This window comes from Impatiens glandulifera, chromosome 8, assembly GCF_907164915.1.
Source record: "Impatiens glandulifera chromosome 8, dImpGla2.1, whole genome shotgun sequence".
Taxonomy (NCBI): Eukaryota; Viridiplantae; Streptophyta; class Magnoliopsida; order Ericales; family Balsaminaceae; genus Impatiens; species Impatiens glandulifera.
In genome coordinates, this window is record NC_061869.1 from 3,435,847 (window position 1) to 3,562,171 (window position 126,325).

Here is a 126,325-nt window from a genome sequence, read left to right on the forward strand (position 1 = left end):
ATTAAATGAATCATTTAAAAAAAAAATAGGTAAATTAATAACATAATACCTTTATACATTAAAAAAATATTTCTTTTATTATTGTTACTACATTTTTAAAATATATTTATATTATTTAATAATTATTTTTGAATATCAAAATAAAACCAATTAAATTGATATTCGAACCAATCAAACCAACACGGCCAATAAACTAAAACCATCTAAGTTATGCATTTTTTAAAACTAATTAAACCAAAACACTTGCACTCATTTTTTTTTATCATTAAATAGATTAATTTATTAATTAAAATACAAAATATCACTAGTTTATTTTTATTAAACTATACATATAAATATAAAAATAATTTTATTCTAAACAAATCTCAAATAACTTTTTTTTTTTTTTTTTTAATCAAGACTCCCCAAAAAAATATCAAATAAACAATATAATTGAATACTAAAAATCCTTACCAAGTGAGGCAATATATGCATATTTGGAGATTGTGACAAAAAATGGTTGAAAACATTTGTTTCTAATAAATGTCCTTTATTCCTAAACTATAAAGGTTTATATATATATATATATATATATTAAGATAATTATTATTATTATTTTTGAATAATAATAATAATAAAAAGAAAGAAAGAATAATTAATTAAAATTAAGGATTTTGAAAAGGTCTTGTTCTTCTTCTTCTTCATCATGCGTTGGGGTTTGTGAGTATAATTTTGTAGTGTTTCGAGAAGAAGAGCAATGAGTAGTTCCTAAGCAAGATACACACTTTATCATCCCCACATGGAAAGAATATCGAGGGATTTCCGTAATTTATACACACCGCCATTAATCCTATTTTATTCTTCTTTGTAACTGACACTCCATTCATCTTCATTTCCTTCTTTTCTGCTCTTTTTCGTCAACCAAAATCACTCTTTTTGAATCGGAATCGGCGATTCTGAGGTGGGTTTCGATTGGTTTGCAAGATCTATCTATTTGTTCTATCTGCTGCATTGAAGTTAGAGATCGGATTTATACTATCTAGGGTTTCTATTTGTGAATGTGGTTCTTCTTTTGTTACGGTTTCTGCGAATTTCGGTTTTCGGAGGCATTTTAGGGTTTGTTTGGGTACGGTGAATGGTGTTTGATGGAGTTCTACAGGTGGATTTATGTTCTGAATTGAATCGTTGGATAGTTTTTTCGATTTGGGTTTTACTTTGATTCAGATTTGGCATTGTGTTTGAAATGGCTTGTATGAAGTTGGGATCTAAAGCTGATGCTTTTCAAAGACAAGGGCGGGCTTGGTATGTTTTCTTTTCTTTCTCCATCTTCATAGCTTTTTGTTACAGATGATGAGTTTGATTGAAACATGTTTGATGTATAGATCCTTTGAAACCTGTTGAAGGGTTTCATCTCTTTTGTGTTGTTTTTTCTGTATCTTTTCTGCTGCATTCTGATCAGAATCATGGAAATGTGTAAAACCAGTAATTGATCATCTTCTCACAATGAAAACGATTGGAATCTGATTCTTTGGTGGCTATTTGCTACTTTCTTGTAGGTTTTGTACAACAGGCTTGCCTAGTGACATAACTGTTGAAGTTGGTGATATGTCCTTCCATCTGCACAAGGTATTTTTCTTAATGTTTCAGAACTTAATATGAACACCACTAGTGTGGTTCCACCACTAGTGTGGTTCCACCACTAGTTCAATGATCATATGTTTAACTTGTATGAATGAAACACATGAACATGAAACAGAAACATCATTTTTGAAGGATCAATAGACATGAACAGAAAACTTATGTTCTTTGTTATGCAGTTTCCTTTGCTTTCCAGAAGTGGGGTTATGGAAAGACTGATTGCAGAAGCATCAGCTGAAGAACGAGACGAAACCTGCATCATCAAGCTCTACGGCATACCTGGCGAAGCCAAAACATTTGAGCTTATAGCCAAATTCTGTTACGGAGTCAAACTCGAACTCACATCTTCAAATGTAGTTCATCTACGATGTGCTTCAGAGCATCTTGAAATGACAGAAGAGTACGGTGAGGGCAATCTCATCTCACAAACAGAAATGTTTCTCAATCAAGTTGTTCTTCGTAGCTGGCGAGATTCGTTAAAAGCACTCCAATCATGCGAGGAGATTCTCCTGCAAGCAGAGGAACTCAATGTAACAAAGAGGTGTCTTGAATCGTTAGCCTCCAAAGCGGGTACTGATCCAAATCTATTTGGGTGGCCTGTTAAGGACCATACGGGTCCTTTGCAGAGTCCGTGTGGGAGCGTTTTGTGGAACGGTATAAGCACGGGTGCTAAACCGAAAAACTCGGCTTCGGATTGGTGGTATGAGGATGCCTCTACTTTGAGTTTGCCTCTTTACAAGCGTTTGGTTTCGTCAGTTGAATCTTGCGGTGTTAATCAAGAGATCATCGCGGGTTCTCTCGCTCGTTACGCCAAAACATACATACCCGGTTTGAGTAGGCGACAGTCATCGACCCGTTTGGCTTCCTCACTACCCTCTGAGGAAGAACAGAAGGTTTTGATAGAAGAGATCGATAGATTGCTCCCTATGCGGACTGGATTGGTTTCGACTAAATTCCTAAGCAGCCTTCTGCGTACGGCGATTATTCTTCGTTCGAGCCAGACTTGCATATCGAATTTGGAGAAACGAGTTGGGATGCAGCTCGAGCAGGCGACTCTAGAGGATCTCTTAATGCCTAGTTTCTCTTATTCGTTGGAGACCCTTTACAATGTGGACTGCGTCGAACGAATTCTTGAGCATTTTCTTGATATGGATCGGGTTTCGGCTGGGACTGCTTCTCCTTGTTCTTTTGATGATGGACGGTTGATTGATTCGCCTTCGTTGACCCCTATAACAATGGTCGCCAAGCTAATTGATGGGTATTTAACAGAAATCGCTTCTGATGTTAATTTGAGTCTTTCCAGATTTCAGAATTTAGCTGCCTCTGTCCCAGACTATTCTCGGCCTTTGGATGATGGCCTTTACCGAGCAATTGACACTTACCTAAAGGTAAAATTTACGATATTTGTGTCCAAGTTATATCACTCATGGAAAAATAAGATTATTTGGCATATGAAGGGTGGTATTATAGACGATAATTTGATTGAAGAAAGATTTGATTATGGGATAAAGAGTTATTTGATTAAAACCAAGCCTTTTGTGATTTGGGTTTAATCTCAAATAACCCACAAATCAATTCTTTCTCAATCACATTATTCAAATCATCAACTAAATATTTCTATTTATTTAAAAAAAAAATATCATTTTATATTTATACACCTTGTGTCTTGTTAAATAACCATACTTATAACCCAAAATGAACTACTAGTGCCAAGGTTTCTTGTTTGGAAATAGCTTAAAACAGAACAATTTTCATCAAACAAGGCATTTATGTTGTTATTTTTGGTTTGATTTTCGTGTACAATGCAGTCACACCCGTCGTTGGTAGATTCGGAAAGAGAGCAGCTTTGCAGGTTGATGGACTGCCAGAAGCTGTCGTTAGAAGCATGTACACACGCAGCCCAAAACGAGAGGCTGCCACTTAGAGTAATAGTCCAAGTCCTCTTCTTCGAGCAGCTCCAGCTAAGGACCTCGATCGCCAGCTGTTTCCTCGTATCAGACAACCTAGACGGTTCAAGACAGCTTAGGAGCGGCGCAATGGTGGCGGGATCCAGCGAGGACGGTGGTTGGGCTGCTTCCAGCGAAAGCCATGTCTTGAAGGAGGGAATGGATAGCATGAGAAGTAGGGTTGCTGAGCTAGAAAAAGAATGTTCCGATATGAGGGAGGAGATTTCTAAGCTAGGCGGGCGAACAAAGGGTTCATCTTCGTCGTGGGGTTTATGGGGAAACTTGACGAGGAAACTCGGGTTCAAGATGAAATCTCATTTGTGCAATGCAGAAGATAGCTTGGTACATTTGGAGAATAACATGGCAGGTTTGAAGATGATAGATCAGGCTAAAGATAGACAATGTGGTGAAGGAGTAAATAACTGTCCTTTGGAAAGATGATGAGATGTTTCTTCTTGTTGTTTTCATTGTTCTTTAATTCTTCCTCCTATTCATAGACAACTTTTGTAGGTCTTTAACTTTTGATTGTTGCATATTTGTCAGGTTTGGATTCTAATTGTATTTGTTTATGCATTTTTTAAGCAAGGAATTGCCCAATGCGAAATTCAATGTTCTGTTTATTTGTTTCTATAATGAAAGTTTATGACAAAGTCACTATTATAATATATAATAATAATAAATAACTGATTTTATTTTTCTTGAAAGGTCGAGCACGAAAGAACTTAGAATTTCACCAATTAACTCTCCTTCTCTAGTTTGAAAAGACTTTTAATTATGTATTAGAGACTAGGGATGGTAATGGGTATCAGTATGTCCGATATCCGTGGGTACCCGATAGTCTGGTTCGGATATTTTAAATCGAGGTCGGGTATAGGGAGAGAGTGAAGATTACCGGTCGGGTACGGAGTCGGGGATGGAGAGTGTGCGAAACCCGATACTCGATTATATTAATAGTAAAATTACTTTTTTCTTATTAAAGTTATATATCATTTAATTTGATCTTATCAACATCGTCATAAATACTATACTCCAACTTTAAATTTATTATATTTCCAAAAAAATATTTTTTTATATTAATCTTCAACTTTAACTTTTTATTTTAATAACAAAATATTATTTCTCTCATTTTTTTTTATGTTAATCTCTATTTTTTTTTTCCAATTTTCATTCTCATTTTTCTCAATATCTTCTTCAAGATCTACAAAATAAGTATATTGGTAAGTAATGTTTTTATTTGTACTTTTAACATTTCTATATTACTAATTTTAAAATCATTTATTAAAGTTGTGTTTCTTTTTTTTCAATATTTATAATCTGTAATCGGGTAATGGGGTACTTGTCGGGGATCGTGTACCCGACGAATCGGGGATGGGGATAGAAGTAGAGATACCCGTTGGGTTCGGGGTCGAGATCGAGTAGTTAAATGAAAATCGGGTTCGGGAATAGGTACTTAACTACCCGTCGGGTAGGGTCCCCGTTGCCATCCTTAATAGAGACACACCAACTATCAGAAACAATCGAGGATTTGATTTATAAATGAAAGGGGCAAAGTAAGACGTATTTGATTCACAAGGATGTACAAGAAGAACGACAACAGTCTCGCAAGGTTATCCACCTCCACTAGTCAGCACTATGACCACTAAAATGAATTGATGGAAAATTAGGGCAAAAAGGATGTGACATTTAATAAGTAAAATATTGAAGAACACACAGAACTCAAAAGTAATGAATGATTTCTAGACTCAGACTGCTGAAATCACATGTGTGGAGAATTATATTAGTTCACACATTTGGATACCAAATTCAATCACTTTGTTAAAATGAGAAATGACTTAAAAATTGTTGTATTGGGAAAATGAAGCATCCAAATTAAAGTGGATGACATTAAACAATTGATTGAAAATGTTTTACTATGTTCCGGAGCTGAAACTTAACCTCTTAAGTATGGATCAGCTACAATAGAAGGGTATAAGGTTGCTTGTGGTAGACGATAAATGCAAAATCTATCATCCGAGAAAGGGATTAATAATTATCACAAAGATGAGATCAAATAAACTCTTTAAGATCAATGTTGAGAAGATGACACTCGAAGAGAAAATCAAAAGAATAAAAAAAAGTCTCTAAAGTTACATGTCTTCAAGCTGTTTTTGATGAGAAATGCACCTATTAACTTTTATTGATGATTACAGTAGAAAATATAAGCATATTTTATATGTGAAAAATTTAATTGTATTTGAAAATTTTAAGAACTTCAAACTAATGGTTGAAAATGAGAATAAACTACCACTGACTTGCCTTCGTACAGATAGATGTGGGGAATTTATCTCCAAAGAGTTCAACCAATTTTGTGAGGAAAAAAGAATTAAGAAACAATTGACTGTAACATTCACTCCTCAACAAAATGGAGTTGCAGAAAAAAAAAAATAACAGGACAATCATGAACTATGTAAGAAACATGTTGACTAACATAGAAATGTCTAAAGAATTCTGGACAGAAACAACTAACTGGTGTATAAGTTATTTGAAAGTTTTGGTTTCATAGCTCACACCTTAATTCATGTACAAAAAAGACATAAACTTGATGATAAGAGTCATATTTGCATATTTCTTGGCATTAACAGAGAATTTAAGGCATATAAACTCTATGATTCAATGTAAAAATATGTCATTGTTAGCAAAAATGAGATATTCAAAGAAAAAATTGATAAGACTGAAAAAAGAAACGCCTGAAATTTATAATAATAGAGTAGTTTGGAAAATTGTGTGATTGAAGAAAAAAATGAAACAGAAGAAGAATATGTTGTAGAAAATGAAGAGGAGTTTGAGTCTTCCAACTCATCTTTTGAAGAAATAACAATAAATCAACATACTATTTCCAACTTCTCTCAAGAAACAATAGTAATCCAACACACTCAACTTACTGTCCAATCAAGAAAAATTAGAAGGCCCCTAAATGACACAAAGACTATGTGTTTGATGAAGATTTATCAAAGGAAGAAGATGGATGAAATAATGTGACTTTACTTTTTATTCTTAATCCAGTCACTTATGAAGAAGCTACACTCAATATGACAAGTGAAAATAAACAATGAACCAAGAAATACCAGCCATTGAGAGAAATAATACATGGAAGTTAGTGAAACTTTCAATTGGAACAAAAAAAAGATAGGAGTGAAGTGTGTTTTTAAAACAAACTCAATGAGCATAAAGAAGTTGATAAACACTAGGATAATGCCAAAATAGATAGAAATAAGGTCATACTAGTTGTTAAAGGGTACGCTCAAGAAAATGGCATTGACTATAACAAAGTATTTACTCATGTAGCTAGCTCACTAGGATACTATACGTGTGATCATTGCAATAAATGCTCAACAAATGTGGAATCTTTGTCATATGGACGCGAAAATGCATTTCTACAAGGAAAACTACTTGAGGAAGTATTTATTAACCAACTCAAGGGATTTGAGAAAAAGAGGATGAGGACAAAGTTTATAAACTAGAATTTTTTTGTATGGATTTGTAAACACTAAAATTTTAGTTACCTAATTTGTAAATTATTTTGAATAAATAAAATCAAATGAATTAAAATTAATGCCAAAACATCATTAATTAATTAGATGAATTATTGTGATAATTAAATCCTAATTAATTAAGATAATAACCAAGAAAAATAAATAAAATAATTAGGAATAAATGTTATACTCATTTTATCTCAAATTAATTTTAAAAAAATCAAAGAGATTTAAAATAAATAATAAGATAAATATTGTATCCATTTTATCCCAAATAAATTATTTATTAAATCACAAAATATATTTAAAAATATAAAAAATAGGCAAAATAAATATCATATTTATTAAAAATATTTTGTATGTTGAAAATTGGGCAAAATTGATTGAAAAAAAAAATCAATTTCAAACAAGCTCCAAGACTGAAAAAATGACAGAATCTGTCGAGAGTAATTAGTGCAACAGACCTCACAACCATCGGATGATAGCTAGATTGTCATCCAACGCCCAACAACTAGTTGCGTCGCCCACCATAATGGATGAGACGCATGCCTGAGAAGCCGCGAATAGATTAATGCTCACCTCAACACCGTTAGCCCAGACGCCAACGGAACGCGGACGGAACACAACCGGAGCTTTCCACGTTCAATTTTTTTTACCGAAAATGACGTCGTTTCGCATGGTTTGTTTTTTACCTCGCGACGACTAAATGATAAGAACATATCCCATCCTTGATTTTTCAAAGATGGAACTCCCTCGTTAGTCCACCAAAATGGCTAATTCGAAAGCTGAAATGATCTCCCCATCACAGTGATCATTTTACTACGATCATATGCTTCATCATGGTCTGATCGGGCAAGTTGGATCAAGAATAGACATAACGCAATTGATGGTTTTTGATTGAAATTCGATCCATTTGCTCAGTGAACCAACATTGGGAGGCTATAAATAGTCTCCTCTAGGCAAATCGAAGGCAATAGATTCACTCTCGAACACAAATTCGCCATTACAACTCTCTTCAAGTTTTTTTAAAATTTCGAAAATTTTGTGTAAGACTGTAAGGTTCTAATTCAGGCATTCAGAAAACTTCTCTAAGAGTTAAGTAGTGTTCTCCAACTCCAAATAAGTTTCCACTCACACTATAATTCAAATTACTAGTTTGAATTAAAATTTTATATTTCAGTTTTGTCAGTTTCATATATTGCCCGATTATTTGATTTCTTTATTGGAAAACGATCATAGGATCATTTATAAGTTTTCTGTTGAAACAAAATGAATCAATGACTTAAATTAGAAACCCCAAATTTGATTTTAAAATGTTTAAAATCGGGTTTTTGTTCTTGAGTTATTACTCAAAAAAATAAACCCAGAAAGCAACCCAACATGTTTATAAAAATGTTGGAAACATAATTGAACAAATACTAAGCCATCCCGATCATGTTTGTTCAAAAAATAATTTTTTTATAAAAATAAAATCTCATTTCTTGAATTAGTTAAAACAAACCACCCGTGTTCATATTTTGGTTTCATTCAACTATATGAAGAATAAGAAAACTATTGATAATCTCCTTACAGTTCCTTAAACCTTAAAAAACAATAACTCATTTTTTACCTCAAAACTGTTTAAGTTGAATGAGATATCATCCCGATCGAATGACACATCAGGATGATGTTATAAATGATCCATAGGATTATATGAAGCTTCCCGTGCCCTTAGATCAAAGGATCGAGGCCTCAATCGAAATCACCAAACCTCTAGTTTGATGTTCTTGAGGACCGATAAACCTAGCCCAGATCTAACCTAAGATCGAGAGCACCTCGCACCCCAGACCGAGGGAGGTTATCCTAGGATAACAGTGTTCGTAACTTTTTCTATGAGTGTCCGAAAAATATGAGAAAATTTTTAGGACAATTCTTGAATTATTTGTGTATTTTTAATTTACTAACTTTATTTTTTTGACATTTTGAAAATTTAAGCAATTCCTGGCCAGAATTGTTTATCGATTTCAGTCCATATTTGTCACCTGCACAAACTGAAATTAAATTTTATCTATCGAAATATCATAGTCTAGATACATTTTAGGAATGAAAAGAACATTTATCCTTTAATTCTTAGATTATTACATGAATTGAATAGAATCTTTTAAAGAGAAACAATATTAAGTCTTGGATTTAAATTTAAAATAAATTGTGTAACTTTACATGAATAGAATCTTTTAAAGAGAAACAATATTAAGTCTTGGATTTAAATTTAAAATAAATTGTGTAACTTTGCATGATAAAATAAAAAAAATGTCAAATTTGTTTTGGAATAAATATTGTCTATTTAAATGGGCATGTGTACTATAATGCTATGTCATTTCCAACATGTAACCAAGCATCAAATTCTAAAGAATTTCTAAATTTTTTTTCTTCTTAATTTTCCGAGAAATAAACTAATTGACGACTTTTAAAAAGAGGTAAATATGTCTAACGGTTAAATTCCACCTCATTTTCTAGTCTCAATTTAAGACGAGACGATTCCTGAGAGAGTCAATTCCTCGCTTTATCTTAATTTTTTTTTTTAAAGTACAAAGGTGAAACCTACCATTAAAATCACTAGCATTTAGCCCGTGCATTTGCACGAGTAATATAATAAAAATTGTGAAAAAAAAATTACGGATAACATTTTTTATTTTATTTTTAACTGTTTTAAATTTAAAAACGGGTCAACCCACAATCCGACTCAAGTATCTAAATTAACCACAGCTCTTGATCCGGCAATCCAGACACTTTAAAAGTTAAGCATCATTATATATATATAGATTAGTTAGTTAAAAAGTTGAACTTATATTAATGTTAAAACGTCCCGCGTTTATCAAATTTGGTGTTGAATTTAAAATATAAAGTCTTAATACCCTAGTTGGTTAAAGAGTTGTACTTGTTTTGTTAGGTTGTAAGTTCGGAACATACCTTTAGCATTTTTAATTTTATTTTTAACCGTTTTAAATTTAAAAACGAGTCAACCACAATCTGACCCAAGTATCCAAATTAACCATAGCTCTCGACCCGGTAATCCGGACACTTTAAAAATTAAGCATCTTTTATATATATATATAGATTAGATAGTTACAAAGTTGAACTTATATTAATGTTAAAACGTCTCGCGTTTATCAAATTTGGTGTTGAATTTAAAATATAAAGTCTTAGTATCCTAGTTGGTTAAAGAGTTCTACTTGTTTTGTTAGGTTGCAAGTTCGAAACATACCTCTAGCATTTTTAATTTTATTTATAACCGTTTTAAATTTAAAACGGGTCAACCCACAATCCGATTCAAGTATCCAAATTAACCACAGCTCTTGACCCGGCAATCCGGACACTTTAAAAATTAAGCATCATTATATATATATATATATAGATTAGTTAGTTAAAAAGATGAACTTATATTAATGTTAAAATGTCCTGCGTTTATCAAATTTGGTGTTGAATTTAAAATATAAAGTCTTAGTAGCCTAGTTGGTTAAAGAGTTGTACTTGTTTTGTTAGGTTGCAAGTTCGAAACATACCTCTAGCATTTTTAATTTTATTTTTAACCGTTTTAAATTTAAAGGCATGTCAACCCACAATCCGACCCAAGTATCCAAATTAACCACAGCTCTCGACCCGGCAATCCGGACACTTTAAAAATTAAGCATCATTATATATATATATATAGATTAGTTAGTTAAAAAGTTGAACTTATATTAATATTAAACGTCCCACGTTTATCAAATTTGGTGTTGAATTTAAAAAATAAAGTCTTTATAGCCTAGTTGGTTAAAGAGTTGTACTTGTTTTTGTTAGGTTGCAAGTTCGAAACATACCTCTAGCATTTTTTAATTTTATTTTTAACCGTTTTAAATATAAAAACGGGTCAGCCCACAATCCGACCCAAGTATCCAAATTAACCACAGCTCTCGACCCGGCAATCCAGACACTTTAAAAATTAAGCATCATTATATATATATAGATTTGTGTCCTGCCTAGGGGTGAGCAAACGGGTAAACCCAACCCGTATTACCCAACCCATATTCAACCCAAATTAAATTTACCCAACCCATAATTCAACCCATATTATTTACTAATATGGGTTGGGTTGAGTATGGGTTGGGTAATCCAAATTATTTTATTTTTATTTTTTATTTAACATGTATTTGACTCATTTAACACATTTTTATTCGTTTAACACGTTTTCACGTTTTGACATTTTTAATACGTTTTTCACACGTTTAACACGTTTTTGACACGTTTAACACGTTTTTGGCACGTTTAACACATTTTTGACACGTTGAACACGTTTTTCATGTTTTTGGCATGTTTAACACGTTTTTGACGCGTTTGACACGTTTGACACGTTTTGACATGTTTTTTCACGTTTTCGACACGTTTAACACATTTTGACACATTTTTGGCACGTTTAACACGTTTTGACACGTTTAACATATTTTCACATTTTTGACACGTTTCACACGTTTTTCACGTTTTTGGCACGTTTTGACACGTTTAACACGTTTTCCATGTTTTTGACACGTTTTGACACGTTTAACACGTTTTCGACACGTTTAATACGTTTTTCACATTATTGACACGTTTCACACATTTTTCACATTTTTGGCACGTTTAACACGTTTAACACGTTTTGACACGTTTAACACGTTTTGACACGTTTAACACGTTTTTCACGTTTAACACGTTTTTGACACGTTTTTCATGTTTTCGACACGTTTAATACGTTTTCGACACGTTTAATACGTTTTTCAAACATTCAACACGTTTAACACATTTGACACGTTGGACACTATTTTCATATTTTGACATGTTAACACATTTTTAACACGTTTGACACATTTTTCACGATTACGACACATTTAACACATTTTGACACATTTTCACGTTTTTGACATGTTTAACACGTTTTGACATGTTTAACATGTTTTTCACGTTTTTCACATTATTAACACGTTTAACACGTTTGTAACATGTTTAACATGTTTTCACATGTTTTTCACGTTTTTGGCACGTTTAACACGTATTGACACATATTCCACGTTTTTGGCACGTTTAACACGTTTTCCTCGTTTTGGCACATTTTGATACGTTTAACACATTTTTGACACGTTTAACACGTTTTTTACATTTTTGACACGTTTAATACGTTTGCATATGTTTAATGTCAAACGTGTGAAAAACATATTAAACGTGTCAAAAATGCCAAAAATGTGTTCGTGACAAAAACGTGTTAAAATGTCAAAAACGAGTTAAACGTGCCAAAAACGTGAAAACGTGTTAAACTTATCAAAACGTGTTAAATATGTTTAAAACATGTTAAACGTGCCAAAAACGTGAAAATCGTGTTAAACTTATAAAAAAACGTGTTAACGCGTTAGATATGTTAAAAACGTGTTGAACGTGCCAAAAACGTGTTAAACTTGTCAAAAACGCGTTAAACGTATTAAACATGTCAAAAACGTGTTCAACGTGACAAAAACGTGAAAAACGTGTTATTAGTGTGAAAATGTGTTAAACATGTCAAAAACGTGTTAAACGTATCAAAAACGTGTTAAACGTGTCAAAAACGTGTTAAACGTGTCAAAAACGTGAAAACGTGTCAAAAATGTGAAAACGTGTGAAAAGCGTGTTAAACGTATGAAAAATGTGTTACACGTGTTAAACGTGTGAAAAACGTGTTAATGTGTGAAAAACGTGTTAATGTGTGAAAAACGTGTTAAACGTGTGAAAAACATGTTATAAGTGAAACGTGTTAAAAATATTAAAAACGTGTTAGATGTGTGCAAAACGTGTTAAACGTATGAAAAATATGTTAAACATGTCAAAAACGTGTTCGACTTAAAGTTGGAAGATGATTAGTTTATATTGGATTAATAATAGAGAATTAAACTAAATTTATATAATTTGGGTAATTTTGGTAACTCTAACCCTACCCAAATTAAACCCAACCCAAATTTAACTCAACCCATACTCAACCCAACCCATACTAACCAACCCAAATTAATATTTTGGGTTTGGGTTAGGTTTGGGTTTGGGTAAACCCATATTATGCTCACCCGTAGTCTTGAGCATTAAAACATGTACCTCATATTAATTGCCATGTAAAAAACGCCCTTGAATTCATTTGTACTTATTTGGTAAAACAACAAACATAGAGTATTCAAACTGAGAATTGTCACTAAGAAAATGATAAAATTACTAGGACAAAATGAGATTAAGAAAATCATCAACAACCGTGGACGAGATCAAAGCACTTTCCTTCATCTTCTCGATCGTCTCCCTAACTCGTCGACCAATCTCAGAGTCGGAGTCCATCAACTCCTTTACCCGTTTCTCCAATTCCAAACGACTCACAATACCATCCTCTCCTTCTTCCACAGTTATCGCAACCTTCATATTCTCCACCATAGCCACCCTATTCACATGTTGTTCTGCGTACAATGGCCACGCCACCATCGGCACTCCAGCCACAGTAGCCTCCAGCACCGAGTTCCATCCGCAGTGAGTCACGAACCCACCAACCGATTCATGATTCAGCACCTCCACTTGCGGTGCCCACGACTCGACGACTAAGCCCCTGTCTTTAGTCCTCTCAAAGAACCCTTCCGGCATAAGTTCATCCAGATCAACCGAAAGCTTCGATTCGTGAATTTGTTTGCTGGTTTTGCTCTCTGGCGGTTGCTTCACTACCCATAAGAATCTATGCCCACTTCTCTCGAGTCCAAAAGCAATCTCCTTCAATTGTGCAGACGAGAATGAACCACGACTGCCGAAACATAAGAAGACCACACTCTTGGTGGGTTGTTCACTGAGCCATGATAAGCACTTATGTTGTATTGCTTCATTGATTGCAGAACTCTCTTCCGTTTTGGAAATCAATGGTCCTGTTTTGGAAAGACAGATTATTTTGAATCTAATTCTTGAATAAAGCGTTACTTATACTAACCGACGTAATAGATAGGCGGGGTGGATGCGTCCGGCGTGCATAACCCATCTGCGATGGCTTTAACAGAAACAGTTTCCAGCTCCGGGAATGAGTTAACCAAAATCCCATCTGATTTAGTCAGGTTGATGGAAAAAGACAATATGTCTTGATAAGCCGGATCTGCCCTGTCCAAAATGGGTTCTGGCATGTGGGAAGCTGGAAACGGCGGAAGGCTAGGGATGTTGATATCGGTGGTGGTGAGATCTCGAAAGCTTCCTGAGATTTGTTTATCAATGGTGGGTAAGAAGAGGTAAGCAGAGAGTGCAGATGCGCCTGAGGTGAAGTAATAGTAAACAGGGATTTGTAATTGGACGGCGATTGGAATGGCGGAAGTGCAGAAGAAATCGATTATTAGTGCTTTGATTGAGGAGGTATTAGAGATTTCTAATAGGGATTGACGAACATTTGGAACGTTTAGACGGATGAACTCAAAGGCGACGGCGGGCATGCTGCGTTGAGGAGACGGTTTTTCAACGAAGATGGAGGGGAAGTGGCGGAAGGAGATTGATGGATTGGAGAGAGTGATGCGGTGAAGGTAAGATAGGAGAGATGGTGAATCCATGAAGCCGTTTGTGATGAGAATTGTGATTGAAAATTTGTCTGGTTGGCGGCGTTGGAGGAGCTTTGCTAGCTCCACCATTGACCAAACATGGCCGACGCCGGGAGATGGGTATAGTACGATCGTCTCCTTTTCCATTATCAAGGATGGGTTTCAAAAGAGAGAGGAAGATGAAGAAGAAGAATCAGTTATTAGCTTATCCTAAACCCTAATTATTGCATCTAACAAGCTAGTTAGGAATCATCTTTCTCACTAAATGCTAATTATTTAAACCAAAATCAATATCAACGGCTACTTTGATGAGTTTAATTATTTAATAGCTTAATCACTTCAATTTATCTTTTATTTTTTTTAAAGATTATTTTAGAAACCAATTTGCATAGATGTTGACATTTCATATTCAAATATCCCTTATATCAAACAAGTGTATTATGTGACATGTGATAAAAGATAATAGTTTATTCTTGGAATTTATTGAGTGAAAAATTGTTCTATTTCCAATTTAAATGAGTCTTCCACGTATAGATATAAAATATTTTAAATTTGATTATTAAGCAGGGTTGGTTTGGGATTGAGAAATAATTGGAGAAGTGAATTTGGAAAAGAGAATTATGAATCAATCTGATTTCGTTGAAAAATTAACAAATTTTGTCTCTCTTTTCTCTTCCTTATCCTTTATCATTTTTCTAGTGATTTAGTGACATGTGCTCTCCTATCACTCCTCTTTGAGATTATTTAAATATTTTCAAGTTAACTAAACATTATTTTATTATATTTTTATACATCACATCATTTAATTTATTAATAAAAAATATAAAAATATTTTTTATTTTAAAAAATATATACTTTATTATTCTATATCAATATATTTTTAAGTTTTTTTTATTATAAAAGTTTCACATAATCAAAATCATAACTATTTAAATAACCGAACAAGACCGAATTCCTAAATCATTTTATTTTGGGTCAAATATTTCTCTTATTAAACTATTAATGAAATTGTGTATGTTTTGAAAGATTTCTGGACTTTGTAGGATATTTTTTTGTATGTATTTGTGTTGGTTTATTTAATATTTCACAGTTTTGTTGTTTTCATGATAGAACACAAATGCACAACTTTGATTTAAAAAATGTCAATATTTTTTCTATTGGGATATTGAAAATGATTTGAATGACAAGTGCCAAATATATATATATCATATATGTAACACTATTTGGTCATTATACATCATTATCATGGGAAACACCTAAGGATATATGTCAACTTTACCCCCTGATTGTATGATATTCAATACTTATTTTGCATATATATCATTTACTCATTAAATTACATCTATTTAGTTTAAGATCTTGTTCTTTCTACAAGAAATAAAATAATCGAGAGACATTTTTTTTATTAATCATACCTTATCATATCGTCCAAAACATTTAAAACTTTTAAAAATAAAATCAATAGTTCCCGTGTGAAATGAGTTGAATTAGGTCAAGTTAGGGTGGCCAATTTATCGTATTTTATAATTTTAAATATAAAGAAAAATAGACTTATAAATTATAATTAAAGGACTACTTGGTAGTTGTTATAAATAAAATATGAAAGAAATTAAGAGTTTGTATAATAATGGTGGTAGATTTAATTTGATTATAGTAAGCCACCTTCTATAATATGTTTTGGATGTTTAAACAATAAACTAAAAGTTAATAGTAGAATACCAAGTTAATTTAATTAACTTAATTGTAGGTTTTTTTTTACTAACATGTGAAATAAGTTCCTAAGTATTTAGCAAATAAATAAATATCCCAAATGTTAATAATGATAGACATGAATAATTTTTAAAGGTAGATTATTTAATAAGAAATATGTCTAAAACTAAACATATAAACAAGTATAAGGATGATAGAAACAATGGAATTGCATATACTTATGATTGAGTTCTCAATATTCAGAGTCAATGAATTCTCCACACTCTACATAAAATTATTTAACTTGTTTTGAATTTAGGAAATAATTACTATTTTCGCTTCAACTTAAGATTTTTTTAATGAAATCGAATGAAATATATATATAGTGATGCTTAATTTTCAAAGTGTCCAGATTGTCGTGTCGAGAGCTATAGTTAATTTGGATATATATGTGAGAGTAAATAGATATTTGGGTCGAATTGTGGGTTGACCCGTCCATAAACTTAAAACGGTTAAAAATAAAATAAAAAATGTTATAGGTATATTTTAAACTTGCAACCTAACAAAACAAATACAACCTTTAACCGATAAGCTAATAAGACTTTATATTTTAAATTCAACACCAAATTTGATGAACGCGGGACGTTTTAACAATATAAGTTCAACTTTTTAACTAACTAATATATATATAAATAAATATTTGGGTCGGATTGTGGGTTGACTTAAAATGGTTAAAAATAAAATTAAAAATGCTATAGGTATATTTCGAATTTGCAACATGACAAAAACAAATACAACCTTTAACCAACTAGGCTAATAAGACTTTATATTTTAAATTCAACACCAAATTTGATGAATGCAGAACATTTTAACAATATAAGTTCAACTTTTTAACTAACCAATATATATAATTATATATATATATATATATATATATAAATATATATATATATATATATATATATATATATATATATAAAATGATGTTTAATTTTCAAAGTGTACGGATTACCGAGTCAAAATTTGTGGTTAATTTGAATTTATATGTGAGAGTAAATTAACAATGCTATCACATTTTAACTATAATTTTTTTTTCTCAATTTTTATATCATTATTTGTACAAATACACGGGCTACATGCTAATTTGATTAAGATTACTCTTTAGATGAGATTATTACCATAGTAAAATAGACAAATGCATCTATCATTAATTTAAGTTTTTTTTATCATTTTATTTTTTTTATGAGAAAAGGGAAATAAATTAGTTTATGGTTGGATATCTTGAGTTTTAAAAAACTTTTAGATTTAACTGAAACCGATAATTATGTTTAATATGTATGTATAATTCAATAATACTAAATATAAACTGTAAGACTCCAATAAGAAGAATTGTACCAAAATTACATAGAGAACTATGGAGAATATTAATCTTAAAAAATTTCAATCTCCAAAAATAAAATTGAATTTACCAAATTTCATAAAATCAATGCACAGATGAACATTTCTTTTTAAGTGTAAATTTGAACAACTTTAACTCACCATATGAAAAACCATATGGGATCCTCTACTACCGGATCCCACCTGTTCCGGTGTTTCTTCTCACATATATTTGAATATTAAAAAAAGAAAACATTTTTTTACATTTTTTTCCTAATTTATCCTCTTGTGAGAGGAATAGAGGGAACATGGTTAATTAGTAGCAGAGGATCTCTATCTTGAAAAAACACACTATGTTATTCTCCAACAAGTTCAAGAATAAGAATCTTAGAAATGAAAGATCAATATGGAGACACTCTGAACGGACACAAAGACATTCTCAAAGAGGTTGTGAAGTATTACGAAGATCTTCTTGGCATGCTAACATGTTATTCATAAAATAGGTGAACAATTTAAAAAGAAACTTATTATCACATTCTTGTCCTCCTAGTGAAAATAAAAATACTTTATATGAATTTTACATTTTTTATTTTGCTAGTTTATCGATCAACACTATCATCCAAGGATGAAGCTCCCGAGTTTATAAAATTTTAAGAAACCTCCAATTATTCAAATATTTTTCATCTTGAACACGAGTTTATAAAATTTGAAAAAACTTCAAATTATTCCAGTCATCTTTATCTTAAGTTTGAAGAGGAATATTATAATATATAATAATATTATTATATTAATTTCTTTATAACTTATAAATTATAATATTCAATACAACTTTTCTTTTTATATTCTAATTAACCCTCATAGTTTGTATGTTTATTTTTTTCAAAATAATTGATATATCATTTGCATTTGGAGTTAAGAATTATGTGAAAACTCATATAAACAAGGATAGTTGTTTTTGTACAAAATTATTACCAAAATCATTGTCAATAAAATTAAGCATGTTCTGTTCATAAATTTCATGATACAAAATTAAATAGTTTTATGAGATTAATCTTTAAAAAGTTACATAAATATTGAAATATTAAAAAAGGAAATATGTTTTTTATTTTAAGGATAAATAAATAAAATTAAGGCAACAAAAATATAATGAAAATAAGACCACGAATCTAATGTGTTCTGCCACATGTGCCACATAAATAAATAAATAAATAAATAAAATCATGCCAAAAAATAATAATAAATTTTAAAAAATAACTATTCAAATATGGCTTTTTTTTATTATTTTATTCTCTTATATTTATATATATATATATATATATATATATATATATATAAATCTTTAATGAACAAATGAGAAGTATAAATGGAACAGAAACTAAGAATTGATGAAAGTGATGATTGTGTGTTCGATAGGTGATTGAACTAATGGAGAATCGGTTGTAGACATAACTATTTTTTAAAAATTTGAAAAAAAAAAATAATTCGGAATAATGCTCTACAATTTATGTAATTTGAAAATTTTAGTTAGGGACAAATGGATCATTTTATGTCATTTAACCTAATTTACGGGGTTGGTAATTTGTGCTATATGTGTAAATATAAGGAAAACATGAGGATTCTTGAATTATTTCTGAATTTTGATTTACTTAATTTTTTTTTTTTTTTTTTTTTTTTTTTTTTTTTTTTTTTTTTACATTTTGTATATTTAAGTCATTCTGATCTGAATCGTTTATCGGTTTAGGTCCATATTTGCCAAATACGCTGTATGTAACTCGACTAAACTGAAATAAAATTCTATATATCGAAATGTCTTAGTCTAGATACATTTTAGGAATGAAAAAACATTTATCCTTTAGATCTTGGACTATGACATGAGTAGGATCTAATACAGAGAAATGATATAAGTTTTAGATTTAAATTAAAAATAAATTGTGTAACTTGCTATGATAAAATAAAAAATGCCAGTGTAAATTTTATTTTTATTTTCTTAGTTTATCGAGAACTAAACTAAGTGACGAATTTTAAAAATAGTCAAAATATGTCTAATTATTATTAAGTTTTATTTCATTTTTTAATCTCAATTTAAGACAATTTAAGACGAGACAATTTCCCTATAGAACTGACTCTTCACTTTATCTTAAATTCAAAAAAATAAAATACTAGGATCAAGCTTAAATTAAAATCTCTTATCTCCTAACTTGAAAACAACATTCAAGTGGAAGGTAAGACATGGGCTCAGACTAATTGTGATGTACGAAACCGAGTCTTAAAGATGTAAACACGTAGCTGGTCTTGCCCCCAGCCTTATTTCAATTGAACTTATTTGGTAAAACAACAAACATAAATTATTCAGAAAAACTGAAACTAAGAATTGTAAAATTATTAGGACAAGATGAGATTAAGAAAATCATCAACAACCGTGGACGAGGCCAAAGCGCTTTCCTTCATCTTCTCAATCGTCTCCCTAAGTCGTCGACCAATCTCAGAGTCGGAGTCCATCAACTCCTTTACCCGTTTCTCCAATTCAAAACGACTCACAATACCATCATCTCCTTCTTCCACAGTTATCGCAACCTTCATATTCTCCACCATAGCAACCCTATTCACATGTTGTTCTGCGTACAATGGCCACGCCACCATCGGCACTCCAGCTACAGTAGCCTCCAGCACCGAGTTCCATCCGCAGTGAGTCACGAACCCACCAACCGATTCATGATTCAACACCTCCACTTGCGGTGCCCACGACTCGACCACTAAGCCCCTGTCTTTAGTCCTCTCAAAGAACCCTTCCGGCATAAGTTCATCCAGATCAACCGAAAGCTTCGATTCGTGAATTTGTTTGTTGGTTTTGTTCTCTTGAGGTTGCTTCACCACCCATAAGAATCTATGCCCACTTCTCTCGAGTCCAAAAGCAATCTCCTTCAATTGTGCAGACGAGAATGAACCACGACTTCCGAAGCATAAGAAGACCACACTCTTGGTGGGTTGTTCATTGAGCCATGATAAGCACTTATGTTGTATCGCTTCACTCTCGTCGATTGCAGTGGAAATCAATGGTCCTGTTTTTATAAGGATTAGTTTGAATCTAATACATGAATAAAGAGTTAGTTATACTAACCGACGTAATAGATAGGCGGGGTGGTGACGTCCGGCGTGCATAACCCATCGGCGATGGCTTTGACAGAAGCAGTTTCCAGCTCCGGGAAGGAGTTAACCAAAATCCCATCTGATTTGGGCAGGCTGAGGCAAAAAGACAATATGGCTTCATAAGCCGGATCGGCCCTATCCAAAATGGGTTCTGGCATGTGGGAAGCTGGAAGCGGCGGAAGGCTAGGGATGTTGATATCGGTGGTGGTGAGATCTCGAAAGCTGCCTGAAACTTGTTTATGAATGGTGGGAAAGTATAGGTAAGCAGCGAGGGCGGATGCGCCTGAGGTGAAGTAATAGTAAACGGGGATTTGGAGATGGGCTGCGATTGGAAGGGCGGAAGTGCAGAAGAAATCGATTATTAGTGCTTTGATGGAGGAGGTATTAGAGATTTCTAATAGGGATTGACGAACATTTGGATCGTTTAGACGGATGAACTCTAAGAAGTCGGCGACGGAGATGGAGGGGAAGCGGCGGAAGGAGATTGATGAGTGGGAAAGAGTGATGCGGTGGAGGTAAGATAGGAGAGATGGTGAATCCATGAAGCCGTTTGTGATGAGAATTGTGATTGAAACTTTGTCTGGTTGGCGGCGTTGGATGAGCTTTGCTAGCTCAACCATGGACCAAACATGGCCGATGCCGGGAGATGGGTACAGTACAATCGTCTCGTTTTCCATTCCAAAACAGAGAGAGCCTAAGAAGAATTGACAAATTTATTTGTGTTTGTAGCAACAACAGCTGGAAGAGGAAGACACCTCATTCATCGACCTCATTCATCGGACCAATTCCATGTCAACTCACCTTTTCAATTTCATTCCCCAAGTAACCACTTTTCCCTCTTTAAACATTCGTTAACACTTAATCTCACTAAACACATTAATTATTTACTTTATAGATATATAATATATATAATTAAAATTAATAATACTTAATTAAATAATTTAAATATTATATATTTAAATTAAATATATTACATAAATATTTAAATAACACCTATATTTTTACTTAATTTTATAAATATAAAATTAAAATTAAACCTATTAAATTAAGTAATTATAATAAGTATTATAAACTAAATATTTTATCTTACAATTCATGTTTTATCTTTGTAATGACTTGTCAATTTAATTTTTAGTTTGATAAATAATATTAACTTAATTTATTAACACTTTGTAAAATTTGAAATATACAGACTTTAACTCAATTTTTAATTAAACATATTGGTCAATACTACTCGCAAATAATTGAGAAATGTATCGCCAAATTAAGACTGGAAGAAGAAAAAAAAAGTCTGGTGAGAAAGGTTAAAGTTTGCGTATTTGAACTAAAATGGACAATTCTTGAAAAATGATAGTGTGTGGATAATACAGACAAAAAGAACATACAAAGACGAAGTTTGCGATATACTAAAGTGATTAATATTTATTATATATTTTATTTTGTTTAATATTTTTGTAATATATTTTATTGTAATGTTTATGTAATGTATTTTATTTTAATGTATGTTATTTTGGTTTATAATATTTATTTAAATGATTTAATTTAGTGTTTAGTTTTAATAATATATATATTATATTTATAAAATTAAATAAATATAAAATATATGTGTTATTTTAATATGTGCGGTAATATATTTTATTTTAATATTTAAATTATTTAATTAAGTATTATTAATTTTAATTATATATTTATATATTTATAAAGTAAATAATTAATGAGTTTAGAGAGCTTAAATTTAAGGGGTTAATTAATGGTTGAGAAAGGGAAATGTGAGTATTTTGGGAATAAAATAAAGGTGAGTATATTGAGAAAATTGTTTTGAAACTTGGGTAGGCATGAAATTGGTCCCTACTCATTCACATGGCACTTTAATAACTTAATAAGGTTATTCTTTTTTATTAGATTCTAACGTTTTCATTTCCATATATTCCTTTACCAAATTCATTCTTAAATCTAACATTGAATTAGTGTATATAAATAGAGACTCATACCTCAAATGAAATATATAAGAAATTTCATCATTTTTGTGCTTTGTTTGTTATATGGTATTAGAGCTGCAATGGTTAATACCGAAAACTCTAATGTCTTTACTTCGACAGAGTTTTTCGTCGTCGATTCACTTTTCCACATACAATATACCGATAACCCTAGCTCCAAAATGGTATCTACCATTCCTAATTCTAGTAACTACATGACCTAGAACAAGGAGAATAACTCTTGGTGCGAAATCATAACTTGGTTTCATCAACGGCACGTGCAAAAGGCCAACTGAGAACTTGGTTAATATCGAACAATGGGATAAGACTGACTGTATGGTCAGGTATTGGATTCTGAACTCTTTTGAAAAAGAATATAAATGAAGTTTTTATTTTTACCTATGTTACTCAAGGTACAATGAGTTTTGAAAAATATTTTACTAAGCTGAAAAAGTTTTGGAATGAGCTGCAATGTCTACAACCGACTCCTACTTGTATTTGTAACTTAATCTGTATTCTTAGTGCAACTAAAGAAATTGTTGATATGTGTGATAATAAGTTGATACAGTTTTTGATGGGTAAATTGTAGTTATGGACCCCCTCCCGACATTAAACAAGGTATTCTCAATAGTTTTAAACTTTTTAAAGTGAAAAAACAATTGAAAATCCAAGCCTTATATCCTGAGAAGGCCGAACACTCTGCAATGGCTGTAAGGGGCGGAGCCAAGTACAAGCCGGCCCGGGCTAGCCCGGGTAGCCTTAAACAATCTGTGTATTTTTATCAATAACGACGGTAGATTACCGCCGTTATTGGTTCTTTTCCGTCGCTAAAAGACATTATTATAAAACTAGCCCGGATAGATTTTTCTAATAAAAAATTAGCCCGGGTAGGTTTCAAATCCTGGCACCGCCCCTGTATAAGGATCAATATGCAAAAAAAAAAATGATGGGAGGTATAACGACGTGGTAAGGGTCCCGATCGCAATACAAACAAGGAGTTTGTTAACAAATCCCCTCTGTATTGTTCTAACTATAGAATGGAAGACCACAACCTTGAATCTTGGCTTGATACAAAGGGAAGAGATGTTGGTAAAGGGAGAAGTTCATGTCATGTAGTAGACCCTCCTTCATTGTCTATTACATATTCACTACCACTACCACCAGATGCTCTAACTGATACTACTCCACATGTGATTCCTTTCGAAGTACGAGAATTAAATCTAAACATGTGAATCCAACACTTTGTTATGTCTAATATTTTTATTCCAATATTATCTTCATCAAAATCACTTACATCTCCACATACACCTAATACTTACCCTTTTTAAACTTACCATGCAATAATCAAACATATATGGCTTTTCTTGGCACATATCTAATTTACCGGGACCAAGTTCTTATAAACAAGCATCTCATGATTCTAATTGGAGACAGGCTATGACTTTTGAATTGGGAGCTCTAAATTGAATAATAAACCCGATTTTCCTCCCGGTAAGACATCTATTTGTTCTAAATGACTTAAGCTTCACCCTGATGGAACATTTCATATATATAAGACATGCTTGATTGCTCAAGGTGTTTTTTTAATACTCTTTCATCAATTAACCAAAATAATTATGATGGTATAGAACAAACATTGACCAAACATGTCCATGCCGAAACATGGGTATAGAACAATTGTGTTCTTCTTCTTCATTCCAAGGTTTCAAATGAACAAATTAAGAGATTCTGGTTTGGTTTATGTTTGTGGAAAAACTTTATATTAATTTATTATAGGAGAAAGAGGCCAAACCTCGTTTGAAGAATGTTTTTTTAATTGGGTTTATATAATATATATATATCATGTAACACTATTTGGTCATTGATTAGGTAAATATTTTTTTTTTTGTATACATCATTATCATGGGAAACACCTATGCAAACCCTAAGGATATATGTCAATCTTACCCCTGATTTTAATGATATTCAATACTTATTTTGCATATATCATTTACTCATTAAATTACATCTATTTAGTTTAAAATTATATTCTTTCTACAAGAAATTATAAAATATGAGAGACATGTTTTTTTTTATTAATCATACTTTATCATGTCGTCCAAAACCTTTAAAACTTACCAAATAATTCAATAGCTGATGTGTAACGAGTCGAATTAGGTCAAGTTAGGTTGGCCAAATTGATTGTAGCTTATAATTTTAAATATAAAAAAAAAATAGACTTATAAATTATAATTAAGGACTATTTGGTAGTTGTTATAAATAAAATATAGAAATTAAGAGTGTGCATAAGAAATTGACAAATGCATCATTAATTTAAGTTTGTTTCGATCCTTTTATTTTTTTGTATGAGAAAAATGAAATTATATCCATGTTTATGGTTTCTTAGATTTAACTGAAACCGATAACTATGTTGAATTTATATGTTTAATATGTATGTAGAACTCAATAATACTAAATAAAACTGTAAGACTCTGTTACGACTTGTTTCGTAAGGTGTGTTTTGGGTTCAAGAATCACGTTCTTGATCTCTAAGACCGGTGGAAATCTCTAAGGTTTTCACCGATAAAATATGTGTGCAAAATTGTGAAACAGAAACTTATTATCGCATCTTATTATTTTGATTCCCGACTGAGAGAGTTACTAACCCATCTTGTTGTTTCGGTTCTCGCGATGAAAATAAAAACTCTTTTTCTATGGATTGTGACAAATGCCCATGCCTCATAGTTTGCATGTTTATTTTTTCAAGAATAATTGAGATATCATTAAATTTGCATTTGGAGTTAAAATTATGTAGAAACTCATATAAATAAGGGTTGTTGTTTTGTACAAAATTATTACCCAAATCATTCTCAATAGAATTAAAGTAGGTTAACTTTATTAGTTCCTAAATCTCATTGAATGTAGCATTATTAATGTTAATGGTAGAATTAACTGATGATATTAACATAAAAAAATTGTATTATGACTAGTCGTATATGTCAGAAAGAGGTTGAAATGACAACTCATTTATTTTTGTATTGTCGAGAGGTGACTAATATTTTGAGTCTTTTGTGCAGTATTATTAAGATTAATTTGGTGATATCCGAGTCTTTGAGTAGTTGCTGAAAAGTTTGAATTACTACAACTAATATGACAAACCTACAACATATTTGAGTTATCATTTCAATTATTTTTTGGTGGATTATATGGTTGGAGAAAAATCGTCGAACTTTCAATAATCGTAGATTTCCAATGCGTATCATTTATAATATTACTATTACGACGCTTTCTAAGATTAGTTTAGAAAAGTCAGTAGAGTCTGTCGGATAGTTAATCGTTCTTCTTGAGAATTTACGAGCTCGATAATTTATCGAGTACCTTTTTTAATTTTAATTATTTTTTTTCTTTTAATGTAATGTTTTTTCGTTGTGTTTATTTTTTTTTTTCATTTTTAATATACATATACCTTCTTTTTTTTTTAAAAAAAAATAGTTCATGAATCTTCCTATCTCATGATAAAAAATTAAATAATTTTATGAGATTAATCTTTAAAAAGTTACATAAATATTAAATATTGAAATATAAAATAAATATGTTTTCCATTTTAAAGATAAATAAATAAAATTAAATAACCATGTTTGTTTGGATGAAAAACCCAATTAATATTATTTAAAAAAAATGAAAAACATATATTATTATTATTAATTGCACATTTTAATCTAGTTTAGCATATTTTAAGAAAGTTTATAACCTATTTGTCCTAATCTATGTTGTATCTGGTTTAATGAAGTCATTTCTTCCTCCAATCCAATCATCACCATTTTCTTTTATTAGAAAAAGAGAGAGAAAGAGATGAATCTCTCCCTACCACCCCCATAAACACTGAAATCTTCTTTTGTATTTCTCCATTTTAGAATAGAAAGCTCTCTCTTCAGATTCCGTAATGTGTCACTGTTTCCCTTCGCCCGGTCACCGTCCATCGATCATTGGTAATTTTTATTTTCGATGCAGCTTTTCTCTGCGTCATCATCCATCACCCATAAATCCTTTATAATCATCGAATACGACTTCGATTTTGTCGCTATATCTACTGCGTTCTTGATTTCCGTTTCTATCTCGTATTTCAATTGAAGGGTTTCCATCTTTTCTTTTCTTTTCACTTTGAGCTATAGGGGCTTAACCAATTGAATCATTGAAGTTGTTTTGCTGACAAGCCGGCCTTCTGTTGACGAGAAATTTGGGGATCTGATTTCAACCATCATTTTGGAGGAGGCTGCTTTGTCGCTTAATTCAACATGTTTTGGCGTATGACAGGATTGTCAACTTCGTCTCCAGTAAGTTTGTTGAAAATTTTCAATCTTTAGAGTATGATTTCATCATGGAATTGATGTTGTTCGGTCTAGGGACTTCATTTAGTTTGGTTCTGAATGAAATTGGAGGGTAAAGCTAAAAACTTTGGCTTTACTTGAGATGATGTAACAATTGGCAATCTAAATTGGGTTTTTCAGGATTAGTTGGGTGATTTGTAGTTTGTAACTGCCAGGTAAGACATAATTTGTGTGTAGAGGGGGAGGTGTCCACTTCTTATTTGGTCTTTGACAGGATTTAGTTACATTTAATTCAACCATGTCTATCCTTATCAACTAGCATCAACTCCAGTTAATAAATGGATGGAGGGATGAATTATTTCATAACATTTATGATTGCAAAAAATGAATGCTGCAAAGATAAAATGGAAGATATGAATATTTCGGTGTCTATTGAAGGGAGAAGGTTCCTTTTATAAAAACTGTCGATTCCATTTGTTTACTGTTCAAACTATTTTTCAGGTGGAGACGATTATGGATAAGGATAATTTTAAGTTGGAGGATCTACTTGATGAAGATGAAATAATTCAAGAGTGCAAATCCCAGAACAACCGTTTAATTAATTTGTAATATCTTCAACTTCAATCATCTGTTTCAGAACTTCCCTTGTTTGAAAAATACTTCATCCATGGGAGATTATTTAATTGCTTTGCTCAATACATATTAGTATTTGATTGCATTAACATCTAGTATTCCCTCTTTAAGGTGGTTGCTTGACTTCCTGATGCAGTTTCTTAATTGTTAATTGATGCTCTAATCCTTAACACATCAAGATTGATTAAAAACGAGTAAACTAAATTTCCCTAATAAATTAGCATAGCACTGTTGTCCATTTATATCGGTGGAGTTGTTCACTTTTGTAGGATCATGATTTTTTTTTGCATCACACACTGCCATAACCTTCAAAATTATAGTTTTGCTTAATTTATTATAGAAAGGAACAAGAAATTATATTATCAAGTCATATATGTGTATAGATAACAACTATGTTCCGTAAAGGAGGACTCTGCTTCTACTTGCTGTAAGTTTAGTGTCATCAATAGTCCCACCAATCTGGCTTATCAATAGTCACTGCCTTTAGCAAGACCATAAAGCTATCTAACATTTAAAAAATGTTTCCTATAAATCAAATGATTGAATAATTAGAAGGAAATTTTGTTTACTTATGCCTTTACTCTTTACTAAACATGTCCAACCATCCTTCTCGTTGTATTGCACATACATTCTGCATCCTTTAGTTTAAATAGGAAATAGAGGTTGTTTTAGGCAATTGATTTTGTACTAAAATGTGATATATATATCTGATAGTTTATAGGGTATACGAGGGCCAATTCAAAGTCGACGTGTTGTTGGATGATTAATACCTATTTAGACTAGATCATTGTGATTAATAGACAATTGTGTTATTTTGGTGGATATTTATAATTAGTTGAATAAATAGTATCTAATTATAATTAGTATTTAGTAGAGATGTAGTTAGAATTTTATTTAAAAATCTTACTTACTATCTCTATATATACATAGATTGAGTTTGTGTAAATCTGATGCAAAGAGATCGGAAAAAAGGAAAGGATTATTGGCTTCTCATCTCCAATTCTTTCTTGACCTCTTATCTCCAATTATTTCTTGGTTTTGTATCCCACTTCCTCTCTTTTTTCTAAACCCTAGAAATTCATTTTTACTGGTCAAAGCTACCATTCTTACTTCCTATTTCTGACAATTAATTCACGATGTTAGTGCTGCATTTATTTTCCATGTTAATTTAGTGGCAAGGCTGTTCTTGATGTTCTTTTATGGTTGTCATCTACAGTTTACGTGAAAGAGCTCAAATGGAACAGCTACTTCGATATATAGTGGAAGAAGCTCCTGAGGATGCTGAAAAAAGAAATTTTAAGTAAGTTTACATGTGTATGTTGGTGTGCTATTTCTAAACTGTCTTTATCAAAATTCTTATTCTTTTCACATGGATTTGTGTTTGATAACATGCATGTAATTCCTTTTGGGTTGATTGAAACTATTATTTTTAACTGTTTTCATAGGTTTCCTTTTGTTTCCTGTGAAATTTTCACGTGTGAAGTTGATATCATACTCAAAGCCCTGGTTGAGGAGGAGGAGGTGACACAATTGACTAGTTTTTATTTGGGAATTGGATCTCTTAAAGAGTTTTTTATGCTCATATTAAGATCATCTTTCATTGACAGTTGATGAAGCTCCTATTTTCCTTCTTGGAACCAGACCACAGCCATAGTACATTATTGGCTGGTTATTTTAGTAAGGTATCTTTCTCCCTCCCGTAGACAAAAAAAAATGTATCCTCTGTGTTCCATAATAGTTGGACATACCATTCTGAGTGATTTGAATGCACTTATGTAGTTTATTAAAGACTTGCAACTTTTACCAGTACATTTTGATAAAAAAAGGCTGTTCTTTTGTTCATGTTTACTGTTTTAACTGTCCCGTGCTAGGTTGTCATCTCTCTGTTGTTGCGGAAGACAGTTCCTTTCATGAATTATATCCAAGTAAGTTGAAGCTCTCTAGATAATATAGTGTTATAAAGACTACCTTGAATATATTCACTTTCTTAGTGGATTTTATTTATTTAGTCTTTGCTTCTTGTATATACATTTCGTAGCTATGGAAATTTCTGATGATTAGTTGCTGCTTTTAACTAGTGAGCTGAACCTTTTCTTTTCTTTCTTAGGAACACCCAGAAATCATAAAGAAACTAGTGGATCTTATCGGAATTACCTCAATCATGGAGGTTGGATCTAACTTACTTGGTCATTTTTTTAATCCCAATTCATGCTGATGTTTGCCTTGTCCATTTTTAGGTGTTAATTCGTTTGATTAGTGCTGATGAACATCTTTATACAAACTACACGGGCTCCATGAAATGGCTTGAAGATACAGATGTGCTGGAGATGATTGTGGACAAGTTCAGCTCATCGGTGTGTTGAGTTTGCTTAACAATTTTCCATTCTACCTTATGGTTTACAATATCATTAATTGCAATGTTTGAGTAAACTGAAAAAGTAATTATATAATAAGATTTCTTATTAGTACATTGGGGCTCTTTGTTGGAGGATGGGACAAGATGTTGATTGTTTGTCCACTCATTGATCATGTATCAGGAATCATGTAAATATCATCGATGGAAAGTTTACCCTTTCAAAAATGAAAAAGAAGAAAAGATCTTCTATGGATTGTTGACTTTACAGTAATCAGGAATCCTCTACAACCCGGCTTATGTATTGCTGCCACTCTTCCTGTTTTCCTTGCATGCCTGAATTATTTTACTAATTCTTATGTCTTTCTTGAGCTATAAAAAGGCTGTATGGATAAGATTGGCATTAGATTTTACTGCAACATAATCAAGTTTCATATTATTTTGACAAGTAAATTTTGTTACTGAATTTACTGTTGACTGGTGGATTTGTGCCTGTTTATCCTTTTGGTGCTTGAATTTGGATGCAATAAAGTATATTGAGGTTCGCTTGAATAGGGTATAATAAAGTATATTTAGTTTCTTATCAGCTTAAGGTGCATAACAGATATTTGGTTTCATAATTTTCAGGAATCTCCTGAAGTACATGCTAATGCAGCTGAAATACTTTGTGCTTTAACTCGTTATGCTCCTCCAGGACTTGCTGCAAAAATCTCTAGTCCCAGGTGGCATTTCATTTTATTACCTTTAAATGTCCTAGTGAACATGCTACTGTTTCATGGTTTTAACTGTTTTTGTGTTTGTTTTTTTCAGTTTTGTAGGTAGATTATTTCATCATGCTTTGGGAGAGGCTCGACCAAAGTCTGTCTTAGTTAATTCTTTATCAGTATGCATATCTTTGTTGGACCCCAAAAGGCTAACAATGGGAACGTATCATATATACAACCGATACATGACACATGGATCTACAGCAAGCCCCAACCCAGAGACAGTGGAGGGCATGCTGGGAAGCCTAGGTAAATACTTCATTTTTGTTTTGTATTTTATTGTTGCTTATATAGGCTTTTCTGTTGAGCATACAAATTTCTATGTCATTACCTCCTACACCTACTGGGAAATGTTGAAGTGGTGTTCAACTTTGTGTGTTGTGTACTATATACATCCTGGATTTACTTTTATGTAGTTTGTAAATGAGAGATGTGTTAATGTCACCTAAATTAGCACCAGATATCAGTTGAACAATACGATTTGTTCCATTTAGACTCATCCCAGATTTAATTCCAGAGAAGATGGCCTTGGGTTCTCCATTAGACTAACGCTTTTTTCCTCCCCTTATTTTATTCCTCCTACTTTATCTACATTATACTCATTCCAGATAAGGTTTTCACTTTCTTTCTTTTTTTCATTTATGCATGTAAGTTCCACATGCATTCTAATTTATGTTTCAACATTTTCAACCCATTTCACATTATACTTGCACTGCATACACTTTCTTTACCTCCTTTTCCTACCTACAAAAGAACTTTAAAGCATTAGTTTCTTGTTTTCCTTGCTGTAAATATGAAGTCCTGTTATTTTCCATCTGTGCACTAGTGTTTGTTAATGAAATCATTCTGTTGTCATATTTCTTGTAGTAGTCTATTATAAGTTGGATTTCCAAATATATTAAAAATTTGATTTTGTGCAGGTGATTTGATCAAGCTTTTAGATTCTTCTTCGGATGAAAATGTCTTAATGACTACATATGGTAAATTGCAGCCACCTCTTGGAAAACAACGCTTGAAGGTAAATACTACTTTAGTCTCTTAATTTTGTTTGTTTTTTTACAAGGTCAACTTTTCATTATAAAGAACGCAACTACAAATGGAATTAACTGTATGCAAAATACTTTTGTCTCTTAATAATATAACTAATTAACTGTATGGATGAGTGCCTTCATTACTATAGAGTTCTTGAGTTAATTAATTTGTGGCACAATTCAGATAGTTGAGTTCATCTCCGTCTTGGTAGCTGTTGGTAATGAAGCTGTGGAAGGCGAACTAATTCGCTTGGGAGCATTAAAGCAGATTCTAGAGTTGTTCTTCAAGTAAGTCAGTCCTGGATCTCAATTAGTTTTGTGAGTACCTAAATCTCTGGCTTCTATATCTTGTTCTATTTTATGTTTATTGCAGGTATCCTTACAACAATTTCTTGCATCATCATGTGGAGCATATTGTAGGGTCTTGCTTAGAGAGCAAAAACACTGTATTTACTGAACATTTGCTCAACGAGTGTAACCTTGTTGGGAAAATGCTTGATGCAGAAACTAAATTTATCTTGGTTTCTGAACCAACCGAGGTAGTTTGACTACAATTCCATGCTGATAGATGTCTTTCATTAGATACTTGTGCTGTTCTAGTTGTACACGTGCTCTTTCTCTGACTTTGGCTTTTTTGGCAATCTGAATACAAATTTTGAAATCAAGTTAACCTTTTGCAGCCGGCAGTACCTGCTGAAGGTAAACAGCCTCCTAAAATTGGAAATATTGGGCACATAACGCGCATTGCTAACAAACTTGTTCAACTCGGGAATAGCAACAACATCATACAGGAACATCTTCAGGTTCTTTCCTCTTATCTTTTTTTTTTTCATTCCAAACATTTCCTTTTTCTTTTATAAAGGTAAGATTTTAACTCTTCACATCATAATCAAATCCAATCACATATAATTATCCTCCACATCATATATTATTGGCAGGAATACCTAATTGGGACCTAAAGTTTATAATGCACAATAAATTACCTTAAAGTTTAACAAGATAATTATATTGGAACCTAAAGTTTGGCACAATATATATATATATATATATATATATATATATATATATATGTATATACTGAAATATGGGTATTTCTCCGTAATTTTGCTTTGTTGTTTTGTTTTGCTAAAACGACTTCCTTGATTGAATTGAAACTTAAAAATAAAATAAAAAATACTAAGATTATATCTTATCCCATATTCCAACATTCCCTTCAAACCCAAGTTTATAAAATATGATTGACTTGGATTTGCAGCATAACATATACAATTTGCAACGTCTGAATTAAATTCAGTCACATAGTTATCCAAATTTATCATATATTGTATTATTGGATATTATTGTAGATTTAGAATGCTGGAAATAGGCAATATCTCATATTCTCACAGTATTCAATTGGGAAGTCCTTGAAGCTTGACGAGTTACTCAAAATTGCTGTCTTTCTGGTTGGAGATGGCTACCAGGATTCAGGGTTTTGTTGAAAATATGATAATGTGTTTTCTAACAATTTTGAGTAGATCAGTTGTTTTCTTAATACCGAAGTCCTTAGTTTGTCCATGATTCATGGTTAATCCTATATTTCTTCTGTTGATTTAACTTATTGCTTGGTTTATTTTACACTTCCCTGTTATAAGCTATATATGATCTCCATAAACTTAAAGGATAGCAGCTTAACTAGAGTGTTCAAAACTTCCCAGAGTTTTCATTTTTGTCACACTCAAGAAGTGCCTTCTTGCAGAAGAATAGCATTTGGGATGAATGGCAAACAACCGTCTTATCCAAGAGAAATATATTGGAAAATATTCAGCATTGGGGATGCGGGTAGGTCTTAATTTAGATTATGGTTCATTTCTTTAGTTAATACAGTTCTTAATAGATTAGATGAAGATTCTATAAATAGTTGATTTTGAGATTTATGTTGCATGGAATCTAAGAGTTGTTAACATGTTATTCTTAGTAATAACTCACTGTATCATAAGATGAAAAATGTTATTTTTTTTGTGTTTTTTGATTTTTTAGGAAGCAGTTCTTATTCATATGTATATGGAATCATCCAATGTGGGTTTTTAGAGTATTATCTTATATATTTGTTCCCTTCAGCCATTCTGCACACTTAGGGAAGATTTCATGACACATTAATATTTCATCACTTTCAAATAGAAGAATCGCTCTTTTAAAAAAAAATAATAGAAGAATCACTGGTTATAGCATATATCTTAGGGACACTTATTTGATGGTCACTCAAAATTTTCCGTACCTTGTTACCAGAAAAATGAAGTGTCATCAAATTTATTATTTTCTAGCTTGCTTCTAGAGTGTGTACAAAGTATCCTACTTTGGTGCTTAAACCGTAGTTTTATGTGAGTTGTCATCTTCACAGTATGAATTGGTTTTTAAGTATTTACCTTCACAGTATGAATTGGTTTTTAAGATCTCAACTCATTTTCTGTATGGTAAATAAAGAGATGTAGAAGTTGATCTCAACTCATTTTCCATGGCTATGAGCTGTTTTAGGCTCATTTCTATAAAATCCCTGAATCATTTCTATATTTCATTTATTTTCTTTAATAAGAGTAAGCCTCCATCTTCTTGTACACCAATCTATGATTTTTCACGCTGGTGAAAGATGATTGCTCTTTGAATTTCTTTTGCTTTCCACTAAAAGGTACAATTAATCATTTCTTGCTAATATACAGTAACCCACAGATATGGTTTCACTTGACCTAATCTGGAAATTGTATTTTACATGACCCACCCCTTTAATATAGTTTTCTTAATGCTGCTGTTAATTTTGTTTCTACATCTTTACAGGAGACCAAATGCTCTACAAGACAGGACAAGAGACAGTGATGATGATGATTACCAAGATAGGGACTATGATGTTGCAGCTTTAGCAAATAATTTAAGCCAGGCTTTTAGAGGTGGTTCCAGAAATGATGAAAATGATGAGGTGCTCTTCAAATGTAGTTTAGACTTCTCTTTCTCCATTGATACTGTTCCTTATTTGCTCATATGTGTTTCTTCAATTGCGATAGTACAGAAGTATCACCAGGATATTACTTCTTTTTTTCCTTCCCTCTTAAAACTGCCCCTCTTTTTTCCCAAAAAAATAAAAAAAAATAAAACTGCCCCTCTTTTAATATTTTTGTTCCATGACATATGGAAAGAGTACATCAAATGTCCAGTTATTTCAGGATTTTCTCAAAGCTGCTTGCTTTTGCAGTCGCAGCAATAAAGCTGTCCTCTTGATTAGTTGGTTTCCTTTGCTACTTTCTTTCTGGTTGTCTGTCTTTATTGTCAAACATCATATTCCTTCACAAAAATCTGTTATATAACTTTAATAACCTTTCTAGTCATTCTGATTTAAGATTTTGTGTGGTTATTCTGCAGAATACTCATGAGACAGTTGATCGAGATGATGAGGTAACTCATTTAAGTGTCTTCCTTCTACTTTGTATCCCAATAAAAAAAAGACTATTTTTATGACTGGGATTAGCTATAATCTCTTCCCAGATGTAAACTACATTTTAGAGTAACCAAGAGTATATTATAGATGGGTTTGTCTTGGCTTCTTTCTTTGTCAGGTGGTGGTAGCTTATAATGTTTTTTATTGCGCTAGATTAAATTTTGTGGCAAGTATAAGCCACTGCATAAAAAAAGGTTCAAATAGACCAGGCATAATCTGCCAAGAAGCTCTGGATAAGAAACGTGAATGCTTATTATGCTAGGAACATAATGGATAATGGAAATCAAAGACTTAAACATAACCACTTTTTAAGTTGTGCACGTTTTATTGAAAGAGATAAATAAATACTCCACGTGTCCTATTTTTATATGATCCAGATGAGATTATTATTGTATTCATAGTTTAGTGGTAGCAGTTAGTTAGTTGTATGTAGAAATGACTAGACTACTACTATTATGGGATTCATGCATTTTTCATTTTTCTCGAGTGAGCACTACTGACACTTGATGTCTTTTTCTGAATTCATGGCCACATATGTCATAGCCGATGTGACTTTCAAGTTAACTATGTTAATGGAATTTTCATTTAAAAAAAAAAAGAAAGAATGACTAGACTATGACAGAATGCTTCCTGGGGAAAATTAACATATTAAATTACATATATAATGAATGCTTCTTCTTGACAGTAGTGTTGTTGAATCTGTATGGCAGGATATCTACTTCGATGATGAATCTGCTGAGGTTGTAATATCTTCTCTTCGTCTAGGAGATGAACAGGAGAGGTAAACAAAACTTCTACTATCTATATTAGCGTATTATACATTATTAGTGAAAAACAACCACTTTATACTTGAAGCCCTGGTTATATTTTTAGGAGAATTTATACATGTTCTTTATTGTTATTATTAATTGTGCGACATGACTGACCAATTGTGTGTTCCTTGTTCTTCAGTGCTTCTTTATTTACCAATTCTAACTGGTTTGCCTTGGAGGATAAAAGAATAGTCCAAGACGACAATTCTTCTGCTGCTAACTCGGTTCCTTCTCCATCATCATCATCACCTGATATCGAAGAACCTGACAAAGGAGGCGATCCCCATGAGCCTGAACCACCACTTACAACTTCACAAGATTCTCCCGACATCAATAACAATAATAATCCGGAATGGGTTGAATGGAGGGAGCCATCAGACATTATGGAACCACCTCCACCACTACCACCTTCTGTCAATGATGACGACACAACTTCTTCCTCGTCGGTAAATGATGAGCAGGTGCAGCTGGAAGTGGTGGAGTCTGATATTAAGCAGAATAAGACAGAACCAGAAGTTGGTTCTTCAGAAGAGAAAGCAGACGAAGGGCTTCTTGAGAAAAATGCATCACCGGAGATGATGACGACCAATAGTGGAGAAGAAGCCGAAGAAGAAAAGGAAGAACGCGTGGAAAAGGTTGAAGTGGGAAATTGATGATGTAAATTTCTCTTCTACAACAACATCAGTAGCTGTTGTTACCTGCTCAATATGGTGCAGGGAAGTGGGAAGGTAATTAATAATAATAATAATAATAATAATCTCTCAACTTATTATTTAAGACACATTATTGAATTATTGATTTAGGCCTGCCTTGGTAGTAATGGTTCTTCTTCATTTACCATTCCCATGATAGAAGATACAAAAAAAAAAAAAAAAAAAAAAAAAAGTGGTGGTTGAAGAAGCAAGTGATTTTTTTTAGGCTGGCTCTGTTGAATTATGAAGTAAATTCAATCTCCTGGCATAACATATGGTTTATTAATTTTTACTTACCTCCTAGTTCTAGACAGTTTGATGATTATTATTATTATGGGTGGTGGGTGATATATTATTATTATTTGTATATTTCATATTCATTTCATAATTTATATACATTCTCTTCACACTTCAAAAATGTTTCTGCAATAATCTATTTTTATTATGATGGTGTTACTGCTTCCTTTATTATTAGTAGTATTTTTATGTTTTTGGTTACCAGTTTTTTCTTCTCTTGTGTTTGTGATATTATATTTATTATAAATCTGAACTTACAGCAATAAAAGGAAACCAAAACATTAATTGAGAGCTTGAATTTATTAAATGATGATATAAATTTGGAGTTATATTAATGGAAAATTTGACTAAATGACTAATAATTACCCTTTTTTGGGTAATTACTAAGGCCGGATAAAGTTTGTAAAAATAACTTTTTCGGTAAGTCTAAAGATGAAAATATCCCTTTCGAAAGGATATATTTTTGTAAACTTTATTCGAAATCTATTAGAGTTTCGTCAAATTTCCCTATATTAATGCCCATTTGGGTCTTGGGTCAATATTTTAATTTTATTTGAGATCTAATTTTTTGTTTCTAAGGTTAGAAATAATAACTTTTGTTTTATAACATATTTTTTAATCTCCTTCAAAAATTATTCTTCTGTTTTTATTTTCTTCAGTTAGAAATGAACATTGTACATAGCACTATCAATCATCATATTTAATCAAGTTTTAACTAAGATAAAGTTAACACCAATTATCTCTACTAAAATAAAGCTACAACAACGATTAATCTATATATCTAACCACAATTCATCGACCTTATATTACACAAACGGTTCTAATATGGTTTTCATCGAAAACGTTGTTTGAAGAGATTATGCCTCTTGGATGGATCCTTAGGTTTAGCTGGTTTTCCCTGCAGTTTTCCTTTCCCATTACTGCAAAATTGGGCAAAAAAAACAAATTGCATTTTTTATTACAATATTATGCAAAAGAATGAATGAATGATTGATTCAAAAAACAAATAATGCATATACTTGTATTCCATGTAAACCATCCCCTTTGCTCCAGACATAGCAGTCATTGACCCTACAGATCGACGAGCTTTTTGGAGGGCTACGTCGTCTGTATCCTCTTCCAACATTTCTAACCCAACCGTATCTTCTCCTGCGCTCAACACCTGCTTACCCGCAAACAAAATACTCACTCACTCAAAAGCTTATATTATATAGAGAGAATGAACAAGAACTAACTAGATAAAAATAAGATTAAAACCTTTCCCAATAAAGCAAGTTGGTCTTCCAAACGAGAATAGTTTAACTCAGCTCCCGAATCATCTGGTGGCAAACCTGTAATTACCTTTTCAAACAAAATTCACAATTAACCAATCATTTACATATATGGGTGATCTTCTGACGTTTATTGAGATCTAACGTGACAAAAAAAATTGACAGGTTTTCATCATTTTATTGTACTTGTTAAGACAAATGGATCAATGAAATAAAGCTATCTACCTTAAAGCTATAACCTTGATCGATTAAAAACTGTTGCCTCTTTGTTGAGTAATACATCTCCTGCAATGCCAACATAAATTTCACTTGGTGTTAAGTAAGAAACCGAAAGGCAGGCAGCCAGATAGCCGCAGAATGACAAAGAGAATAAGAGAGAAAAGACACATGTGTATCTGTGGACACGAGGGAATAGAAGAATGCATTATACTCTTCCTTTCCACCAGCCATCCTATCTTGAAGACGACCCTGTCCTCTCAAATACAACAAAATTAAATTATCATCCATCAGTCAACAATATTATCTTCTTTAAAATTAATTTAAGAATATCCATTAACATTAGGGCTATGTTTTGCTTGAGGCGGAATTGGAGGTCCAAATCCAATTCCATTGTTTGTTTTATGACTTAAGTTTAAATTCGGAATTGCAATTCCATAATTTGTTTTTCCAAACATAAGATTTTAATTGTAAACAATTCCTTTAGAATTGGAATTATAATTCTAAGAGAATTTTCGGAGAATCAAATATTTTCTTAATTTCATAGTTCACTCTTCATACTTTATACATAAAAATAGGGTCCCATTTCGAAAAGCTTTTTGTTTTTGCATCTGGATCGAGATAAGAAACCGTCAATAATTTCTCAAGAAATAGATTAAGATATATTTAAAGTATGATTCATATTTAATATTCAGACCTTGTGACCAGAGGAAAAAAAACAAAGAATAGACTTATTTTGAAATTGTAAGGCTTTTCTTTTTCAGATTCCAGTTTATGCTTTATTTTTACCATAAAGGCAAAAATGTATTTGGATTCTCAGTGATTATAACTATTCATTGAATAACTCCTTCAGGTTGTATGTGGGGATCCAGTATTTTATGAATTACAAAATGAAAAATTTTCAACAAAAATTGACACTGACTAAAATACCATTTCAAAATGAAAATTTTTCAACAAAAATTGACACTGACTAAAATACCATTTCAAAATGTTATCTCATATGGATGGATCCACATCCACTGAGAAATCTAACAAAAAAAAAATCTAAATGGGTACTTGTTAGTAATAATTAACTAACCATTTAAGTAGTGAAGGGGGGATATTTTATCTAATGCTGACCTTTGCCCTAAGAATACGGCCCAACCGTTGAGCTTCTTGACGCCTTGAACCCGCATGTGAGGAAATTTGAATAATGACATTAGCCTCAGGGATATCTATTGAATTGTCTCCTACCTGAAAACAACAGAACAAGTGATATGTCAAAACAACAATATGATGGGGATTAATGATGTCATAAGTCACAGTTTGAATCGATCAACTAACCTTTGAGAGGAAAATAGTATTAACATCACGACTTAGCTTGAAAGCCTCCAAAATCTTTGTTCTCTCCAAATGGCTGCAAAGAATTCAAACGAACCTTTTGAAAACTAATTTAGTGACTGATTCAGAAATTTATCGGTTGTTTCAAACCTTGGATACGGATACAGAAATTTATGAGCTTCATTTGGAAACACTTGTTATTGTATCTGGGTATGTTTCCAAATAAATACATAAATTTATTTTTGTTTCTTTATTTGGAAAGAGATCTAGATACAAAAACGATAGGTGTTTCCAAATGGTAATATAAGTCAAAACAAAAGGTTGCATGAAAAAAGACCTTGTAGCACCATATATCATAGGCTTTCGGAGCTTTGTTGCATACTCCGTTAAAGCAAAAAGATTGTCAGCAAAAACAATAATCTTATCACCACGCTGCTGTTCGTGAAATCGGATAAGAAACTCACAGGCCCTGAACTTATTAGGATTCATAACATACAATGCCTGAAAAGATAAAAAGTTAAATAAAATACCATCATTAGATAGATTTGGTAATATGAAATAAAATATAAATCAACACGAACATACCTGTCTCTTCTTTGAATTTTCTTTCTTGAGATATTCGGCAAAAAATTCCTTTGTCATTGGACACCAGACTTCAGCACACTGAACATTTGCAATAAAACCTCCCTTAACCAAATCCAACCAATTTGCCTCATACAGCTTTGGACCGATAAGGAAGTTTAAATCCGTAATTCTATCATCTTCTCTGACAAGTGTTGCTGCGGTCAATTCAAGTCATGGTCAGAACATATAAAAATAATGCATTGAAGTAGAGCTTGTTTGCTGTAGGTTTATGATAATAATCTGAAAAATTCTTGTTGGATGAAAAAGTGGATTATTTGGGGTTGGTTAAAATGACTAAAATATCTTTGTATTTAATATTATATAAAATATTACAAAAAAGTTTAAAGTAACTGTATTTAGTATTTTAGTTGACGAAAGGATTATTTGGATTAAATCCAAATAACCCTTCCTCCAATAAAGCCGTAAAGTTTTTAAACATGTACCAGTAAGACCCAGTTTGCAGTGAGACTTTGTAATGCTGATGACCTTCCTAAACATGTGGGCAGGTACCACGTGCACCTTCATATGAAAAAACAAAGAATGAAATCTCGTATTCAAGGATAAAAAAACAGCATTGACAAATGAATATCATTGTATTTCCTTATTCAGAACATCTTGAAATTCCATTGGGTCATGCCATTTATGGTGGCGGACTCAAATTAAACTATTGGCACTGATTGGAGAACAATTCCCATCATCACGAGGTGGACAATTTGGAAAGAATGGAAATAGAATAACTTTTCAAGGAAAGTGCTTCGGGAAGGAAAGGATCAAGGCTTTCCTCCACATGTTTGCCTCTATCAAGAGAAGAGGGATTTGCACGGGATAAGAATGTTTTGACCTATAGGAATCTAAATGTCTTGCATTTGTTTTTGTTTCTATTTTTCCCCTAAGTAATCTGAACGGCGTGTTTTTGTTTCAGGTTTTTCCCTACGTAATCTGAACGATCTCATAAATTATTTTTTTCTCTTATACAATGTTTGACCTTTTCCGGAAAAAAGAGAGAATATCATTGTATTTCTGTGTACCTCATCCATTAGAAGCAAACCCCACTCTCTGTTTCTTATTTCCTCGATAATCTTCTCGGATTCTTCAGATCGTTTTCCACTAAAAGCAACCATGTTATATGTTGTCACAACTACCCCTGCATTTCCACGGAACCTTTCTTTACTATCAGATGTAAAACGACATATCTGTTCATCTTTTATGGTTGACCACAATTTGAACTGAAATGCCCATTGGTCCACGGAAACAGCATTTGTGGCCAAACAAAGGCAGCTCTTCTTTATTCGGCTGGCTGCAGAGACACCAACAAGTGACTTTCCAGCACCACATGGCAACACAATAATGCCTGATCTTGCTCTTCCTGATATGCCAAGAAAGAAAAATCAGATGACCTTAAAATATTTTGGCTAGAAAATTAACATTTGAGTTTTTTTAATGTTAGAAGAGCAATCCTCCAGTCAAATAAGTGTTTCCAAATGAGGCATTCTCTTCCAAACACGGAAAAGCATGGACACGAAGTTTACTCACCATTTCCAAACATCTTGCTAAGACTTTTTTCTTGATAAGGCCGTGGTTGGGCCTGAGGCTTCAGCTCCATCTCAAGGTCAGGATTGACCTACCATTAGACAAATAGATCTTTAAATAGAAATTGCAGAAAGGTGAAAAGGAATAGAAGTAGTTCTTTGACTATCAAAAAAGAAAACCCTTCATTGCCAATCAATAATATACTGTATTCACAATGAATAGAGAACTAAGAAACAACTTACATTATCATTCCGGAAATCATACTCCTCGAGCATGGGATAGTTTAAAGCATTGGGCAAGCAACGCTGCTTTACATTCTCAACCTGCACGTAATTAAGAAAATTCAATTACTGAACAACATACAATTTCTGCAGGGCTTGTCACATTGACTTAGTGAAATAATAATATCTTATAATTACCTGAGCAGGGTCAATTTCAAATGAATGTATTTCTTTTTCTTCTGTAGCAGCAGCCAATTCGGCATCGTTTAGCAACTCACTGTGACTACTTTCAGTTTCACCCATTGTTTTGCTGATAGTAAATCCATTACTTCCCTGAACTCCTCAAAACATATTCAGAGAATGTGTTAAAAGAGAATATTGTTTTCATGTTTTTTTCTGTTGCTAGAGCATATTGTGTCCATGTTTGACAACAAAGTGATAGTAAGATATTTGAAATACAAAAAATAAAAATAATAAATGATAGTAGTTAAATACGCGTAACCTATTCAACCAACCTCGGAAGAGATCCTTGCTTTTCCTATTACTTCATCCTCGAGTAATGTTTTCAATACCTGCAAAACCCCCCCAAACCTAGCATCAATCAATCATCTCCTATCTTACCATACAATACCTCAAACACCAAGAATGAAATCCAACTAACCTGCGGAAATGGCGACTCAATAAAATAACGGTTCTTCTTAAGCACCAGCTTTACTTTTCCATAATTTGCAGTAGAAGCATATATGAAATCAACCATTTCTTTTGGAAGCCTAGTCTTGGACAATTTATCCAAGACAGACACGATAGTTTCAGTTTCAAGTCCCACGGAAACAGCAGCATATAACGAATGAGGAGTCAGGTTATATTCATGCATGCTCTCCGGCCTTCATCCAAACAAAAAACAAACAAACAACTTAAGCCCTAGTATATCAAACAGAGATGGAAAACAAAACACATTCCCATTTATGTACCTACAAACAGGCTCAGCAATGGCAATAAGGAAATCATATGCTTGTTTATACAAAGGCGAGAAAGTCTCGAGGAAGATTCGACCATCAGCACAAGCCCATAGAGGACGATTAACATGATCAGGTTTAAGTTCCAGCTTAGTGAAGTCTCTCTGCTTAGTTTCTTAAAAAATTCAAACAAATTTCACATTTAACATAACAAAATAACAAAATCCATCGCAAAACAACCTAAATAAAACGAAATCACCTTCTTCCCGACTATCACCACCAAATTCTTCAGGAACAACATAAGTATCATCATCATCTTCCCGGTGATGTTCCTACACTTTCCGAAAATCAACAAATAACATGAAATTAGTAAATTACCAAATATATCGCCATGAATAGGTAGGGCGGCAGAAGAACCTTGTTAGTCGATGTTTTCAGCCTTTTAGAATGCCGCACTTTATCACCTGAAACATCGCAATTGAAAGAAATCAATCAATATATAAACATCGTAAATAAGCATCGTAATAACTGCTATCACCTTGTCCCATCGCTTCTTCTTCTTCTTCTTCTTGTTCGTCTGATTAACAGCGCTCGTAGAGAGAGAGAGTAGAGAGAGAGAGTAGAGAGAGAAAACCGCCGGCGAGAATGGCGGTCAAGGTTAAATGAACCGCCATAAAGCAGTCGTATATATTAAAAGTTTGATTTTTAAGTTTGAGGGTAAAATGTAAACTTAATTGTAAGAAGAAGGGTGACTTTGAAAGTTTCTTAATAACCGTTAGAAATCTCTTTCTCTCTCTATCATTGAACAAACCAATTTCTTCATCTCTATGCATTCGCCATTGTTTCTCTCTCTATCTCTATCTGTAAGGTGTTTAGATACGAAGTAAGGGTTTGGAATTACTTTTTGGTTCATTCGATTTGAATGGCTGAATTGAATTACAATGTTTCTGCATTGCTTATCTCAGATTTTGGTTTTCTTGATCTTGATCCTCGTTTTCTTATTTTAATCAGTGTTTTGATAGTTTTCTTTGCGATTGAGATGTAATCATGGATTTATAGGCGCGCATTGTGATTTCTTAACAATTTCATGACAATTGGATGAATTTATATTGATGATTTGATTTATAATGCTTATTCTTGAAGGATTTATCTTGAATAAGGTGTAGTGTCGAGGAAATTTGCGAACTGGTAAAGAGGAAACGTTTTGTTTTTGATGATTTTGAATCTGAAACAGAGAAATGAGTAAATCAGGTATATATTTGAATTCAATTGGGGTTTTAAGGGAGTAATTCATATCATTCCTTTTACTACTACTTGATTTTTGTAGGTAAAGGAAAATTGAAAGATCTGCAGATGCAAAAGGATAATCGTTTTTGTGCAGATTGTGGTTCTCCAGACCCGAAGTGGGCGTATGTTTCTTTACTTAGTATTCGATATTTTAAAAATATTGATAAAGTTGGGTTGAGAGGATTGGTTTCTACTTTCAGGTCAGTCAATATTGGGGTTTTCATATGCTTAAAATGTTGTGGAGTGCACAGAAGCCTTGGAACACATATCTCAAAGGTAAATTGAGTGATGGTTCTCAATGATTGATAGGTGAATTGGATAAAAAAAAAATTGTATGTCATAACTCATAAGTGATTTAAACAACAACAACAGGTTTTATCGGTGACATTAGATGAATGGACAGAGGATGAAATCGAGGCGATGATTGATGTTGGAGGAAATGCTTCTGCTAATTCTATTTACCAGGCTTATATTCCAGATGGTTTCTCGAAACCTAGGCTAGATTCTAGCCACGAGGACCGTTCTAAATTTATCAGGTCAGTTCTTATGATCAATAAATCAGTGTCAACTAAACTATTTTTGGTATATATGTTAATCAAATCATTTAAATCTCACCCACCTTTCTTTGGTTTGTTTCTACTGTAGGTCTAAGTACGAGCTGCAAGAATTTGTGAAGCCTAGCTTACGTATTTCTTCAAATTCCAACAAGAAGTCAAGCAGCAATTTGCAGTCTAGTTCATCTCATTCCGTAGTCATTTTCTATCCAAAGATCTACATCTTTTTTGTGTGGTTTAATTCTATTCATACTAAATAAATAATTATGAAATCCTGATGGCTATCTTGGCTGGCAGGAAGGAATGGTGGAATTTATAGGAATGCTCAAGATAAAAGTGGTTAAAGGCACAAATTTAGCTGTCAGAGATATGTTGTCGAGTGATCCTTATGTTGTTCTTACTCTCGGGCAACAGGTGAGTGAGTTGAGTCCAGTCCCGATTTTTGTATTTGTTGAAAATGCTAATATGATCAACTTTATATAGAAAGCGCAAACAACTGTTATGAGGAGTAATCTTAATCCGATATGGAACGAGGAGCTGATGCTTTCAGTTCCCCAGAATTATGGGCCGGTGAAATTGGTAAAAAAAGAAGATTGCTTTGTGTTTTTAACAATTTTCGAAGATAACGAAATTGTACATGCATGCAGGAAGTGTATGACTATGATACATTTTCTGCTGATGACATAATGGGTGAGGCAGATATTGATATACAATGGATGATAAGTTCTGCAATGGTATATGGGGATGCTGCAATGTTTGGAAACATGCAAATTGGGAAATGGCTAAAGGCGGATGATAATGCCCTCGTAGAAGACAGCACTGTGAATATAGTCGATGGGAGGGTGAAGGAGGAAGTGAGTCTTAAGCTACAGAATGTGGAATCGGGAGAGATTGATCTAGAACTAGAATGGATTCCTCTTGAGCAATAATCATCTTAACTAATCTTAAATATAACTAACTCTCTTCTTGTAATCAATAATAATAAGCTCTCAATTCTCATTGAAGCCATTTTGTATAGAGAATTCTAGTTTTGTAAATCATTTAAAGTTTTTTCCAGATTCTAAAATTCTTCACATGTTTCTCCATCAAGCTTTCTCTCTTGATGAAGCCAATTTTTCTTACTTTGTAACACATTATTTGACCTAAATTTATATATAGAGTTTCATGGGAATAGATGTGACTGACTTATATAAATTACTTTCTCTATTTGTTACAAATTCTATTACAGTTAGAGCTACTAAATTTTGGGTTGGGTTTGCGTTTTGTTATGTATTGTGTCCTGTTTAGTCGGACTAAGTTTGTTGTCATAAACTTTTGTTTTTTTATGAATAGTCATCGATGAATCGTTCTCAATTATGTCAGCAATCCTGCCTAAATTGTGCAATATTCTCCATTTCTGGCAAATTTTTATATAGAAATCCTATTGCATGTACCCTCAAATTATTGTTTTGGTTAAAAAACAAGGAAATATTATTAAGATTTAAGGAATCTCATACAATAGGAGTGAAGTGTGATTCAATTCTCCTAATAATTTGACAAAACAAGACCCAACTATGCTTAATGAAGTTAAATCTTTGATGAACTTAAAGGGTCGTCTAAGAATGATGAAGGTATGATTACTTCTTGAAGGGTCAGCTAAGAATGATGAAGTTATGGTTACTTTGATGAACAAAAGGGCCAACAAGAGGTTATTTAAAGTAGTTTAAAGTAGTTTTATAATGTTAAAACTAAATATGAAATGAAGGAAAAACAAATTAGATGATAAGAAAACAATATGGCTAAAGGAAAGAGAAAAAAAACTCATTCCAACATTTAATAGTTTTAGTTCCAACTAATGATTAAATATCATAAGAAGAAGAATAAGTTCTTCCTTCTTTTTTGATCAAGTTTTGGTCGATAATAAGGATGAGTTCCATTATTTATTCTTGACCTAACAAGAACCGCAACAGGCTAAAATTTTCAGTAGACAAAAATGAACAAAATAACACAGAAGTCAAAAACCCTTCTTTCTCGAAGATGGTCTGTTTTGGCTTTGTGGTTTTAGTTGTCGACCACCTCAATTAGGGTAGTTTCATAGTCACTAGGTGCCTCAAATCCATGGAGATTGATCACTGTCGCAGCCACATTTGCAAGTCCTCCAGTTGGAACATCCTTCCTGTACCTCACACCAGCCGCCAAACCTGGCCCTCCAATTGCAATAGGCACCTGTACAAATGCAACCAAACCCACAAATTATTTCTCGGTTTTTCACCTCGATATAGTAATAATAATAATGCAGATTTAGATAATGTTCTTACAGGTTCAAGAGTGTGAGAGGTCAAAATTTGAACATTTCCATTTTTATCAAGATCTGGCTCTCCCTTCTTGTTCCTCTTTACCATGTCTTCTGCGTTTCCATGATCGGCAGTAACCACATATATTCCTCCCACTTGCTCAATTGCATCAAGTATAATCTGCCAACATCCAAATACATAAAATTTGAATTCAATCAATAACAACAACAGCTAGATTCAAAAGTATCTGAATATATATATCCCAAAAATGATTGGTGGATTCCTATGCTTTGCTTGATCTGATTTATTTAAGAATAATTTCAAACAACTCATTACTTCTCTTTATTTAAATCATCTCAGCCAAAATACTCTCTAAGGGAAATTTAATAATAGAATCCAGATATAAAATTGTTTGCCAATGAAGCAGATATGATCAAGATTCAAGAATAGAAGTTAAACCTTGACAGCTTCATCTGCAGCTTTGCAAGCAACAACGGTGGCATCAATATCACCAGTGTGTCCCACCATGTCACCATTAGGAAGGTTGACACGAACCTAGAACAAAAAAGAAGGCCAGATTTTAAACCACATTTGTCAAAAACAAAAACGATAGTTTTGGGAATTTTTTATCAATTTTGTTTGTTTAAAAGAGTTACCTGGTGAAATTTGCCGCTTAGAATAGCATCCCTAGCCTTCTCAGCAATCTCAACAGCCTTCATCTTAGGCTTAACATTAAATGTGATTCCAGAATCACTTGGAATCTCAACATACTCTTCCATCTCTTCATTAAAGTATCCAGAACGATTCCCATTCCAAAAGAAGGTAACATGACCAAACTTCACAGTCTCACTGCAAGCAAAAGTGTGAACCCCATTGTGGACCAAATATTCACCAGAAGTTCTCTCAATCTCCGGTGGAGAAACAAGGTATTTGCTGGGAAGCTTTAGTTCCCCGTCATACTGAAGCATACCAGCATAATTAATTTTAGGGAAACGAACGCGATCAAATATGTTGAAATCTTCATATTCAAGAGCTTTAGCCAGCATAGTCATTCTGTCAGCTCGGAAATTGCAAGTCACAACTGCATCTCCATCAACAATCGGACCAACAGCTTTCCCTTGTTCGTCAACAATCACAAAGGGCTCAAGATATTGATCGTTTGCCTTTGGAATCTCCCTCAATTTCTTCACAGCTTCAACTGCGTTCTTGAATTTATGAGGAGCCTCACCAAGAACTTGAGCATCCCACCCACGTTTCACAACACTCCAATCATTCTCATATCGATCCATTGTAACATACATTCGACCACCACCCGATGCAATCTGGGCATCGACGCCTTTACTGCGCAGTGCAGATAGATCAGCCTCAAGTGTTTCGACAAAGCCTATACTCGAACCATCCAAGACATCACGACCGTCAGTGAGGATATGAACTCGGATCCTCTTGGCACCTTTATCAGCAGCACCCTTTAGCAAAAGCTGAAACCAGAGAAAACATTAGCAACAACAAAAAAAGAAGTAAAAAGATAAATAAGGGTGTCTGAAATCTGAATCATTTACCAGCAATTGATCAATTCGAGAATGAACACCACCATCACTCAACAAAGTAATGAGATGCAATGTACCAGTTTCAAATGACTGCTTAATATAAGCAAATCCTTCTCCATCATAGATCTTACCAGATGCAAGAGCAAGATCAACAAGCTTGGCCCTTTTCAATATACATGATTTCATTCAGTCAGATACATTTCAAATACATGCAAACAATCAAAATAAAGAAATGAAATCCAGAAGATAGAATAACAAACGCGATTACCCTTGAGCATAAATCCGTCCAGCACCAAGAGCATTGTGACCCACTTCACTGTTACCCATATCATCCTCAGTAGGAAGCCCAACAGCCTTTCCATGTGCCCTAACTAATCTCCATCTATCTGGAGCTCCCTGAAATCGCACAGATCCAAAAGCATGGAAAATGTAAAAACAAACAAAAACCCATAACAGGTATACATATAAATACAGAAAGAAAGGAAACCTGCTTCAGAGAATCCATTGTAGGGGTCTCGGCGACATGGATACAGTTGTATTTATTGGCTTTAGCTTCGCCCCAACCATCCAAAACAATCAAAGCGATGGTCTTTCCCTTAGGAAGCTTAGGATGATCGGCCAGTTTCCATGAGAATCCAGAACTACCCATTTTCGATTCTTCTTCTCTCTTAACAATCTCCGATCGCGCGGCGTTAGAATTTGCAGATCCAGAAAATCAATATTGGGTCAAATGGCATATGCTTTGATGCGCAACGACCTCACGCTATATAAAGGAGATCTCATTTGCAAAAATCCGCTTCTTTTTAAGCCTTGTTTGGATTAGATCTTTTGTTTATTTTTAAATAGTCTTGTTGCACAAGAAAATGTATTATTTGAGTTATTTTAATTCAGCTATAAGAAAATCTAATATTTTGTGATTGATAAAATATATAAAGGATATTTTACTAATAATTTGATGAAAAAATAATTATTTTGAGAAAATTTGAATTATTTGAATAATCTAATTTAAATTATTTAATACTATTACCTCAAGGTTCAAACAAGCCCTAATGTACATCTGTTTTCTCCATATATTTACCCCCTGTTTTTTCTGAAACAAGTGGAAAGTATCAAAGTACTATGTGCTGTTAAAAAGGTATTTGTTTTTTGGGGAAAGTAAATTTGAAAATATATATGAAAATGTTTTTATTGAATATTAAATAAAATAACACTTTCAAAATTTGAATTTACATTAAAAAAATGAGGTGGGTTGGAGCAAAATTTTAAAAATATATATATAATAAGTTTTTAGAAGTAATGTGATATAACTTTAAAATTCTTCTTTTTTTCAATTTAATTTAGTATCATATGAAATATTCACTTAATTTGTTTCCTTTATTTTTGTAAACACACTAATTTGATTATTTACATTTAATTTACTATTATATGAAATATTCATTTATTTATTTTTTCTTTATTTTAGTAATCTCACACTAATTTAATCATTTACATATTTTCGGAATTTGGTCATCACAATTTAACCATTAATTCAAAATATTTAATTAAGAGCAATATTTGGTAAGGTAAAATATTTTTCAATTATACAGCCCAATATGATGTTCATATTATATTTTCAATAAACAAAGTTTTACATTATAATTGCCATTAGGTATAATAAATTAAATATTATTAGTCTAATTTAGAATACTGTACAAGACTAATAATGACAAGGTAATAGGTTCAAGCTTTAATTATTATTTTTAAAATATATATAATTATTAGTCTGATTTACTTTACTTTGGAATTAATTAAATGTATGCTTAATAATTTTGTTGTATTGTATAATGAGTCCATTTATAAACAATTTATTTAGATCATATTTGATAATTTTAAGAAAATGAGGTCATTATATATGAGTGGATCTAAAGAGTGTTATAGATAGAACTTAGGCCCAACTTTGAATAAGGTGCAAGGCCCACGATGGTATGTGGTCCAAATTCATAACAGATTTTTTCAAATAGAAAATCAAAATTGAGAAATATCCAAAATGGATTTGTCTCTATTCTTTAATTTATAGAATAAATAAATAATAATAAAATAAAACAGTCCTTACTTCCTTTGTTGGTAGGTTACTTCCTTTGTTGGTGGGAACATGACTAGATTAGGCACCTAACTTTATAATATGTGGCACTAACATTCATTACAATTCTTTTACTTACTCATTAAGATTTAATTTAAATCAAACCTTATTTAATTAAAACTATTTATAGGAAAGATAAATGATTTCGACAACAAATTATAACAAAAATAATGCTACAAAATCAACGTGATATAAATAAAAAAAATTATATCTAAAAAAATGTAATAATAAATTTTAAAAAAATGATATCTTCGAAAAAATAATTATATTTAAGAAATTTTTGTCCCAAACATGGTTATGTTCAAGATTATTGGAACATTTTTGTCTTTAATATGGTCATTTTTTAAATTGTTTTTTTGGTATGTTTTTTTATTTCTCTCTTTTGCCCAAATGTTAAGCACTATTTAATTCGTAATATTATTTTCATTCTCAATTTATCACACTTAATAAATATAGAATAAAAGATTAGTAAATAGAAAAGACTTGTAACCAATTATTAATGGGTGGGAGAAGTTTGCTTCTCCTTCTTTTCATTATTGTGTCTAAATTAAGCCACTATCTCATTTGGTCTTTATGTTCTCACATCTCAATAACTTGGACCTACACAATAACAACAACAATAATAATGCTTTGTTTTTGAAAGCTTAATCCTATCCACAAATATTTTCAAGCAAAAGTAAATAACAATTTTTGAAAGAAGGTAAATAAAATTGTTAACAAATTATAATTGGAGTATTTAATCCCACGGGCTTGTAATGTGATTTAGATGAATAAAAAATGACTGAATTGTCAAATTATGGCTTTTTATTGGAGCTATTTGAAATTTCGGATATCTCATCTAACTTCAAAATTTGAGACTTCTCAGGGTTAAAGTTATACGAAAACGAGATTTTGTCTTAACAATTTTAAACGTCGTTAACTTATTATCCACATGACATTTATAAGATTGATTAAAATTCAGTAATTAAATTAATGATAATTATTTTTTATTTATTTATAAATGTAATGTACCTAATAAATTAACAATATTTAAAACAATTAAGTAAAAATCTGGTTATTTCTAACTTTATCAATGAATAGTTTAACTTTTGATGTTTAAAAAGAGAGATTCCAAATCCAAGACACAATTTTACAAATCATTCTAAGAAAATCAAAAGAGAAACACTCATTAAATTAAACCCTCATTAAATTAAACCTTAAACTTGACATCTTTACCATGGTCTAGACTAGATAGTAACAATTATTATTGCTGAATCTAACTTCATTAAACTCCTCACATAATAATAACTAAAGGTGAAGAAACTTTAACAACAACAATAAAGACTATATCATCATCATCATAACAATGTCGAAGAATATCTTGATTATTAAAAAACCCGACGAATTTCTCAAAATTAAGCAGATTCTATTCACAGAAAATCACAACAATCCAGAGAACTCTCAATTCGAGGTGGGTTTTGCATATTTCTGCCGGCGAGACTGAACAATGAACAGAAACGCCGCCACCGCAAGCAACGCAACGCCGGCGGTACCGCAGACCAGGGTCGCCACCATCAAAGCTTTTCTAACTCGATCCTTCCTTCTATCGCTAGGTCCCTTGCTTTCAGACGTTACCTTCCTCCACCACTCTTCATCGCTCGGATCTTTCGCCTCCGGGATCGGGATTTTCGGCGCCGACGTAGTGTTCTTATTTCCATCGAAGAACGCCTGCATCTTTGGTACCTCTGTAATGTTACTTTGAAAGTCAAGGCCGTGTTCTGTCGGCCTGAGATCTCTGGTCTCTGCCGATGGGATCGACGACATTACAAGGGCGGTGAAGAAAACAGCGATGAAGACGACGGATCTATAGTAGTGATTCTCCATAGTTTTGCCTATCTATCTGGAATTGGAAGGAATAGAGGAATTCAGTCTTAAATGGCGATTGGAGTCAAAAGGGATTGGTTTTTAGAGTCAAATCAGTGGAAATTAGAAAAAGAACTTGTCGGAGAAATTACTCACGGGAAAAAAGCTTACTTTTTTGTTAAATCGCCGCTCCTTCTTTCCCTCACTAGTTAATTCACTCTCTCACCCAATAAACTATTATATATATATATATATATATATATATATATATATTTAATAAGAATAGTATAAACACATAGACTAGGCATGAAATGAAAAATAATAATAATAATAAATAAATAAATAAATAAATAAATACAATGTTATATCATAAAAAAAAGAATGATTATAGACTTGTGAGAATAAACTCATGTTATAATAATAACATTATTAATGATACATATCGAACAACTACGATAATAGAATATTTACCATTTTTTTTCAAATTATAGTTCACAAGAAAATAATTGGAATGTTAATTCAAATATGTAGATAGGTCATATTAAGCCTGTAAATGAGTAGAGTCGAGCTCAAACTTGTTTAAGCTCGAGTTCGACTCAAATATTTACCTACAAGCTTGACTTAACTTGAAAGTTTGAAAAAAGTTTATTCTCGAGCTCGAATTTAAACCAAATTTTATTTTCAAAATGAAATATCAAACTTTCATATTTATTCAACATTTTAAACATTATATTTTAAAATTAAAATGTGAAATCATCGTAACTATTCAAAATTTTAAAAATGATATATATAAAAGAGTTTGTTTCCTTCTTTGTCGTCGAATTTTCTTGAAACAAAAAGAAATTAGTGTTATTTAAAAAGCAAAAACAATAGTGATATAAAAGAATACTAGTATAATATGAAGAAAATGAAGCAATCTCTTGTGAATTAATGAGAGAAAAATAGTGTAAGTGAGATATAATTAATATGAAAAAAATGAAGAAACTCTTATGGTTGAGTGAGAAAAATTGTAAAAATGAGAAATAATATGAAAAAAATGAAGAAACTATGAATGAGTAAAAGAAATGGTGAAGAGGAAGACTAATGTACGATATCATCGATATGATAATGCTTTAGGGAATTAGGGTTTTGTTTTTTAACTTTTGAGCAATAAAATATAATAATGTAGATTTTGGGCATGATATAAAAACTTTGAAAAGAGGGAGAAAAAAATATATTTGTTTTAAATTTTAATATTAAAATAAATAAATAAATTATATATTATCAGGCTCGAAAAAGTTTGACAAGTCATCGATCAAGTATTATACGAGCTTGAACTCGACTCGAACTCAGACGTCAAAATCAAGCTCAAGTCAAGCTTTGTTCGAGCGGTTCGCGAGCACTCACGAGCGACTTTATTCGAGCGGTTCGCGAGCACTCACGAGCGACTTTACTCATTTGCAGTCCTATGTCATATTAGCCGTATTAATCCAAAATTTTCAGCAATTATCGGGCATCACCTAGTGAATTCTAGTTATACTCTACAAAATATTTCATAAACTAGTCACTCATTGACAATGCAAAAATAAGTGGATTGTCGACTCAACATTCTTGTGACATACAATAACGACTTACCATAATACAATTTTTTCATACATATTATTTGTAAGAATTCCATCGTGAATAACGTTTCATCCAAAGAACGAGACATATTTATATGGAATCTTTGATTTCCAAAGTTTATTTCAACAAAAATCACATGAAATAATTTTAGCGAGCAAATTGTAAAATGAAAACTATGCTTGTTTTGTTAATGCATAACATTTTGTTTAGACAGTTTGCGTCTTACAAAAAGTAAAACTCTATTACGTGAAGAACTCTTCCTAATTTTTTATTTTCTTCTATATCTTATTCGACTAGCAAAACTACTAAATTAAGAATCAAACGTTTTTCTTAATATTTTTATTTCTACATATTGCAATAAAAATACTTAATATACATTATAGCTAGCCTTTTAATATTATATCAAATATCGTCCAAAAGCGTGATATATATCCCTCACAATTAATCTAGACTGCTTGCAATTTTTTTATTAATATATAATAAATTACGCTCCAAATAATAATTAAATATTTTAGATATATTTATAATAATTAAAGGAATAAATATAGATTTTTGTAAAACTTTAATCAAAGATTCAATATTTTTCCTCTAGTCATTTCATTTAACTCATTTTTTTATCCATTCAAATATTAAAATACTTTTTATTCATATTTTTTCTCTCATGTTTCTATCTCATCAATGTTATTAAACGTTAAAAAATCTAGTTTTAATATATATATATATATATTATCAAAAATTCAGAAGAGAAAAAACCCAAGATTAATAAGCTTTTAAGAGTTAGTTTGATGTTGGTTGAGGTGTTTTATTATTTTTTATTGATTTATGAAAACATATATATTTAAAATTTTAATTGGTTAAATGATAATGTAATTTTATATTTAAAAATTAAATTTTATAAAGATAAAATAAAAACATTTTAATTAATAAATTAAGTAATTTAAAAATTAAAAAAATATATATAATGGGATAAATGGATTTTGGATAAAAAAATTAAATGATCCAAAATAAACTAAATTTATAGTTAGTTTCATCGAAGTTATAAATATAGAATTTAATTTGTGGTCTTTTTACATACTCTTACCATTTGAACTTTAAATCAAATTTATTTTTATATATATTAAATCATAATAATAATAAATAAAATTAGGAACCTCTAATCCCCAAATAATCAACATTAAACAAGCTCTTATAAGAAAAAGAAAAGGAAAAAGAAAAAGTATAAGGTATTGATGCGTGTTATTTGAAATTATTTTTATTTAATTATTATTTCAATTACATAATTTAAATTTAAAATATTTATATTCTTATTTTATTCTGATTAACATTCTAATCCTAATTAAAACATATATAGGTTAATATATTTTTAATTAGTTTAATTATTATAATATTATTTTGAATTTAAATTTTGAAATTTATAAAAAAAAATAGTTTGATTGACAACTTGAATAATTAAATAATTAAAAAAAAAAAAATCAAAAACACAACTTCATGTAAGCCCAGCCCTAATAAAATAATTATATTCTATCAAATATAATAATAAAATTAGAGTATTTTGAAATTTTTGTTGTATATTTGTTCAACATATGTTAGTATATAAATTATATTAACCCCATATCAATTTATGAAACCAACCTTAATATGGAATGCTAAATTATCTTGAAAAAAATCATCCTATCACGGGATGGCATATTATTATTTTGTTTGTTTTTCATTTAAATATAGATGTGGTGGTATCTATTTGGCAATAATAATAATAATAATAAATATAAATAGTTGCAGTGTGTAAAGGGTTATTATATATTTCTTCATTCACGAGCATTTGTCCTTATATGTCGCCCTATCAAGACAGCTATCACCTTATATGTTTTTTAGTTTTTAGTTATTAAAATATATTTAAAAATTAATAAATTTAATAAAATAAATAACATTATAAAATTATAATAATATAATAGAGGAAGAATTTATAATAATTGTAAAAAAAAAAGAGTAAAAAACAAAACAAATCATGACCTTAGTTGATATGTATTTTTTTTTAACATGTTGCATATTTCATTCCTTTACTTACTAACACAAAACAACATTATTTGAAAGTTTGTATCTTTATTTCATTCTCATCTTAACCCAAATTTGATATTAATCAAAATATCAATTTCTATTCAAAACGTTTTTAAGTTTTAAAATAATTGATATAACTATAAACATCGGGTTAAAAAGATAAAATAAAAATTTACATATATATTTTTATTAATTGTGGTTGCAGGAGTATGACAATAAATGGTAATGTTTAAGATTAAAAAAATGAGAATAAAAATAAAAATGAAATGGGCAGCAATCGAACAACTAAGGTCCGACAATGTAACCCATACTATAATAATACCACAACAACCTGTCTTTACTCTTTTTTTTTCTCAACAATATCAAATCTATATTTGGATAGCTTGTTTCCATCTATATTTTTTCAAAGGACAAGACAATTTTTTCTCATAAAGATATGGTGCACCTTATCAAAAATAATAAAGTTCAATAAAAAATTACATAATTTATCGAAACTATCCCTTAAGAAAACAAAAACTGAGGAACTTTTAGATTATCTCAAATCTCTTTTAAATAACTTGTAATATAAGACTAATTTGACCATTTATACTTTACAAATATGTAAGTCTAACATTTTTCAAAACATTTTTTTTTTTAGTTTAGTAAGTTTGACAAAAATATTTTTAGAAAAGATCTATTATATTAAAAAAAAAATCATTTAAGCATAAGTTATAGTAAATATTAAGTTTATTATTATTATTTTACAATTTTAAATGAGATATATATTTTTTAATTAGTTAAATTTTATAATATTTTTAAGTTTATAATCTTAAATTGTATGAGTTTATAATTTTTTATAATTAAAAAAAATGCTTACGTTCATGATTATTTTTAAATTAATTTTATACTTAATATATATATATATAATTAATATTTTTTATAATTTAAATTAAATTATTAATTTTATTTACAAATAGCTAATGGTTACAATTTTAAGTGTCTTGATCTCTTTAGTAATCAAATCAATGAATAGATCTGGTTCAATTACTCTCTCTAAAACTTGAAAAATATCACCAATTTATAAATATACATGTAATTAAAATATATCTAAATTATGATATTTTTATAAATATTTTATTGTTCAAAATAAGACTGACATCTAAGTGTTTTTAAATGGGCCGAAAGGTAAAGATTGAATAATAGATAGGCCTATTGCATGTTTAATAATTAAAATGCAATGACTAAAAGACAAGTGTAAAGTGTCTTCTGTTTATTTATTACACTTGACTAGATTATCAAGAGGCTATGATATTAATGCCCCATGTGACATTTCACATGTTTAATAATTTTTAAATAATAAAGTTAATGGTAAAAATAATTGCAGCTTCACAAAGGTTTATTTGTATCTTTAACCAAAGTTAAAAATTATGATATTCTTTTTTCTTTTGTCATGGGTGATGTCCTACATGCACCTTGGAAAGCTAATTCTTATAGGGTTTGACTCAAATAAACTATAAATATATTTATGGGGTACTTTTTTAGTTTGGGCGGAGATGGCGCGATGGCGGTATAGTAATTTTGTTGGAGTGGATAATAGTATTCGGGTTTGAGGCGTTACATGTGGTAATAGAGTCGATCCCATGTTAAGAACAAAGTGTCACGGGAGAGCACATCTTGAATTTTGCATGAACAAAGTATCACAGAAGAGCACATCTTGAATTTTGCATGAACAAAGTGCCACGTGAATGAATCATTCTATAGTCTTAATCGGGGAGACTATGACTACGACTACGAATAGAATCACGACGAGGACGTCGCGTTATTAAATTTGGGTGATTTTGATGTCCTATATGGATAAATCACTCATTATATATAAGAGTAGTAATAATAGACTATAAATACATTTATATGTACCTTTTTTTTGAATTTAGGCTTGGTGATCTAAGTAATTTTGTTTAGAGGTATTTATAATATATTTTTTTCATTCATTATCCTCATTACCTTAATTAACACATAGTTAAAACTTAAACCAATGACACATTTCTTTACATGGAAGTCAATGAAAAACAAAGTAGAAAGTACTATAAACATAAATATCATCAATTATGTCACTTTGAAACCCTACTTCTTTAAATGTTTGTATTTTGATTATTTATTTCCAACCACATATTGCAATTACCACATTAAGTCTTGTTTGTAATCCATTATAGAGAATACATATTTTAATCTTGGGTTTTGATCTCTTAAACACCAATTACAAACTCATAAATGTCCTTTTTTTTCTTCTTTTTTTACCAAAATAGAAAGAAAAGTTGAATATAACCATGCATATCAAATAAACAATAAATAACCACCATGTTTTCCTAGCCACGAGGGCGGATCTACCCTTTAGGCTACTTGAGTTGTAGTTCGATTGACTTAACATATTGTATATATATAACTAAATAACTTAGGTAGATTTTGCTTATTTGATATTATTATCATTCTAGTCAGCTATCCATGTTTACATTTATTTTCAGTGTGGTCAGTCCAGTCCACTTTATTAAGTTACGGGTGGGATGAAGTAGCTATGCGATGTTCGGTGCCGAAGTGAACTTAGCCACCCTAAATGGCTGATTTTTCCTTACTTCGGATATATATTATAAAATAAAATTAGCCCGGTTAAATTTCAAACTTTAACTTCATCGTCTTGCCTAGTTAGTCTGTCAACTCTTTCAACAATCCAAGCCAATATAACTCCAAACACTTCTTCCACCCTGTCATTACTCTCACCAATGAATTGATGCCACATACCTTCGAAAATCCTAAGTGTCTTATCCTTGCTGGAAGCTGACTCATACACCACCCTAGCTGACTCCGGTTCGCAAATCTTATCATCTCCACCGTGAATCATCAACAAAGGAACCTCAATCCGCCGTCCATTCCCACTTATGTAATCACAAACCTTTAAAAGCTCCAAAGCACTCGCAGCCGTAGGTTTCTCATTCTTCGGTTTATTAGGTCTCCTCTTCACAAGAAGCTTCTTCCATCTTTCTTTATAAGACTTCGAAGCCGGTGGCTTCGTTATAATTATGTTCCATTTTGGAGCCATGAAAGCCGCCAAAGGTAAAAGCATTTCAACCGGTCGAGGCGGCCGGAGTTTCTTCGATACTCCACACATGGCACCGCATATAACCATCCCATCCCAATCCCGATAATGATGACAACCGAGTTTATCGATACACGTGAGTATAGCTATGGCTCCACCGAGCGATTCTCCGTAGAGAAAAGCCGGTAGGTTTGGAGGTTGGGCTAGTCGAGCCGAGTTGAAGACTTCACGACAATCCTCAACCAGAGGACCGATATCCGGCACGTGACCTTGATGGCCTTCTGAGAAACCGTGGCCCTGCAAGTCCAGGGCCACGGTGTGGAAGCCGGCCTGAGCTAGGGCAACCGCGGTAAGTTGCATGAACCAACTGCTCTCGTCGGTGTAGCCGTGGATCATGGCGACTAGGGCTCGGGTGGTGGATATGGTCGGGTCGGGACTCCATGTTTGGGTGAAGATCTTCTTGCCATGCTTGTTGAGAATGAATGTTTCATTGTGGATGATTTGGTGCTTCTTGTAGAATTCTTCCTTTGAGATCCCTCCAAAAAGACTCTTCTCATTGGCTAAGTGAATAGGGTGAAGGAGGATCATTTTTTAAATAAAAAAAATGTTCAAACTCCACTACTATTATATATAACACACCAAAAAATAAAAATAGACCAATAATTGATTGTTAATATTTAATTTTAATGTTTTGTAAAATAAAGATGATAAAAGAAACAAACAAAGCATTCTTTACCTCCCACCTATCTTTTAGTCTTAGTTGGTGTACAATAAATGAGAAGTGGGACAGGGCAGTAATTAAATTTTATCTCTTTAAGCAATTAATTAATTACCCACCAAAAAAAGTTACAAGTTCTATCTTTTATAAATTGATGTAATAAGTTAAACTTTGGTTAGGCCTTGTTTGATGTGGGTTTATATGAGATTATTTTTAAATAGTTTTACAAATCCACTAAAATGTTCTTATTGTATTACATATTAATGATATTTAGGTCATCTCATCTAAATAATCTACAAGGGTAAAAAATAGAATAGTTTGGGATAGTTATAAATAAAAGAGGTGGGAGGTACTGCAAATTAGATGATGCATGTGAAGTGAAGTATGGGTTGGTGAGAGTAGGACCATCCAATTAAATAGAACAAATTATAGATGGCTTTACATTTGGTGCTTTTGTAAACAATTTGTAACCAATTTGATATAGCTCATTCATATTTTGTTATGATAACTCTATGATTCTCATTTGTATCTTTTTCGAATGAGAAAATCGGGAATAAACCCTAAAAAGTGTGTCTGATTCTGAATGGGGTAGCTTAAAATCATTGAAGAATGGTGGTTGATGTTAGGCGCGATTGGAGACTTTCTCGAAGATGAACCATATGGTATTTATGATGGAACTAACCAATTACCCAAGTACGAGTTCAACATTTCAACCAATTATCGATAGATGTTTTGTCAAGATCATCATTCATGACACGCAACTAACATAATTTTAATTATGGTCTAATCTAATGTCATGTTATTGATAAAACTTCCTTCATCTACATGCATTCATTCATTGGGTATGGGCCATTTGTCTTTATGATCAGAAATCCTCAGATAGAATCACAAATCTGAGATCTAGGGTTTGTCAGTTCAGTAAAAGAAGGAAGATAACTTATAGCTTGTTATTGCAGGAAAATTTCCTGCAAAGGTGAAATCAAACTAAGCCTTAAGCCATTGAACTGTGAAATATATATAGTTGTTTGAATTAATTCATCAATCTTTTCCATTTACATATCTGAGAGCACTCACACAAAACAAGCTGCTATCTATTGAAGATAGAATAATCTTGTCATAATGAAAGGAAAAATAGAAGAAGAAAAGGCTGAAGATCATAAAATCAAGAAGAATTCACAAAAGATTAAAATTGATATTGTCATCTATGGTCATCTCTTGTTTCATTCATCAAACAGTTCCAACCTAATAAGGCTGCCCCAACTGCAGGTTCTACCTGGAAATATATATATTTACCAGATTTAATGACCGAAAACAAAGCAACAATGAGAAAGAATAAGGATGAAAAAATGAACCTTGGGTCTAATTGGTGAAACCTTAGGGTATGTCTTCTGGATGCAATGAATAACTTCTTTTCCTATATCCCATTTCTTGTTTGCTTCAAGAACACCTCCAACCATTACAACTGGGAAAGCCCCATTTCCATCTGAATATAATTTTTTTTCATCAAACTAATATTCCAGCTGATTTATTGTTTCATTTCATAATATAGGTTATTACTTACCTTCTCCAGCCAAACTAAGCTTTTGAACGACTGCTTTTACACTCGTGGCTAATTCTTCTACCGCTTCATCTAATATCTTGTTTGCTAACTCGTCTCCAGATTCTGCACACGATACCACCACTGGAACAAGTGCTGCAATTCTTGCCCAAGATGGATCTGCATAGGTCCACCTATGTTCCAATAATATATGAAAATATATCAAAACACGCAAATCTTACAAAAAATAGTTGGGGTTCAAAATGACACAAACCACAGAATGACAATAATGGGCCTAGCAATGTATGCAACTTCCTACAATAAACCAAAAAAAAAATCACTTTCAATTTTAAGGAAATTTTTCAATAGGATCGTGATTGTGATCAATTAGGCTCAATATCTCCTACCTCCCAAAAAGAACAAATTAAGGGGAAGATTTTTTATTAAAAAATCCAAAACCTTCCACTTTTAAGGACAACTTGATAAAAACAGAAGTAGCTTTGTTGTTGTTATATATCCATGAAAGAAAAAGAAAGAAGCTAATAACCTTTTTTCAAATGCTGAAATCAATATAGAAGCTGTAAAATTCAAAAGGCCAGTACCCAATGAGTTCGTCTGGAGAAGAAAGACCAAGTGATTGCAAGATATTGTTTGTCAGTTCTGTTTGTGGACCGCGACCATCATGAGCCCTAATCACTGATGTCAGTGCTTTTGCCGCAATTCCATAGCCACTGAAACAAACAGATAAATCATTCAACACTGTTCTCCAGAGAATCTCATTTACCTCACCAGAAAATGTTGGAGAAAGGAAAATTAATAACACCATTAGAAGGTTGACCAGATGTAGTAGCACTGATCCATCTGATAGTTCAACATTCCAGTGAAATGTCAAATTTATTCAAAAGCAATAGCAAAATCTACATTAGTGAATGCTTTCTTGCTCCATGTTAGTATTAGACATCATGCGGCAGCTAAAAAGATACATAAATAAAATCTAGCTACCAATGTGCTATAGTTAAACTCTAAGGTTTAAACAATCCAAGAGGGGAGATACCATGCTAGGAGAATTTGAGATGAGAAGTATAAAATAATTTTCATTATTGTATTTGCCGAATTAAAATGATGACATAAGTTCGCCTTGTATATAAAAGGTTAATCATAACTCTACTATAATTCTAATACTAATAAATAGTAAACTATAATTATCCTGGCTGGCTAACAATAGTTATCTATTAAACATATTTATATAACTAACAATTATCCTATTCTAACTAAGCTAATCTTTCTGTCACATGTCCTCGGGAGATTGACCATTCCAAACCCTAATATCTATCTCATATCAATGTCTACCCCTTGAAAAAACATCTGTCCTCGAATGGTGATAAGAACTTCGTAGAGGTACAGACATGAAATAGGAATATGAATTCTTGACAATTCAACACAAAAGAGTTAGGTAGTTCTTCATGTGACTTCTGAAGTGAATTGGCAAGATCATGAAGTCTTGTCAACAACCGGCTCTTCCATTAGCTTGTTTCATATTACCGAGATTAATATGTATCAAGACAGATCATGGTAATAAGATCGTTGGCGAACCAACCTTTTGAATTCAGTCATTGGAACGTGTTCATCCTTAAATACTTCATTGTAAGCATTTCCTTTTCACAAGATCAAAGTTGCCCCTGCATTTAGGGTTCCAAGCCCCTATTGAGATTTTTAGAGATAGGGGTGAGCTTTAGGGTGATCATGGAGAACAGCAGGCCAATTGATAAGACACATTTGCTTAAATTTTTGTTTTCATGAAAATAAACAGTGTCAGGACTCAGGAGTTTCTTCAATATACTGATAACATCTTTCAAGACCCAAAGCAATTTAGCCAACCACTCTGTTGCTGATGTGAGCGTTTTAGTACTACCTTATGGAGATGATTTATCTTTTGTTTTACATGGAGGACGTCTCTTTTTAAGGTTTATGGTTTCACTCAGTATTACATAGTCTTTGTTCTTTCTATTTGTAGGGCATATTAGATCGGGGTCGGAACTTTAGTTATGATCTTTTTGTTGGTTTATTGATCATGTCTGCTATTGCCAAATATTTATCTATTTATAATTTCAAAGTTTTTTATTTGTATTTTCTAATACAACTACTAAAGCAACTATATGTTAGTTATTTAAGTTTGATAATAGAAACTTACATGTCTGTGGTGAATATACTCAGATAAATAATATATGCTATATTTTTACTTTTTGCAATATGGTATTCTCTGAAACTACGACGAGCTCAAGATGTTTGCTACATTCAGACTACTTATTAAGATCACCAATTTTGCTAGCATCAGTCGGGATATTTCAAGTCTGTCAGCCTAAATTTCATGAGCTTCGGACACATATGTGTCTTATTTACCTCTACCTCTATTTATGTTTAATCTCAGATGCTAAACTGTCACCAAGTCATTTCTAGGCAATACATGAAAATCTTAGCTTTTGGACACAAAAAGCATTTTACTGCTATCTTCAATTTCTGCCCAATCCTTGACGTAAGTTTTGTTCCAGAGATTCAAATAAAGAATACTTGAGTAACTATAAATGGCGAGATAAAAGAAAACTAGTTAATACCTTCCCCAATCACCTAAGATAGGTCCAGCACCAGCAGAACGAGCTTCTTGACCATCTTCAGTGAATCCATAAGAAATGCTGCCAGTTCCAGCAATCAAAACACATCCGTGAAGCTTCCCTAACGTCCCACTAGCCAAAGCTGCTACGGCATCATTGAAAACATAGAGCTTAACATGGCCGAGAAATTTATCCCTGAAAAATTCGTTAAAGAAAAATCAGACCATCAACCCATACAAAAACAATTCATCATTCTCACAACAGAAATACTTAAAGAGAACTAAACCTCAGCCAAGTCAATATTCTTTCTGCATCCCTTGGATGGTTAACACCAGACACACCCAAACAAACAGCTCGAACAGCTGATCTGCTCGAACCTGATTTTAAAAGAGCTAAATCCATAACCTGTTCTAAAGTCTCCAGGGCTATGTCTTCTGCAAATATCAAGCAAGAATTTGTAAAGACTCAATATTTCTGTTTAGGGTGTGATCACTTATGCAAACTAACTTATGGGTTTGTACCATCCTAGGGCAAATAGACAAAGACATAATCCGATACATAAAAATTGAACATTTCAAAGCACCAAAATGAATATCAAACAATTCAAAGTACCTCCCACGCTATTGTGATTGGAGCAACCAGCGACAGCGCGAGACAGAACCGGAAGGGGATCAGGCAGACGGTCGAGATCGGAAAAGGGGAATAAAGGCATACAAACGCAAACAGTAGAAGTCGCTCCACCATCCAAACCCAATATTACCCCACAATCTCCACCGCCATTCTCGATTATCCTGTTATCTTCTCCATTACCACCCAATTTACCCATCTCCAAAACAAAGATCAACAGTCCTATGAGCTCTCTATCAACAATCGGGAAATCAAGAACAGAATTATAGTTTAAAGGCGTGAAATTTACAGAAACAGTGAGAAAACTAGATATTAGTGGAATCTAGTTTGAGAGATTAAAGTAGGAAGGAATCGAAGATCCAAGAAACAGAGTAGTAGGTTTATTCGCGCTTTTTCTTATCGAAATTGTTCTTACACCATTGTCACTAAGCAACTTCTAACCCAATCACATGTCGCCACGTCAGCTACTGTAGATTTCAACAAACCCTAATTCTCAATTTTAATGTAGAAAAAATGTGAGAATCTACTAAATATATCATAATAAATTAAAGGGTTTTTATTTATATTATCTTTAAATAATAAAATATGTAATTATTAATTAGAAGAAAGTGGTTAATGACTAAAAATAAGTTTCTTAATTATAATGCATTTAGTTGTTGCATCACATCAAGATGTGTTATTGTATTATCAATATAATTAAATTATACCTAATTTAGTTGAATTTCTTCCCTTTCTTATGTTTAATTTGACTTTTAATTCCCAAAATAAGTCTTTTTATACCTGATACTAAGAACTTGTTAGGTTTGGTTTGATTCTTATTCGATTGAGTTGATACTAAGAACTTGTTAGGTTTGGTTTGATTCTTATTCGATTGAGTTGAAGTTAGCAACACGTCGATTACACATGGGAGGAATGAAAATGATTTTAAGAAATTTTATATTTTTTTTTGGAAAAAAAATAAAAAATTATAATATACAATGGTAAAATAAATTGTATTGTTTAAATAGAAGGTATTTTATTATTTTAATTAATAAATTAAGTAATGTGATTAATGATAGATGAATATAATGATGAATTATGATTGAATTTTAAAAATAGACAAACTCAAAGTAAAAGAAAGTTATAGTTTAATTAATGATATATTAGTCACATTAAAAACAGTATAAGTTAAAGGTTACTAAACTTAAGAATTTTCTTAAATTAATTTAAAGTTTCACTTGTATTCAATAACTTTGTTATACAAAATTCATATTATATGGTAAATATAAAAAAAATTGTAAGGAAATAGTGATTAGCATTTTGATAAAAAAATGTTTTATTTAAGATACTAAAACCATCATTTTATATTATAATATTAGTTATGGTTGAAATTAATAATATATATATATAATTTAAGAAAAAAAACTCACTTAGACGTATGTATTGTACAACTAGTTCACTTAACGTATGTATTAATAAAAAGTTATTTAAACGACGTATTATCAAAAATTGGCTCATTTAGCCTATTTTAGTAAACCATGATTAATTTTTATTTTTTAATTTATATATTTAATAATTAAATATTAATATATTTTCTCTCGCATTTCTTTTCATTTATTACTAATATATGAATCTTCTATTTTTTTTATCTTTTTTATTATTTCTATATAAGCATTTATTATTCATTATTCTAATTTTATTATATATATATTAGCATTCATCATTAATTATTTTAACTTTATATTTTTTATTTTTTCTTATATTCACATAAATTATTAATTATTTTAAAATTGTTTGGTCTCAAATGATTGAATATAACAATGAAAATCCTTTCAATAATGAAAATCCTTTCAACAATAAAAATTCTTCAACACAAAAATAAATTAATTAAAAATTAAAAATTGAATAATAATAAAAACTAATTCATCAAACCCAAAAGAGTAATAATCTAGACAAAACAATGCACCTACTACTATAAGTCGTGAATAAAAATTAAATTAAAAATTATTAATTTTATTTTTATTTATATTAAATTAAATAAATAAAAAAATCATTCAAAAAAATAATACAGTAAAACATAAAATTTATAAATAAGTTGTTAAATATTTTTCAAAAATGAGAATTTAAGTAATATGAAAAATAAAAACTAATAAAAAAAATGAAGATAACATATAAAAGAGAAATTAATATTAAAATAATAAAAAAATTAAGAATAAAATAAATTACCTTGTTTAATTAATGAAAAAGAAGAAGAGAGAAAATATATTAATATTTAATTAATAAATATATAAATTTAAAAATAAAAGTTAACCATGATTACTAAAAGAGGCTAAATGAGCCAATTTTTGATAATACATATGTTTAAATGATCTTTTATTAGTACATACGTCTAAGTGAGCTAGTTGTACAAGTACATACGTCTAAGTGAGAATTAGTTAGTTAATTATATAGATAGAAAGAGGGTTATATGTATAATGAATGAAATAATAATAATTTATTATTTATATTTTAATAATTTAAATGATAAAAATTGATTCATTGACGATAAATGTATGAAAAAAAGAGAAGATTATTGTAAGACGTTATTGTATGTGTTATAAAAAATTGTGACGACTTCTCATCTATTTATATTGCATCTTTTTATTTTTTTGTGAAATTTAACTGAAATATAATGGGTTATGTTGAAAACCGTTAGTGACTATTGGGATGCATGAATTTAAGGATGACAATGAGGTAGTTCGGGGCGGGGAATGCATTTATCATATCCGCCCCATTTTTATTTCGAGTTTTTTTAATATTATCCCCGCCTCGTTCGGTTTTTTTCGGTTTTGGGGAATCCCGCGAGTCACCATTAATAAAATATTTTTAAAAATATACATATATAAAATTTTTTATATAAACGAGTTTTTTAATATAATATATATTGTAATATATTAAAATTTTATATTATTATAAAAAATAAACTTCTTACTCTTATAAAATATAGTGAATAAATAAATATATTGGTAATTTAATATATTTAATTATGTTTATAGTGTTCGGGACAGAATCGGGGTGAAACGGGACGGGGCGAGGGACACAAATACCATCTTCGTCCCATTCCCGTTCGGTTTCGGAGAAAAACCGTTCCAAACAGGATAATTCGGTTCGTTTTTGCGGGACGGTTTCAAATTGTCATCCTTACATTTATTAAAACGACTAAAATTACGAGACTTAGAAGATAAGTATCTATACATATAATTTTATGGTGGACTATCTGGTTGGAAAAAATTGAACAACTTTTAACAACGAAAGTATGTCGTTAATGATTATTCACAATGTCATTATCACGATGATGTCAAAAATTAGATTCAAAAAACTTATGAATTTGTGTGGAGATCTTATTGTTTTTCTTAAAAAATTTCGAATTATTTTAATGATTTAATTTCTATATAACTTTTTTCATTTTATGTTTTTTTTATCGTGCTTAACTGATTTTTTTATTAAATAGATCATTTAAAATAATATTCTTAAAGATTGAAAGTCACAAATTATAACTGATTTCTAACATTTAAAAAAAATAATTAAAAGCAAACTTGAGGAACATTAAAATTAATTATTCCCATACCATACCCCTTAATAATTTTAAAGTTATATATATTCACCGACCCATGTTGGGTTCCTTGAGGTGGTAACAACCTATATAAAAAAAAGATTATTACAATACAAATTCCAATAATAATAAAGACCAAATTATGTCCTCTCTCCACCCAACAATATCAATCAAATAATCAATCTCACATTATTTTAATATTTATAATTATTTCACACTACTATAATATCCAACCACTCTTAATTCTAAATATGTGTTTGATTAAAAACAAAATAAACAAAGACAGTTAGATGTCATTTGAATAATTTGGAGTTATTTGAAAGAAATCTATATTATTAATTTAAAATATTATTTGATAAAAAATAATAATTTGAAATAACCCCAAAATCAATCATGCTCTTAAGAATACATCTGGATGAATAATTATCATATTTGAAAATTGAGTTTGATTTTGATTTTTTATTGAATATAAGTATAATTAAAGTAGGTCAACATTATCTTCTTTAAATAATTTTTTTAATAATTTATTTTCAATAAATTTATAAATATTTTTTCGTCTCCCAATATATATTTGATTTGAATATATTTTAATTCCAAATGAAATCTAATAAATTGATAGATTAGTGTAAAATATTTTATTCAATTCTTTTACACTGATTTTGATATTAAAAAATCAAAAAATTATCTTATTGGGATTTGGGATAATCTAGTAAAATAGAACAATTCAATTTAATTATATGAAGGATATACATATTTATTAGGGTTACAATTTGCGTCGGGTTAACGAGTGAACTATGCTAACTGAATTTAGCATATTTAATAATTCAGATTAAAATCTCTAACTTGAAACCTGACATATTTATTTGTGATTGATTCGAACTTGACCCGTTTGACTCGATTTACCTAATTTTACTCAATCAAATTCGGTGTAATCAGTGTCGGACCTGAGATTTCGAGGCCTGAGGCGAGCACAAAACTTGGTGCCCTCAAAACTTAATATTCATACATGTTTTTTTTATCGATTTAAATATAATAATATTTGTAACATGAATTCTAGAAATAAAATATCATCAAAACAATATGTCATAAGTAAATACTAAAAAAACAAAGAAGACCCAAGCAAAATATAAAATTCATGTTCCGAACTAGTACATAGTCACTTGAATATTACTCGTCTCGCATTTTTTGAAGCGAAAATATTGATCAAGTTTGCATAATCAATTTTCTCAATAATTTTTTTCTCGATAGATAGCATAGTTAACTCATGGTTCTTTGAGTTTTGAATAACTTGCAACAAAAACAAAAAATATTGTCCATAGAAATAGAGTACACTAACCACTTCTGTCAATTTTCTCACCATTTATCAATTGTCTCTTATAATGTGATGGATTGAAATGTCTTCCAGTGTTATCAAGTGGAAACAAAATATCATCATATCTTTTAGGACCTCTTTCAACAAAAAAAGTTCATAATATTTTGCATTTTGTCCCAGTTTCCTGGATCATTAACATTTAAAGGAAACAAAATCTTTTGATTTATATCTCCATCAATGTCACTTTTAGGCATACTTACATCATTCTCATTTTCAGACTGTTTTGGGTCTTCATTGCGAAGTTCATTCAATTCACTATGTTCCCGATCATACAACTTATCATCGATGTCATTCCGGTTCACTTCCTCTACTATTTGATCGCTTGTGAAATACTTATTAAGGCTTCCTACTTGGTTTTGAATTAAAGCATATTTCTTTTGTTTTTTCTTTCTTTTTTCTGCCCCAGACAATTGTTTTCTTATAGGAGGCATGCTTGATAAAACTCAAAATGCTAATCTGCATTAAAAATTTATAGATTAACCATCATTCTATGAATCTATGATTAACCACAATGTTGCACTTCCGCTATGCAATAATGCAAGATACAAATTGTGAATCCACAATTCCACTAGACAAGTCCTCAATAACAAAAAATAATCAAGTAAATCGAACCAAAATATCACCGAAATCGGAGGAAGAACTCTAGTGGGCAGTGGCGTAGTGCCGAGAAATAAGGCTGGAACGAGCAAAAAAGGCCCAAGAGCTCGGGGAAGGAGACGACCGAGTTTTTTGCTCCGATTTCGGCAAACTGGAGGATCGACGACGGGCTTGAGATTTGGGGGAAGTGTTTCCTTTTCTTTTTCCAGAATGCTTGTTCTTATTTTTTTTCCTTAATTTTGTTGATAAATGAGAATCGTGGTATTTTTTTCTCCAAATAAGATAGTGTTTTTTTATTTTTTTGATACAAATTAAGTTAGAGCTTATCATTGATAGGTTATCAATTATTATTTATGGGCTTTTTAAAAATAAGCCTATGAACATATCATTATAATTTTATTTTTTTTGAAGATTTTGGTGCCCCAAAAATATTTGGGCCTGAGGCAATTGCCTCACTTATTACACAGCAGGTCCGGGCCTGGTGTAATTAATTCAGATCTCTCTATTTCAAATTAAAATAACATTAGCACATAACAAAAATAAAGTTAAATTAGAAATTCTCTTATGAAAAAGAAAATGAGTGAGTAAATATAAAAGAATAACACAAAACTCAACCAAAGAACTTGTAAACGTGCTATCGGATCTACTTTGTGTTATTTCAAGTTGACCTGATTTGGACATGTTTATTAATTAAGTTAAACAAATCAACCTAATTTTAACTAAACAAAAAAAATACACGATCCTAGCCTAATTTTTTCGTGTTCGTTCTGAATCGTGTTTTCGTGTCGGGCCAAAATTGACCGCTCTAATATTTATGAAGGAGAAAAGTATTTATTATCACATTTTTTTATTTGAATAATTTCAAAAATTTTCTTTTTATTAAAAGTTATACTAAATTAAATAAAATGAAAAATGATTCAATAAGTATTATTTATATTAAATAAAACATTATTAGGAGATCATAATCATAAATAATTTGATTACAACATGTAAACAATTTTACACCATACAAATAATAAATATTTTCATTTTAACATAATAAATATTAATGAATTAAAGTGGTGGTATATTGAAGTCAAAGTCAAACCAAGAGTTAAATGAAAAGAAGGTACACCGATCTTGCCATGGACGTGGGACTATCCTAATATTGCCATGTCCCCAAAGGGTACACATCTGATGATACGGAAAAGGAAGACGACAAATCTATTAAAATAAAATATTATTAATAATAAAATAAAGAAAGAATAAGCATAACCATAATAATAATAAATAAATAAAATAAGATGATCAACATCTTCTTCGGCGGAGACAGCTGCATGTGACCCACATCCCTAAATTATGGTGAGCCACTTTCACGTCCATTTTTAATTCACAAACCGTGTTTTTAAATTTTAAATAATATTATAATAATTTCATTTAAATAATCTTTATTCTTTTCAATTTACAAATTCATTTACTTTGCATAATTGCATAATTGACTTAGTATACAAAGTATTTTATGGAGTATGACTAATAAGTAGACCTGAGCTTGTGGAATATGAGAAGGGACTTGTTTGAGGAGAGTGTGTTTTGTTTTTATTTGGGGTTTATTTTAAAAATCTTTATTTGGTAAAAAATTAAAAAAAATTGGTTTTAAAATTTAAAGACTAATTTATCCTTTGACTTTAGAGAATATGGTGTAGGTAAGAGAATTATAGTTTAGAGAGAGCGGATAAAATTATAAGGTAGTTTTGGTATTTAAATGGTAAAATTATTTAATTTGATATTTTGGGATAAAAATTGAGTTTTTTAAAAAAAAATTCATTAAACGAGCTCTAAGAGGATACGGTTGGTTCTAGCCTATAGGGTAGGGTAAGTCAAATATATAGGCTTAACAAGGAGAGATCTATGTATGAGTTAAAGTCATCTGAATTTTTATTTTATTTTTATTTTTTTACGATATAAATGTGACACTACCTTTTAATTTTTTTTTAAAGAAATTCAATATAATTAATGTTTCTTTATATAATTATTAAAAAAATGGTAAAACTTACATTTATCCCATCGTATTATTTAAAATTTTCACGCTATTTTTTTAAGCTCACTTTAAATTTTTTCAAGCCCACCCAACTCTATATTTTGGATCCGTCCCGAGACTAAAATAGACCGACCCAAAATGACGTCTTTCAAATCCACTAAAAATCAAATTATTCATAAATTTTTTTTGTCCAAACAATTATTTTATTTATATATTTATAAACTCAAATAAATAATATATATATATAATATTTGTTTATTTTTTTTACTAGCACAACATAAAGAGTGAGGTACTAACCTAGATTCACTCGCGATGTCCATAGTGAAACAACTGGTTGTTACGAGGTTTGAATTGAGTCAATTGATATAACAATATTACATATTTGTGTTATCATATCAATTATTTTTATAAAAGAAATCGTTAAACTTTAAATGACCGTATGATGAATGTCATTTAAAATGTTATTATTATGATATTTGTTTACTTTTGTTTTGAAAAAACCAATAGGATCGACAGAGAGTTATTCCTTATTCTCGAAGATTTCCTTATTCTCGAAGATTTACGAGTTCATAAATTATTTTTTTTATTTTATAAATTTTCATATAAGATTATTTGAAAATAAAGAATTTGGGTGAGTTAGTGAGCAAGCTGTAAGAGCAGTTACACCAGCTATATAGGGGTAATAAAGGTCAGAGAGAATACAGACGTCTGTTTGAGATTCTTAGCTCTTTTCAGAAGAAAACAAAACCCCATACAAATCGACGACGCCGACCCATTCCAGACTGTTTACGCTCCCATCTCTCTCCATTTTCCGCCATAACTCTTCTTCTTCCACCTCTGTTCATCGAAAGACTAAACTCCATTGCTGCTCTGTTGCTTTCTTTCCGATTTCATCGCTTAGATCTGTCAAAAACAGGATCGCCGGAGTACAGAATCAGATTCAGACGATTTCAAACCATATCTTATTGCTGCTGCTGCTGCTGAGCTAGAATTGTGTTTTTTTGGAACTGTAACCGGCAAGCCACAAGGTAAATATTCTCAGTTCAAAGCATTTATTGTCCTTCCTGAATCCTGATAATAAGATTCTTATTTCCTTTCATATTGATTCTTCTCTAGGTTAACTTATTAGACAAACTTACTGGCGATGTGACGCACCGTGCACGGCTAGGGTTTACGTTTCATCATATACAGTTTCAGTTTCATCCGAGGTTTGAATTTTGAAATGGTGAAAGATACTGTTTATAATCTAGGTTTAATCTATGTGGTGATTCTCTGTATCAATTTTGGATATGGAGAAGCTATCGTCAATACTTTCCTGATCAATTGCGGCACAAATGGTAGTGTCACTATAGATGGTAGAATATGGATAGGTGATATGGAACCTAATAATAATGTCACTTTCAGTTCTGGTATTGTGGTAACTAATTCATCTTACAATGGAGATTCATCTTTTTCAATGTTATACACAACAGCTAGGATCTTCACCGATAGTTTGAACTATACATTCATAGGAGCTCGAGGAAATTACATCCTTAGATTGCATTTCTATCCAATCTCGTTTCAGAATTACGATATAAACAAGTCGTTCTTCTCTGTTGAGGCTAATGGGGTAAAGCTACTTTCTAAATTCAACGTGCCTGGAGAAATTTCGCTTAGGAAATCTCATTTACAGGGCTCTGATAACTCGAGCTCTTTGATCTTGATAGATGAGTATTTCCTTAACAATGATATAGAGACTTTGGTGATTCATTTTGTCCCGGATGAAGGTTTGTTTGGATATGTAAACGCGATAGAGATCGTGCCTGTTGTTGATTCTCTGTTTGTGGAGACTGTTAATAAGGTGGGTAGTGGGAGTTCTTCTAGTACTGGTAGCTCTTTGAATCTGGGCAAACGCGGGATTCAAACTATGTACAGGTTGAATGTTGGCGGTTCTGAGATTAAACCAGATGATGATGATCTATGGAGAAATTGGAAGGTTGATACTGGCTATATGTTAACATCCAATGCCGGATTTGAAATCAAGAACAAATCTCGTGTCGATTATGCTTCTGATAACAATACGATAGCAGCACCACTTATGGTTTATGAAACGGGAAGGAGTACTTCGAATGCAGATGTATTGGAGAAGAGATTCAACATGTCATGGAAATTTGTTGTGGATCCTGGTTTCGATTATTTAGTCAGATTACATTTCTGTGAATTGGAGTTCGATCAACCAAGCCAGAGGAGTTTCAGAATCTATATAAACAATCGAACCGCAGCTGATAACTTCGACATCCTATCACATGCTGGTGGCAAGAACAGAGGGTATCATCAAGATTATCTTGATTCAGTCCCAGCTAAAATCGACACGATCTGGATTCAGCTCGGTCCAGACATTGCTCTCGGCTCTTCCGAAAGCGATGCCTTATTGAACGGACTTGAGATCTTTAAACTGAGTCAAAACGGGAATCTTGCTCATATAGAGGATTACGGCCCTCTTGAACTTAAGAAATCATCGAAAAATCTCATCCTTTGGGTTGGAGCCGGATCAGGATTGGCGATTATCGCGATTTTGATTTCAATTACAGTGTTCTTGTGTTTCCGAAAAAGGCGTGGAAGAAATAAACCTAGCGACGTCAAAACCTGGCGTCCGTTGTTCCTCAACGGGTCGCTGGTAAACAGCACGGCGAATGCGAAAGGTACTGTTAGAAATGTGAATCCCAGTTCGTTAGCTACGGGTGGGTCTAGTCGGCATTTTACTCTAACCGAGATCAAATCAGCGACGAATAATTTCGACGAAAGCTTGCTTCTTGGAGTGGGTGGTTTCGGAAAGGTGTATAAAGGTGAGCTAGAAGAGGGTATTACCGTGGCGATCAAACGTGCAAACCCGCAATCGGAGCAAGGACTGAAAGAGTTTCAAACGGAAGTCGAGATGCTATCTCGTTTAAGACACAGACATCTAGTTTCCATGATCGGTTTCTGCGAAGAACACAACGAGATGATATTGGTGTATGAATACATGGCAAATGGAACGTTAAGAGGCCATCTAATTGGAAACGACATAACACCATTGAAATGGAAACAACGTCTTGAAATCTGCATCGGTGCTGCCCGTGGTCTTCATTACCTTCATACAGGTTCAGAGCGAGGAATCATACATCGAGATGTGAAAACCACAAACATATTACTAGACGAGAATTTGGTAGCAAAAATGGCGGATTTCGGGTTGTCGAAAACAGGTCCTTCCTTAGAACATACTCACGTAAGCACAGCTGTGAAAGGTAGCTTCGGTTATCTAGACCCTGAATACTTCAGGAGACAACAGTTGACTGAGAAATCAGACGTTTACTCATTCGGGGTGGTGCTGTTCGAAGCTCTATGTGCTCGACCGGTTATAAACCCGTCTTTGCCTAAAGACCAGATAAATTTGGCTGAGTGGGCGATGAGATGGCAAAGACAGAGATCGCTGAAAACGATAATTGACCCTCATTTGAAAGGTGAAATGAGTGAAGAATGTTTGGAAAAGTTCGGTGAGATTGCGGAGAAATGTCTTGGCGATGAAGGGAAGAGCCGCCCTACAATGGGTGAAGTTTTATGGCATTTGGAGAGCTTATTACAGATTCACGAATCATGGATTCGCGACATGGCTGGTGAAGACGAAGAAGGTGGAGGAGGAGGAGACTCATTTTCTAGTAACAGGGGTGGTCCGGCCAGGATCGAGGATGTTGTAGAATCTGTTTAGAATTATTTGTTTATTTTTTGGTTCCTAAGCAATGGTTGTTGGTTGGGTTTGTATTAAGTATGCAACATAGGCTTGGTTTTAGTTTTTGCCCATTTCAGTTATGGTCTTAAATGTAAGCTAGTTTATGATGGGGATAACTAATTGACGTTATTTGCTATTTCTTTTATTTTGTCAAAAATCAAAATTAAAAAAAAGTTTATCAATTTTTTATTTATTTATGATCTAAAATTATTTTCTCTTTCATAATCTATTTTGATCTTTTTTTCAAAGTTAATATGATGGTTACAAAATAATTATGAGTTTATTAAAGGCATGTTACTTTCTTTAGTATTTGTTAAGAAAATTAGTGTACTTCTACTTTGTTAAGAAAATTATTGTATTGTATTTTTTTTTAGCATTTGAAATGTATAAATATAAAGTAAGAATATTTTAAGTATTTTAGTTGATAAAATGAGTGATTTGATAATTAAAATTAGAGTTGAGATGGTCCGGTATCTCGTAATTTTTTATTTATATTATATATCATATTGAAAGTTTCGGCATAAATTTTTTTTAGTTATTTCGGTTATTCGGTATACCAAAATCACGGTACAATATAAATATCATATTGAAGGTATACTATAATTTCGGTACGCCCAATAATATTAACATAAATATCATATTGAAGGTATACTATAATTTCGGTACGCCCAATAATATTAACATTTAATTATATACTTTGATTTAATTGTTAAAAGCTAAGTCTTTATAATTAAATTGACATTGATTAGAGAATAAAATAAGTTTATTAAATTTACAGATAAATAATAGATAATTTTAGAGTTGAAGTTCAAATATGATAAATTTATTAAAATTGATTAGGTTTGATTTTGTTTAAGAGTTTATATGCACTGTGAATTTAATTTTTTAAATGAAAAATAAAACATAATTATTTATAAGTATTTTAGATATATTTTAATTTATAAATATTATTTTTGTTATTTGGTATATATATTGAAATTTTGAAAATTTTATACTTTTATTGCATTAATAATTTCAAAAAAATCCATATCAAACTAGGTTTAATACATTTAAACTTGACCAACATTATAGAAAATGATAGGTGTAATTATCTAGATAGGAATTCAACTTCATTTTGTCTTTTCTCTTGGAGTAATTATTAATTTTTTTTTTAATAAAAATAAGATTTTATTTGAGATTTGTTTAAAATAAATTACTTAATAAAATATTTTAATTAATAAAAATAAATAATTTAATTTGATATTAAAATAATTTTAAAAAATAGATAAAATTTATTTGAAAATGATAAAAAAAACAAAAATTAGCTGAGTTCTTCATAAAGACGTTTAGTTGATTTTCTGTGCATCCGTTTTTTGTCTTGTAGTAAGAAGAAGTAGTATTTATAGTATTAGCAAAGAGGACAAATGAGAGAGACGATGAAGACGACGATGGCCATTACCAGAGCTAGATCACTACTTTCTCTCTCCCTTCATAGATTCTTCGTTTCTTCTCTCTCTAAATCACCTCCAATCCGTCGCTTCTCTTCATCCGCTGCTCAGCAACCTCAATTCGATGTAAGTTGGCTACTATATCTTCATCGCAATCTCAAATTTCCAAATTCACTTCGATTACTCCTATGTATGCTGTCACTAATCAGATATAGCTAGACTGTTATGTGTCCTGAATTAACTCCGAAATTTCTCTATATTGATATGAAAAGATGACGGTTATCTGTTATATATAGAACCTATTTTCATCGAGTAATTTGTTCGGTTTCGATCTATGTTTGATGTGGTGCAGAAAGTTGGATTTCTAGGACTTGGAAACATGGGATCTCGAATGGCAAACAATTTAATTAAGGCAGGGTTTGATGTTATTGTCCATGACATGTAAGTATTTAGTTGTCCATTCCATTACAGATTCATTTGATTATAGAAACTGAGTTATATCTTTTTGTGCTTTTTCTCTTTTAGTAATCCTGGTGCTGTGAAGGCATTCACTGATAAGGGAATTGTAGCGAAGAGTTCGCCCTTTGAAGTAGCAGAGTTGAGTGATGTTGTTATCACTATGCTTCCCTCATCGGTGCATGTGAGTTCGTTGTTCGTTGATCGTTGTTTGCTTCCTTCTTTTTTTGAAAGTTTTCGTTTGTGAACTTGTTTCTCTTATGTTAGGTTTTGGATGTGTATCTTGGTGCAAATGGTTTGATTAATAATGGTAATGTTGTAAGACCGTGGTTGTTTATAGATTCATCGACAATTGATCCACAAACATCAAGAAGGATTTCAATGGTTGTATCTCAATGTGGTTTGAATGAAAAGAAAGGTACCTAAGTGAGAAATGGGAATTACATACATATTCCTTGCTTTGTTTTGATGAACTGATTATGTTTTAGGTTGGACTGATTCCCCCCTCATTTTGGATGCGCCTGTATCTGGTGGTGTTGGGGCTGCTGAGTCTGGAACTCTTACTTTCATGGTACGATTAATACTCTTTCAAACTGTTCTTAAACATAATGAAAGGTTAATGAGGATGCTTTTTTTTTTTTTGAAAATTGATTAAATAGCTGATTACATAGGATAGGAAAGTTCTCTATATATAGAAAGTGAAAAAAAAAGACCAGGTAAAGCAAAGACAAAAAGAGAATAAATAGCAAACAAAAGTCAATCCCGAAAAGCCTCTCAAATAGCAAATTAGGGACTTTGCCAAATACATAAAATTTATTAGTTCTCATCTACTTTCTATTCTCAATCATGTTTATTATTATTTAGGTTGGTGGTTCCAAGGAAGCGTTTCTGGCTGCAGAACCATTGTTCCTTGCTATGGGTAAAAACCCGATTTATTGTGGTGGAGCTGGGAATGGATCAGTATGTTCTCCTATTACTTAAATTTTGTGTTTTCACTTTCATGTGAAGGGGACTTGTTGGTTTCCTTGTGAAACATAGCATCAGTGGGCAGCTTTGCACAGTTCCAGCTGATGGTTTTAAAACAAAACAGGCTTATTTCGTTATATGTTTGTGTAGGGTGCAAAGATATGCAACAATTTGGCAATGGCAGTGAGTATGATGGGTGTCTCAGAAGCTCTTGCACTTGGACAGTCATTGGGTATTTCTGCAAATACTTTAACTAAGATATTCAACTCTTCCAGTGCTAGATGCTGGAGCAGGTATTGAGTCAATCTCACTGTTAAATTAAAAAAATTAAAGCAGATAATATAAGATATATCGCGAAATGCGACTATCAAAGAACAACATCATTATGTTATGTTTGTTCCTAAATATATTAGTTGACGTTTGTGACAGTGATACTTACAATCCAGTGCCTGGAGTAATGGAAGGTGTACCCTCATCCAGGAATTATTATGGCGGCTTTGCTTCTAAGCTAATGGTATGAATAATGCAGATATAGAAAAATATTGATTTTACCTGATTTTATTCTTATTGATGAGGAAGTGTTTGTATGTTTACAGGCTAAAGATTTGAGTCTTGCTACCACATCAGCTAGGCAAGTTGGTGTCAAATGTACTTTGTCTTCTCAAGCAGAAGAGATGTAAGTTCTTTTCATCCTTCCCATATTCTCTCGAGAATCTGCGAATCTCTGTTTTTTATTATTTACCCAAGATTTTCGCAAATTGGATACTAGAAACAAATACAGACTAAATCTTGTCAAGATTTGACTTTTGACATTTTAAATTTTATGAAGCGAGGGTATTATTAGCTCTTAGATATTCAATTTAACGGAAACAAACTCTGGTTTTCAGAAAAGAAAAATAACGGGGATTTTGTTCTTCAGATACAAAGAGCTCTGTAACGATGGGCACGACGCAGAGGACTTCTCGTCTGTATTCCGACACTACTATTCAGGAAAGGATGAGTACTAATGTCTTTCTCTAAATGCTTGTTTATCTTCATTTCACATAAGTTATGCACTTATATGTTGATTTCATGAATAAAAGAAAATGTCATTTCTTGGTTCCTTTGATTTGGTTTTCTTTGCTTTTTCTTGTTCTAAACACAAAGTTAGTATAACTTCAACTTAGGACTTTCATAATAAAAATTGAATATGAGAACTTTTCTGTAAATAAATTAGTCAACTTGCTTAAGTCCAATAAACAATTATTAAATTCCAATTAATTCTTCAATTTTAAAGGGTATGTTTACTTAGAATGATGATGACAAACAAATTTTTAACATTCTAAGTAAACTATGCTCAATTCTTGAAGACTTTTTAAAGCTGTTTTGTTCCATTTTTTTCAAATTTGAGAAATATTTAAGCCTTATTTGATTTGTTTGATTTGGGGTTATTTGAATAACTAAGTGATTATTATTTATTTGGATTATTTGCTAAAAGAATGAAAAAGTTTTATTATTTAAATATGAGTAATTTCGTATTTTTGGTTAATATTATTATGTGATTGGTAATTGAAAATGGGTTAAATAATCCCACATCAAACAAGGCCTTATGTACATTCAAAAAAAAGAATGAAGCAACAGGGGCGGGTAAACTGTTATCATCTTCATCATCATCATCATCTATAAATTGACCACCTGAGACGTCCGATCGCCAACGGATACACTCTCTTTAACGGCTATTTCTCCCAACATCTTCTTGAACTGTTGTTATCTCAGCTTTCTCGAATTACAAACAAGAATTGATCTTCTGATTAGAAAGGGTCCGACCCTTTCTATTATGCATAAAGAACAACAATGTGGAGGTCTCAGAATAACTTTCCGGGGAAGGGTTTCTCTACGCCGCCTCCAACCGGCATGCACAGACGCTACTCGCCGGTAACTAGATACAAATTCTTCTCCGAGAAAAAGAAAATCCCTTCACCTCATGTTGAATCCGATATCTTTCATATAATCCATAAGGTTCCTTCCGGTGATTCTCCTTATGTCAGGGCCAAACATGTCCAGGTTTGATTTTCTTGTTATTTCCTTTTTTTGATCTTGATCAATGATCAAGATTTCCTTATTAACACCCAACTTTGAATTCAGTTAATAGACAAGGATCCGAATAAGGCAATTGCTCTGTTTTGGAGGTCAATTAATGCTGGAGATAGAATAGACAGTGCACTTAAAGATATGGCAGTTGTAATGAAACAGTTGAATCGAACTGAGGAAGCAGTCGAGGCGATTAAATCGTTTCGACATCTTTGTCCTCGCGATTCTCAGGATTCTCTTGATAATTTACTTCTTGAATTGTTCAAGAACTCTGACAGAGTTGAAGAACAGATTGAATTGTTGGAATTCAAGGTGAAGAAGTTTGAAGAAGGAACTGGTTTCTTGGGTAAAAGACCAAAGTTTTCTAGATTACAAGGAAAGAAAGTTCATATAACTGTTGAACAAGAATACTCAAGGTAACCCCAAAACTTACTTACAATTTGGTGGTTCTTGTTTGGAATGATATATTTACTTGTTCAATTGTGTAAATATATTATATAGGATATTGGGAAACTTGGCTTGGGCTTATATGCAGCAAGGAAATTTCAAATCAGCAGAAGAGCTTTACAGAAAAGCGTTATCGCTTGAGCCAGACAAGAACAAGCAATGTAATCTAGCGATATGTCTGATGAACATGAACCGGATAACAGAAGCTAAGTTTCTTCTGAAGAGGATTCAGGCAGAGGCTTCTTCTTCGCGCCTCCCACATGGACAAATCGACGAATCGTATGCGAAATCATTGGAGCGTGCAATGGAAACGTTGGAAGAATTGAGTGGCGAAAGAAAATGTTTACCTCCAACTCTTAATAACTCTCCAGCTCTACTATTACAAACACAGCCAAGAACAGCATTTCTTCTGCCACAGCAGCAGCCGGGTGACAATGAAGAAGATCATCAGAAATTCCGATATGGTGGCGCTAGCTGTAACCGTAAACTGTCATTCGATTTAAATCAATACAAACCGGAGCAAATTATTAATAACAATAATAACAGCAGCCAGCAGCAGCAGCAGCAGCAGCAGCAGATTCTGGAAAGGACTTCTTCAGGGCCACCTTTATCTGAAGTTTCATCTTCCTCTCACGAAACAACAAAAAAGACTTGGGCAGACATGATTGAAGAAGAAGAAGAGGAGGAATTTGAAAATGACGAGAATATGGTGGATAATATCATGAGTCCAATAACAATGAATGATTTGTCGAGAAAGGTGAAGTCTTTGGAGATTTATAATACACAACCGCGAAATGACAATCATCGACAAGGATTGTTCTTCGATAAGCAGCATCAGCTGGAAACAGATGAAATGTGGTATGAACATCCATCATCATCATTAGCAGCAGAAGCAGGTTTCTGTTCTCCATCTGGTATGAGAAGAAATAGGCTTCCTGTTTTCAGGGATATAACTCCTTCATAGAACATAACAAACATGTATATGCTATTACAACATTAATTCTTTCTTGATTCTTTCCATATTGTTGTTGCTGCTTTTTTAGCATAATGAATCATAATAGTAATAATACCGAACAAGCTTCGTTTTGTAATACTTTTTTTATGTTAAAGAGTTTTGTCTAAGAAAATAAAGGATTTCAGCGGGGTTTCAAGCATCCGAAATACGACAGGTTGTAAATGACATAGCTCAAAAAGAGTTTTCTCGAGATTGATTAGATTGCGTGTTGTGTGTGACTGCCAATTGGAAACCCCACCCAATTCGAGCCATTAGTGGGGTTGTTCTCCATTCAAATCGACTTATATTAAAAAAATATTCATTCTAGCAATACCCATACTCTTATTTATTGTTCTTCTATAATGCTTGGTATAATAATAATAATAATAATAATAATGATAGAAGAATACTTTTATTTTTTCATATAAATAATAATAATGATAGAAGAACACTTTTATTTTCAGATAAATAGAAAATATTTGCACTAAACATATTTATATGCAACTTAATATATTATTCTTGCTACTATTCATCTTTTTTTAATCAAAATTTAGATTTATTATTTTTATTAACAAAAATCAATCTTATTCCATAGATTGATAAACCAAAACCGACTATTTAATTATACATTTAAGTGTTCAATTCGAATAAATTCAACTACTTCTATTCATAATTACTTTTGATAAAAATATTAAAACAATACAAAAATATGTGAAAGATAATATTAAACTTTATTTTATAAGAAAAGAAAAAGAAACAGTAAAGTAAAAAGATTCGTCCACGTGTTTCATATGTACATAGGACACTTTGAACAACCCATCTACTAACACGTATCATGACAAGTGGCATCCTTTTTTAGTTTAAACAAAAAAAAATTATTTTTTTTAGGAGATGGCATAGCTGCGTGACACCGTTACAATTTAAAACCGTCTCGCAAAAATAAACCGAATTATCCGGTTTGAAATGTTTTTTTTCGAAATTGAACGAAATAAATCGAAATGGTATTTGAGTCTCCCGCCACGATTTTACCCCGATTCTGTACCGAACACTATAAACATAATTAAATATATATTAAATCACAATAGATTTATTTTTTCATTATATTTTGTAAGAGTATTAAGTTTATTTCTTTACAGTAATATAAAATTTTAATACATTATAATATATATTATATTAAAAAATTCGTTTATATAACTTTTTTTATTTTTAAAAAAATATTTTATTAACGGTGCCCCACAGGGATTCCCCGAAATCGAACGAGGCAGAAATGATGTTAAAAAAATCTCCGAAATAAAAACGGGGCGAGGATAGTAAATGCATTACCCGCCCCATTGTCATCCCTAAACACCACGCCTCCATGGCCCATAAACTAAAATTAAGATGAAATCAAATTCGTGACATTATTATGTCATGCTTGTTTAAAATTATAAATATTTAATTGACACGTATCAATAAATACTTTATCGACTCGAGCTAATAAATACATAATCGAGTCGAGCATCCATAATCGAGTCGAGCATCGCTTGAGCTCGTTCACAGTCCTACACTCAAATTCCGCTCGCCTAATTAATTTGTTAGATGTGTTTGCGAGTTAGATGTATAACCCGCGATGATCTGTCAAACTTGCTTAACCTAACTTTATAAAAAAACAAAAATTGTAATATTTAGTTTTTCTAAAAAGAAATGAAAAGAAAATTATAGATAGATATTAGATTTGAACAACCGTCCATGGAGGAATTTACGGAAATAGTTTCTCTGTCCAAATCTCTTATATATATATATGCAAGAAATTGAAGAAGAAGATGGTGAAATCTTTGATATCAAAATTATAATTTTCTTCTTCTCTTCTTCATTGATTTGATCTTCTCTCAATAATCATGCCTCTTCCATGGAAGAAGGCAGGAATTTCTCGCCTTGTCGCCGATCATCTCAATTCGGCCAAACAAGGTGCTTCTCTCGTCGAGACTGGTTTCCCGACATCCATCGTAGATCTCTTCGTCAAGAATCGCGATGGTCTCAAGAGATCCACCAAAACCAAGAAGAATCATAATAAACACGATACAGAATCACTCGCCGGCGATTCATCAATCTGCGATTCATTCCTTGATCCTGCCTCTCCTCCATCCAATGGCATCATTTATCGTGGTTCTTTTTTCTCAAAAACTCTTGCTCCTTCTGCTACTATTTCTCGAAACCCTTCATTTTCTCGTTCTTATTCTCATTCTCCGCATGTTAATGAGATTGAATCATTGGATGATCCTGTTATCGTTGGAGATGATGATAAGATTGGAAAATCTGTGGTTGCAAAGAAGGTATTTGTTGGGTTAATGAAAGTTTTGTTCTTGATTGTGTTGGCGTTGGGGAAGAAACAATTCGCGATTGGCATTACTGTTTCTGCATTCTTGTTGCTTGTATTGGAGATCATTGGGAAATTTGTGTGTAGATTGATGAAACAATGTCAATCCTTCAGGCATTTCCTTGAACAGGTTGTGTGCAATTCACGACCCGAGAATGAGATGTTGCAGACGTGTTTAATTGAAGAAGAACCATCTATTGTAGAGAATCAAACCGATGAAGAGGAAGAAGAAGAAGACGACCAAGAAGAAGAAGAAGTAGAAGCGAATTCGAGATTTCCAAATTATAGTATTGTGCCATTTTTGAGTCATTGTAGGAGTCTACATATGGAATGGATATCTGGAATGATTGTGGAGGAAGAAAGTGCAGAAGAGACACCGAGGTATATCAACAAGAATCCTAAGAATCGCAGCCGAAAGATAAAATCAAGGATCAAGAAATTGTGGATATCCAAGAGGAAGCAAGAAGTTGATTCTAATGAAGAAGATGAAGAAGAATCTGCAGATGAAAAGGAGAAATCTAAGAAGAATCTTAAGAAGGAGATAAAGGCGAAATTGTATTTATCTCGAGGATTTAAGAAGATAATGCCAAATAAACTTAAGAAGATCTCGAAGAAGAAACCGGCATTCCTAAGGAAGAAAAACGTGTCAGCTTACGACACAATTTACGACAGAATCGAAAAGGAAGCCAATTCTTCTCAAGTCATGGACAGCTTGTATGAACATGAATCATCCTCATCTTCGAGCATTTCAGATGATGATGATAATGAAATAGTATTGTTTAACAATGAAGATGTTTCAGATTCCTCCACTGATACCTCTGACGACGAAATCATCGAAATGGTGGAGAGTCCAAAGAAAGAAAAGGTTGTTTTTTGCGAGAAAGAGACAACAATGTGGACGACTAATAAAACCAGTTTTGTGTGTCTGATACCCATTATTCTCGTCGGATTAGAAGGTGGTCGGTTATGGGCTATTGTCTTTACGTTGCTCTGTTGCTTGGTTTGGAAATTGGTTAGAATGTCATCCAAGTTTTTTGAAATTTTGGTTGGCTATCTTTGATCAAATGTAAACTTTGAACAAACTTAGATTTCCTCTATATTTCCAATAGAATCTTTTCATGTTATATGATGTACATGTTTTTGTACGAAATACTTATGTTTTCTCGAGAAAGAAACACAAAAAGATTGTTTTGTTTTTTCTTCATTCTTGTTGTCATGCATAAATTTTAAAATGAATGTTAGAAAAATAATTTCACTTTTGAATCTAGTTATCATACTAAAACTAAATAACTACCTGCGATCCAGGTGGTTAATGAATTCAGCAACGCGTAAATAAGAGAATCTTCGGGGTGCGTTCGATCTCCCGTGCTAAAAACACGAACCCCATTACCGAGTTCGATCCAACTACACCCGAGAGTTTTCCTCACGTTTTTACCCCTCATCGAATGTCTAACATGGGAAACCTCGTCATATCGACCAATTGCTCCGTAAATATTAGACATTAATACATAGCTACCGCAATGGTACGGGTCGAGCTCACATATTCGTTTGGTGGCAATTTCGGCAAGATCCGTATTTCCGTGAAGACGACACGCCGCTAAGAAGGCTCTCCACACGATCGGATTGATTTCTACTCGAATTTTCGATATCAACTCGTAAGCCTCATTCAATTCCCCTGCTCTTCCGAGCAAATCAACCATACAAGTGTAATGCTCCACGGTTGGAGTAATCCCGAATTTCGTTTGCATATTCGCAAAAAATTCCCGACCCTGACTCAACAAACCGGCGTGACTACACGCTGAGAGAATCCCGACGAAAGTGATCTCGTCGGGATCCAACCGCGTCTCCCGCATGGCATGAAACATCCTTATCGCTTCTTCCCCTAGACCATGGATACCATATCCCATAATCATAATATTCCACGACGCCAAATCCTTGCGACTCGTTTGGTCGAAAACGAGACGCGCATCCCGCATGCTCCCGCACTTGGCATACATATCAATAATCGCATTCTTCGCGTTCATATCGCAAAAATCGTTTTCCAATCCATTAACTATCGTATACGCGTGAATTTCCTTACCCCGGTTAATCGCCGCCAAACGGGCACACGCCGGGAGGACAGTCGTGATCGTAACCAAATCAGGCTTAACTCCGGCTCGTAACATCGCATAAAAATGTCTCAAAGTTTCGTCATGATCACCACATTGTTCGTGAACACATATTATCGAATTCCATGAGAAAACATCTTTCTCGTGTATAACATTAAACACGGTTTTCGCATCCTCTAAACGTTTACATTTCCCGTAAATATCGATTAAAGCATTCGAAACTGCTACACCGGAATCATAATTCATCTTGATAACAAATCCATGGATTGCCATTCCACTTTTAAGATCTCCATTCGATGCAAAAGCCGAAAGGATTCCGGTAACCGTAAACCGGCTAGGAACAAACCCTTGTTCAACCATCAAACCAAAAACTTGAAGAGCCCTGTCATGTTGCCCAATCTGTGCATAACCATTAATCATAGCATTCCATAATACAACATCTCTTGTAGGCATTTCTACAAACACCTTGTCTGCAGAATTTATCAATCCAATTTTCAAATAACAATGGGATAAAGCACTTCCAATGTAAACATCAAACTCCAATCCAAACTTAAAAACTAACCCATGAATCTTCATAACATCTATAACCTGATTAACTTCAGAGAAAGCTTTGATTACACAAGGAAAAGTGAACTTATCTGGCATAATACAATCAAGCTGCTGCATACCATTATAGATCTCAATTGCATTTCTGGGTAATCCATTACTGACTAACCCAGATATGATTGCGTTATAAACAAACACATTTCGGCAATGAATGGAAGTATCGAAAACAAATAAGGATTCGCGAATTTGATTACACTTGGAATACATGTTGATTAAGCTGGTGGTGAATAGAGGGGAGTTGGTGAATCCGTTTCTTAGAATGTATGAATGAAGTTCTTTGCCTTTCGTGAGGTTCCTTTCTTGGGCGGATAGTTGTAAGGAAGTGATGCAGGAGGATGTGATAGTGGGGATCCATTGATTAGTGGCGGAGGAAGATGAGAAGTTGAGAATTGTATGAAATTGAGGACGAAGTTTGATGAATCCTTTAAAGATTGTTGCTTTATTCATGTAAAAGAGGATGAATCAAGCGATCTTCTTCCTTTTGCCTTCTCTTGGTTCTTTGAAGCAAAGTTGCAGAAGATAAAATCTTTAATTCAGTTTTCTGATCCAAAATATTCAGCCCAATACTATCCAAACGGTCCATTATAACTTTTGGTCCATCTAAGTCGAAATTTTATAATTTTCATTTTTAATTATATAAAGTAATTTAAAAAAAATAATATCAACTTTATTAAAATAGCCCAATTTATGTGAAGAAAAAATAATAATAAATAAATGACTGAAAGAATTTTAATTGTAAAAAAAATCAAAAATTACTGGACCATGGTTGACAAGTCCTACTTTTTCAGATTGAAGTGTATGCATGTAATATGAATTTTTTGAGACGATGGTGTTCAAAACTTAAAACCTCTTTTATTTTTATTTTTCATATTGTCCGTCACATGAGTCATATGTGATATTGTTAGGACTTTATTCAATCTATTTGAAGAAGTTGGTGACATTTGTTGGTGTATATCATTGAAAATGAATGATGGACGTAGAATCGTTTACATACTCTTCTTGATAATGTCACAATAAAGAAATATATGATCAATGTATTATTCACTTTTTAAATAAATGTTGCATCTACAAGTAGGATGAAATCTTTATTTTTTAATTGGTTAGATATTAAGACTTCTCCATTTATAGATTCTTAACCATACACTAAGGTTTTTATAAATTTTTTTTATTTCCGCACCACTCCCTAAGGAAACCGATATGGAGACATTTGAAGAGACGCACGATAAATATAACTAATTTTTAAATCAAAAGAGTAGGTCAGATAAATTTGTCGTCGATCTATCGATCAGGGAAATTTGTCGTCGATCTATCAATCGGAGAAATTTGTCATCGATCTATCGATAAAAGAAATTTGTCGTCAATCTAACGGTCAATCAAAACATAGGTAAGATCATTTATAAGAAGTTTTCGAATTCCTCCAACAATTTATTTAGATGATACGAAATAATTTAAATATATATTTAAATATTAAAAACACATATATTAGTTATTCAGCCCAATGTCATCTATTTATTATTGTTTTTTAAATAAAATTATATAATAATAATATATAATTAATATTATTTTAGAATAAAGTTTTACAATTTCAAATAAATTCTTAATTTTACAAATTTATAAATATATAATTATTTTCAACAAAGTCTCTATTTTAACTAAATATTTATAGATTTTAAGCAAACTTTTATAATTTTTGTATTTTACAAATTTATAAATATCTAACTATTTTAAGTAAAAATTTTATTTTAACTAATTATATAATAACTTTAAGTAAACTCTCAATTATAATTTTCTTAATTGGTAGTGAATAATCAAATTTAATAATTAATCTCTTATTGTATAATTTATTTTACATTTAAACGGTCGTAATATAATATTAATTTTTAAAATATTATGGTTGAAGACTCAAATTCATCACCCTGTTAGAGGCTAATTTGGTGATGATATCAATGTAATAAGATTAAATTATTTTAGAAAACATTACTCCGCATAAATATCTAATTAACACTAATATAAACTAAAGCAAAATACTCTGTCAAAACTAAATTGTCAATGCTAAGAAAAAATCCACTGTAAACAATCATTATTAGAAATAAAATATTAAATTACAACTGGTCAAAGAGACAAAAAAAAAATAAAAAAAAATATTAAATATTTATTAAAATTTTAAATTAAAGTGGAACTATGACTCATTATTGTGTGGGGGTGTTGTTAATTTATTCAAAAATAAAATAAAAAACTGGTTTAAGGAATAAAAGAAATGATTGGTTAAAGAATTTTCTTGATTGAGCATTGAATTACGGAAAATGTAAAGTCAACATTTAAGAAATTGTCCATTTGAAGAAATGTACCACATTCTTCATCATTTACTTTGATTTTATGAGTTTTTGATAATCAATTTGAAAGGTATTATTGAGTTGTTGTCTTATGCCTTGTTTTTGAGGAAAGAGTATTTTTGGATTTTATCTGAGTTTTATTAAAAAAAAAAGTAGAAAAAAATTGGTTTTTAAAATTTGAAGACTAATTGTCCTTTGACTTTAAAGGATATAGTGTATATGAGAATATGATGGTTTAAAGAGATGATAAAATTATAGGGTAGTTTTAATATTTAAATGATAAAATTATATGATTAGATGGTTGATAAAATGTTTGACTTTTGCGATAAAAACTAAGTTTTATCCCAAAAACTCTTTCATCAAACAATGCTTTATTTGCCTAAGTCAATTTTAACAAATTTTAATAAAAAATAATTAAAAAATAAAGCTGTATTTCCAGTACACACAAACCCAAATGGACCAAACTGCTAGCCGGTTTGAAAGTTTCAAACTGTTTTTAATTATTAATATTTTATATTGTATATATATCAACATCACCTATATTAATAAATTAATGCTTAGCAAAGGCATATAATTTAAAAAAACCATTCATATATGCATAAACATACATTAATATCTACAATATAACAAAACTAAGTAAATACAAATGAATCAAATAGAATGCATGTTAAAATTTATTATTAATGTCATTCAATAATTAGACTTGAAATGATCCAACTAAGTTATCAGCAAACTCTTAAAACTTGAGTCATTTGAATTGAAAAGTTACATTAGATATTACATAATTATTAATTTCACTAAGCAATTTACCGTAGTGACCCTTAAACGATTGGGTCGCCACCATGCCATTAGAGGATAAAGAATGCGTGAAAATTTAAACGGTTCAAACCAACTATTCTGAATTCAAACGAAGGTACAAGATTTTAAAAAATTGACGTTAAAGTTTAAACTAAAAAATTGGTTGAGAAAATACGACTAACTCAACATTTAACACCCCAAACTAGGCACCTTACAAGATGAATAAAAAGAACATACTAAAATCACTAACTAGTAATAAAATGATGGACGCAAATTTAGTAAAAAGAATGTCACTTTTTAACTCAAGTTAAAAATATATTGAGAAGAAAATGAGATAAATAAACATGAATTCTATTTGATATGAACAAAATTGAAAAGGAAATATATTTTTTTTTTACCAAAAAGTGTTATAAAATATTTTGTACTTAAATATAAATAAAATTAATTTTACTTTTAATCTCAACAATTTAATTCATTTATAACTATAAAGTTTTCCTCATCTCATACGGCTTCTTAAGTTCTTATAATACAAAATAATGAGATACTATTTTCTTTTTGGGTCGACAAATAATCATGTTATAAAAAGAAAGTTTCACACATTTTTTTACTAGATAAGTAACAGTTAATAACCCTTTAATACTAGATAAATGAATAAAGATATAATTTTCCTTTTACTTAGTTAATTTTAAATTTTAATTGTGATAATAAATAACATGTTAAAAAATCTATATAGTTAAGAATACACTATCTAACGCTTATTTAAGAAGGGTGTCACCGTGACACATAATACAAGTCCTTAATGACAAATAACATGATAATATAATAATATATTATTTTTAAAAATAATTCAAGTATAAAATAATATAATATGAAAGAAAAATAAACAAATAAATGTAAAAAACTCAAAACATTAAAATAATACTATTAAAATAAATATATGACTATTTTATATTTTATTTAAAGATATATTTAGTTTATTATATTATTTAGATTTAGTATACATTATTTAATCATTTGTTTTTAACTCAAGAATTTAAGACACTGATTTTTCTAACTGAAATTATAACTTAACGTAAATTTTTTTTAATAATGGATAATAATTTTAAGAAGTTAGAGAATTTTTTTGATAAAAATATTAAAGTTTATTAATATTTAATAATAAAATAAAATTTAATAATTTAAAATAAAAATATTATTTAATATTTTAATTAATAAATTTAGTAATAAAATATAATTCAAACTTAATAAGTCCCTATATAATCCAATACCCATAAAATAGTTAATCAGTTTTCATGCATTTTGTATTAAATGAGTTCAAATTTTAAACAAGTATTATTTATAAATAAAAATTAAAAAATTAATAACATTTTATATAATTTTTAAAAAAAAATTATATACAAAATAAATTAGTTTTATTTAATTGATTTTAAATCAACTTTATCATGTGACAAAATAAAGGCATGTAATTGTAGGGGGATGCCGCCCGTGACTATGACACATACATTATAAAAGTCAATAATTCAAATAATCAATAATATGATAGTCACACAGTAATAGTAAATATTTATTAAATCGAAAATTACTAAATTACTGGCAATAATAAGAATAATAATATCATAGTAAAAAATAAAACTTCTCTCTCTATCTCAACTTTTTTTTTCCATTCCCGCCGCCGGCGATCACCGGAATACTCTGTTCATTCCTGAAAAAGTTACCGGAATCCACCGCCGTCTTCACCTTCACCAGCCGATCAAAATTACCCATAAAATATTTCTCACCATAAACCTTTCCTTCATCGTAACTGTTCTTCCCAAACGTATTCACTCCAATATCCACATCCCTATAATTCAAAAACGCCCCTCTTGGATTCTTCGAAACATACGGCTCCATGAAACTGTACAAACTTCTAACCTCGTTCAAATGTTGGGTCTCCGATTCGATTGCGCTGTCGTCCCAGTTCACTGAATACTGAATTTTGAACAAGTTTCCGGCACGGTGAGGAAATGGTTTCGCCGATGAAGAGATCTCGTTCATACGACCGCCGTATGGGTTGAATACAAATCCGGGTTTGTTTAATTCAATCATCTTTTTCCAGATTAATTCAAGACTTGATTTTGGAATAGGGGTTTGAATGTAATCTGATTTACGTTTAAGGTAATTTGAATCGTATTTCCGGCTGAGTAATTTGTCGATTGATGTTGTGTTGTCGAAGTTTGCCCAGTACATTATAGATCTGATCCAGTTCATTTCGAAACAATCGGATTTCTTAACACCCAATTCAGGGAAATCTTTGTTCATGATTGTTAACAATCTGTTTGAATCTCCGAGGAACATTGCAATGAATGATGCCCTGACTGTTTTTGTACCTTTCTTAATCTTTGAACTAACGGGTTGAAGAAGCATTCTGATGAACAAATCATTGTCTGTAGTTGGAGCCATTGTTTGAAATTTGTAAACCAAATCGGTTGCGTTTTGTTCAATCGTGTCCATGACTCTGAAAACCGTGACGGTTTTTGGTACTGGGACTAGTTTAATTTGATAAGCTAAAACCACACCAAAACTTGCGCCGCCGCCGCCGCTGATTGCCCAGAACAGATCTTCACCCATGGCTTTCCGATCAAGAATCCGGCCATTAACATCAACGATTCTAGCATCGAGTAAGTTATCAACAGCTAAACCGTATTTCCTCAACATGGTACCATACCCACCTCCGCTAATATGTCCACCAACTCCGACAGTCGGACAAACACCCGCCGGAAAACCCAGAGTGTTACTTACAGCAGCGATTCTGTAATATACTTCACCGAGTGTAGCCCCGGCTTGAACCCAAGCGGTCTGAGTTTTCGGATTGACGGAAACTGATCGGAGATTGAACATGTCGAGGATTAGGAAAGGGGAATTGGAGATGTATGAAAGGCCGTCGTAATCGTGGCCGCCGCTTCTGATTTTAACGATGAGTTTGGTTTTTTTGGAACAGAGGATGGCGGCGGAGACATGGGATTCTGTTTTTGGAGTGACGATGATGGAGGGTTTTGAGGTTGTTGAGGTATTGAAACGGAGGTTTCTTATGTAGGATTGAAGGACGGTCGAATATGATGGGTTTTGTGGGATGTATACGATTGAACCGGCGTTTTTTACACTGCCGGAGAGACAGTTTATGAATGTTTCATAGTCGGAGCTGGCGCCGGAGACAGTCGCCGGAGAAGAAAGGAAGGGAGAGAGGAAGAGAGAGAAGAGTAATAAAGAAAGAACAGACATTTTGTTTGTTTTGTTTGTATTTTAGAATTAACTGGTCTCTATTTATATAAGTTTTTTTTTTTTTTTTTAAGAAAAAAAAAAAAAAGTTTGTACCATGTGGATGTCTTTGTCACTATTCATATCCAAATGGATCAAATGGAAGTTTAATATTGACCAAATAGCATCAATCTTCTGACCATAATGAATGAACCAAACAAGACCCAATGGATTAAATCCAAATAACATTTTGAATATATAAAGTTTTTTTCTATAATTAAAATGAAATGAAATGTAAAAATAAAATCTAATTTGAGATTTACTTTGGGTTGGTGTGCTGAATTTGATTTATTTATTTTTTATAATATAAAAAAGAGAAATGATAGTTAAAGAATTTTTTAAGAATTTTTTTTATTCCATTTATGCATTGACATGTAAGAAATTATTTTCTACCAATATTACTCTATAAAGAAAAGTTACTAATCTCCATTCAAAGTTTGAGATTCTCTAAATATTTTATTTTATTTTCTTAATGGAATAGAAAAATAAAGTTAAAAAAGATTAACTTTTAGTAATATTATTTAATAAATAATATATTTAAAAAACTTGGTTTCATCAAATTAGGTTTAATTAGAGAATTAAGAAATAATGTTTGATTATTTTATTTTTTATTTAGAAAGTTACATTATAATATTAATTTAAATAGTTTATAGTGAGAAAGAATATATGATATTTAATTTTTTACATAACTCATCTCCTTTAAACTATAAAAAATTGTGACTTGAAATACTAATTCAAATTTTAAATTATTAATGAAGGATATAACTATAAAATATAATTTAATAAATAAAATTATTTGTATCATTTTTAATATATATATATTTTTTATTTAAAAAAAAAATAAAAATAATATTTTAGAAAAGATAATCTTGTTAGTTTAGTCAACATGCATGTGGGAACATATGAAAATGGAATTTCAATAATTTGATAGTAATTAAAGACCTCAATTATGCATGTAATCACTGCATTGCGTGTTGATATAGGCACATGAATAATAACATACTAAATAAATAAATAACCGCAGTTGCGTGAGTAATAATTTAAAATTTGAGAAAAAAAATTACGCTTAAAATGTGATAACATTTTTAATTTACTCTCATATATATATATTTAAATAAATCACAGTTTTCGACTGATAATCCGAACACTTTAAATTTTTTAAAATATTAGCCTAGTTGGTTAAAATGTTATGCTTAGTCTAATATATATAGATTAGTTAGTTAAAAATTTAAACTTATATTGTTAAAACGTTTCACTGTTCATTAAATTTACTGTTGAATTTAAAATATAATGTCTTATTAACCTATTAAAAGGTTATACTTATTTTGTTATATTGAAAGTTCAAAACATATTTATAATATTTTTAATTTTATTTTTAACCGTTTTAAGTTTATGGGCGGGTCAACCCATAATTTGACACAAGTATCCATTTACTCTCCCATACATATCCAAATTAATCACAGTTGATTTGACAATCCGACATTTTGAAAATTAAGTATCTTTATATATATATATAAATTAGTTAGTTAAAAAATTGAACTTATATTATTAAAAAGTCTCGCGTTCATCAAATTTAATGTTGATTTTTAAAATATGAAGTCTTATTAACCTAGTTAGTTAAAATCTTACAGGGTTGTACTTGTTTTTGTTATGTTGCAAGTTTGAAACATACCTATAGCATTTTTAATTTTATTTTTAACCGTTTTAAGTTTATGGGCGGGTTAACCCATAATCCGACCCAAATATCCATTTACTCTCACATATATATCCAAATTAATTACATCTCTCGACCTGGCAATTCAGACACTCTGAAAATTAAGCATCATATTTTATATATATATATATATATATATATATTATTATATCAAATTTAAATGGATCAATAAAAAGTAAACATGAAACAATATATTTCATAACAAAAGAAGAAAAGTAAATTGATTTACTTATAAATTATGTATTTATGTGTAATTAGTTTTCAAAATATGTAATCTTTGATGTTTAATTAGTTGTCATTTTTTATTTTGTTAAGATATAAGAGAGAGATTGTTACATTAATATTATTAAGTGTTCTTAATAATATTTCAATAATATCTTAGTAATATATTTTTAACATATTCATTTTTATTTAAGAAATTAACCAACCTAAATTTGAACTTAAAAGAGACATTTTAAAAATAATTATGTTTTCAATATAAAACTGTTAAAATTAGGACATAGGAAATTGTATTGATATATTGTTGAAATCATAATTTTGTTTTTGACAGTTTCCAATAATGGAGATGAGTGGAGATCATGTGATCGTGACTCATAAATTGGTCAAAAAAAAATATATTTTTTTTTTGTAAAACATTTATTGATCAAAATATAAAAATATTACAGTAATTAAAATGATATTACATAATATAACCTTTTTTTTTTCTTCCAGCATTGCTTTAAGAAATTTTTTTTTTTTAGTAAAAAAAGAATATAACAAGTTTAGTAATTTATCTAATTACAAACCTAAATATATGTTTTTTTTTTCTTTTATTTACAAATAACCAATATTTTTTAAAACATGTTTTAATAGGTTTTAAATATTAAACTATATTTTCTATTTAAAATATAAATTTAATAAAAATAAAGTAAGTGTATTTTGGGTAATTTAATGGTTAGAATGACATTAATGTAATAAAGATATTTTAATTTTTTTATATATAAAATACTGATAAAATTTTCAAAAACAATTAAAGAAATTGCAAGGATTAGTTTGGTAAAAAGTTATTTCAATAATCTTTGAATTATTTCAATAATCTTGCTTTTATAGATTTTTTAAAGTTATTTTTTTTAATAAAAATATTTAAAAAGGTAGTATAATATATGTAATAAAATAAAATATTTTTTTAGTATTTTAGTTCATTAATTGAGTAATATTATAATTAAAAAAATAAAATAATATTTAATTAACTTATTTTTTTTAAAATAATTATAACAAAAGAAAGTTTCAATATTAACCAAATTGCTTGTTGTGAATTGGTTAAAACCAGCATTCTTAAGACTGAAGAGTTAAACGGAAAAGGGAAGAAAGCTCTCGTTTCTCCATGTCTGGTTCTTCTGTAACTGATCCTTCGGAACCACAAGGATCCTTAGTTAGAATGGGATTCCAACAGTACAATAAAAGTTGTAAGCAGTGTTCCGGAGGAGTTATTGTTTATCGTTGGCCTCTCATTCTTGGCCTCTCATTCATGGAACTTAGAGCATTTTGTTTATAAAACTTATACAATAAATAATTATAGTTTCTTCCAAATATTGATTTAAATTTTATTTTGTTTTATAAACAATTCAAATTGCATACATAAATTAAAGATGTATATATGGACTATACAGAGATAAAGATAGAGAGAGAGAGACGTGGAAGGTTTTCATCCAGTGCCCGACCGCGGTTTTTTGTCGGTTCAGTCTGTTATTGACCGGTCCCTTAAAAACTACTTTTTCAAATTAACGTGTTTTAAAAATTATTGTCAAGGTTATAGGTGTAAACGCTTTAAGATTCTTTATTATCTATTATTGTCTTTTCTACTTGACTAAGCACAAAACCATAGCCTTTTCTATTATTTAAATAATTAGTGGAATAATTTATTATTATTATTTTATAACGTTTTTTTCTCTCATTCAATTAATTCGGGTTGAGTTAAACACATAAAACTTAATATACTCAGCCAATTAACTAGGCAAACGTAACTTATCATCTTACGGGTTCAAACTCAAGACCTCAGAAATACTGAATTATTTATTAAAAGTTACTTAATTGAGTCAAATTTTAAATCTCTATATTTATCGAATTTTCTAATTCCTTTAGTGAATATGAGTCAATATTAGGAAAAAAAGTTATACAAAATTAAATTAAAAGATTTTACATCTAAAATGTAATAATGATAAAATTTCAATTTTAATTTCTACAATTTTGTATCAATGTCAAATAGTTAATATATATTTATAATTTGGATTTTCATTTATATATTTTCAAACATGTTTTGATGAATAAGTTGTATAATTAAAAGTTGAATTTAGGAACTCTATTAATATTTAAAATTCACCAAATTAAGGGATTTCAAAAACTTTAATTCTTGGTCATAAAGTTAGGTCTTTGCCCACCTTATCTAGAAATAAATATTACAAGTGTTTTAAATGTTAGCTACTTTCTTTTGTCAACCTAAATTTTAAGTTTTTGAAGACTATATATTATTTCAATATCCAACTTGTTCATATATATATATTTATTGCATTTTTGTGTGTGTATATATATATCTTTTGCAATTTTGTATAAATTTAATTAAACATTATCATGTGAAGTTATCTACAATTTCAATGAGTCCCTAGATAAGCATATGGAAAAAATTTAATATTTTAAAAATAACATACTAAATATAAGGATAAAATTTTAAATTGGGACATATTCAGAGTCGGCACAGGTAGAAAAAAATCGATATATTTTTGTAAATTTAGGTCTAATTTAAAAAATTGATAAAAAAATATTTTTTTGATAAGATTTAAATACATAATCAAATAAAAGTTTTAAGCTTTCATCTTGAACCACTAAATTACAACATTTAACTAAATAATTTACCATTTTTAATAAATGGGTTGACCGCCTGAATATATGGATATATTAGACTATAACTAGGGATGGCAATTTAAAACCGCCCCGTGAAAACCGAACCGAATTGCCCCGTTTAGGACGGTTTTTCCCCGAAACCGAACGAGGATTGCCATCCCTAGTTTTAACTATTTAAGTTTTTCTTACAAATAACGTATCTTATTATTTTAATATAATATTTTTTATTAATTAATTTATCACATTTATAAAAATAAAAGAGTAATTCTCTATTTTTTTTAAATTTTCAATTATTCTCACACATCACACAATTTTAATAAATTCAAATTGTATTTGACATTTTTGAAGTGTATATCTGGAACAAATACTTAATTTAATATACAAATACGTATAAATTGATAAACCGTACACAAAATTTATATCGTTATGAATTTCTATAAAAAATATATATTTTCAAAAAAAGTCAAAACTTTTCTAAAATTACACATTTTTTTTTACCCAATTTTGATAAGCTAGAATGTAATCAAAAAATACTTTTTTACCCAATTTTGATAAGCTAGAATGTAATCTAAAAAATACTCAATTTAAAAATGAGTAATATAGGAAACATAATTTAGAGCTGTTACAAATCAAGAATATTATTTTTAATCACCGAAATATTCTTTTTTTCTCGCTAATTAATTTTTTTTCTCTTTTATTAATTAATTTATTCCCACATTTTCCTCTCTCTGATTTATTAATTTAGTTTTATTAAATCCTAAATTTTATTTATATTTATTATATATATTTTTTCTATAAACCTATATCAAAATCATTAGTTTTCGCAAAGAATATTAAGTATTCTTTATTCTCATTAAATCATAAAATTAATTTATTTTTTAAAAAATTATTAATTTTTTTTTTATATTTTTATTCTAAAATCATATTAATATTTTTTATTTTTATTTTTCCTTAACCTAAAATAGAAACTAAAATTAAAAAAAAAAAATTATTTGTGTATCTTCTCTTTTTAACTAATAAATTATCATAAAATCTCGTAACAAATTTTAATTTAATAGATGATATTTTAAAAAAATCTTACAATAATAAAATATAATATAAAAAAAACAGTAATAAAGTATGCAAAGTTGGTAAAAAATTACTGATTTATAGAAGAATAAGTGTTATATCATCAACTTTAAACTCTAAATCATGTACCTCTTATATCCACCATCCTACGAGAGGAATGAATTACTCGTCTTTGTTTTACCGTCAACTTGTTCATCCTTGCACACGCGGATGTTGAATCCATTAAAAGCGTTAAAGATGCGCTAACCATATTTTCTAGTGTTACAGGTCTTTTGATTAATGAGGATAAAAGTTTGACTTTGTACGGTGGAGTTGACGAGGAAATAAAAGACGATGATACATGGTGTTATGGGCATCGAGGATGGTTGTTTTCCAGTTAAGTATTTGGGGATTCTATTGACGGCGAGAGAAATTCAGATTGTTCATTGTCGTCCGCTAATTGAAAAGGTCAAGAATGTTATCACGGTTGGGCAGCAAAGAAACTATCATACATTGGCTGGATTGAGTTGGTTTAAGAGCGTTGTCACGGGGATAATCGGGTATTGGACTCAACAGTTGATTCTTCCGAAAGTGTGATGAAAGAGCTAGATTCGTTGATGCAGGACTTTATTTGGGCAGCCAAGCAAGAATTGTTAGAATCTTTAATCCTTAAGTCTATAATTTTTATGCTCTATGTCGATAAATTGAGATAAACTGTAACGTACCTGAATCTGAAATTAAGAACGGTTCATTAAGTCATTCTTCGTTATTCTTCGGATCTTCTTGTTCTGGATATAGACATGGATAAGAATGTCTGATGTGGGTGGGATTTAAGTCTTCCAACCCTCTATGGATATCCTTCTTGAGTGTTCTTGAGAGATGAACATAAACCTTTTGTCTGATAAGAGAAATAGAAATCTTTTGTCTACAATTTTTACAACTTCATTTCTTCATTATCTTTTAAGGTATTTGCTAAGTGAACACTATTTATATTATTTTTGTTTCAATCTTTAATTTTCTTATACACAATATGATGTGAGTTCATATAGAGACTAAGTCTCCCTTTAGACAACTGCAATTCACATAAATAACTTCAAGGTGAATAAGAAAATCCAAATTAGATGCATGAGAATAAATTAGCATAATTCTAACTTTAATGTATTTAATTTTGAAACAAAATAAAACATATATTATGGTGTATTTCTTATAAAATCTTTATTATAATAATACCCTTAGCAATTTTAACTCTTTTAGATATAATTCTTAAAAATAACAAATTCTAGATACACCTTCAAACTTTATCATATAAAATGAACTTAAGAGGTTGGGAAAAAAATGTATAAGCAGAATTGTTAACTTAATTAGATAACAAAATAAATGACCAACCATAAATTCCATAATCACAAAAATTTAATAATCACATAAATTCAAAATAATGGTTAGTCTCATCATAAGATACCAAACGCAACATTAATATTTAGTCTTTGAATATTAAATATGAACTTGCAAACGATACTTTTTGTAGTAATCAAATATTAACAATAAGTCTTGTCAAACAATTGGTTATCTTTGGATAGTCCAATTATTCACATGGCACTCCGAATAATTATTACATATTTATTATTTATCTTCCTTTGGGCCGATTAAATAACCGCATAAATTATATACACATTACATTCTTTATTCATAAAACATATTAACATACACAAGAGAGCCTACTTTGTTAGAATGTTGCTTCAACTAATTGATTTAATAAATTAATAACTTATGTACCTATTTTAAGTGTGTAACTCGACCAATTATTAAACTTTCTTTTGTCCGATTAAATAATCGCATAGTTACAAACATAACCGTCTTAATCTTATAAGAACAAATATGTTCTATAAATTAATAATTTGTACATTATTTAAATTTATAATCCGACTAATTATTAATATTCCTTCGAGCCGATTAACAACCGCATAATTACAAATTTAAGTGAGCCTAAAAGTGTACCAAATTTTGAATGTGTTATTAATACTAAAATTCTGAATGTTGTTTTATGTATCAAAATCGCATAAATTTCACATTCGTGTAACACAAAACAAATAATTGTAATTTTACTCATTATCCAAATATTTCTTAATATCAATCAATATAAAATATATATATATAAAGATCGAAGTATTTAAATATATATTGAAGTATTTAAATATATATTCCATATAATTCATCCATTACTTATATATGAATATTACGTTAAAATTCTAAAATTCTATATTTATCAATTTTTAGATTAGATAATTGATTTCCTTAATTCTTAATAATAAACCATTATTGAAATTCTTTATTTATTTTTTATGTATAAATTATTAATAATAACGAATATTTTTTTCTTCTCTTTATTCTTATTCTGATTAATATAAATAATGAATACCTTAATTAAATTACAAATGAAATGTATGTATTTATTGTTTATCCATTTTTATATTAATTCATTAAATATATTTCAATATTTAATTTTTATTGTGTACTCAATGTAATCAATATTTATAAAATATAATATTGATAAATATAACCAGATAAATATAAACATGTATATTTTTCTTTATTTAATTCTCAAATCATAATGTATATACATATATATTAAATTTTATAATTCCTAATCTTTTTTTTCCATAAAATATTTTAATTTTATTCTTAATTGTATAAGAATGTATTAATATTTATTTTAAGAATACATATTTCTTGTTGAATCTTCAATTAATTAGAATAATTATTACCATTATTCTAATTTCTTAATTAGTTATAAAAAAACTGAATTCTTTATTTAATTATAATTCTTTAATCAATAAATAACTAATACTTTAATTAAACTATAAAATTTAATTTTTTCTCCTCCACGGTTGCATTTAAATAAATATATATGGTGCCTTAATTATTATTAATTAAATAATAAAATAATAATAATAAAGAAAGATGTATTCTTTTATTTCTTGACAATAAATGCATATTATATAATGCATTATCTTGATTCGTTAGGTATATTTTAATTATTAATTTTTTATACTAATTAGATAATTTGATAGTAAGAGAAATAATAATAAAATAATAAAAAAAAATACGAAAAGGTTGATATGAAAATTTCCTTATTTAATTCTTTTACCTTCATTTAAGATCTTATTTTAATTCCTTAAAATTTTATCATAGGTTTTATTTGAATTAGTTCAAGAACGATATATATTTCAAAATATTTATCATTTCTAATTCAGTAATCTTTTATATCATTATCTATTTTAGTCGAATTAGATCAAGAATATACATAAAAAATTGTCTGCTCATATTCTTTAAAAAAAAAATTATAAGTCTAAATCTCAATAAATCAACATAAAGAAGACTCTAATGCCTCTTGTTAGAATCTTTAATCTATATCTTTAATCCTTAAGTATATAATATTTATATTCTATGTCGATAAATTGAGATAAACTGTAATTGCGGAAATATACATGAATATGAAATTAAGAACGGTTTATTAAGTCGTTCTTCGTTATTCTTCGAATTTTCTCTTGATCTTGGATCTTCTTGTTCTGGATCTAGGTCTGGATCGGAATGTCTGATGTGGGTGAGTTTAAGTCTTCCAACCCTCTATCCCCATATTTATTATAGGTGTCTAAGTAAGCCCATAACCTTTATACTTTAATAGATCAATTTAATTGGATTTTAATTTTTAGTATAGATCAATTTAATTGGGTTTTAATTTTTAGTATGATAACAACTAATATACAATTATTAAATAATATATGTACCCAAATATTGGAAATAAATCCAACAAGAATGGGTAAAAAGGTTAAATGTATAGAACTATATAAGCTGAAAGAGGAGGGCAGTGTCGGGCTAAAAAACTATGTTGAGTGGAATAAAGCGCTCACTTTCAAGCACTTGTGGGCGATTGAAAAGAAATAAAACTCTTCTTGGGTGAAATGAGTTCACTCACAATTTAAAAAGCGAGAAACGATCGTATGGACAAGTAAAATCAAAGACGAAATGACATGGTCACTCAAAAAGATATTAAAACTCAAGGATAGCATTGCATCATTATTTGACATTCGGTTGGGGGACGATCGGGGCACTCTATTTTGGCATGATCCTTGGTTCGAAAACAACCCTAGTACTTAAGTCATAGTTTGGGAGGGTTCGGATTAAGAGGGATTGTCATGTGTCCTCAGATAGGGATGTTCGAGATGGGCAATTAATGAAATTCATTATTAAAGCGTATACCGTAGGGACAACGGGCTCTTGAGCACCTCGATAGTATTCATTTTAATAATAGAGTTGATTTGCATTCATAGAAAGCTGAGGAGGACGGGATACTAAAATACAGTGGGGGTGTGGGATGTAATTCAGGAAAGGGGGCCAGTTGTTGAGTGGGTCATTTGGTTTGGTTGTCAAATATAATTATGAGGCAACAGTTTATTCTTTGATTTGCTTTCCGTAACCGACTTTCGATAAGGGATCAAATTAGTAAGAATATGTCAATTCCAAGTACTTGTTGCATTTTATGTTTAAAGGAGGAAGAATCTATAAATTATTTGTTTGGTGATTGTCTGTTTATTGCTAAAATGTGGGGTGGTTTGCTAAAGCAATGGGCTTGCTGAATTTTCCTATGTATTGGCACCAAATAAATGATTTAATGATTGGAAAGGCTACGAGCAACTCGTTTTTTTGTTAACGTCGTGAAGTGCTTTTTTGGGGTGGTTGTATATCAAGTATGGATGGAGAGGAATGCTATAGTCTTTTCAAGAATTAGAAGAATCGAAGAGAAAGTTAGGAATGATATCATCTTTGACGGTTATACTCTAATTCACACGTGGAAGCGTATTCCAATCACACCGGATAATTAGAGGCTATGCCGGAATGGGATATTAAGTTCGAGGAAGTCACAAAAGTAAACTTGTATAAGGCGCTTTAGTTGTTTAAAAGTGTGTTGTAAAAGTGTGTTGTAATTTCATTTAGTCATGTATGTGTGCTTATGGATTGTTTCATTTGTCTTCTAAAGTATCAAATCTAGGGTTGTATAATGAATTCATGTTGATTTTTCTTTTCCTTTTGGGATTTTAATAAAGTGACAAATAAGTCGTTTCTTCTAAAAATAAAATAAAATCATATACCCTAAACTCTAAACTAATTATATAAATTGGACGTGATTAAGAAAAATACCAAAATCAATAATATTCATATAAATAAATCATAAACTCTAAGTTTTATACCATAAACTTTATATCGTATACTCTAAACTTCGAATAATTTATCTCACAATTAACAGTGGTTAATATAGTGAAACATAATGAATAACGACTCATTACACTTTGTCTTTATTTTGTTATTCTTATATTAGATTACATCACATTAATTTTTACTTAAAAGATATTATTATGTTATTTCAATGAAAGATTATTTTAATTATTGAGTTATGATATATTTATTGTGAAAAAATTATTTTTAACTTTTGAGTTATTTTTTTTGAAAAGAGGTAGAGATAGGAAAAAAAGTGGAGATACAAAATTTAATTTATTAACGAGAGTGATAATAAATTAATTAGTCGTAAAAAAAGAAAAAATAATTAATTAAAGAGAAAAATTAATTAAATAGAAAAATTAATTAGTATAAATTAATTAGTGACAGAGAAGAAAATATTTGGTGACTTAAAAAGGATATTCGTTATTTTATGATTTTCACGTCCAAATTCATTTGCGTCTCCTATTATTACTTTCGCATCCCTATTATTATTTTTAGTAAAAATAATTTTAATTATGAGTTCATTTAAAAATATAATAAATTAATTAAAAATTGAAAACATACATTAAAATAAGAGAATGAATGTTTTTCTTAAACCTTAAATGATTACAAATTACAAAATTCGAGTGTATTAAAAATTAACACTCTAATATATGTTGGATTATATTGACTTTTAAGATTTAACAAAGTACAATAATCTTTTCCATTTTTACATATTGTATGTTTATTTATGAACTAGTTTTAGGGTTTAAAATGGTTAAAGTTGTCATTTATATTATAGGATTATGATGTTTATTTTTCATATTAATTCATGATTTGAGAATTGGATAATGACAGTCTCTGTAGGGCCGGTCCTGGAGTAAGGCAACCAATGCACTTGCATAGGGCTTCCCATTTTTATAGGGCCTCCCATTTTTATAGGGCCCCAATTTTTTATATTTAATAATATTATATTATTAATATTATTTTTTCCTTTTTTTTCTCGAATAATATTAAATAATTATTATAAAAATAACTTTTTGATCTCCTTTTTAGTCTCATATTATAATATAATAATTATTTATATTTTATTTTATTAATTAAAATTAAAAAATACTATTTTAGGACTCAAAATTTAAATTTGCATAGGGCCCCCAAAATCTTAGGGCTTCTCAGGACCGAACCTGAGTCTCTGATCCAACAGCATACCCAAACTCATTTTGGGTTTTGAAATTCCAACCCACCATCAACTCATACACATAATAAGTTTTTATTTTTCTCTCCTAAAAATATATATACGTTTTTACTATTTATTCACAAAAACTATTTTATATATATTTCAATCTTTGATATATTTTAATATATTTATAAATTGAGTTTAAAATTATAAGTTTGATTTTATTTTTTTATATAATTTATTTATATATTAATCTTGTTTATATAATTATTTTATTTTTTATATAATCATTTAATATATTTATTTTGTTTTTGATATATTTATATAATTTATTTATATATTAACTTTATTTTATATATATTTAATTATTATTTTTATATATTTTTTATTATAATTTTTTTTAATTAAATATAAAAAATATTAGAGTTTAATTTGTAAAATTTATAAATATGTAAATAGTTATTGAAAATGTTAAAAAATTAATAAGAAAAAAAATATTCTGATAATATTTTTTTGAGTTTAAAAATGAGTTTTTAGTTTAAGATGAATTATTATTTAATGTGATGTTTAATTGTGAGTGTGAGAATGAGATTAAAGGTTGGAGAGACAATTAAATCAAATATTAACATATAATTAGATATCAATAAACATAAAAAAAAAAAAAAAATAGATATCAATAATATCATCTAGGGTTCAGATATATATTTAATTGGGCTTTTGGTTTTGGCCCAACCCTAATTACACTCATTGGGGTTAGTTTCAGGACACAATGTGCATATAAATCAGAGTCTTCTACGACTATTTGCCACCTTGATGGTTGAAATGATTTTTTTTAATCAATTCAAACCCTAAACCCTAGGCATAACTGTGGGTATCATTCAAAACTTGTTAAATTTGCAAATAAAAAAAACAATATAACATAGAAACAAAAGCTTGGAAAAAGAATAAGAAATAATAATAAAAATCAATTTCATAATCTTCATAAAAATAAAACCAATGCAACCCCCTCCTCTCAAAACTCTCTTTTTCACTCAATCTTCCTACAAAGAATAATGATAATCATAATAATAAAACAAATAAATAATTCACTCAAATTTTTGATAATTTCATTCATTCAGCTGCATTCTTAGTCTTGTGTCGATACAGAACCTTCTTGATCTTCTTCTTCTTGCTTCCACTGTTATCAACAGTAAGAACAATCTTTCCAAGTTCATTGTTACAGAATGTGTTTCGAATTGGTCCCTCATTTAAACCCAATTTCTTCACCTTTTGAATGATAATACTATAAGAACCTTCATCACTTGGAACAAACTCTTCTTTATAGTTCACTTCCCATCCCAAAACTGTCAAATCCCATTCAAATGTTGTTCCAATCTCTGGTGCAGCTATCTCAATTGTTTCAATTGATCCACCTTTTACTATAAGCTCTTTAACCCCATTGTTATCTTCAACCCATAACTTTGAATCATTCTTATCTCTCTTGAAACCTCCATATTCAACAGGAATTTCTTCAATTGGAATGAACCTGTTTCATCAATTGGTTAAAGATCACATTTTTCATCTTCATTTATTCATCATTATTGATAGGAATAGGATATACTTACTTCAGAAGAGTCTCTGTTGTTCTTCCTGGACGGGCGACCACCATTTTGCTCTTGGTTCTTTGGGTTAGGAAAGGAGAGAAAAGGGCGTTGAATGCATAGTACCAGAATGGGACATTGATGAATATCTGTCATCCAATCAAATCAAAATGTTTAATTTTTTTTTGTAAAAGAGGAAGATGAATGGATTAAGGATGATTAGAGCTTACGTTTCTGGCTACGAATTCTGGGTAATTGTCTTGGAGAAGATGAACAGCTTGTTTTGTGGCGAAACGAAGCTCTTTCTTAGATGGGCCAGGAGAGTTTTTCAGATCATTGATTTGAAGCAAGGAATTGATACCTTCTGGTTTGAAATCGAGTTCTTGGATACCTTTCTCCATTAATTGAAATCTCCATCTTAAAAAGTTGTCTCTTTTCTCCTCTGTTCCAAAGGCTTTCTGGTAAAGTTCTTCACTTTCAAGAGCTCCAAAGACATTGTAACAGATTGGGTGACCTTCGAGATCTTTTCCACTCATATAAGCAATGGGAGGAAGATCTGAGCCAAGTTCTTCGTTTATGAGGGAATCTGCTTTGAATTCCTTCCTCCATTGAAGGGTTTTCTTCAACATCTGAAAAGCTTCATTGGTTTTGAATTCTCTTGCTCTAAGGAATTTCAGGAGAAGAACGTCTGTTGATTCTGATCCTTTACTGGGTAAAAGAGGAACTCCCCATAGAGAGATTTCCTTATCAACAATTTCAGCTTCTTTTTCTTCAGATTCTTCAACAATAGGAACTTCATCTTGTTCTTTAGCTGGTTCAGACTTCTCCTTCTCCGTTTCAGCGTTTTTGATGGGTGATTTAGCTTTCTCCTTGGTTTCTTCTTTCTTGAAAAGGGTGTTTTCAGTAATGGCTTCTTCAAGCTTCGATTTAAGTTCATTCAAAGCTTTCTTCTCATGATCTTTCAAATCAGAGAGAAAATTGCTTTCTTCTTTGAATGAAGAACTCTTCTCAACCTTCACTGGCTCAGCAACATTCTCCGACTTCAATGGCTCTTCAACCGCCTTGTCTGAAACAACCACTTCTTCCATCACTGGAATCTGAACTTGATCCTCCACAGTCATCGCCGGTTTCTTAATCTGGATTCTACAAAAATGAAAGAAAAATTAAAGATCCAGCCTTTTGAAACCTGAGTAATGAAAAAACGAATTGAAAGAAAGAAAAAAAGAAAACCCACTTGAGCTTTGCTCGATCTTCTCTCTGAAAGTACAGTCTTGATGGTTGTGATGAGGAAGAAGAAGAAGAAGCAACGGTTAAATAAAGAGAAATGGGATGCAACGGTCAAGAGAAACACATAGATTGAAATGGAGCCGTTACAGATTCTTTTCCCGATGTTTTTGCCACCCTGTAAAACCATTAGCTAGCATATAACAATAATGCCAACTTTTATTTATTTATTTATAATTTACAAATTATATTAGGACATAAACCCTTTATTTTGAATTTTAAAATTTTTATATTACCCCAAAAAAAAAAAAAAAAGAAAAAAAAAAGTATAATTATGAAGATTTGTCTGTCTGTACTTTGATACTGGGCATGCCAACCCATTGACAATGAGATATTTGTCTATTTGGTATTTTATTTTCAAAAATAAATTAAAATAAAAACATTAATATTTACTTTAAGAATAATCTGATCAGAGCCAACAGTTTTTTCTTGTAAATTGGCTGGAGATAGATGGTATTGTATGAGTAGTTTTTTGAATTGAGGAAACTGTGGGTAGCTAAAATAAAATAAATAATAATTAAAAAATATAATAATAATTGAGGAAACTGTAAAATGAAAATTTTCAAACTATATAAGCCGTTGAGGATAAAAACATAATAATCTAAACCAACTATCTCAATTATTAATTTAATCTGAATTTATGTGAGATAAAAAAAAATATATTATTTTGTTTGCAATAAATAAATATTTATATATTATTGAAAAGAAAACAAAAAATCTGACCGTTGACAGCGCTAATCAAGCTGCATGATCAAGATGGTGGGTCCATGAGACAAAGAAAATTACATAAGGAAAATAAAATGATAAAGAAACGGTTGTTTTTAAAGAGAAAAATAAAAACCTTTAATTAACATTAAATTTATTTATTTTGAAAAAAATATTTAATCTCTTGTTCGATACTAATACTAGATAATACTTTTGTCACAAATATAAATGGTAAAACTCTTAAATGTCAACAAAATCGAAAAAATCTCATCTTGTACAAGTTCTTTTTTCGAATTGAAACAAACCCGTATAATATGAATCATTTGAGACAGTCGTCGTTATGAGGGGGAATCGAGGCATAGCGATTGTGTTGATTAAATTCGATATTTAATTACTTTATTACTTAAAAGATAGATGAACTATTCTCCACAATAATGTACACTAGACCTCTATGATATTGTTTATAGGGTAACTAAAAAATGATGGAGCCAATTGGACCTTATTTTCTAATGCAAGATCAAACCAGGATTAAGATCTATTTCATGTTAACCCACATTCCAAATCTAATCCAAGCCGACTCACTTTGTGCCTATATAATTCCACACTATACCCCAATATATTGCAGAAAAATGAGTAATGAATCAAACCGATTAGCGAATAAATTGAATAAAACTAATCCATAACCACCAATATAATCATTGTATTAAGGCCATGTGATTCTGACAGCTATAGAGTATAGAGACAGATAACCCATAGCAAAAAAGCTTCCATTTGTATTAATCAATTGTATGGTTGATTTGTGTCACAAACTAACTTACCTACCACACCACACATGGGAGGGGATTCTTTGACCACTTTAATCAGATATCAATATGAATTAATAATAATAATAATAGGTAACTAATCAATCATTGATAGTAAAGCAATGTCAAAACCTCAATTTTAAGCTGTCATGACCAGTTCGGTACACCTCAACAAACAATGTGACTAGATATTGTACAAGAAACACGAAGATGACTAACCCAAATGAAGATGGTCCTTCTCGTCGATTTTTACATCATAACCTACATATCATTGGGTTTTGGTTGGGGTGGTGAGGTGGCTTGATTTAAGAACCCCATCATCCTAATCAAACAAAATTGCACCTCAGGCTATCAAAAACAAGTTCTTGATATTGAGGAGGTTGAATGGATAATGATAAATATGATTGTTTTTCTTGGCGGTGGTGTTCTCGAGTTCTATGCCAGATCCATGAACTCACCCGTTACCCTGTTGAAATGCATAGAATGAGAGAAATCATAATGCAGACAACAATCAACAACATACTCGTTCCCTTTTAAAGTGCAAATTACATTTACTCATCTTAGCAACTCAACCATCTCATGTATGTATATAAAACACATTATTTAGAAAACAGCCAACCATATGTTACTTTTAAGGCCTCGTTTGATCTAGGGTTATTTGAATAACCAAATTGTTTAATATAGGTTATTGAAGACTGGGTTAATTGGGTAAAAATATAATTTTGTTTTAGACTGGGTTTTTTCAATTTATTTCCTTCTACAGTTATAGGAAAATTGAGCATCAGCAACGGTGGTGTACCTGTTATAGGATAATAGAGCATCGCCAACTGTACCTGCGACTTTATTACGCACCTTTCTTACACAAACCTATCAACAGTCATTGTGATTTGAAAACAGTTTATAAGAAAGTGTGGTGCTTTAATTTAAGAAAATTTGATGGGCAAAGAAAACACACTTGAACTCGATCAATTGGACCGGTCTCCGGGTTCCTATTTCGATGAATAACAATTCCGTTATCACATTTGTTAATGAAATGTGCACTTCCACTTATATCATATAGATTTGGCGGATCCCCAGTCCAGTTATGCAGCTATAGACAAAATTTGTGAGTGAAAGAGACAATTAGACAATAAACGAGAGCGTTATATTTTACTAGAATGAGGATATAATGGTTTTTACTTGTCTTGGATGAGCAACCAACCAAACATGGCAAGAATGATGCTGTGCGAATCTCTTCACCTTAGTTAGCATCTGACTTACATATTCTGTTTCAGTTCTGTTACATGTTTTTACATAAACATCAAGCTTTTAAACATTTTCCCCTAAAAATATAGAAATTCTAGAACATAGGTCAAATTTTAGAATATAACGAGAAGACACTCACTGGCTACCAAGACGTTGATGGTCAAGTTCATTATATGGATCAATTACAAGTCCATTAACACCGTGTCTTAGTACTGCTGCTTTTGCAAGTTTAAGAATCCAATCAATATTAGGAAGACTTTCGTTTTCACACCTAATACATAAACAATAAGGTTAACATGTGAGATTATGGTTTGAACATAACAGGTAATCCAGACTTCTCTTGGATTAACTCATCGCAATTCTTGTTGTGACTTATACTAAATTAGTCTCTTGGTTTTTCCATGATATATGTAACATTTAAGTTTAATGTGGTATAATGAAAATATTTGGTTTAAAAATAATAATTAAAAATTCACCATTTCATTTAGAACAAGTGACCATGAGTTGGGAAAAACCTTTGGACATAATGAATATATAAAAACATGAGATCAATTATCAAACTCACCTTATCAAATAAAATGTATTGCTCAACCATTTTTTTCCTTCCTCTAAATCATCAGCAGTCATTCTCTCAACAGATTCACAATACCTTTTGATATAACAAAAATCAATACAGAGTTAGGAGACCTATGGAAGTATTGGCGTGATAGAACAAAACATTAATTGCAGTTTATTTAATATTTTGTATCTTATTGTGGATTAATTAGAGGAGATGGAATAATAATATGCATCCCCTTATCTCTATACTGGAAACACTGAAATTTGTACAAAGAATTTATATCAGTCTCATTCTTAAGTACATAAAAGTCTATGAGAAAATTTTATTATTTAAAAAAAAGTATATTGATACAGACATGCATAAAAAATTACTAATAGTATGACAATAAGGAAGAAGTTGCAGAAGCGAAGGCTGGTGATGTTTGAATAATGCATCTGAAGTAGGTTAATAATTTATATTGATCATAAAAAAGAGTACAAATTGATCTACAAGTAGTGGAGAGTATCAGAAAAGCTCCTAGATAAATCAATACCAAAACAATCATACTTATCAAGTTATTTAACTATCCACCAAATGGAAAGACCAAAAGTAAAGGGCAAAGGGAAGAATACTGATGCTCTCTTGTATAGCATACCAGCACTATTCATATAGCTCTCTTAAACCTAACTATAGATATACCTTGCCTGAAAGAAGGGCTTTCTTGCGTGCTTCTCCAAAAGCTTCCTTGCATGCTCTGAAACCTGATATGAATGGAATTAAAATCAACTAAGTCAAATTACAACGAAAAGAGCCTTCGCAGATAACCTGGAATAGAATGAAGCATGAGACGAATTTTGATTCATGGTTGGTATATATTATGTTACAATAACCTTGTATTTGTTATTTAGAGTTATTTCCCAAATTCTATATACACATCCCTAAAGGTCCGTTACTATATGCAAAAAATAGCCAAAGGAAAAAACGTAAATATTATATGAGAGAAGGGCCATGAATATAATTATAAGAAGAAGTAGCACGAATCAACTGGATAATTTGTTGCAATAACTGCACAATAATGAAATAGCCTTTTTAAATGTTCCAATGATAAAAGGGCTTTTATTATAAATGTTTCAGTTATAATATAAGTATATTCTTGGAGGTCAGGGAAAAGAAACCTTATTTTCCATTGAACACAACACGAATTTCCATCCAGCTGAATGATTGAGGTTGCACAAAAGAGCATCAATCCATTCACTCTTGCCAGAATTAGGAACTCCTGATACTATTGTCAACTCTCCAGGAACAACCTACCAAGAAAGAAAATTAGACAATTAGAAAACACGGAACCTACTCGCACCATCTACTGACACCATATCCTGCCTTTTCAAACTAAAGATAAATAGAACATCCACAGAACATTCTGAGGTTATTTTTATATTATGGGTTATGTTATGATTAAGTTAATTTGGAATTTGTTTCAAAACTATTGAGAGGTTCTTTTGGGTTTGGAATTTGGATTATATAATGATGAGATTATAATTTGGTGTTTGGGATGATTTGGAGAATCCCAAATAAACTTTCCCAACAATCCCTTGAACATCTTAATTCTTGAGAACCTACAAAATTGCATAAACGCGTATCCCAAACAAAATCTCCCAATAAATAAAAGGGGTAAAAAACAAATGTGTGCCATTATTATATTAAATAAAAACAATGCATTCTTAACACAGTGCAAAATTCAATATCAAGCAGTGACCTCACAATCCTGAGAAAAAGGAAAAAGTCACTCGTAGGAAAATGTAAATTTTGACCTTTTAACTTCATCACAAGATTTTTGGTCTGCAAGCTTGAAAATGGTGCTTAAATTTAACGAGGGAACTGAAACTGCAATGATAAAATATCTAGAGAAAGATATAGAAAACATACGTTATACAATGGATTCAAAGACCTCCAGCCAGTGGACATTCCAAACTCATGGCCAAGAGTTCGATTATAGTATGCATCAATCTCAGTGAAGTAATCCCTAAAATCAAACAATCCTTTGATAGGATATAATTCAGCTTTTTCAATGACTTCCTTCAGAACATCTGGTCCCATATGCATAAGCACCTATAGGTACAAGTTAGAAATAATAATAAGGTATTTATCACATTATATTTCAATAAATAATCAACAGGAGACAGAGAGACAACTTGATGTTGCAGCTATTCAAGAAGAAATACATGAAGATGTAAACAGTAAGCTAGAATTGCAGCTAACTATCAGTGCCAAACAGCTAGAAAGAATCTATTGGTCTAGTTTTGTTTTGTTTTTGTTAAGAATGTACGGGTCTTTTTTTTTCTAAGAATCTATTGGTCTAGTTAATGAGCACTTTCAGTTTCAATATATGGGGAACATTACAAGGGTGACATTTTACATTTATCTTAAATTGTTGCATGACAAATAATCAAACAAGACAGGATAAAGGGATGATTATGCCTTTTGTTTCTTTACATAAAAAAAGAAGGGATGATTATGCAGCTTGAAGTAGGTTAATCAGATAACTCAAGGAAGTAAGCATACTAAATATAACAATCAAAACTGAAATTTCAGATGCAAGGAGTAATTACTAATTATGCTATAGATAAAACTTGTGTAAGTCATTTTCTCAAAAGATAAGAAATTTGAACATGTGAAGCTCTTGGTTTTCGAACCTCATTTGCGTCTTTGAAATGACCACCATCATTCTTTTCTGGCCAATTAACTCTCCAACATCTGGTAAGACAGCAATTAGGAATGCAATGAGTTTTGTTGCTTATACACATGCACAACATCAAGTCAAAATAACTTGACAAGAACCTTTCTCTTCCAAGACGGCGTGCAAGCTCTTCTGCTAGGGCCTGACCAGGTGGATCACCGTCAGTGGCAAGTATGATACGAACTGCCTGAAAACAGCAAAAAGAGTTAGATTCCTTCATGATGAGAAGCTTATTAAATAAACGTCTTCTAACCCACTTCAACCAACCTTTTCCAGGTACTCCTTACAGTTCCATAGATACTGATACTTTACGTCCTAGCTTTACAGAACAGCCAATAAAAGCACTAATCACATGTTAACATTTGAAGATGGTATCTTGGTAAGAAATAAAAATTTCATAAGTCCAACATTAAGTAACAGCTTTCCTCAAATGTACAATTAAGCAAAAAAAAAAAGACAATAGGACTATGGGAAAACGAGGTTCAAGAAGACCCAGTCGTATTGATCGTTGTCAAAATGCAAGAGATCTATATGGCCATAATGTAATTAAACATTTTAGTACCTCTGTCAGGCTGGGTGAATGATTTTTTAGTCTTCTATGCCAATAGAAATATAGCAAGAAAAGGAAATTATAGCTTCATTTCCTGCCTAGGAACAACTCAAAAGTTACACTAATAGAATCCATCTACTCGACAAATTGTCCTATTAAACTACAAATATAATCAAGTATTCAATAGCTTAAAGACTAAAAATATTCAAATTAAGTAAAGAGAAAGACCAAATCATTGTGTCTTGATGGTTGAGTTGTTCAATGAAGATGTCACGTATTCAAGACTTTGAATAAACATTTTTTGTATTATTTTAGAAGCCATATTCGCGACAACTCTATTAATATAATCTTTAACATCTAAAAAAAAAATATATATATATATATAATGAGTCTTTTAGAGAATAACAACACTCCCATCTTTAACTACACACCAACCAGTGCAAGAGGTCAGGAACATTTTGTAGCAATAATTTCTACTTAACATGAACCAGAATCTCACCCTTATAGACTAGTGCCCTTAAGCTCAGCATAGTTTCTCAAAATTATAGGTTCTTCAATCTCAATTATGTAATTTATATTCATCTAAACAACGCATAAAATCCTTTAAATCAACACTAGATTAATATATGAATGGTTCTGAACTTGAATGGATAAGCAGCACCTCTTGTTCAGAAGGCAACGTTTTATTGGAAACTTTTGGAGGTGCACCATCAGGAACACTAACACAATTCCTAAATCCAGCTTCTTCCATAGCAAGTTTGTCAATCTCACCCTCAACCTGGCATACAAAATTAATATAAAGACCAATTGCATGATTTCCAAATGCCAGCCCTTGATGGCAAGCAGCAATATAATTTCAATAAACAGTCACTTGTAAACCTTACAATGATTATGTCATTGACGTCCTTTATATCATCAAGTCCGTAAAGTACCTTCTCCGTATCTGCTTCCTGAAACCAAGACACACAAAATAATCAAAACCAAATAACCACAGGAAAGCATCAGATCAAGATTTTGAAAATATGATGCCTTTACTAGTTACTGGTTCAGGTATCATAATTACACGGATTTGAAATATTGAGATCAATATCAAGAATGAAAGAAAAATTGCAAGAATTTGCTTGTCAAAGGCCTGGTCCATTTCCAGTGCCTATTATTGCTTATGGAAGGGAATTGATCTCAAATATAGGTCCTGTTTTTCCATTTAATGTTATTATCTTTCAACTAGATACTATATAACAAATTCGATTCACTAAGAAACATTCAACATCTCCTTGGTATCTTCAAACATAAATAAATCGTTCAATATAACACCCATTTAGAAAGAAAAAAAGTAAAATAGTAAAATCATCATGTAAAGAAGCAATAAGCATAAAAGTCACCTGCCAAAATTTCTTGTTACTAGTACGGTATTTGCAGCTTACAAGCTTTCCATTTCTACGGAAAGGAAAAGCAATAGCAATCTGCAAAATGGCTATCAGGAAAAGTTACTAAAGAGTATTAGTCAGAAAACATTTATGCAAGACAAAGGGCCTGCTTCTGGATCAATCTCAGCAGCTAAGTCGAAACTAGTACATGAGAATGTGATCTGTATAAATAGAAAAAAATATGAATCTGCCCATCTACAGGAGTCTTCTTACTCCAGTTCAATTTTTCTTAACTCCAAAAAGGAATAATGATGATATCAGATACTAACCTCATCGTAAGTTTTTTTCTGCATAACAGTATTTCTCTCCAGTGTCTCCCTTGATATCATTCGCTCCGCAAAGTACGCAAGAAGCTGAATATTATAGAAAAAATACATATAATATTGATCATTAACTCTGCACAAATGCAGATTGAGCAAAGAAAGTAACTTCAGAAGAAGAAGTATCGTGGGAGCTATAAGATTTGATTATCTCATCCAAAATATAAAAACCACATCCTTTTTAACACTAGGAAAAATCTTACTTCATTGCAAAGCGGTTGCAACTGCAAGCTTTCCTCTGATATTACTCTCGGTCCCTTAACTGAAGTGGTTGCCTTCAAATTTGTGCGGGGGATTAACTTCCCATCAGCGAAGGCCTACACCATTACAATATAATAAATACCAAGGCTCAAATTGTTGAATCCTTTGATTGAGTAAGGACTTGGCAGTCCTAACTGATATAAATCCTAAAGTGATTGACCATAAATTACCTGTGTACTACCATGCCATCCACATTTTCCCCGAAAACAGGTCCAAGAAGCGGTATTACTACACCAACAGTCCAGAATTTACATGGCAACAAAACCATTAGGTAAAAATGAGGGAAATGAGAAAGGAATGGATTCTTACCCATCCGGAGAAAAGAACAGAGATAAGGTCTGCTCTCGTGAATCTCCCCCCTTGCACTGAAGTAAAGAGATAAATAAATATAGAGAAACAACTTCCAAACCCTAGTGAGTTCTCAGACAATTGAGATTTTGTCAAAACCCTTTACTCTTCCTAGTGTAATATTACTCCTAATAAAAAAAATTGATGCTAGAAGCAAAACCCAAGTTATTAAGTGATGGTGATATATACCGAAGGACAAAGCAAGTGATTGTACTGTCCCGGGACGGAAGCACGAAACTCAATCCCAATCTCCTGCAGTTTCCGCCGCAGAATCGTCATATTAGATTCCAATCTACGTGGGTCTGGATTCTCCACGGTGACTGTAGAAAGAAACGAATACCCTCAACAACTGTGCTTAAAAGTATGTAAAAATAGAGGCTTTGAGTAAATAGAGAGCATACCTGGTCTGGGTATTCTTGCAGCTGAAGTATATGAAGAACGAAGAGTTCCAATAGAGAAAAGACGAGTTCGAGGTTTAGAGTTGGAAGGGAATGGATGAATTAGAAGGGTGGCACTGTGGAATAGGTTGTTAGAGGAAGAGATGATTCTTGGTTGTGAGATGAAAGAGACTGGTCTGGTGCTCATTGGAAATCTGAAAGCAGCGAGCTCACGAATTGGAGTGAAACGAGGGATAAGCATGTCGGATGGAGACTGCAACTTTCAAACTGTTTGGGTTCTTCGATTAAGCAGCTTCCATGAAGAAGAACCCTTTAAACAATTCTTGTGGTGGCGTCCGAATGTTCAGTCAATTTGTCTCCCGCGCTTAAACCCTTAAACAATTCTTTAAGAAGAACAAAAGGAAGGAGATAAAGGTTCTTCCTTTTTTCTTTTCTTTTTGTCAAGACACTCTTAAGGTTGTGTTTGGTTTAATTTAACTTAATTTATTTTATCAAATTGTTAGGTTTGGGTTATTTGAGTTAAACTCTAATAACTAATCATCAAAATACCCGTTTTTGTAAAGAAATATGTTCTTAGTATATATTTATATTTCAATTATCCAAATATCTTTTCTTTTCTTTTTATAAAAAAAGTTAAACTAATTTCAATCAACCATATTTTTGTGATAGAAAAAAATGGTCAAAATCCATAAAAATATATGTACATAAATTCGTTCAAGTTATGACTTTGTTTGTTATAAATTATCTAAAATAATAAGCTCAATGTTCAACAGAATAAATAAATAAAGTCACGTCTAATTGAGATCAAATCGCGCTTTGAGAATTCGGGAGCTAGCTTCTTTTCGAGTATTGTTATCATCACTAAAATGTTTGTAAACCTATATTTCTGTGTACATTTTCTTAGTTAACTTGTACAATGGTTTCGTTTGACTTTCAACTTTGCACATGGCATTTGATGCAGCGAATTTAATGAAAAGCCAATGAAAAAGATAACATACCTGTAAGATATATCTTAATCGAAGTCTCCAGTTCGAAATGAAATATCTCATTTAAGTAGAGGAGTAAACGGGAAGACAACTTTCTTCTTTTTCACTTTTTATATTTTAGGAACGAATCTGGAAAGACTGTCTAAGTTCGAATCATTCTTTACAACTCAAGAACATGAAGTGCTATAAGGCGAAAGAGTGACTATGCCAAAAAGGGAAGGGAAGCAAGGGTACCTATTAACGAAGAACTGGTAACTAATGGCTTGTCTTTGTTAGGAGGTGTATCCGCACATTCAGCGTGTATCAATTACTTGAGTGAAAATAACTAAAACACAAATAAAATAAAAATGACGATATCATTTAAAAAAATAACAAACCACATAAAGATACAAACACATGAATAACAAATAATTCAAAAGTAGTTTTGGTAGAGTTCGAATTCACAAATCATTGTAGTTTTGGTAGAGTTCAATTTCCTTTAAAGATCAAACAATTGAAACATAGAACTTCATCCAAATTGGAAGCCAACAACTCCAAAACTAACTGTATGCATTAAGGTTGTATTATTAACTATCAGCACAGCTCTATTAATAACTATTCCTAAATAAAATCTCTATTAATACAACGTTTTTTTCAGTATACAACTTAATAAGTAGAGTAACATAATTTCTTCATGGTTCAACTCTACATATATTCTGTACAATGATTACACAAAAACAGTAAAACAAAATACAAAATACTTATTTTTTTTGGCATAATGTCGCGACAAGGAAAACGATCTAATGCTACACGGGGTGACTGAAATTATGCACCCGATATGGCTCTGCTTTATCAACTATGTCTCTTAATGCACTTGGTCCCATACACTTGAGAACCTGCAACCATAACCACAACACACTCCGAGATCAAATCAAGATCCAAATATGAAACTGAACGCGGATAATTAAGTAGTGAATAATGTTAAAAGTTCCATGAACATATATAAAATAAGAAATCTTGACCTCATTTGCATCGTTAAAACAATTGATGTTGTCTTTCTTCGGCCATCTTACTCGCCAGCATCTGTTTATTTATCAATAAATTACTTAGAAACATCCCTTTTAGGGGAAAGAACAAAATAAGAAATACTATGGTTTGGAGGGCAACCATATGACTATATGTGGCCCGAAATTATTATTAGCAATAATAGTAGTATTTTTGGAACCCTAGTCTCCCTTTCGTATTCGAACCATTTAGGCCTCGTTTGATGAAGCACTTATCTCATTAACAATCAAATTACTCAAATACCCTACATCAACTTGTATAATCCACATTTTCATCAAACATTATTTTTTTCAAATAACCCTACATCAAACAAGCTGACCTTTCTCGTCCAAGACGACGGGCAAGCTCTTCAGCTAATACATGGCCGGGTGAATCCCCATCAGTTGCCAGGATGATCCTAGATGCCTAAAAAGGATTATAATCAGCAAGATTATCTCAAAAATCCCAGATAACAGTATTTGAAGAGACGTGAAACTAACTAACCTTGTTCAAATACTCTTGGCAGTTCCAAACATACTTAAATCCTGAATCCTGAATATTATCAAAAACAGTTATTCTCTTATGTTTAATCATTAAACCCAGTAAATAAGGAATATGTTTATTTTTTTGGATTTCAACCTTTTCCGGAGATGGTAGTTCTTCAGCAGATAATTTCTGTTGAGCACCATCAGGAACACTAATGCAATTGAGGAACCCGGCTTCTTCCATTGACAGCTTATCTATTTCACCTTCAACCTACCATAAACAAAACAAAACAAACATGAACATTTGAAAGCTTATTTGTTTTTGTTTTCATTGACCTTCAAAGATCTAAGAATACTCACAATGATAATATCATCAGCATCTACTATGTCATCAATTCCATAGAATATTTTCTCAACACACTTCTGAAGATCGATCATTTGCCATTTCAACCAATTGCAACACTTTCATAAACACGAATCGATACTAACCATAATAATATATATATATATACCTGCCAAAATCTTTTTTCGAGGTTTCTATATTTGCAGCTGACTATGCTTCCATTTCTTTTGTAAGTAAAAGCCATCACATTCTGAGAGAATTCATGAAAATTAGTTCATGTTAACTGCCAAATAGGAATCACATAGAAATACAAAGAAAGTAAAATATGTGACATTGTCATCACCCGATTGCCTGATAACTGCATAACATCGTTCCTCACAAGAACATCCTTTGAGATCATTCTCTCAGCAAAGTAAGCAATCAGCTGAACAAGAAAACATTTATCTAACTTAAAATAACAAATAAAAGGTTTGTTCTAACTATTGCCTGTCCATTAAACATGACAAATTGAGATACATTTGTTCTTAAAGGTATTAATCCAAGGCCATCTGCAGTCAATTGATCATTATTAAGTCTAGCCGGAGAATCGACTCTGCTTAAAACATGAACTCCATTACCAGCATCTGCAGATTCCTGCAACCGAAATAAGAATTAAGGCCAAATTTCAGAAAAAAAAAACAAATCATCTTAACCATCAGCAGTACCTGCCCTGACCATCCACATTCATCACGGAAACAACTCCAAGTTGCAAATTTCCTAAACCAACAACAAATGGTTTGGTTTGGTTTTGGTTTAACAGACAATCAACAGAAAACAAAAGGGGAAATTAATATGTTTTGTACCCATTGTTGGAGATATCAAATGACAGAGTCCTGTCAACTGATCTTCCTCCATGGCACTGTAATTTGGAAACACATGGTTACAAATTCTTGGTACAAAACAAACAGATACACAAGTTAACTTAAAAGGTATCACCTTTGGACAAAATAAGTGTCCAGGTATAGAAGAATCATAGTTTATCCCTAATAAATCAATTTTTTGCTTCAAAGCCTTAAATATAGTCTGCTTTCTCGATTGCTCTTCATTATCATGCAAATAAACTGCACGGGAGCAAACCCAATGAAGAAAAGACGAAACAATGTGGAATTAAGAGAGATAGATGGATGAAATAATACCTGGGGAGTATGAATAACAGCGAAGACTGTAATCATGGTGCGAAAACGGACGATTATAGAAGATGGGTTTGATATAAGAAGTGAATGGCAAGAGAGGAAGAGGGTTAAGCAGATGATTCAATTGTGAAGAGGTAATAATACGAATTGGACCAAACAAACTGTCACAAAGAGGCATCTTTTCCTTTACCCTTTCTTCCTCAATGTGATATGGTAAGCTTTAACTGGATGATTTTAGCTTCGAATTCAAAGGTACAGGTTCATCAATGGCAAAATGAAACGCTCGTTTGAAGGCTTTGTTCTTCTACACCACTTTCATGTAGCAATCTCCTCCAACATTCAATCAGGTTAAGCCATGTCACTTTATCAAATTTTAGATATTCATTAATTTACTATTTAATGTTTATTTAATAAGTAATTTTATAATTTAATTTTGTTTTTTTTATTCCTGAACTAATTTATGATATTTGTAAAAAAAATATTCAACATTTTCAATAATTTCTAAATATTACACCATTTTTTTAAATGTTTAAACCGTATTAAACAGTTTTAACATGTATATCTTAGAAATAAAATACTCAATTTTAAATACAAATACTTATAAATGAGTAGAGATTGCACACAATGTTATGTTATTATAAAAAATCTAAAAAAAATAAAAAATTTACCTTTATTCAAAAAAATTTAAAAATTTTCTTAAATTATACATTGTTTTAGTTACTTAAATCAATTTTAACAAATAACTGAAATAAAAATGTATAAATTTTAAAATAATACTAAATTTTAAAAAATATTGTCAAAATATTTTTATATATTATTTTATTTAAAAATATGATAAATTAATTAAGAAAATAAAAATAATAAATTAAAATAATATGACAAACATTTTATTTATTTTTAAAATAAAATGCCTCTCAATTAATATTTTCACTTAAATTTGAAACCGACATAAATATTGAGCCTTGGTTTAAATAATCTCAAACTCATAAATTTGATATTTTATTTTTTGAGTTATTTTGGATTTATTTTTTATTATTGTTGAATATTGATGTAAATAATATTTTGAGACGTGAATTAAATTAATATAATTTTATTAACAAACCCATAAGAAATAGGACTAGGTATACTATTGACTTGGGCCAGGCCCAATTAAAGTTACCATTGTCCTCCCCCAACGGCCCCAAAAGTTACCCCATCCCCTTTTTCAAAAAATAAATATTAAAAGGTTAGTAATGTCAAAATTTATAGTTAAAATTAGAGCAAATTTGATTCAAATTATTTAGGATTTTTTTTTTATTTATTTTTTTATCAAAAACCCATTTATTTAATTATATATATTTAATTATTATATCACTTAATTTATTAACTAAAATATTTGTATTTTATTTTTATAAAAAATAACATTATACTAATTAAAAACTCAAATAATTTTTTTATAGTAGAAAAAAACAAATAACCAAAACATCAAACAAGCCTTGGTATTAAAGAAAAAGAGTTACCAATTCAAATTCAAAGTTGACATGATATATAGTTAGTTGGATTGTTTGACAAATAATGTCCAAATCCACTATTCAATGCTTAATATAAACAAGGTTCAATGTTTGTATTATTATTATAACTTATTATTCAGGACATATGCATATTTATTTTCATAATTCTGTCCCAATATTGAAAGAAAATTAAGATATTCAAATAGAGCTAACAATCAAGATTAAAGCCCTTCTTAAAAATATTATTAAATTAAAATTGAACTATCATTTCAACTCATTCCATTTTAAAATCATTTTAGAACTCATTTCAAGTGTTTTTATTGGGTATTTTTTTTTTCATCTATCCATTTACTTAATTCATTTAAAATTTCAAATAACTTTTTTAGCACAGTCAAATCATTACGTAATCTAAAATTTATTTAAATAATTCAGTAAAGAACAATCTTATTAAGATGGTGTGATTACTAATTAATTCATAAAACCATTATAAAAAGAAGAAAAAGGGAGTAAGAATGAAAAGAAACCCCACCTTAATGGCAAAAAGAAAAAAATAAATAGTAGTAGCTAATGATGGGATAAAGATACACTTATGATTAACATTTGACCACCCACTCATGAAACATCAAATCATTTGTCAAAACACCCCCCACTTAAGTGGGATTACAGACTTTTCATATAACTTACCTTTTTCTTAACAAATTATTTATTCTTAATCTAATCATTCCATCTTAATTAGAATCACTTGACCTAGATATTATTAAATTTATTTTAATAGTTAAAATAACTATTTATCTTTTTATTATCTTTAAGTAGGTCTAGCTAATTTATCTTAAATATGTTTGATTTTATTTATTGGCAATAAATTATTCGTTAAAATTATCTTATTATATAATCATAACTTAATTATTTAAATTATATGTATTGGTTATTTGAAATTTTCTTAAATATTTCATTATTCTTTTATTTATATCCTCTCATCAATTATATTTTTTAAATTAACAATTAAAAGTCTTTTATTTATTTCTTAAACCAATATTTTTTTCAAATAATTCCAATAAATTATTTTTTCATAATTCCAAACAAAACAGTTATTTAAATAACTTAATTGATAATTTAAATAATTCAAATCCCAACATTAATGTCCAACTCATTTCCTCCACTATATAAGCTAGTCCTCACAATTATTGAGTGAGTTGTAGACGAGCTTAACTAGAAGCCACTTATATAGTAATGATGATATATGTGTCATTTATTTTTATGTTGTTTTAATGGTGGATTATAAACAATTAACAATTACTTAAATTCAATATATATATTTTGTAAAATTTATATGTGTTAATTAAACTTAATCTCAATGGTTAACACTTGTTAAGATAAATAGTGTACGTGCATGCTGGCTAGTGGAGTCTACTAATTGGAGTGAAGGTTTAATTTTCCCTTCTACAAGTATTGGGAAATCATTATTTTGTCAATTAGTTTACTAAATTGGTTCCTTAAAAAAAATTCCAAAAACTTAGAGTTTGTTTAATCATTGATTTTTTTTCAATCAAAATTCTAAAGAATTTTTACTTGACATAAAAAAATGTCATATTTGGATAAAATTACTATAATATTTTCAGTATTTTTTCTAAAATATATTTAAAATAAATATAATGATTTTTTGGTATATTAATTGATTTTTTTTGGATTCATGATCATAAAATTGTGATTTATTAAATATTTTAAAGAGTCGTTTAATTTTTTAAGTTATTTAAAATTGATTTTAAATAATTAATAATTTAAGTAATTTATGTATAATTATTGACAGTGATTTTGAAAAAGTGAAAATATTTTTTTTGATAAAATGAATTAAATAATATATATATATATATTTTAAAAGATTAGTGTATATTAAAAATAAAAAAAAAATCATTTAAGTATAATATAAAAAAACGGTACTCAATAAGTTATCGAACTAGTAAATTCTTAAAAAGAACAATTAACTCTCCGACAAAATTTATTTATTTTCCTAAACGAATATCATATGAATGATACGCATCAAACGATTACGATCATTGAAAGTTCGACGATTTCTCTTAAACCAGATAGTCAAAAAAAATAATTTGGATAATAACTCAAATATATAAGCATGTCATATCAACCGCATTAATCCAAACTTTTCTTTTATTACTCAAAGACTCGGGTATTACCCAATGAATCATAGTAATACTCCACATAAGACTCCAAATACTAGTCACCAATCGACAATGCAA

General features: G+C 30.8%; 18 protein-coding genes across 23 annotated transcripts; 6 read left to right on the forward strand and 12 right to left on the reverse strand.

The window, feature by feature from the left end:
* The first annotated feature begins 692 nt into the window (after positions 1 to 692).
* On the forward strand, positions 693 to 4,166 carry LOC124911945 (BTB/POZ domain-containing protein At1g30440-like). Its single transcript, XM_047452489.1, has 4 exons — positions 693 to 1,281; positions 1,536 to 1,605; positions 1,797 to 3,005; positions 3,426 to 4,166. Exons 1-4 carry the CDS (start codon positions 1,223 to 1,225, stop codon positions 4,002 to 4,004), a joined length of 1,917 nt encoding a protein of 638 aa, XP_047308445.1. The 5' UTR covers positions 693 to 1,222; the 3' UTR covers positions 4,005 to 4,166.
* Positions 4,167 to 13,233: 9,067 nt separating this feature from the next.
* Positions 13,234 to 14,808, reverse strand: LOC124911584 (UDP-glycosyltransferase 88F4-like). Its single transcript, XM_047452086.1, has 2 exons — positions 14,046 to 14,808; positions 13,234 to 13,983 (listed from the first exon to the last, which is right to left on the reverse strand). Exons 1-2 carry the CDS (start codon positions 14,779 to 14,781, stop codon positions 13,298 to 13,300), a joined length of 1,422 nt encoding a protein of 473 aa, XP_047308042.1. The 5' UTR covers positions 14,782 to 14,808; the 3' UTR covers positions 13,234 to 13,297.
* Positions 14,809 to 19,989: 5,181 nt separating this feature from the next.
* Positions 19,990 to 21,539, reverse strand: LOC124911501 (UDP-glycosyltransferase 88F4-like). Its single transcript, XM_047451997.1, has 2 exons — positions 20,819 to 21,539; positions 19,990 to 20,759 (listed from the first exon to the last, which is right to left on the reverse strand). Exons 1-2 carry the CDS (start codon positions 21,522 to 21,524, stop codon positions 20,083 to 20,085), a joined length of 1,383 nt encoding a protein of 460 aa, XP_047307953.1. The 5' UTR covers positions 21,525 to 21,539; the 3' UTR covers positions 19,990 to 20,082.
* A 5,082-nt stretch (positions 21,540 to 26,621) lies between these two features.
* LOC124912035 (serine/threonine-protein phosphatase 6 regulatory subunit 3-like) lies at positions 26,622 to 37,326 on the forward strand. Its single transcript, XM_047452591.1, has 20 exons — positions 26,622 to 26,791; positions 26,975 to 27,136; positions 27,632 to 27,735; positions 28,980 to 29,063; positions 29,209 to 29,284; positions 29,371 to 29,445; positions 29,635 to 29,688; positions 29,871 to 29,930; positions 30,001 to 30,117; positions 30,744 to 30,838; positions 30,927 to 31,129; positions 31,801 to 31,898; positions 32,096 to 32,199; positions 32,285 to 32,450; positions 32,592 to 32,714; positions 33,650 to 33,732; positions 34,723 to 34,861; positions 35,302 to 35,334; positions 36,088 to 36,158; positions 36,329 to 37,326. Exons 2-20 carry the CDS (start codon positions 27,098 to 27,100, stop codon positions 36,840 to 36,842), a joined length of 2,238 nt encoding a protein of 745 aa, XP_047308547.1. The 5' UTR covers positions 26,622 to 26,791; positions 26,975 to 27,097; the 3' UTR covers positions 36,843 to 37,326.
* Positions 37,327 to 37,859: 533 nt separating this feature from the next.
* On the reverse strand, positions 37,860 to 43,914 carry LOC124912034 (general transcription and DNA repair factor IIH helicase subunit XPB1-like). The gene is made up of 20 exons (XM_047452590.1): positions 43,855 to 43,914; positions 43,734 to 43,780; positions 43,576 to 43,648; positions 43,332 to 43,491; positions 43,022 to 43,244; positions 42,876 to 42,932; positions 42,559 to 42,693; positions 42,382 to 42,462; positions 42,143 to 42,230; positions 41,638 to 41,975; positions 41,053 to 41,128; positions 40,571 to 40,764; positions 40,323 to 40,486; positions 39,989 to 40,061; positions 39,785 to 39,898; positions 38,837 to 38,917; positions 38,675 to 38,734; positions 38,436 to 38,519; positions 38,198 to 38,340; positions 37,860 to 38,098 (listed from the first exon to the last, which is right to left on the reverse strand). The coding sequence occupies exons 1-20, from the start codon at positions 43,862 to 43,864 to the stop codon at positions 38,011 to 38,013; spliced, it is 2,289 nt and encodes a 762-aa protein (XP_047308546.1). The 5' UTR covers positions 43,865 to 43,914; the 3' UTR covers positions 37,860 to 38,010.
* Positions 43,915 to 44,554: 640 nt separating this feature from the next.
* Positions 44,555 to 46,324, forward strand: LOC124912698 (ADP-ribosylation factor GTPase-activating protein AGD12-like). Its single transcript, XM_047453347.1, has 8 exons — positions 44,555 to 44,567; positions 44,644 to 44,725; positions 44,804 to 44,879; positions 44,976 to 45,139; positions 45,249 to 45,351; positions 45,455 to 45,571; positions 45,641 to 45,736; positions 45,805 to 46,324. Exons 1-8 carry the CDS (start codon positions 44,555 to 44,557, stop codon positions 46,084 to 46,086), a joined length of 933 nt encoding a protein of 310 aa, XP_047309303.1. The 3' UTR covers positions 46,087 to 46,324.
* Positions 46,325 to 46,937: 613 nt separating this feature from the next.
* Positions 46,938 to 49,718, reverse strand: LOC124911350 (2,3-bisphosphoglycerate-independent phosphoglycerate mutase). The gene is made up of 7 exons (XM_047451819.1): positions 49,465 to 49,718; positions 49,246 to 49,373; positions 48,990 to 49,140; positions 48,087 to 48,908; positions 47,890 to 47,985; positions 47,455 to 47,610; positions 46,938 to 47,362 (listed from the first exon to the last, which is right to left on the reverse strand). Exons 1-7 carry the CDS (start codon positions 49,624 to 49,626, stop codon positions 47,198 to 47,200), a joined length of 1,680 nt encoding a protein of 559 aa, XP_047307775.1. The 5' UTR covers positions 49,627 to 49,718; the 3' UTR covers positions 46,938 to 47,197.
* A 2,559-nt stretch (positions 49,719 to 52,277) lies between these two features.
* LOC124912376 lies at positions 52,278 to 53,180 on the reverse strand. The gene is made up of 2 exons (XM_047452987.1): positions 53,110 to 53,180; positions 52,278 to 52,975 (listed from the first exon to the last, which is right to left on the reverse strand). Exon 2 carries the CDS (start codon positions 52,957 to 52,959, stop codon positions 52,537 to 52,539), a length of 423 nt encoding a protein of 140 aa, XP_047308943.1. The 5' UTR covers positions 52,960 to 52,975; positions 53,110 to 53,180; the 3' UTR covers positions 52,278 to 52,536.
* Positions 53,181 to 58,725: 5,545 nt separating this feature from the next.
* Positions 58,726 to 60,274, reverse strand: LOC124912309 (caffeoylshikimate esterase-like). The gene has a single exon (XM_047452906.1). The coding sequence runs from the start codon at positions 60,248 to 60,250 to the stop codon at positions 59,243 to 59,245; it is 1,008 nt and encodes a 335-aa protein (XP_047308862.1). The 5' UTR covers positions 60,251 to 60,274; the 3' UTR covers positions 58,726 to 59,242.
* A 1,105-nt stretch (positions 60,275 to 61,379) lies between these two features.
* LOC124911556 (N-acetyl-D-glucosamine kinase-like) lies at positions 61,380 to 65,514 on the reverse strand. Its single transcript, XM_047452058.1, has 7 exons — positions 65,139 to 65,514; positions 64,813 to 64,960; positions 64,530 to 64,721; positions 62,520 to 62,648; positions 61,942 to 62,111; positions 61,733 to 61,863; positions 61,380 to 61,653 (listed from the first exon to the last, which is right to left on the reverse strand). Exons 1-7 carry the CDS (start codon positions 65,350 to 65,352, stop codon positions 61,579 to 61,581), a joined length of 1,059 nt encoding a protein of 352 aa, XP_047308014.1. The 5' UTR covers positions 65,353 to 65,514; the 3' UTR covers positions 61,380 to 61,578.
* Positions 65,515 to 73,404: 7,890 nt separating this feature from the next.
* On the forward strand, positions 73,405 to 76,633 carry LOC124912276 (probable receptor-like protein kinase At1g30570). The gene is made up of 2 exons (XM_047452868.1): positions 73,405 to 73,738; positions 73,827 to 76,633. Exon 2 carries the CDS (start codon positions 73,933 to 73,935, stop codon positions 76,432 to 76,434), a length of 2,502 nt encoding a protein of 833 aa, XP_047308824.1. The 5' UTR covers positions 73,405 to 73,738; positions 73,827 to 73,932; the 3' UTR covers positions 76,435 to 76,633.
* Positions 76,634 to 77,852: 1,219 nt separating this feature from the next.
* Positions 77,853 to 80,412, forward strand: LOC124912278 (probable 3-hydroxyisobutyrate dehydrogenase, mitochondrial). Its single transcript, XM_047452870.1, has 10 exons — positions 77,853 to 78,008; positions 78,235 to 78,323; positions 78,408 to 78,522; positions 78,606 to 78,756; positions 78,827 to 78,909; positions 79,203 to 79,298; positions 79,455 to 79,597; positions 79,734 to 79,818; positions 79,901 to 79,980; positions 80,224 to 80,412. The coding sequence occupies exons 1-10, from the start codon at positions 77,859 to 77,861 to the stop codon at positions 80,309 to 80,311; spliced, it is 1,080 nt and encodes a 359-aa protein (XP_047308826.1). The 5' UTR covers positions 77,853 to 77,858; the 3' UTR covers positions 80,312 to 80,412.
* A 122-nt stretch (positions 80,413 to 80,534) lies between these two features.
* On the forward strand, positions 80,535 to 82,910 carry LOC124912277 (protein POLLENLESS 3). Its single transcript, XM_047452869.1, has 3 exons — positions 80,535 to 81,347; positions 81,429 to 81,790; positions 81,876 to 82,910. The coding sequence occupies exons 1-3, from the start codon at positions 81,138 to 81,140 to the stop codon at positions 82,783 to 82,785; spliced, it is 1,482 nt and encodes a 493-aa protein (XP_047308825.1). The 5' UTR covers positions 80,535 to 81,137; the 3' UTR covers positions 82,786 to 82,910.
* A 3,440-nt stretch (positions 82,911 to 86,350) lies between these two features.
* Positions 86,351 to 88,380, reverse strand: LOC124911199 (pentatricopeptide repeat-containing protein At3g14730). Its single transcript, XM_047451650.1, has one exon. The coding sequence runs from the start codon at positions 88,330 to 88,332 to the stop codon at positions 86,443 to 86,445; it is 1,890 nt and encodes a 629-aa protein (XP_047307606.1). The 5' UTR covers positions 88,333 to 88,380; the 3' UTR covers positions 86,351 to 86,442.
* A 4,178-nt stretch (positions 88,381 to 92,558) lies between these two features.
* Positions 92,559 to 94,279, reverse strand: LOC124911201 (berberine bridge enzyme-like 21). Its single transcript, XM_047451651.1, has one exon. It carries the CDS (start codon positions 94,272 to 94,274, stop codon positions 92,658 to 92,660), a length of 1,617 nt encoding a protein of 538 aa, XP_047307607.1. The 5' UTR covers positions 94,275 to 94,279; the 3' UTR covers positions 92,559 to 92,657.
* Positions 94,280 to 107,330: 13,051 nt separating this feature from the next.
* Positions 107,331 to 109,353, reverse strand: LOC124911775 (patellin-4-like). Its single transcript, XM_047452288.1, has 4 exons — positions 109,193 to 109,353; positions 108,189 to 109,101; positions 107,983 to 108,107; positions 107,331 to 107,903 (listed from the first exon to the last, which is right to left on the reverse strand). The coding sequence occupies exons 2-4, from the start codon at positions 109,077 to 109,079 to the stop codon at positions 107,489 to 107,491; spliced, it is 1,431 nt and encodes a 476-aa protein (XP_047308244.1). The 5' UTR covers positions 109,080 to 109,101; positions 109,193 to 109,353; the 3' UTR covers positions 107,331 to 107,488.
* A 1,475-nt stretch (positions 109,354 to 110,828) lies between these two features.
* LOC124911547 (twinkle homolog protein, chloroplastic/mitochondrial) lies at positions 110,829 to 118,964 on the reverse strand. Its single transcript, XM_047452050.1, has 21 exons — positions 118,578 to 118,964; positions 118,366 to 118,496; positions 118,138 to 118,193; positions 117,999 to 118,056; positions 117,771 to 117,884; positions 117,517 to 117,600; positions 117,203 to 117,283; positions 116,705 to 116,770; positions 116,482 to 116,598; positions 115,538 to 115,585; positions 115,372 to 115,457; positions 115,227 to 115,287; positions 114,460 to 114,642; positions 113,709 to 113,840; positions 113,233 to 113,294; positions 112,561 to 112,644; positions 112,135 to 112,266; positions 111,930 to 112,026; positions 111,706 to 111,840; positions 111,550 to 111,617; positions 110,829 to 111,216 (listed from the first exon to the last, which is right to left on the reverse strand). Exons 1-21 carry the CDS (start codon positions 118,813 to 118,815, stop codon positions 111,186 to 111,188), a joined length of 2,064 nt encoding a protein of 687 aa, XP_047308006.1. The 5' UTR covers positions 118,816 to 118,964; the 3' UTR covers positions 110,829 to 111,185.
* Positions 118,965 to 120,211: 1,247 nt separating this feature from the next.
* On the reverse strand, positions 120,212 to 122,836 carry LOC124911659 (primase homolog protein). Of its 6 annotated transcripts, none has more exons than XM_047452164.1 (13): positions 122,587 to 122,835; positions 122,387 to 122,511; positions 122,254 to 122,309; positions 122,116 to 122,167; positions 121,928 to 122,044; positions 121,755 to 121,835; positions 121,581 to 121,661; positions 121,429 to 121,488; positions 121,223 to 121,339; positions 121,088 to 121,135; positions 120,924 to 121,009; positions 120,562 to 120,622; positions 120,212 to 120,435 (listed from the first exon to the last, which is right to left on the reverse strand). In XM_047452164.1, exons 1-13 carry the CDS (start codon positions 122,759 to 122,761, stop codon positions 120,346 to 120,348), a joined length of 1,149 nt encoding a protein of 382 aa, XP_047308120.1. In that variant the 5' UTR covers positions 122,762 to 122,835; the 3' UTR covers positions 120,212 to 120,345. The 6 variants fall into 6 exon arrangements, with proteins under 6 accessions (XP_047308120.1, XP_047308119.1, XP_047308123.1 ...); XM_047452163.1 differs by having other exon boundaries at positions 121,429 to 121,491; positions 122,587 to 122,833; XM_047452167.1 differs by having other exon boundaries at positions 121,429 to 121,491; positions 122,029 to 122,044; positions 122,587 to 122,727.
* Between the last annotated feature and the right edge of the window lie 3,489 nt (positions 122,837 to 126,325).

Excerpts from the sequence above, each read along its gene's own strand:
- LOC124912276 (XM_047452868.1), top strand. The coding sequence starts at position 73,933 with ATGGTGAAAGATACTGTTTATAATCTAGGTTTAATCTATGTGGTGATT.
- LOC124912278 (XM_047452870.1), top strand. The coding sequence starts at position 77,859 with ATGAGAGAGACGATGAAGACGACGATGGCCATTACCAGAGCTAGATCA. Across the intron at positions 78,324-78,407 it reads GATGTTATTGTCCATGACAT|TAATCCTGGTGCTGTGAAGG; the intron begins GTAAGTATTTAG and ends TTTCTCTTTTAG. Across the intron at positions 79,981-80,223 it reads TCTTCTCAAGCAGAAGAGAT|ATACAAAGAGCTCTGTAACG; the intron begins GTAAGTTCTTTT and ends TTTGTTCTTCAG.
- LOC124912309 (XM_047452906.1), bottom strand. The coding sequence starts at position 60,250 with ATGATCCTCCTTCACCCTATTCACTTAGCCAATGAGAAGAGTCTTTTT.
- LOC124911659 (XM_047452163.1), bottom strand. The coding sequence starts at position 122,761 with ATGCCTCTTTGTGACAGTTTGTTTGGTCCAATTCGTATTATTACCTCT. Across the intron at positions 122,168-122,253 it reads TTTGATATCTCCAACAATGG|GAAATTTGCAACTTGGAGTT; the intron begins GTACAAAACATA and ends TTGTTGGTTTAG. Across the intron at positions 120,623-120,923 it reads CGTCGTCTTGGACGAGAAAG|ATGCTGGCGAGTAAGATGGC; the intron begins GTCAGCTTGTTT and ends ATAAATAAACAG.
- LOC124912035 (XM_047452591.1), top strand. The coding sequence starts at position 27,098 with ATGTTTTGGCGTATGACAGGATTGTCAACTTCGTCTCCA. Across the intron at positions 30,839-30,926 it reads GCAAAAATCTCTAGTCCCAG|TTTTGTAGGTAGATTATTTC; the intron begins GTGGCATTTCAT and ends TGTTTTTTTCAG. Across the intron at positions 33,733-34,722 it reads ATTCAGCATTGGGGATGCGG|GAGACCAAATGCTCTACAAG; the intron begins GTAGGTCTTAAT and ends ACATCTTTACAG.
- LOC124911775 (XM_047452288.1), bottom strand. The coding sequence starts at position 109,079 with ATGACTGTGGAGGATCAAGTTCAGATTCCAGTGATGGAAGAAGTGGTT. Across the intron at positions 108,108-108,188 it reads CAGAATTCGTAGCCAGAAAC|ATATTCATCAATGTCCCATT; the intron begins GTAAGCTCTAAT and ends ATTGGATGACAG. Across the intron at positions 107,904-107,982 it reads ACAACAGAGACTCTTCTGAA|GTTCATTCCAATTGAAGAAA; the intron begins GTAAGTATATCC and ends TTGATGAAACAG.
- LOC124911501 (XM_047451997.1), bottom strand. The coding sequence starts at position 21,524 with ATGGAAAACGAGACGATTGTACTGTACCCATCTCCCGGCATCGGCCAT. Across the intron at positions 20,760-20,818 it reads CCCGCCTATCTATTACGTCG|GACCATTGATTTCCACTGCA; the intron begins GTTAGTATAACT and ends TTATAAAAACAG.
- LOC124911547 (XM_047452050.1), bottom strand. The coding sequence starts at position 118,815 with ATGCTTATCCCTCGTTTCACTCCAATTCGTGAGCTCGCTGCTTTCAGA. Across the intron at positions 118,194-118,365 it reads ATCACTTGCTTTGTCCTTCG|TGCAAGGGGGGAGATTCACG; the intron begins GTATATATCACC and ends TCTTTACTTCAG. Across the intron at positions 118,057-118,137 it reads CTGTTCTTTTCTCCGGATGG|TAATACCGCTTCTTGGACCT; the intron begins GTAAGAATCCAT and ends CTGTTGGTGTAG.
- LOC124912277 (XM_047452869.1), top strand. The coding sequence starts at position 81,138 with ATGTGGAGGTCTCAGAATAACTTTCCGGGGAAGGGTTTCTCTACGCCG. Across the intron at positions 81,348-81,428 it reads TCAGGGCCAAACATGTCCAG|TTAATAGACAAGGATCCGAA; the intron begins GTTTGATTTTCT and ends CTTTGAATTCAG. Across the intron at positions 81,791-81,875 it reads GTTGAACAAGAATACTCAAG|GATATTGGGAAACTTGGCTT; the intron begins GTAACCCCAAAA and ends TATATTATATAG.
- LOC124911945 (XM_047452489.1), top strand. The coding sequence starts at position 1,223 with ATGGCTTGTATGAAGTTGGGATCTAAAGCTGATGCTTTTCAAAGACAA. Across the intron at positions 1,606-1,796 it reads TGTCCTTCCATCTGCACAAG|TTTCCTTTGCTTTCCAGAAG; the intron begins GTATTTTTCTTA and ends TTTGTTATGCAG. Across the intron at positions 3,006-3,425 it reads CAATTGACACTTACCTAAAG|TCACACCCGTCGTTGGTAGA; the intron begins GTAAAATTTACG and ends TGTACAATGCAG.
- LOC124911556 (XM_047452058.1), bottom strand. The coding sequence starts at position 65,352 with ATGGGTAAATTGGGTGGTAATGGAGAAGATAACAGGATAATCGAGAAT. Across the intron at positions 64,722-64,812 it reads AGAATATTGACTTGGCTGAG|GGATAAATTTCTCGGCCATG; the intron begins GTTTAGTTCTCT and ends CGAATTTTTCAG. Across the intron at positions 62,112-62,519 it reads TCTCCAGACGAACTCATTGG|GTGGACCTATGCAGATCCAT; the intron begins GTACTGGCCTTT and ends ATTGGAACATAG.
- LOC124912034 (XM_047452590.1), bottom strand. Across the intron at positions 41,976-42,142 it reads TAGCAAGATGTTTGGAAATG|GAAGAGCAAGATCAGGCATT; the intron begins GTGAGTAAACTT and ends TTGGCATATCAG. Across the intron at positions 40,062-40,322 it reads ATGATATATGGTGCTACAAG|CCATTTGGAGAGAACAAAGA; the intron begins GTCTTTTTTCAT and ends AATTCTTTGCAG.
- LOC124911584 (XM_047452086.1), bottom strand. The coding sequence starts at position 14,781 with ATGGAAAAGGAGACGATCGTACTATACCCATCTCCCGGCGTCGGCCAT. Across the intron at positions 13,984-14,045 it reads CCCGCCTATCTATTACGTCG|GACCATTGATTTCCAAAACG; the intron begins GTTAGTATAAGT and ends TTTCCAAAACAG.
- LOC124911199 (XM_047451650.1), bottom strand. The coding sequence starts at position 88,332 with ATGAATAAAGCAACAATCTTTAAAGGATTCATCAAACTTCGTCCTCAA.
- LOC124912698 (XM_047453347.1), top strand. Across the intron at positions 44,726-44,803 it reads TCTCCAGACCCGAAGTGGGC|GTCAGTCAATATTGGGGTTT; the intron begins GTATGTTTCTTT and ends TTCTACTTTCAG. Across the intron at positions 45,352-45,454 it reads AGTCTAGTTCATCTCATTCC|GAAGGAATGGTGGAATTTAT; the intron begins GTAGTCATTTTC and ends CTTGGCTGGCAG.
- LOC124912376 (XM_047452987.1), bottom strand. The coding sequence starts at position 52,959 with ATGGAGAATCACTACTATAGATCCGTCGTCTTCATCGCTGTTTTCTTC.
- LOC124911201 (XM_047451651.1), bottom strand. The coding sequence starts at position 94,274 with ATGTCTGTTCTTTCTTTATTACTCTTCTCTCTCTTCCTCTCTCCCTTC.
- LOC124911350 (XM_047451819.1), bottom strand. The coding sequence starts at position 49,626 with ATGGGTAGTTCTGGATTCTCATGGAAACTGGCCGATCATCCTAAGCTT. Across the intron at positions 49,374-49,464 it reads CAATGGATTCTCTGAAGCAG|GGAGCTCCAGATAGATGGAG; the intron begins GTTTCCTTTCTT and ends GTGCGATTTCAG. Across the intron at positions 47,986-48,086 it reads TAAGCGGCAAATTTCACCAG|GTTCGTGTCAACCTTCCTAA; the intron begins GTAACTCTTTTA and ends TTTTTGTTCTAG.